The 121,896-nt window shown below is 43.8% G+C and overlaps 2 protein-coding genes and 1 long non-coding RNA gene across 20 annotated transcripts in view; all 3 read left to right on the top strand.

Moving 5' to 3' along the window:
* The first annotated feature begins 474 nt into the window (after positions 1 to 474).
* Positions 475 to 54,049, top strand: LOC125713171 (uncharacterized). Of its 14 annotated transcripts, XR_007383499.1 has the most exons (4): positions 475 to 577; positions 8,470 to 8,573; positions 48,169 to 48,282; positions 51,144 to 51,186. It is a non-coding gene; the product is annotated as an uncharacterized LOC125713171 (long non-coding RNA). The 14 variants fall into 14 exon arrangements; XR_007383504.1 differs by lacking the exons at positions 48,169 to 48,282; positions 51,144 to 51,186 and adding an exon at positions 53,891 to 54,049; XR_007383498.1 differs by lacking the exon at positions 48,169 to 48,282 and having other exon boundaries at positions 51,030 to 51,188.
* A 7,086-nt stretch (positions 54,050 to 61,135) lies between these two features.
* On the top strand, positions 61,136 to 100,931 carry LOC125713170 (NACHT, LRR and PYD domains-containing protein 12-like). Its single transcript, XM_048984117.1, has 10 exons — positions 61,136 to 61,175; positions 61,714 to 63,442; positions 64,218 to 64,391; positions 70,712 to 70,885; positions 74,439 to 74,612; positions 92,551 to 92,724; positions 95,241 to 95,414; positions 95,566 to 95,739; positions 95,847 to 95,893; positions 99,452 to 100,931. Exons 1-10 carry the CDS (start codon positions 61,139 to 61,141, stop codon positions 99,988 to 99,990), a joined length of 3,396 nt encoding a protein of 1,131 aa, XP_048840074.1. The 5' UTR covers positions 61,136 to 61,138; the 3' UTR covers positions 99,991 to 100,931.
* A 16,436-nt stretch (positions 100,932 to 117,367) lies between these two features.
* Positions 117,368 to 121,896, top strand: part of LOC125713380 (6-phosphofructo-2-kinase/fructose-2,6-bisphosphatase 1-like) — a 12,565-nt gene continuing 8,036 nt past the window's right edge. For all 5 annotated transcript variants that reach the window (XR_007383573.1, XR_007383572.1, XR_007383574.1 and 2 more), the window contains exons 1-2: positions 117,368 to 117,534; positions 119,577 to 119,702. Coding sequence is in view for 2 of the 5 variants with exons in the window: in XM_048984433.1 (XP_048840390.1) it covers positions 117,444 to 117,534; positions 119,577 to 119,702 (217 nt within the window). In the remaining 3 variants the exon portion in view is untranslated. The remainder of the gene's footprint in view (positions 117,535 to 119,576; positions 119,703 to 121,896) is intronic.

Here is a 121,896-nt window from a genome sequence, read left to right as displayed (position 1 = left end):
ATAAATAACTTAATTTGACAGCGCCCTGTTATTCTGTACATAGTAAGAGATACAGGAATAGAAAGATTGATCTGTTTGAAGCGGCTGTAGCAGAGCAACAAGTTTGAATATTGAATCGGGATAAAGATCGCATCTTAATGATGTAAGAATAAGATGGCAATATAGCAATGCAGAACTATAATGTCGACGATAAACTAGCGCAAATGCGGCTCCTTGTTGTAATACCTGTATACTACCTGAGTAAATAACAGTGTTGTGCGCCATTCAGACCTAACTTAAGAAAGAGCTTTAAATATCACTGTAGTCCGGCTTTTTACGTCCCCAAATACAATGCATAATGCGCGATGTGACCGAATTATTCAGCGGCGGGAGCTTGTCCCCTTTCTCTTACTGTTACTTATTAAGTGACACAGATAACTCCCGAAAATCATATACGCCATGCCATAGACCGCTTCCGCGTTTGTGACCAACTTTTCAGTCTGAAAATGAAAGTGAAAGATTTATTGCCAAAGTCGCCATTTGATCAAGAAACACGAATACAATTCTGGAATGGTATAAACATCTTTTGTATTCCAAGGTAAGATTATAGTCGACAGATGCAACTAATAATAACATAAGCATGTTTAACCTGTGGTGTCTCGAGAAAAAAATGATTGGGATGGCTATCAGGGGACAGTTATGTTTATGGTGGTGCCCACACCGCACCATGTCTGTTCTATGCTCTCGCTTAGAAAATAAAATCACCCATATTTCGTTTTTATTATTTTGGTGTGCGTGGCCGCCCTTTAAATTCTGCTAAACATAATTAGACGTTTAATGTAATTAACTAATTGCAAGGAGTATATGTTATATTTTGTCGGATGGTAGGTGAACTAACACCACGGTTCGTATACGGCTATGAAAATCGTGGTAAAATCATCGAGTTAAGAAATCACGTTGTCCAGACCTGAGAACGTTATGGAAAACAAAAAATATCAGGAAGTTTTGGAAAAGTCATGGGGTTTTTGAGAACTGCGTTTTTTTCAATCAGCATTCGCAGTATATCTCCGGGCCTAGACTTCGTCTCTCCCGAGCACAGTATCTTGATTACACTTTCCGCGCCAGCGCGGGTTGTGAGTATGTAAGGCTGTTTGGGCAGAAAACGAGAGAAAATACGTCTCGACACCGCACCTCTTGAGATATGGCATTTCCCCCCTTTATACCTCACGACACCGGACTTTCCTAAGGAGTATTGGCATTAAAACACGCGTTTAAATACCGGTGGTGAAAGGCTGTTTATACCGGTTAGGGTACAAATGTAGGTATTAAAACATTTACTGTGGCATTATTTGTTAATGACATTATTATTATTATTATTATTATTATTATTATTATTACTAACATTATTATTATTATTATGTTTATTTCAGCTTTATTGATTGTATAACGTGTTGGGTATCCTTCAAGTAAATATGTAAAGTGAAAGTCAACAATCTGTGTAAATTTGTCATTAAGTTGTTAAAATTTGCTCTAAAAGACAAAATATTTATGCATGGAATTATAATTGCCATCTTAAGATCGCCGTTTTAAATCACAAGCTATGCTCTGTATTTAATGAGTATTTTATGTATTAGCAGTTCCGATAACTAGATATTACGGAGCCCTGTAGTAAATCGTTTGCATATGGCAAGCCCGTTTTAAAATTTCAACCAAATCACACTCCTATCTGTAATAATTTTAGATATCTAAAATACCACATCCTTTAGTCAAAGGGATATTTGTCTTTATGACGGCTAACCTGGCAGGAAATTCATTTCGGATCACTGTACCAGAACATTCTCTTCCTTGTGTAGAAAAATAAATGACTAAATATGTATAGGGAATAATATTTTGTAATTTGCTTTGATTGTTAAAGCGAAGGACTTCCTTGTTCTCAAACTAGTAAACTGATGACGAGACAAAAATCACCTACGTTCTCGTTCGGGGCTCATCGTTTACATGTCACAGTTTATCAGTTTTATATGGGTTAAATGCAGTCTTCGTGAAGTGGAACAGTGATAAAAGTCTTCCAAATGTGCAAAAACAATTTAATATTTCTGTTGCATATTTAGACTGACGGAACTACGTCCCCCCTTCGAACAGAAGAAAAGAGCTGTGCGTGCTCCCGACAGGGGGTGCATTTCACGGCAGGGGTGCAGAATTCGACACAACACCGGCACATAGTTGAGCTGGCTTGCTCCCTTAAGTGGCTGGGTTAGGCTAAACTATATACATATTTACAAAGACTACAATAAAACATCCCGAAATATGTAGTTTAACAAAACGCAGTTTAAAGAAGGCAGCCTACCTGGCGAAATTGCAAACAAACAAATTAAAAGGCCCTAATCGGACTATATACAACAAAAAAGCAGTTTTTAAGAATGTAGCCTACATGGGGAAATTGAACTTTCTGGACCAACAAGCGCAACCAGGCATGAACATTATTATTATTTTTTTTAAATATACATACAACGTCAGAAAATATAACAATGAACAATACCGGAGATAAAATATTTTCTACATACATAACAATGCATAACAATTCATCATAAAATATTACACCACATATACACCTAGGAACATAAATAAATAGAAGAAATACATAAATAAATAAAAATGAATAAATAAATAAAATAAATACATAAATAAAAATGAATAAATAACATAATAAATACATTACAACATATACATTACAACTCCTACTTAAATCGGTCCTTGTAATATTTTTAAAATCTTTGGGTTTTCTTGTTTTTTACCAAGGAAAGCGACTTAACATTTTTTAGCTCAATAAAGAAGATGGAAAATAAGGACAAAGAACCTGTAAATTTCTGTTTGTGAATGAAAAATTTTCCCAGGGGGCGACATGGTGGTACAGTGGTTAGCACTGTTGCCTCACACCTCTGGGACCCGGGTTCGAGTCTCCGCCTGGGTCACATGTGTGTGGAGTTTGCATGTTCTCCCCATGTTGTCGTGGGGTTTCCTCTGGGTACTCCGGTTTCCCCCCACAGTCCAAAAACGTGCTGAGGCTAATTGGAGTTGCTGAATTGTCCATAGGTGTGCATGTGTGAGTGAATGGTGTGTGAGTGTGCCCTGCGATGGGCTGGCCCCCCATCCTGGGTTGTTCCCTGCCTCGTGCCCATTGATTCCGGGATAGGCTCCGGACCCCCCGCGACCCAATAGGATAAGCGGTTTGGAAAATGGATGGATGGATGGATGTATTGGTAATACATGCCCATACAGCTGGCATGGCACGACTTGGTGTTGACTAAATCACTATGATCCCTGAATACGCGCTCTCTTCTAATTCTTCAATAAGCTACGTCTTCCAATAACGCAAAAGCTGTCATGGCAGTTGTAATAATTCGATCATTTTCTGCACCGTTTTATTGCCACAAATTGAATAAAAATCAGGTGCCGTACATTTCTAAACAACATACAATTAATGTCGGTGTATTGGATAAAGTCAGCGTCATGATTGTATCTATAAAAAAGGAAACCACAGTAGCAATGACTTACCACTGGGAACCGTCTGTTTACAAAACCGAGCAGAAACGTGTGTGGGGAGCTGCTGTGAGAATGTGCGTAGCGGTACTCCAAGTTTCGTTTTTATATATCTCAACGTGAGCGTGGAAATGGACATACGCAACATTTTCGTGCATACGCACTGTTTATATATATGAAGCCCCTGGTCTGTAAACAACTGAGTAGGTAAAGTATGTTTGCTGACTGACCAGTGTGCTATTCTCATGCCATTTCTACCCATGCATTTTGTAGTCAGTAGAGTAGTTAAGGCCTGGTGGTCAGTTTGTAAGGTAAAGTTTGTTGTGTTACACACAACACGGAACTAGAGAGGTGAGAGGACGCTGGGATCGACTGCTCGCCGCTTCTCCCTGAGTCTGAGTCTAATACTACCAATTATTACTTGTTTACTATTTTGCTACTTTTTTTTTAATTATTATTTATTTTATTTTACTACTTACTTCTAGTAAAATAGTTTTTGTTAGAAAGTTTCGTACTTTTTTGGAAACTTTTCTTGTTTTGTTTTACCGTCTGCTTTGGATCTTACAGATTTTATCACGTTTTATCAAGTTCTTGTCATCTACCCACCTGCTGCCCGGATATACTGCTATACTGCTTTACCGTCTGCCTTGAATTTTACGGATTTTAGGTCAGTATGGCGTTCATCTATTCCAGTTCTCAGCTCCGCCGACTCCGCCGACTAAATCCCGCAATCACTCCAGGAATTCACATCTCCGTCATTAAAAAACTTGGACTCCTTCACCGTCCACTTTACATTCACAGAGGGTCTGGCCGAAAGTTTATCTTCCATAACCTGCCAAATTGCTCTGCTACTAACATTCCATCTTTCTGGTCACTGGTCGCACGTCTGACGCGTCATCAGAGCGCCGTCACTTCAGCTACTATCAACACTCGAAGTATCGCGAGATCTCAGCACTCAAGCATGGGAAATACCCGAGCCAATGAGAGAAACACTGCGAGATCCTCACATTCCCGGTTGGATTTACTTTGTGGAGAGGACTCTAAACTGCGTGGAGTGGATTTTAGTGCTCTGCGACCTGTACAGAGATTTACTCCGCAGAAATTAGTCAAATTTGAACTATTCAACTCTCAGTCCATCAGCAATGAATCCACATTGATTGAAGAACACATCAGGGAGAAAGGACTTGACTTCATGTGTCTGACAGAAACCTGGCACCAGCCAGAGGTTTACTCTTCCCTGAATGAAGCCTGCCCACCTGGTTACAGTTACTTGGAGGTAGCACGCAGCACGGGGCGTGGTGGTGGCCTAGCTATCATCCACCGTCAGGATCTGGGGTTGTCCCCTATTTCGATATCTGCACCATCTTCATGTGAGTGCCTTGCATTTAAATGTAAGCCCCCTTTTCCCCTGACTCTTCTCCTAATTTACCGACCTCCAAAACCCAACTCTGCCTTCATCCCGGAAATGTCTGATCTTCTCTCAACACTTTGTGCTACCTCTACTAACATTATAATCCTGGGAGATATAAACATCCATGTTGATAATCCCACAGGTTATCTCACTGCTGATTTCCTAGAGCTGCTAGATTCCCTCAACCTACAATATGTTGATGTCCCCACACATTCCAGGGGTCACACACTTGACTTGGTCATTTCAAACTTTGCCCCCATCAGTAATCTACAGGTATATGATCTTGGTATCTCGGACCATAAAATAGTGTCAATGTAGCTGCCCTTTCTCTCCCCCCATATCAAACCAAAACGTCAGATCTAATTCAGTAATCTGAAGAACATCAATGCAGATGCCCTGGACCTTAAATTTCTCTCCTCTGAACCTACCAGCTCCCTCTCTGTTGCTGACCTCGTAGATTTCTACAACCAGTCCCTGAGCAGTCTCCTGGACTTTCATGCCCCCTTAACATCTAGATCTGTCTCATTGTCGTGCTCAGCACCTTGGTACACCTGCGAGCTGCGAAAAATGAAGGCGGCTGGGCGTGTCCTTGAGCTCAAGACCTCTGAGTTGACTGTCCACAAACAGGCTTACAGGGAACACAAGAGGGCGTATGCAGAAGCTCTGAAGGCTGCACGGTCCAGGTTCTATTCCGCCATCATCAGCAACAGCTCCAGAAACTCCAAAATACTTTTTTCAACTATAAATCACCTTCTCAAACCTCCTTCACCTGCCCACTCTGAGGCCACCGAGGAGAGGTGCAACATGCACATCAATTTCTTCAGACAAAAAGTTGATAAAATCCACTCATACCTCTCCATCACAAATATCTTGCCTCCTCCAACTGTCGACCTACAACCTGAGACGGTCCAGCCACTTTGCTCCTTCTCTGCTACCACACGGGAAGAGGTGGAGAACGTCATAAGGAAGATGAAACCATCTACCAGTTCCCTACACTGCACTGCTAAAGGTCAACATCTCTGCCGTCTCTCCACTCATCACCAGGATCATTAACCAATCCCTCCTGACTGGCCATATTCCTTCTACTTTAAAAACTGCTGTCATCAGACCTCTATTGAAAAAACCCACCATGGACTCTGAAGTTCTCTCTAACTATAGGCCCATCTCCAATCTTCCATTTCTCTCTAAAGTTCTGGAAAAAACAGTTGCAGCACAACTTCATGATCACCTCAAACTGAATAACCTGTTTGAAAAATTTCAGTCCGATTTCCGCCCTGGCCATAGCACCGAAACAGCCCTGGTCAGGGTCACCAATGATCTTCTGATGACAGCAGATACTGGTTCCCCTTCTCTACTCGTCCTCCTTGACCTGACAGCTGCTTTTGACACAATAGACCATAACATCCTCTTTCACCGCCTGCAATGCACCATGGGACTCTCAGGAACTGTTCATAACTGGTTCACGTCATACCTAACTGGCAGAACCGAACATGTCGCCCTTGGCAGCGCAAAATCTCACATCCACAACGTCACCTGTGGTGTCCCACAGGGCTCTGTGCTTGGCCCCATCCTTTTTACCATCTACATGCTCCCCCTTGGAAATGTCATTAGCAGGCATGGTTTATCTTTCCACTGCTATGCCGATGACACTCAGCTTTATCTCAGGACTACCCCCGCCTCCTCTACTGCTCCTCTGCCAACATCCACACTAACTACCTGCCTGGAGGAGATAGAGGCGTGGATGAGGCTCAACTTCCTTCAGCTGAACAAATCCAAAACAGAAGCCATCTTAGTAGGCACACTACACCATCTCCGCTCTTCTACCATCACCAGTATCACTTTCTCTGGCCAAAACATCCACCTTTCTATAGCTGTCACCAATTTGGGTGTTAAAATGGATTCTCAACTCACCTTTGACACCAACATCAAACACCTCTTCGGCATCAGTCATCAGTTTACCACCTCAAGAACATCGCTAAACTCCACCCAACACTTTCCCTGGCAGATGCAGAGAAGCTCGTCCATGCTTTTGTCTCCTCCAGGTTGGATTACTGTAATGCACTCCTCATTGGGATTCCTGGCAAGAATATTCAGAGACTTCAGTATATTCAGAACAGCGCTGCCAGGATCCTGATGAGGGTGCGAAAGCATGATAACATCACCCCCATCCTGAAAACCCTTCACTGGCTCCCTGTCCCGCTCAGGATAGAGTACAAGGTCTCCCTTCTCACCCATCAGTGCATCTATGGACATGCCCACCTTTACTTACAAGAACTCCTCACCCCCCATACCTCCTCACACACACTCCGCTCTGTACACACTAACACCCTCCAAGTCCCCAGAACCAAGCTCCGTAGCATGGCTGATAGGGCCTTTTCATCTGTGGCACCAAGGCTGTGGAACGCCCTCCCTGACTACCTGAGAGCCCCACAGTCGACTGATGTTTTTTTAAAAAATCTAAAAACCTAGAATTTTAGAGTAATTTAGTTGAGTATTTTTACTTTTTACTCTTTATAGTCTAGTCTTTGTATTTTATATTATTTATATTATTATTATATTTTATAGTATTTTTATTACACTACTCTTCTATTTTGTAGCACTTTGAGATTGCTAGAATATAAAGTTCAATACAAATACAATTTATTATTATTATTATTATTATTATTAATAATAAACTTTGGGGCGGCATGGTGGTGCAGTGGTTAGCACTGTCGCCTCACACCTCTGGGACCCGGGTTCGAGTCTCCGCCTGGGTCACATGCGTGTGGAGTTTGCATGTTCTCCCCGTGTCGTCGTGGGGTTTCCTCCGGGTACTCCGGTTTCCCCCACAGTCCAAAAACATGCTGAGGCTAATTGGAGTTGCTGAATTGCCCGTAGGTGTGCATGTGTGAGTGAATGGTGTGTGAGTGTGCCCTGCGATGGGCTGGCCCCCCATCCTGGGTTGTTCCCTGCCTCGTGCCCATTGATTCCGGGATAGGCTCCGGACCCCCCGCGACCCAATAGGATAAGCGGTTTGGAAAATGGATGGATGGATGGATAATAAACTTTGTGACCCATAAGTAGGTCCTCCAGCGCTCTGTGGTCCAGACACAGACCAGTGCTTCCCTTTCCACTGTACTGAGAGTGTGAGAAGCAAAAGCTAGTTTTTTTTTTTTTAATTATCTGGATGTAGCTATACAGGATATATAAAGGGATACAGCCAATTCTATAATCTGAGGCATCAGTAGACACTAACGTAGAAAGTGAGGGGTCAAAAAACCCGAGTGCTGAGCTGTCTGTAATCAGTGTTTTAACTTTCTGGAAGCAATTTTGTGCAACTCTTCTCTCATTGGTTCAACTATGGTGGCATAGTTCTGTACAAACTTGGAATACCAGGCAGTCAGTCCAAGGAAGGACCTGAGGGATGCTGCATCTGTAGGCGCTGAAGCATCAAGAATAGCTGTGATGTGGTCATCATTTGGTAGCAAGCCATCTTTGCTTATAGTATGACCAAAGTAAGTTAGCTTATCCTGATAGAATTTGCATTTCTCTGTATTCAGGCGCAATCCTGCTTCCTGTAATCTGTGGAGGACCACCTTTAAGCAAGTTTCATGCTCGACTGATGAGAAGACGATAATGTCATCGAGCTATGAACAAACTCCAGGTAAGTCTTGCAAAACTATGGACATAATTTTCTGAAACGTTGAGGGTGCTGATGCTAGCCCATAGAAGACTTGTTTATATTTGAAGAACCCATCGTGTGTAATGATTGCAGTTAGATCCCTACTGTCCTCATGCAGGGAAACTTGGTGGTAAGCATTCGCTAGGTCAGTTGTAGAAAATATGGTTGCTCCTCTGAGCTCTGAAAACAGCTCTTCTATGTGTGGAATGGGGGTAGCAGTCAGTCACTACAGCCTTGTTTGTCTCCCTGAGATCTATACATATCTTTATCTGTGTACAATTCTTGCGTTGAGTCACCACAATAGGTTACACCGATAGGGATGCATTGATTTTCTTGATAATGTCAGCATCCAGTAGTCACTTTAGCTCAGCAGAAACAGCATCTTGAACAGAGAAGGGCAACCTCCATAATTTCTGCTGTACCGGTTTAACATCAGGTCTCACTTTTACTTTATGGACAAAGTTTTTCACGCAGCCAAGGGCAGGTTAGGACTGATCTGTAGGGGCAGGAGTAGGGAGTGCAGTAGCAGGTGCAGGTTGAACAGGTGCAGCAAGTGAATGCAGGGCTGACACCACTCTTACTGGCTGTTTTGATTTTGGGATCACTTCATTCCCTGTTATGACCATGTTCAGTGTATTGATTAAATCCAGGCCCACTAGCCCAGTAACAGTGATCCTGACTTCACAATTTAAAAAGATGCTGGAGCAGAACATCCATCATACATTGCATGTGTATACAACCTCCCCGGGACTGGAATTCTCAGTTTCGAATATGTCACCAAAGGAATCTGCGATTGTTTCTTGAGTGCACTGCAGCATCGGTTAAAAGTATAAGTCAAGAATAACAATCTTTTTCACTTCTGGTTTCTGGCTCGAGCGGCACAGTATAGCAAAGTGCCCAGTCTTTTCGTGCAATTTGCATATTTTGTTTAACGCGGGGCATTGCGTAGAATTTGACAAATGCTTATCAGAACTACATCTGTAGCATTTGCGAGTATGTGGAGATTTCTTATGAGTATCTGCACTTGAGGAGCGTTTATGTTCCCTCCGTGGCAGCGAATGTATTTCCTGCACAATTACTTCACTGTGTGAGAGCGCCCTAGCATCACATGCGACTTATTCCAGCTTATCCTCTAGCTGCAAACGTTCATGTATGCGTCCACTATAAGTTTTCTCCACAAGTTGCAGCATATCCTTTTTAGCATTTCCGAACTGACACACTGGAAGCATCTCACATAGCACGGGTACATATTGCGCAAACATTTCATCGTGTCTCATCGCACGCGCTGATGAAACTTATGCTTCTCTGCAGTTGCATTCACTTTCTGCACGAAATGCACTCTAAGGGCAACCACAGCCAGATCACAAGTTGTATGTGTGTCATTCAGCGTATAACAAAATCCTCTGAGCTCCCGACACTCAGCTGTCACACTGTGCAGAAATACAGTGCGTTTGCGGGTATCGTGTCACCGGGCTCCCTCTGCATCAATCGCAAGTAGATAATTTTCGATCATTTTTAACCACGTCTCAAATGGCATAGCAGGTTTTCCTGGACACTACAGGAATGTAGGAGGCAAGGAAGTAGCAACGGCTGCCATCCTCTTCACCAATTCAGTTGTATTGTACGAGGTGACGTGGAAAGAAGGAGGCACAGGACGCCGGCTTAAAGTTCATACAAATTCTTTGTCTTAATCCCCGTAATAGAAATAACTCAAGACACAACAGCCAATGGGTACTATTTGCTGCCGAAAATATTGATCGCGTGGTAGGGGGTATATGCGTGTTTGCTGTTTATGTTAACATGCTGGGTGATTTGTATTGCAAAATTAAGATGCAGTACGACACCTGCACTTACACTATGTATAAGAATTAATGTAAAATCAGTTCCATTTTAATTATACTTTTATTTTTAAATTAAAAGTCGATTCTGTTTTCAACAGATTTATGAACTGAATTTGATTTTCAGGGATTTCTCAAGTCAGTTCTGAATGGTGCACAACCCTGTTATGTACTCAAATCGAATACAGGTGATGGAACAACGATATCCATTTACACTAATTTATAGCCTACAGTATAGTTATATATTGCAATATCAACCTCATCATATCATCAGCATTATTACGTTGTCCAACAAAGAGCTTCAATGAGTTTTTGTCATCTATTTTGGCCGAATTTTGTGCCTCTGTCAAAGGACAGCATTCAAAAGTTCAAATAAAAAATGACGTCGAAAATAACTAGTGGGTCCAGGGTTCGGTTTCCTGGAATCTTCTTAGTTAAGTATGTGGGAAAGGAGGGCCACATTCCCCTGGGGAACTGAAGGGGTTGCTGCAGGAGGGTAGTACTCTCTGTGGGATATCAGTCATGATTTAGGATAGACAAGATGGGGGGGGGGGGGGGGGGGGGCTGCTGACTGTATTACACCAGATACATGTTCTCAATCAGGAGGGGGGAGCAATTAGTTGTACTCTGGCTTATCTTACTTGAGGTCAGTTGGATGCACAATCAGATGAAGTGGGTTGGTAGGTAAGTTTATATTTATGTATGTAGCAATACTCTCCACTGAAGGTAGTTTTGAGTCCAATTTGATCCCCTGTGATAGACATCATCACAGGATAGCTGCTTGCTGATTGGTTTAGCGGATATATTGCATAATTAATCGCTTGGTGGATATCGCTCAGTGAAAAAAAAGTAAAAATATGAGCATGCTGAAATGATTTTTGAATCCTGTCAAGCTATGCCATGTAAAGGTTGGGGTAGTGCTGGATCCAAAAATTCGAATATGGCATTTATCGCGTTTTGCGATGAAACTCTTCAAATATATCTTTAGAGTATTTGTAAGACACCAAGAATTACCATTATCGGGAATCCAGGCCCAGAGCACTCGTTAACCTACAATCAAGATAACAAACTATTTTATTTACAAAGGGTTTCTGGAAACGTGTGCTAATTAATGATCAATTGTAAGGTCAGGTCAGATCAGGTTGGGGAGCATGCGCTGATGCAGTGTGTTGCTGCACCCACCACATGGCGGATCTCCTTGGGATCCCAGGTGGCGATCCCCCAGGCAGATGCACGGTCCAGTCCCACACTCCAGAAATGACCATCCATCTGCCGCAGCCAGGTGTTACATGGGAGTCCCCATGGCTTGGTCCAGCCCTTTGGATCCTCAGCAATGTGGATCCTGCAAGCCGGATCATCTGCAGGGAAATGCACCACATGGTCATAGTGCCATAACTGATGCTCCCTCACAATGCAGATAATGTGCCTCATTCCGGACTCCTCTAGCAAGCACTCATTCGACACAAAGTCAAACCAGCAGTACATAAGGATTCTTCGAAGAGAATTGTATAGTGTCCATGTCTCACAGCCATACTGAAAAACAGGGAGCACCAGGAACTCTAAAGACTTGGGCCTTCGTCCTCTTGCAAAAATACCAGGAGTACCACACATCCCTTTCCAGCGACATCCCATGCTCTCCCAATCCATTTGCTGAGTCACCAGAGACATGAGTCACTGCCAAGGTAGGTACGGTAAATCTCTCGACAAGGTCGACATTCTCCCTGCATACACACACACTACTGATCGCTGTGCCTAAGAAGTCATTAAATGCAAGATTTTAGTCTTTAACCAGGACACCCGCAATTGTGGACACTCTTGTCTTGTCTTCACTCAGTCTCTCGAGAGCCCTATCAGAGCCTCAGCTAAGATCACAGCATCGTCGGCAAAGTGAAGATCAGTAAATCTTTCTTCACGAACGGACACCCCACAGCTGCATGACTCCACAACCCTGCCCAGCACCCAGTACATACAAGCATTGAACAGAATAGGAGTAAGAACACACCCCTGGCGAACCTCAGAATCAACTGGGAGGAACAGAGAGGTTCTCTCTCCACTGTGCACAGCACTCACAATACCAGTGTCTCGGCTGGTCATGATGTCCAGTAACTTTAGGGGGATCCAGTGAAGTCTCAGGATGTCCCACAGGGCAATAAACCGAGTCGAACACTTTACAAAAATCGACAAATACTTGTGCTCGATGAGAACTCTCAGTGCAAGGATACAGTTGATGTTAGACTTCTTAGGGGTAAAACCAATTTATTACTTTATAACATCTGAAAGAAATTGAAATTGTTTCTAGTTTATAATAATATTGTTTAGTTTGATTCACTGAATAAACACACACATAACAGATGGGTTTTGAATCTTATGCTGAATGTTTATGCTATATTTTTCCGCCTATATATGGTATGATTGATAAAGTGAAATTTGAGAATGAAACTTTTAGTCACTATTTTAGCTTCAAGCAACAAACCAACGTTGTAGTGCATCATAGTGTTTACATGCAAGAGGTGTTCCAGTTACATGATGGGTGTGTTGCATTTCAACTGTTTTGATGGAGCTCAACATCAAACACACTTAAACAATCTTTTGTAAATAAATACTGCAAAAATATCAAGTAACAGAATGCTGCTTTTTGTTATTTGTAGTAGAACTCCAGCTCCATTTTTGAATGTTTTTCTATCCCTTTATTTATAAGCTTTTAATTAAAAAAAATTATATAAAGATTTTGGTGACACTTTCTATGAAGCCCATATTCGTAAAGCCTAATAACAGCAGGGAGCAACATCAATGACAGGATTGGGGTTTTTAAGAGATACTTAAATTCACAGGACTAACAAAGGAGCATAACGAGAGACAGCTGAGGTGAATTACGGCAGGTCAGTAATGAGAGGAGCGTAAAACGAGGAACAGGCATGTCTACTTCAGGCAACGCTGGGGAGAGAACAGGAGGGGCTGAGGCAGGGTGTGACAGCTATAAATATTTATAAAAAGGCATAAAACATTATAGTCATGTTTCTCATGCATTATGAATGCTCTATGAAAGTCTCATCTATAATGCACTATGAATACCTTTATAATGCATAATGGTCAGTATAACAAGGATGTTTTGTGCTGTATTATGAAGGTATTAATAGATGAGACCATCATAAAGAATTCATAATTCATAATGCATATTATGCATGATTATAATGTGGTATGCCTTTTAATGAATGGTTATAGCTGTGTAGACTGGTCTCGAGTACTACAACACTAGCATATAATATGGCTGTCACGACGGGACTGGAAAGCATGCGAAAGGGGCCTTGAATACGGGCAAACGGAATTTATTGAGGGAGAACAGGCAGACATGCTATGTCAATGACAGACCTGGGGAAACAGTCTTGAATGTGGATTGAAATACACAAGACTAAACGGCAGGAAACGTAGAACAGCAGGCAAAACGGAAGGATTCTACACGGGGTTAATGAGGTAGGCATGGTCCACGAGAGGGCTGGACAGAGGGATGTGACAATGCAAGCCAAACTTTATGAGTAAGCCTTATACTTTTATGAGTATAAGGCTTACTCGTCATAACCTAATTACCTAAGTAATTAGGTGAAGTAACCTAAGTAAAAATAACAGTCTTGCCAGGAAAAATGCAATGTTCACTAATAAGAATGTGAATTCAAGATATCTACAATGCAGTTCTTACTAGTAACAATCATCATTTTTACTAGTAAGAATTTTACTTTTACTAATAAAAATTCATATTATACAACTGCATAATTTAATTTTTACTAGTCATATATTCCCAATTGGCTTCTGTTATATTTTTCACTCAAATATACTAAATAAAATTTTTACTAGTAAGTCATATTGTAGAGATCATGTATTGTGAAAGTTACAAACAACAGGAGTGTATTTGGCTCATCAAGCGAGGAGGAAATTAAACTATTAATTTAAAATTAGAATTTGGGATTTTAGCTTGCACTCCCCCTTCGGGCAGACTACTCCATACTCCAATTACATGCAACAAGAAGTTCTTTCTAAAGTGTTCCTCCACTAATTTCCAACTGTAACCACATGTTCTTGATTTAGAACTTACTTTGATGTAATAAACTGGTTGAACAGCATCTAAACCTGTATGAGTCTTATGTATCTCGATATCCTTTGGTCAAGGCTAAACAAATTCAGCTGTGCCAGCCTCGTCAGACATCCCCCTAAGACCAGGAAACATTCTTGTAGCCCTGCGTTAGACCACTTTTAAAGCAACAATGCCCTTTTTGCTGCAAGATGACCAAACCTGGACACAGTATTCAAGGTGATGTCTGACAAAGTAATTAGCATTACCTCCCTTGATTTAATCTCAACACACCTGGAGATGTAGCCCAGCATCTTATTTACCATTGTAACTGCTTCCCAACATTGGCAAGAGTGAGAAATTCAGCTTTTTTCCAGCCTAATTTCAAGTGGACACCCAAATCTTTCTTGTAATCAGCTTCCTTCATTTCAGTTGAACCCTGAAATGCCTGTACTTCATATTTCTACTCCCTGCAAAGAATCCTACTTTGCAGAAATTCACTTATTGTGATAGATTCTGGAACTGATTAACCACAATTAATGAGGTCCGACTGTATCGGTTAAAGGTGGAGCCAAATTCGAAGTAATAGCAGATATGGTGTTTATAATCTTCTTTAGTAAATAATAATCATTAAACTCATTAACGATGGGTTCATCATTCTCAATTATCAGATCCGCACTATTCTCCAGATTGGTGAATACAGCTTTTAGAGCCCTTTTGACACTGAAATATTATAAACTTTTAACATTGACCTTAGACAGCAATACTATATTTCTCTTGACACGTCTAATATTAACTTTCAACTCGCCCTGTAGATTAATGTACTCCTGCTTTATCGCAACATCCTTTTGTTTCTTTCCATTGATGTACAGATGCCTTTCCCTCTTTCCCTCTTGATGACTTCCTACATGTGCATATTTTAGGGATTTCCTGAGCTCAAATATAGTGTTTTGTGGACACATTGTGTACAATAGTACATTCATATACATAGTCTGTATGAAGGAAAAAAGGGCTTCCTAAGATGCTGTCAGAACGAGTTTGCATGTGTGCAAAAATAGGGTTTTGTGGTAATAAATTTATTCTCTCAGATTTGTAATAAAGCATAATAATGGCTCTTCCATACCCAACAAGTAGCTACACAAAATTGCATTCAGTTCTATAGTGGAAATTAGAGGTTATTGTCATTAAAACCTACTTATTTCCACCCGTCCATTTTCCAAACCACTTATCCTACTGGGTCGTGGGGGGTCTAGAGCCTATCCTGGAAGCAATGGGCATAAGGCAGGGAACAACCCAGGATGGGGGCCAGCCCATCGCAGGGCACACTCGCACACTCACACCTACGGGCAATTTAGCAAGTCCAATTAGCCTCAGCATGTTTTTGGACTGTGGGGGGAAACCGGAGTACCCGGAGGAAACCCCACGACGACATGGGGAGAACATGCAAACTCCGCACACATGTAATCCTGGCGGAGACTCGAACCCGGGTCCCAGATGTGCAAGGCAACAGTGCTAACTACTGCACCACCATGCCGCCCACTACTTATAATTTGCACATGGTAATTAAAATATCTCTATATACCACTGAACCAATATCTTTATAATAATGCATAATATTAGCCTTATTCTGCTAGACCTGCCACATTTCAAACAATTCTATGGCAGAAATGAAGCAAGGAATATATTGCTGCCTAGTTCAACGTAAAAATATAGTGCAGTTGATAAGTATGTGTCTATTTATTCTTCATGTTCACAGAGACCCCATCAGGAATCATCTGCTCTAGATAAGCACCTAAATAGAGGGAGTTGTTCATGAAATGAGTCCCTCTGTGGAGTGTAACACAAAGAGAACTGACAAGTAACAGTGTTATAGTCCAATAGCATGCTTGTCTATTTGAATCTATAGTTAGGCCATAATAAAAAAGGAAACAGGGTTCCTAGCTAGGGCTGGCAACCATCACTCCTACCCAAAATGCCACGTATAGTAAAAAAAATTAACAAATATTGTATAAAAGCTACCTAAAAAAAAAAAAAAACAGGCAAATCTAGTGACGGAGGCAGAAACAATGTTACTTTCATATAGAAATCTTACATTTGTGTGAAATTTCACATTTGGTATATTTCACATTGAAGAGCTTCACGGTAGGTAGAGCAGAAGGCTGAAGAACTGAAGATTTAATGTGATGCTGCCCACATTATTTAAATTATATTTAATAATGAGGATGTGTTCCCCCTTGCTGTCCACAGTGTTCCGATGGACAGAGCAGCTGTTCCTGTACCCAGCTGGATTTCTGTGAAGAGTGACAGCTCAATGGACCTTCCATACCACTTCAGAGAGGGACATTTTCCTGCAGGTCAAAGGTAAATGTGCATTTAAGCAAACACTATTTCAAACACTCAGACTCTCAGTCAAAAAGCATACTGTCACGCTCAGAAGTGGTGTGCGAGACGGGGAAGCAGGAGAAGGAGGCGGAGGTCTGGGGAATATGGGATTTAATGGAAAACGAGAGTAGGGACATGAAACAGGCAACGCACGGCAACACTACACAGTAAGACTTCAATGACGTTTCTAGGGAGACAGACTGAACGTGGACATAAATACACAGGACAAATCGAAATAACAGGAAACAGCTGGCCACAATCGGTATTGCACACATGGTAAATGAGGGGCATGGCACACAGGAGGATCGGACAAGCAGGCTATTACACATACAGGCACATTCAAGCTATGAGGGAAATAGCTTAATAAAGAATGCATCTTTTGAAACTTTCACAAATCCCTTTGTCTTTGACAATTTAAGTTATTCTGTTTTGTATGGAAATTTTAATTGGACTTTATTATTTGTACCCCACAGAATACAATCCACAAATATGCATCGCTATGCCAAATATTTCACTATCCAGAAATCTGTACTTTTATTTGTCCTGTGCAAAATTATATATGCTCCTCCAAAATACCCCAAAGTGGCTCAATAATATTCAGATCTGGTGTCTGTGCAGGCCATGGGCGATGTTCTACTTCAGTTTCATGTTCATCAAACTACTCTGTCACCATTCTTGCTGTTTCTATTGGTGCATAAGTGTCCCAATACACTGCACCACCTTCAGGGTACAATTTTTGCACCACTGGGTAAACATGTACTTGTGCTCCTCGGTGAGGCTGGTGAGGGGCAGCTTGAGGATGCCATCTCAGTAGAGGCCTACGGTGGTGAGGCACTGCGGAACTCCTAGCCACTTCTTCATGTAGGCTGTGACTCCTCTTTTCAGCTTCTCTACTATTGAGATGGGGACCTCATAAATTGAAAGGGGCCACAATGCCCGGGGTAGGGGACGAAACTGGAAGCAGCAGGTCTTTAATTTCCAAGGAAGTTGGGTGTTGACGATGGACTGTATGCCAGCATTAATGTCCTTGCACAGTTGTTTCACCTGGTCTCTGTCTTTCAGGCTTGTATCATAGCACCTTCCGAGGCTTTTTATGGGCTGTTCAGCTATTGTGGGGATTATATCCTCTCTGATGAAGAACCTCTGGTCAGCAAGCACTCCCTTCACCACTGACATGCTGCGTGAACTAGATGCTTTACCTTCATCTGGGCCCAACTGATGTTCTCCTCCAGTTTTCTGAGCAGTCTCCTGTCACATGGGACGGTGGAAGTTAGGGTGGTGATGTCATCTATATAGGCTCTGAGGGGATGGAGGCGCATACAAGAGCTAACTCGTTGTCCACCAATGACCCATTTTGAGGCTTGAATGATGATCTCTATCGCCATGGTGAATGCCAAGGGAGAGACTCTGCATCCAGCCATGATGCCAACCTCCAAGCGCTGCCATGGCGTGGTAAATTCCAGAATTGAGAAGCAGAACTGCAAGTCCTGAAAGTAGGCTCTAAGCAAAGTTGTGATGGTGTATGGGATGTTAAAGAAACTGAAGGCAAACCGAAGGAGCTTGAGGGGCACAGAGCCTAAGGCAGTAGCGAGATCTAAGAAGATTACATGGAGGTCCCTTTTCTCCAGCTTTGCCATTTAGATCTGGTGCCAGATCATGATAGCATGTTCTGGACACCTGGAGAAGCCTGATATCACCGCCTTCTGTACATATGTGTCAGTGTACTAATTTCTGCGCAGATACTCGGGCATCATCCGTGCAGTGACACTGAAGAAGAATTTACCTTCTACATTAAGCAGGGAGATTGGATGGAACTGACTCATGTTCATTGCCTCCTTTTCCTTTGGGATCAAGACTTCACTAGCTCTACGCCACACTTTGAGTATGGTCCTCTTCTGTTATACTCCTCCCACAAGCCTCCAAAGAAACCTACAAGCATCTGGTGCATTCTTATACACTTTATACGGGACTCCATTTGGTCCAGGGACTGATGCTGTTCTCGCCTGATGGACTGTCTTCTGCACCTCTTTCCTTGTTGGAGGGCGAGTCTCAAATTGATATTCTGAAGGGTCGAATAGTGTAATGTCTGAGGGGATGGCCAGACGTTCATAGCACCTTGGATCAGGATGCGTTGTTCTCCAGTGCTTCTCCAGGGCGTTCTTTGTTGTACTCAGAACTCTGCTTTTTTCCTAGGTGTTGAGAGTCTTTAGGAATTTGAAGGGATCTTTGTAGAACTGGCATCTTGTTTGTTCTGTCTTCCTTCTTTATTTCCGTATAGAGGGATGCCAGACGGACTTTAATGTCAGCTTGGAGAGTGCTTATACCCCCCTTCTTCACTCCAGAGTCTTTCTTCCAAAGTTCCTTAACTTGTCTCCTTTTTTGAACGAGGTATTTGATTTCCTGTTGCTTCCTGGACACTGATGGGATTGGGGCCTGCTTAGTACCTGTATATCCTTTAAGAACAACTGGACAATAGATTGTGCTCTGCTGGGACGGATGTTTCTGTTTCAGTTAAAAAATAAATGCATTCTCATGCACTGATTACAGCATGCTCAGACTAAGGTTTCAGCTTTAACATGTTTGTAAACAAGTCTGCTTGCATGAAGAGCTTCACGGTAGGTAGAGCAGAAGGCTGAAGAACTGAAGATTTAATGTGATGCTGCCCACATTATTTAAATTATATTTAATAATGAGGATGTGTTCCCCCTTGCTGTCCACAGTGTTCCGATGGACAGAGCAGCTGTTCCTGTACCCAGCTGGATTTCTGTGAAGAGTGACAGCTCAATGGACCTTCCATACCACTTCAGAGAGGGACATTTTTCTGCAGGTCAAAGGTAAATGTGCATTTAAGCAAACACTATTTCAAACACTCAGACTCTCAGTCAAAAAGCATACTGTCACGCTCAGAAGTGGTGTGCGAGACGGGGAAGCAGGAGAAGGAGGCGGAGGTCTGGGGAATATGGGATTTAATGGAAAACGAGAGTAGGGACATGAAACAGGCAACGCACGGCAACACTACACAGTAAGACTTCAATGACGTTTCTAGGGAGACAGACTGAACGTGGACATAAATACACAGGACAAATCGAAATAACAGGAAACAGCTGGCCACAATCGGTATTGCACACGTGGTAAATGAGGGGCGTGGCACACAGGAGGATCGGACAAGCAGGCTATCTCACATACAGGCACATTCAAGCTATGAGGGAAATAGCTTAATAAAGAATGCATCTTTTTAAACTTTCACAAATCCTTTTGTCTTTGACAATTTAAGTTATTCTGTTTTGTATGGAAATTTTTATTGGACTTTATTATTTGTACCCCACAGAGTACAATCCACAAATATGCATCGCTATGCCAAATATTTCACTATCCAGAAATCTGTACTTTTATTTGTCCTGTGCAAAATTATATATGCTCCTCCAAAATACCCCAAAGTGGCTCAATAATATTCAGATCTGGTGTCTGTGCAGGCCATGGGCGATGTTCTACTTCAGTTTCATGTTCATCAAACTACTCTGTCACCATTCTTGCTGTTTCTATTGGTGCATAAGTGTCCCAATACACTGCACCACCTTCAGGGTACAATTTTTGCACCACTGCGTAAACATGTACTTGTGCTCCTCGGTGAGGCTGGTGAGGGGCAGCTTGAGGACGCCATCTCCGTAGAGGCCTACGGTGGTGAGGCACTGCGGAACTCCTAGCCACTTCTTCATGTAGGCTGTGACTCCTCTTTTCAGCTTCTCTACTATTGAGATGGGGACCTCATAAATTGAAAGGGGCCACAATGCCCGGGGTAGGGGATGAAACTGGAAGCAGCATGTCTTTAATTTCCAAGGAAGTTGGGTGTTGACGATGGACTGTATGCCAGCATTAATGTCCTTGCACAGTTGTTTCACCTGGTCTCTGTCTTTCAGGCTTGTATCATAGCACCTTCCGAGGCTTTTTATGGGCTGTTCAGCTATTGTGGGGATTATATCCTCTCTGATGAAGAACCTCTGGTCAGCAAGCACTCCCTTCACCACTGACATGCTGCGTGAACTAGATGCTTTACCTTCATCTGGGCCCAACTGATGTTCTCCTCCAGTTTTCTGAGCAGTCTCCTGTCACATGGGACGGTGGAAGTTAGGGTGGTGATGTCATCTATATAGGCTCTGAGGGGATGGAGGCGCATACAAGAGCTAACTCGTTGTCCACCAATGACCCATTTTGAGGCTTGAATGATGATCTCTATCGCCATGGTGAATGCCAAGGGAGAGACTCTGCATCCAGCCATGATGCCAACCTCCAAGCGCTGCCATGGCGTGGTAAATTCCAGAATTGAGAAGCAGAACTGCAAGTCCTGAAAGTAGGCTCTAAGCAAAGTTGTGATGGTGTATGGGATGTTAAAGAAACTGAAGGCAAACCGAAGGAGCTTGAGGGGCACAGAGCCTAAGGCAGTAGCGAGATCTAAGAAGATTACATGGAGGTCCCTTTTCTCCAGCTTTGCCATTTAGATCTGGTGCCAGATCATGATAGCATGTTCTGGACACCTGGAGAAGCCTGATATCACCGCCTTCTGTACATATGTGTCAGTGTACTAATTTCTGCGCAGATACTCGGGCATCATCCGTGCAGTGACACTGAAGAAGAATTTACCTTCTACATTAAGCAGGGAGATTGGATGGAACTGACTCATGTTCATTGCCTCCTTTTCCTTTGGGATCAAGACTTCACTAGCTCTACGCCACACTTTGAGTATGGTCCTCTTCTGTTATACTCCTCCCACAAGCCTCCAAAGAAACCTACAAGCATCTGGTGCATTCTTATACACTTTATACGGGACTCCATTTGGTCCAGGGACTGATGCTGTTCTCGCCTGATGGACTGTCTTCTGCACCTCTTTCCTTGTTGGAGGGCGAGTCTCAAATTGATATTCTGAAGGGTCGAATAGTGTAATGTCTGAGGGGATGGCCAGACGTTCATAGCACCTTGGATCAGGATGCGTTGTTCTCCAGTGCTTCTCCAGGGCGTTCTTTGTTGTACTCAGAACTCTGCTTTTTTCCTAGGTGTTGAGAGTCTTTAGGAATTTGAAGGGATCTTTGTAGAACTGGCATCTTGTTTGTTCTGTCTTCCTTCTTTATTTCCGTATAGAGGGATGCCAGACGGACTTTAATGTCAGCTTGGAGAGTGCTTATACCCCCCTTCTTCACTCCAGAGTCTTTCTTCCAAAGTTCCTTAACTTGTCTCCTTTTTTGAACGAGGTATTTGATTTCCTGTTGCTTCCTGGACACTGATGGGATTGGGGCCTGCTTAGTACCTGTATATCCTTTAAGAACAACTGGACAATAGATTGTGCTCTGCTGGGACGGATGTTTCTGTTTCAGTTAAAAAATAAATGCATTCTCATGCACTGATTACAGCATGCTCAGACTAAGGTTTCAGCTTTAACATGTTTGTAAACAAGTCTGCTTGCATGAAGAGCTTCACGGTAGGTAGAGCAGAAGGCTGAAGAACTGAAGATTTAATGTGATGCTGCCCACATTATTTAAATTATATTTAATAATGAGGATGTGTTCCCCCTTGCTGTCCACAGTGTTCCGATGGACAGAGCAGCTGTTCCTGTACCCAGCTGGATTTCTGTGAAGAGTGACAGCTCAATGGACCTTCCATACCACTTCAGAGAGGGACATTTTCCTGCAGGTCAAAGGTAAATGTGCATTTAAGCAAACACTATTTCAAACACTCAGACTCTCAGTCAAAAAGCATACTGTCACGCTCAGAAGTGGTGTGCGAGACGGGGAAGCAGGAGAAGGAGGCGGAGGTCTGGGGAATATGGGATTTAATGGAAAACGAGAGTAGGGACATGAAACAGGCAACGCACGGCAACACTACACAGTAAGACTTCAATGACGTTTCTAGGGAGACAGACTGAACGTGGACATAAATACACAGGACAAATCGAAATAACAGGAAACAGCTGGCCACAATCGGTATTGCACACGTGGTAAATGAGGGGCGTGGCACACAGGAGGATCGGACAAGCAGGCTATCTCACATACAGGCACATTCAAGCTATGAGGGAAATAGCTTAATAAAGAATGCATCTTTTTAAACTTTCACAAATCCTTTTGTCTTTGACAATTTAAGTTATTCTGTTTTGTATGGAAATTTTTATTGGACTTTATTATTTGTACCCCACAGAGTACAATCCACAAATATGCATCGCTATGCCAAATATTTCACTATCCAGAAATCTGTACTTTTATTTGTCCTGTGCAAAATTATATATGCTCCTCCAAAATACCCCAAAGTGGCTCAATAATATTCAGATCTGGTGTCTGTGCAGGCCATGGGCGATGTTCTACTTCAGTTTCATGTTCATCAAACTACTCTGTCACCATTCTTGCTGTTTCTATTGGTGCATAAGTGTCCCAATACACTGCACCACCTTCAGGGTACAATTTTTGCACCACTGCGTAAACATGTACTTGTGCTCCTCGGTGAGGCTGGTGAGGGGCAGCTTGAGGACGCCATCTCCGTAGAGGCCTACGGTGGTGAGGCACTGCGGAACTCCTAGCCACTTCTTCATGTAGGCTGTGACTCCTCTTTTCAGCTTCTCTACTATTGAGATGGGGACCTCATAAATTGAAAGGGGCCACAATGCCCGGGGTAGGGGATGAAACTGGAAGCAGCAGGTCTTTAATTTCCAAGGAAGTTGGGTGTTGACGATGGACTGTATGCCAGCATTAATGTCCTTGCACAGTTGTTTCACCTGGTCTCTGTCTTTCAGGCTTGTATCATAGCACCTTCCGAGGCTTTTTATGGGCTGTTCAGCTATTGTGGGGATTATATCCTCTCTGATGAAGAACCTCTGGTCAGCAAGCACTCCCTTCACCACTGACATGCTACGTGAACTAGATGCTTTACCTTCATCTGGGCCCAACTGATGTCCTCCTCCAGTTTTCTGAGCAGTCTCCTGTCACATGGGACGGTGGAAGTTAGGGTGGTGATGTCATCTATATAGGCTCTGAGGGGATGGAGGCGCATACAAGAGCTGACTCGTTGTCCAACAATGACCCATTTTGAGGCTTGAATGATGATCTCTATCGCCATGGTGAATGCCAAGGGAGAGACTCTGCATCCAGCCATGATGCCAACCTCCAAGCGCTGCCATGGCGTGGTAAATTCCAGAATTGAGAAGCAGAACTGCAAGTCCTGAAAGTAGGCTCTAAGCAAAGTTGTGATGGTGTATGGGATGTTAAAGAAACTGAAGGCAAACCGAAGGAGCTTGAGGGGCACAGAGCCTAAGGCAGTAGCGAGATCTAAGAAGATTACATGGAGGTCCCTTTTCTCCAGCTTTGCCATTTGGATCTGGTGCCAGATCATGATAGCATGTTCTGGACACCTGGAGAAGCCTGATATCACCGCCTTCTGTACATATGTGTCAGTGTACTAATTTCTGCGCAGATACTCGGGCATCATCCGTGCAGTGACACTGAAGAAGAATTTACCTTCTACATTAAGCAGGGAGATTGGACGGAACTGACTCATGTTCATTGCATCCTTTTCCTTTGGGATCAAGACTTCACTAGCTCTACGCTACACTTTGAGTATGGTCCTCTTCTGTTATACTCCTCCCACAAGCCTCCAAAGAAACCTACAAGCATCTGGTGCATTCTTATACACTTTATACGGGACTCCATTTGGTCCAGGAACTGATGCTGTTCTCGCCTGATGGACTGTCTTCTGCACCTCTTTCCTTGTTGGAGGGCGAGTCTCAAATTGATATTCTGAAGGGTCGAATAGTGTAATGTCTGAGGGGATGGCCAGACGTTCATAGCACCTTGGATCAGGATGCGTTGTTCTCCAGTGCTTCTCCAGGGCGTTCTTTGTTGTACTCAGAACTCTGCTTTTTTCCTAGGTGTTGAGAGTCTTTAGGAATTTGAAGGGATCTTTGTAGAACTGGCATCTTGTTTGTTCTGTCTTCCTTCTTTATTTCCGTATAGAGGGATGCCAGACGGACTTTAATGTCAGCTTGGAGAGTGCTTATACCCCCCTTCTTCACTCCAGAGTCTTTCTTCCAAAGTTCCTTAACTTGTCTCCTTTTTTGAACGAGGTATTTGATTTCCTGTTGCTTCCTGGACACTGATGGGATTGGGGCCTGCTTAGTACCTGTATATCCTTTAAGAACAACTGGACAATAGATTGTGTTCTGCTGGGACGGATGTTTCTGTTTCAGTTAAAAAATAAATGCATTCTCATGCACTGATTACAGCATGCTCAGACTAAGGTTTCAGCTTTAACATGTTTGTAAACAAGTCTGCTTGCATGAAGAGCTTCACGGTAGGTAGAGCAGAAGGCTGAAGAACTGAAGATTTAATGTGATGCTGCCCACATTATTTAAATTATATTTAATAATGAGGATGTGTTCCCCCTTGCTGTCCACAGTGTTCCGATGGACAGAGCAGCTGTTCCTGTACCCAGCTGGATTTCTGTGAAGAGTGACAGCTCAATGGACCTTCCATACCACTTCAGAGAGGGACATTTTTCTGCAGGTCAAAGGTAAATGTGCATTTAAGCAAACACTATTTCAAACACTCAGACTCTCAGTCAAAAAGCATACTGTCACGCTCAGAAGTGGTGTGCGAGACGGGGAAGCAGGAGAAGGAGGCGGAGGTCTGGGGAATATGGGATTTAATGGAAAACGAGAGTAGGGACATGAAACAGGCAACGCACGGCAACACTACACAGTAAGACTTCAATGACGTTTCTAGGGAGACAGACTGAACGTGGACATAAATACACAGGACAAATCGAAATAACAGGAAACAGCTGGCCACAATCGGTATTGCACACGTGGTAAATGAGGGGCGTGGCACACAGGAGGATCGGACAAGCAGGCTATCTCACATACAGGCACATTCAAGCTATGAGGGAAATAGCTTAATAAAGAATGCATCTTTTTAAACTTTCACAAATCCTTTTGTCTTTGACAATTTAAGTTATTCTGTTTTGTATGGAAATTTTTATTGGACTTTATTATTTGTACCCCACAGAGTACAATCCACAAATATGCATCGCTATGCCAAATATTTCACTATCCAGAAATCTGTACTTTTATTTGTCCTGTGCAAAATTATATATGCTCCTCCAAAATACCCCAAAGTGGCTCAATAATATTCAGATCTGGTGTCTGTGCAGGCCATGGGCGATGTTCTACTTCAGTTTCATGTTCATCAAACTACTCTGTCACCATTCTTGCTGTTTCTATTGGTGCATAAGTGTCCCAATACACTGCACCACCTTCAGGGTACAATTTTTGCACCACTGCGTAAACATGTACTTGTGCTCCTCGGTGAGGCTGGTGAGGGGCAGCTTGAGGACGCCATCTCCGTAGAGGCCTACGGTGGTGAGGCACTGCGGAACTCCTAGCCACTTCTTCATGTAGGCTGTGACTCCTCTTTTCAGCTTCTCTACTATTGAGATGGGGACCTCATAAATTGAAAGGGGCCACAATGCCCGGGGTAGGGGATGAAACTGGAAGCAGCAGGTCTTTAATTTCCAAGGAAGTTGGGTGTTGACGATGGACTGTATGCCAGCATTAATGTCCTTGCACAGTTGTTTCACCTGGTCTCTGTCTTTCAGGCTTGTATCATAGCACCTTCCGAGGCTTTTTATGGGCTGTTCAGCTATTGTGGGGATTATATCCTCTCTGATGAAGAACCTCTGGTCAGCAAGCACTCCCTTCACCACTGACATGCTACGTGAACTAGATGCTTTACCTTCATCTGGGCCCAACTGATGTCCTCCTCCAGTTTTCTGAGCAGTCTCCTGTCACATGGGACGGTGGAAGTTAGGGTGGTGATGTCATCTATATAGGCTCTGAGGGGATGGAGGCGCATACAAGAGCTGACTCGTTGTCCAACAATGACCCATTTTGAGGCTTGAATGATGATCTCTATCGCCATGGTGAATGCCAAGGGAGAGACTCTGCATCCAGCCATGATGCCAACCTCCAAGCGCTGCCATGGCGTGGTAAATTCCAGAATTGAGAAGCAGAACTGCAAGTCCTGAAAGTAGGCTCTAAGCAAAGTTGTGATGGTGTATGGGATGTTAAAGAAACTGAAGGCAAACCGAAGGAGCTTGAGGGGCACAGAGCCTAAGGCAGTAGCGAGATCTAAGAAGATTACATGGAGGTCCCTTTTCTCCAGCTTTGCCATTTGGATCTGGTGCCAGATCATGATAGCATGTTCTGGACACCTGGAGAAGCCTGATATCACCGCCTTCTGTACATATGTGTCAGTGTACTAATTTCTGCGCAGATACTCGGGCATCATCCGTGCAGTGACACTGAAGAAGAATTTACCTTCTACATTAAGCAGGGAGATTGGACGGAACTGACTCATGTTCATTGCATCCTTTTCCTTTGGGATCAAGACTTCACTAGCTCTACGCTACACTTTGAGTATGGTCCTCTTCTGTTATACTCCTCCCACAAGCCTCCAAAGAAACCTACAAGCATCTGGTGCATTCTTATACACTTTATACGGGACTCCATTTGGTCCAGGAACTGATGCTGTTCTCGCCTGATGGACTGTCTTCTGCACCTCTTTCCTTGTTGGAGGGCGAGTCTCAAATTGATATTCTGAAGGGTCGAATAGTGTAATGTCTGAGGGGATGGCCAGACGTTCATAGCACCTTGGATCAGGATGCGTTGTTCTCCAGTGCTTCTCCAGGGCGTTCTTTGTTGTACTCAGAACTCTGCTTTTTTCCTAGGTGTTGAGAGTCTTTAGGAATTTGAAGGGATCTTTGTAGAACTGGCATCTTGTTTGTTCTGTCTTCCTTCTTTATTTCCGTATAGAGGGATGCCAGACGGACTTTAATGTCAGCTTGGAGAGTGCTTATACCCCCCTTCTTCACTCCAGAGTCTTTCTTCCAAAGTTCCTTAACTTGTCTCCTTTTTTGAACGAGGTATTTGATTTCCTGTTGCTTCCTGGACACTGATGGGATTGGGGCCTGCTTAGTACCTGTATATCCTTTAAGAACAACTGGACAATAGATTGTGTTCTGCTGGGACGGATGTTTCTGTTTCAGTTAAAAAATAAATGCATTCTCATGCACTGATTACAGCATGCTCAGACTAAGGTTTCAGCTTTAACATGTTTGTAAACAAGTCTGCTTGCATGAAGAGCTTCACGGTAGGTAGAGCAGAAGGCTGAAGAACTGAAGATTTAATGTGATGCTGCCCACATTATTTAAATTATATTTAATAATGAGGATGTGTTCCCCCTTGCTGTCCACAGTGTTCCGATGGACAGAGCAGCTGTTCCTGTACCCAGCTGGATTTCTGTGAAGAGTGACAGCTCAATGGACCTTCCATACCACTTCAGAGAGGGACATTTTTCTGCAGGTCAAAGGTAAATGTGCATTTAAGCAAACACTATTTCAAACACTCAGACTCTCAGTCAAAAAGCATACTGTCACGCTCAGAAGTGGTGTGCGAGACGGGGAAGCAGGAGAAGGAGGCGGAGGTCTGGGGAATATGGGATTTAATGGAAAACGAGAGTAGGGACATGAAACAGGCAACGCACGGCAACACTACACAGTAAGACTTCAATGACGTTTCTAGGGAGACAGACTGAACGTGGACATAAATACACAGGACAAATCGAAATAACAGGAAACAGCTGGCCACAATCGGTATTGCACACATGGTAAATGAGGGGGCGTGGCACACAGGAGGATCGGACAAGCAGGCTATCTCACATACAGCACATTCAAGCTATGCGGAAAATAGCTTAATAAAGATTGCATCTTTTTAAACTTTCACAAATCCCTTTGTCTTTGCCAATTTAAGTTATTCTGTATTGTATGGAAATTTTTATTGGAATTTATTATTTGTACCCCACAGAATACAATCCACAAATATGCATCGCTATGCCAAATATTTCACTATCCAGAAATCTGTACTTTTATTTGTCCTGTGCAAAATTATATATGCTCCTCCAAAATACCCCAAAGTGGCTCAATAATATTCAGATCTGGTGTCTGTGCAGGCCATGGGAGATGTTCTACTTCAGTTTCATGTTCATCAAACTACTCTGTCACCATTCTTGCTGTTTCTATTGGTGCATAAGTGTCCCAATACACTGCACCACCTTCAGGGTACAATTTTTGCACCACTGGGTAAACATGTACTTGTGCTCCTCGGTGAGGCTGGTGAGGGGCAGCTTGAGGACGCCATCTCCGTAGAGGCCTACGGTGGTGAGGCACTGCGGAACTCCTAGCCACTTCTTCATGTAGGCTGTGACTCCTCTTTTCAGCTTCTCTACTATTGAGATGGGGACCTCATAAATTGAAAGGGGCCACAATGCCCGGGGTAGGGGACGAAACTGGAAGCAGCAGGTCTTTAATTTCCAAGGAAGTTGGGTGTTGACGATGGACTGTATGCCAGCATTAATGTCCTTGCACAGTTGTTTCACCTGGTCTCTGTCTTTCAGGCTTGTATCATAGCACCTTCCGAGGCTTTTTATGGGCTGTTCAGCTATTGTGGGGATTATATCCTCTCTGATGAAGAACCTCTGGTCAGCAAGCACTCCCTTCACCACTGACATGCTACGTGAACTAGATGCTTTACCTTCATCTGGGCCCAACTGATGTTCTCCTCCAGTTTTCTGAGCAGTCTCCTGGCAGATGGGACGGTGGAAGTTAGGGTGGTGATGTCATCTATATAGGCTCTGAGGGGATGGAGGCGCATACAAGAGCTGACTCGTTGTCCACCAATGACCCATTTTGAGGCTTGAATAATGATCTCTATCGCCATGGTGAATGCCAAGGGAGAGACTCTGCATCCAGCCATGATGCCAACCTCCAAGCGCTGCCATGGCGTGGTAAATTCCAGAATTGAGAAGCAGAACTGCAAGTCCTGAAAGTAGGCTCTAAGCAAAGTTGTGATGGTGTATGGGATGTTAAAGAAACTGAAGGCAAACCGAAGGAGCTTGAGGGGCACAGAGCCTAAGGCAGTAGCGAGATCTAAGAAGATTACATGGAGGTCCCTTTTCTCCAGCTTTGCCATTTGGATCTGGTGCCAGATCATGATAGCATGTTCTGGACACCTGGAGAAGCCTGATATCACCGCCTTCTGTACATATGTGTCAGTGTACTAATTTCTGCGCAGATACTCGGGCATCATCCGTGCAGTGACACTGAAGAAGAATTTACCTTCTACATTAAGCAGGGAGATTGGACGGAACTGACTCATGTTCATTGCATCCTTTTCCTTTGGGATCAAGACTTCACTAGCTCTACGCTACACTTTGAGTATGGTCCTCTTCTGTTATACTCCTCCCACAAGCCTCCAAAGAAACCTACAAGCATCTGGTGCATTCTTATACACTTTATACGGGACTCCATTTGGTCCAGGAACTGATGCTGTTCTCGCCTGATGGACTGTCTTCTGCACCTCTTTCCTTGTTGGAGGGCGAGTCTCAAATTGATATTCTGAAGGGTCGAATAGTGTAATGTCTGAGGGGATGGCCAGACGTTCATAGCACCTTGGATCAGGATGCGTTGTTCTCCAGTGCTTCTCCAGGGCGTTCTTTGTTGTACTCAGAACTCTGCTTTTTTCCTAGGTGTTGAGAGTCTTTAGGAATTTGAAGGGATCTTTGTAGAACTGGCATCTTGTTTGTTCTGTCTTCCTTCTTTATTTCCGTATAGAGGGATGCCAGACGGACTTTAATGTCAGCTTGGAGAGTGCTTATACCCCCCTTCTTCACTCCAGAGTCTTTCTTCCAAAGTTCCTTAACTTGTCTCCTTTTTTGAACGAGGTATTTGATTTCCTGTTGCTTCCTGGACACTGATGGGATTGGGGCCTGCTTAGTACCTGTATATCCTTTAAGAACAACTGGACAATAGATTGTGTTCTGCTGGGACGGATGTTTCTGTTTCAGTTAAAAAATAAATGCATTCTCATGCACTGATTACAGCATGCTCAGACTAAGGTTTCAGCTTTAACATGTTTGTAAACAAGTCTGCTTGCATGAAGAGCTTCACGGTAGGTAGAGCAGAAGGCTGAAGAACTGAAGATTTAATGTGATGCTGCCCACATTATTTAAATTATATTTAATAATGAGGATGTGTTCCCCCTTGCTGTCCACAGTGTTCCGATGGACAGAGCAGCTGTTCCTGTACCCAGCTGGATTTCTGTGAAGAGTGACAGCTCAATGGACCTTCCATACCACTTCAGAGAGGGACATTTTTCTGCAGGTCAAAGGTAAATGTGCATTTAAGCAAACACTATTTCAAACACTCAGACTCTCAGTCAAAAAGCATACTGTCACGCTCAGAAGTGGTGTGCGAGACGGGGAAGCAGGAGAAGGAGGCGGAGGTCTGGGGAATATGGGATTTAATGGAAAACGAGAGTAGGGACATGAAACAGGCAACGCACGGCAACACTACACAGTAAGACTTCAATGACGTTTCTAGGGAGACAGACTGAACGTGGACATAAATACACAGGACAAATCGAAATAACAGGAAACAGCTGGCCACAATCGGTATTGCACACATGGTAAATGAGGGGGCGTGGCACACAGGAGGATCGGACAAGCAGGCTATCTCACATACAGCACATTCAAGCTATGCGGAAAATAGCTTAATAAAGATTGCATCTTTTTAAACTTTCACAAATCCCTTTGTCTTTGCCAATTTAAGTTATTCTGTATTGTATGGAAATTTTTATTGGAATTTATTATTTGTACCCCACAGAATACAATCCACAAATATGCATCGCTATGCCAAATATTTCACTATCCAGAAATCTGTACTTTTATTTGTCCTGTGCAAAATTATATATGCTCCTCCAAAATACCCCAAAGTGGCTCAATAATATTCAGATCTGGTGTCTGTGCAGGCCATGGGAGATGTTCTACTTCAGTTTCATGTTCATCAAACTACTCTGTCACCATTCTTGCTGTTTCTATTGGTGCATAAGTGTCCCAATACACTGCACCACCTTCAGGGTACAATTTTTGCACCACTGGGTAAACATGTACTTGTGCTCCTCGGTGAGGCTGGTGAGGGGCAGCTTGAGGACGCCATCTCCGTAGAGGCCTACGGTGGTGAGGCACTGCGGAACTCCTAGCCACTTCTTCATGTAGGCTGTGACTCCTCTTTTCAGCTTCTCTACTATTGAGATGGGGACCTCATAAATTGAAAGGGGCCACAATGCCCGGGGTAGGGGACGAAACTGGAAGCAGCAGGTCTTTAATTTCCAAGGAAGTTGGGTGTTGACGATGGACTGTATGCCAGCATTAATGTCCTTGCACAGTTGTTTCACCTGGTCTCTGTCTTTCAGGCTTGTATCATAGCACCTTCCGAGGCTTTTTATGGGCTGTTCAGCTATTGTGGGGATTATATCCTCTCTGATGAAGAACCTCTGGTCAGCAAGCACTCCCTTCACCACTGACATGCTACGTGAACTAGATGCTTTACCTTCATCTGGGCCCAACTGATGTTCTCCTCCAGTTTTCTGAGCAGTCTCCTGTCACATGGGACGGTGGAAGTTAGGGTGGTGATGTCATCTATATAGGCTCTGAGGGGATGGAGGCGCATACAAGAGCTGACTCGTTGTCCACCAATGACCCATTTTGAGGCTTGAATGATGATCTCTATCGCCATGGTGAATGCCAAGGGAGAGACTCTGCATCCAGCCATGATGCCAACCTCCAAGCGCTGCCATGGCGTGGTAAATTCCAGAATTGAGAAGCAGAACTGCAAGTCCTGAAAGTAGGCTCTAAGCAAAGTTGTGATGGTGTATGGGATGTTAAAGAAACTGAAGGCAAACCGAAGGAGCTTGAGGGGCACAGAGCCTAAGGCAGTAGCGAGATCTAAGAAGATTACATGGAGGTCCCTTTTCTCCAGCTTTGCCATTTGGATCTGGTGCCAGATCATGATAGCATGTTCTGGACACCTGGAGAAGCCTGATATCACCGCCTTCTGTACATATGTGTCAGTGTACTAATTTCTGCGCAGATACTCGGGCATCATCCGTGCAGTGACACTGAAGAAGAATTTACCTTCTACATTAAGCAGGGAGATTGGACGGAACTGACTCATGTTCATTGCATCCTTTTCCTTTGGGATCAAGACTTCACTAGCTCTACGCTACACTTTGAGTATGGTCCTCTTCTGTTATACTCCTCCCACAAGCCTCCAAAGAAACCTACAAGCATCTGGTGCATTCTTATACACTTTATACGGGACTCCATTTGGTCCAGGAACTGATGCTGTTCTCGCCTGATGGACTGTCTTCTGCACCTCTTTCCTTGTTGGAGGGCGAGTCTCAAATTGATATTCTGAAGGGTCGAATAGTGTAATGTCTGAGGGGATGGCCAGACGTTCATAGCACCTTGGATCAGGATGCGTTGTTCTCCAGTGCTTCTCCAGGGCGTTCTTTGTTGTACTCAGAACTCTGCTTTTTTCCTAGGTGTTGAGAGTCTTTAGGAATTTGAAGGGATCTTTGTAGAACTGGCATCTTGTTTGTTCTGTCTTCCTTCTTTATTTCCGTATAGAGGGATGCCAGACGGACTTTAATGTCAGCTTGGAGAGTGCTTATACCCCCCTTCTTCACTCCAGAGTCTTTCTTCCAAAGTTCCTTAACTTGTCTCCTTTTTTGAACGAGGTATTTGATTTCCTGTTGCTTCCTGGACACTGATGGGATTGGGGCCTGCTTAGTACCTGTATATCCTTTAAGAACAACTGGACAATAGATTGTGTTCTGCTGGGACGGATGTTTCTGTTTCAGTTAAAAAATAAATGCATTCTCATGCACTGATTACAGCATGCTCAGACTAAGGTTTCAGCTTTAACATGTTTGTAAACAAGTCTGCTTGCATGAAGAGCTTCACGGTAGGTAGAGCAGAAGGCTGAAGAACTGAAGATTTAATGTGATGCTGCCCACATTATTTAAATTATATTTAATAATGAGGATGTGTTCCCCCTTGCTGTCCACAGTGTTCCGATGGACAGAGCAGCTGTTCCTGTACCCAGCTGGATTTCTGTGAAGAGTGACAGCTCAATGGACCTTCCATACCACTTCAGAGAGGGACATTTTTCTGCAGGTCAAAGGTAAATGTGCATTTAAGCAAACACTATTTCAAACACTCAGACTCTCAGTCAAAAAGCATACTGTCACGCTCAGAAGTGGTGTGCGAGACGGGGAAGCAGGAGAAGGAGGCGGAGGTCTGGGGAATATGGGATTTAATGGAAAACGAGAGTAGGGACATGAAACAGGCAACGCACGGCAACACTACACAGTAAGACTTCAATGACGTTTCTAGGGAGACAGACTGAACGTGGACATAAATACACAGGACAAATCGAAATAACAGGAAACAGCTGGCCACAATCGGTATTGCACACATGGTAAATGAGGGGGCGTGGCACACAGGAGGATCGGACAAGCAGGCTATCTCACATACAGCACATTCAAGCTATGCGGAAAATAGCTTAATAAAGATTGCATCTTTTTAAACTTTCACAAATCCCTTTGTCTTTGCCAATTTAAGTTATTCTGTATTGTATGGAAATTTTTATTGGAATTTATTATTTGTACCCCACAGAATACAATCCACAAATATGCATCGCTATGCCAAATATTTCACTATCCAGAAATCTGTACTTTTATTTGTCCTGTGCAAAATTATATATGCTCCTCCAAAATACCCCAAAGTGGCTCAATAATATTCAGATCTGGTGTCTGTGCAGGCCATGGGAGATGTTCTACTTCAGTTTCATGTTCATCAAACTACTCTGTCACCATTCTTGCTGTTTCTATTGGTGCATAAGTGTCCCAATACACTGCACCACCTTCAGGGTACAATTTTTGCACCACTGGGTAAACATGTACTTGTGCTCCTCGGTGAGGCTGGTGAGGGGCAGCTTGAGGACGCCATCTCCGTAGAGGCCTACGGTGGTGAGGCACTGCGGAACTCCTAGCCACTTCTTCATGTAGGCTGTGACTCCTCTTTTCAGCTTCTCTACTATTGAGATGGGGACCTCATAAATTGAAAGGGGCCACAATGCCCGGGGTAGGGGACGAAACTGGAAGCAGCAGGTCTTTAATTTCCAAGGAAGTTGGGTGTTGACGATGGACTGTATGCCAGCATTAATGTCCTTGCACAGTTGTTTCACCTGGTCTCTGTCTTTCAGGCTTGTATCATAGCACCTTCCGAGGCTTTTTATGGGCTGTTCAGCTATTGTGGGGATTATATCCTCTCTGATGAAGAACCTCTGGTCAGCAAGCACTCCCTTCACCACTGACATGCTACGTGAACTAGATGCTTTACCTTCATCTGGGCCCAACTGATGTTCTCCTCCAGTTTTCTGAGCAGTCTCCTGTCACATGGGACGGTGGAAGTTAGGGTGGTGATGTCATCTATATAGGCTCTGAGGGGATGGAGGCGCATACAAGAGCTGACTCGTTGTCCACCAATGACCCATTTTGAGGCTTGAATGATGATCTCTATCGCCATGGTGAATGCCAAGGGAGAGACTCTGCATCCAGCCATGATGCCAACCTCCAAGTGCTGCCATGGCGTGGTAAATTCCAGAATTGAGAAGCAGAACTGCAAGTCCTGAAAGTAGGCTCTAACCAAAGTTGTGATGGTGTATGGGATGTTAAAGAAACTGAAGGCAAACCGAAGGAGCTTGAGGGGCACAGAGCCTAAGGCAGTAGCGAGATCTAAGAAGATTACATGGAGGTCCCTTTTCTCCAGCTTTGCCATTTGGATCTGGTGCCAGATCATGATAGCATGTTCTGGACACCTGGAGAAGCCTGATATCACCGCCTTCTGTACATATGTGTCAGTGTACTAATTTCTGCGCAGATACTCGGGCATCATCCGTGCAGTGACACTGAAGAAGAATTTACCTTCTACATTAAGCAGGGAGATTGGACGGAACTGACTCATGTTCATTGCATCCTTTTCCTTTGGGATCAAGACTTCACTAGCTCTACGCTACACTTTGAGTATGGTCCTCTTCTGTTCTACTCCTCCCACAAGCCACCAAAGAAACCTACAAGCATCTGGTGCATTCTTATACACTTTATACGGGACTCCATTTGGTCCAGGAACTGATGCTGTTCTCGCCTGATGGACTGTCTTCTGCACCTCTTTCCTTGTTGGAGGGCGAGTCTCAAATTGATATTCTGAAGGGTCGAATAGTGTAATGTCTGAGGGGATGGCCAGACGTTCATAGCACCTTGGATCAGGATGCGTTGTTCTCCAGTGCTTCTCCAGGGCGTTCTTTGTTGTACTCAGAACTCTGCTTTTTTCCTAGGTGTTGAGAGTCTTTAGGAATTTGAAGGGATCTTTGTAGAACTGGCATCTTGTTTGTTCTGTCTTCCTTCTTTATTTCCGTATAGAGGGATGCCAGACGGACTTTAATGTCAGCTTGGAGAGTGCTTATACCCCCCTTCTTCACTCCAGAGTCTTTCTTCCAAAGTTCCTTAACTTGTCTCCTTTTTTGAACGAGGTATTTGATTTCCTGTTGCTTCCTGGACACTGATAGGATTGGGGCCTGCTTAGTACCTGTATATCCTTTAAGAACAACTGGACAATAGATTGTGTTCTGCTGGGACGGATGTTTCTGTTTCAGTTAAAAAATAAATGCATTCTCATGCACTGATTACAGCATGCTCAGACTAAGGTTTCAGCTTTAACATGTTTGTAAACAAGTCTGCTTGCATGAAGAGCTTCACGGTAGGTAGAGCAGAAGGCTGAAAAACTGAAGATTTAATGTGATGCTGCCCACATTATTTAAATTATATTTAATAATGAGGATGTGTTCCCCCTTGCTGTCCACAGTGTTCCGATGGACAGAGCAGCTGTTCCTGTACCCAGCTGGATTTCTGTGAAGAGTGACAGCTCAATGGACCTTCCATACCACTTCAGAGAGGGATATTTTTCTGCAGGTCAAAGGTAAATGTGCATTTAAGCAAACACTATTTCAAACACTCAGACTCTCAGTCAAAAAGCATACTGTCACGCTCAGAAGTGGTGTGCGAGACGGGGAAGCAGGAGAAGGAGGCGGAGGTCTGGGGAATATGGGATTTAATGGAAAACGAGAGTAGGGACATGAAACAGGCAACGCACGGCAACACTACACAGTAAGACTTCAATGACGTTTCTAGGGAGACAGACTGAACGTGGACATAAATACACAGGACAAATCGAAATAACAGGAAACAGCTGGCCACAATCGGTATTGCACACGTGGTAAATGAGGGGGCGTGGCACACAGGAGGATCGGACAAGCAGGCTATCTCACATACAGCACATTCAAGCTATGCGGAAAATAGCTTAATAAAGATTGCATCTTTTTAAACTTTCACAAATCCCTTTGTCTTTGCCAATTTAAGTTATTCTGTATTGTATGGAAATTTTTATTGGACTTTATTATTTGTACCCCACAGAATACAATCCACAAATATGCATCGCTATGCCAAATATTTCACTATCCAGAAATCTGTACTTTTATTTGTCCTGTGCAAAATTATATATGCTCCTCCAAAATACCCCAAAGTGGCTCAATAATATTCAGATCTGGTGTCTGTGCAGGCCATGGGAGATGTTCTACTTCAGTTTCATGTTCATCAAACTACTCTGTCACCATTCTTGCTGTTTCTATTGGTGCATAAGTGTCCCAATACACTGCACCACCTTCAGGGTACAATTTTTGCACCACTGGGTAAACATGTACTTGTACTTGTGCTCCTCGGTGAGGCTGGTGAGGGGCAGCTTGAGGACGCCATCTCCGTAGAGGCCTACGGTGGTGAGGAACTGCGGAACTCCTAGCCACTTCTTCATGTAGGCTGTGACTCCTCTTTTCAGCTTCTCTACTATTGAGATGGGGACCTCATAAATTGAAAGGGGCCACAATGCCCGGGGTAGGGGACGAAACTGGAAGCAGCAGGTCTTTAATTTCCAAGGAAGTTGGGTGTTGACGATGGACTGTATGCCAGCATTAATGTCCTTGCACAGTTGTTTCACCTGGTCTCTGTCTTTCAGGCTTGTATCATAGCACCTTCCGAGGCTTTTTATGGGCTGTTCAGCTATTGTGGGGATTATATCCTCTCTGATGAAGAACCTCTGGTCAGCAAGCACTCCCTTCACCACTGACATGCTACGTGAACTAGATGCTTTACCTTCATCTGGGCCCAACTGATGTTCTCCTCCAGTTTTCTGAGCAGTCTCCTGGCAGATGGGACGGTGGAAGTTAGGGTGGTGATGTCATCTATATAGGCTCTGAGGGGATGGAGGCGCATACAAGAGCTGACTCGTTGTCCACCAATGACCCATTTTGAGGCTCGAATGATGATCTCTATCGCCATGGTGAATGCCAAGGGAGAGACTCTGCATCCAGCCATGATGCCAACCTCCAAGCGCTGCCATGGAGTGGTAAATTCCAGAGTTGAGAAGCAGAACTGCAAGTCCTGAAAGTAGGCTCTAACCAAAGTTGTGATGGTTTCTGGGATGTTAAAGAAGCTGAAGGCAAACCGAAGGAGCTTGAGGGGCACAGAGCCTAAGGCAGTAGCGAGATCTAAGAAGATTACATCGAGGTCCCTTTTCTCCAGCTTTGCCATTTGGATCTGGTGCCAGATCGTGATAGCATGTTCTGGACACCTGGAGAAGCCTGATATCACCGCCTTCTGTACAGAGTTGTCAGTGTACTAATTTCTGCGCAGATACTCGGGCATCATCCGTGCAGTGACACTGAAGAAGAATTTACCTTCTACATTAAGCAGGGAGATTGGACGGAACTGACTCATGTTCATTGCATCCTTTTCCTTTGGGATCAAGACTTCACTAGCTCTACGCCACACTTTGAGTATGGTCCTCTTCTGTTATACTCCTCCCACAAGCCTCCAAAGAAACCTACAAGCATCTGGTGCATTCTTATACACTTTATACGGGACTCCATTTGGTCCAGGGACTGATGCTGTTCTCGCCTGATGGACTGTCTTCTGCACCTCTTTCCTTGTTGGAGGGCGAGTCTCAAATTGATATTCTGAAGGGTCGAATAGTGTAATGTCTGAGGGGATGGCCAGACGTTCATAGCACCTTGGATCAGGATGCGTTGTTCTCCAGTGCTTCTCCAGGGCGTTCTTTGTTGTACTCAGAACTCTGCTTTTTTCCTTGGTGTTGAGAGTCTTTAGGAATTTGAAGGGATCTTTGTAGAACTGGCATCTTGTTTGTTCTGTCTTCCTTCTTTATTTCCGTATAGAGGGATGCCAGACGGACTTTAATGTCAGCTTGGAGAGTGCATATACCCCCCGTCTTCACTCCAGAGTATTTCTTACAAAGTTCCTTAACTTGTCTCCTTTTTTGATCGAGGTATTTGATTTCCTGTTGCTTCCTGGACATTGATGGGATTGGGGCCTGCTTAGTACCTGTATATCCTTTAAGAACAACTGGACAATAGATTGTGTTCTGCTGGGACGGATGTTTCTGTTTCAGTTAAAAAATAAATGCATTCTTATGCACTGATTACAGCATGCTCAGACTAAGGTTTCAGCTTTAACATGTTTGTAAACAAGTCTGCTTGCATGAAGAGCTTCACGGTAGGTAGAGCAGAAGGCTGAACAACTGAAGATTTAATGTGATGCTGCCCACATTATTTAAATTATATTTAATAATGAGGATGTGTTCCCCCTTGCTGTCCACAGTGTTCCGATGGACAGAGCAGCTGTTCCTGTACCCAGCTGGATTTCTGTGAAGAGTGACAGCTCAATGGACCTTCCATACCACTTCAGAAAGGGACATTTTCCTGCAGGTCAAAGGTAAATGTGCATTTAAGCAAACACTATTTCAAACACTCAGACTCTCAGTCAAAAAGCATACTGTCACGCTCAGAAGTGGTGTGCGAGACGGGGAAGCAGGAGAAGGAGGCGGAGGTCTGGGGAATATGGGATTTAATGGAAAACGAGAGTAGGGACATGAAACAGGCAACGCACGGCAACACTACACAGTAAGACTTCAATGACGTTTCTAGGGAGACAGACTGAACGTGGACATAAATACACAGGACAAATCGAAATAACAGGAAACAGCTGGCCACAACCGGTATTGCACACGTGGTAAATGAGGGGGCGTGGCACACAGGAGGATCGGACAAGCAGGCTATCTCACATACAGCACATTCAAGCTATGCGGAAAATAGCTTAATAAAGATTGCATCTTTTTAAACTTTCACAAATCCCTTTGTCTTTGCCAATTTAAGTTATTCTGTATTGTATGGAAATTTTTATTGGAATTTATTATTTGTACCCCACAGAATACAATCCACAAATATGCATCGCTATGCCAAATATTTCACTATCCAGAAATCTGTACTTTTATTTGTCCTGTGCAAAATTATATATGCTCCTCCAAAATACCCCAAAGTGGCTCAATAATATTCAGATCTGGTGTCTGTGCAGGCCATGGGAGATGTTCTACTTCAGTTTCATGTTCATCAAACTACTCTGTCACCATTCTTGCTGTTTCTATTGGTGCATAAGTGTCCCAATACACTGCACCACCTTCAGGGTACAATTTTTGCACCACTGGGTAAACATGTACTTGTACTTGTGCTCCTCGGTGAGGCTGGTGAGGGGCAGCTTGAGGACGCCATCTCCGTAGAGGCCTACGGTGGTGAGGAACTGCGGAACTCCTAGCCACTTCTTCATGTAGGCTGTGACTCCTCTTTTCAGCTTCTCTACTATTGAGATGGGGACCTCATAAATTGAAAGGGGCCACAATGCCCGGGGTAGGGGACGAAACTGGAAGCAGCAGGTCTTTAATTTCCAAGGAAGTTGGGTGTTGACGATGGACTGTATGCCAGCATTAATGTCCTTGCACAGTTGTTTCACCTGGTCTCTGTCTTTCAGGCTTGTATCATAGCACCTTCCGAGGCTTTTTATGGGCTGTTCAGCTATTGTGGGGATTATATCCTCTCTGATGAAGAACCTCTGGTCAGCAAGCACTCCCTTCACCACTGACATGCTACGTGAACTAGATGCTTTACCTTCATCTGGGCCCAACTGATGTTCTCCTCCAGTTTTCTGAGCAGTCTCCTGGCAGATGGGACGGTGGAAGTTAGGGTGGTGATGTCATCTATATAGGCTCTGAGGGGATGGAGGCGCATACAAGAGCTGACTCGTTGTCCACCAATGACCCATTTTGAGGCTCGAATGATGATCTCTATCGCCATGGTGAATGCCAAGGGAGAGACTCTGCATCCAGCCATGATGCCAACCTCCAAGCGCTGCCATGGAGTGGTAAATTCCAGAGTTGAGAAGCAGAACTGCAAGTCCTGAAAGTAGGCTCTAACCAAAGTTGTGATGGTTTCTGGGATGTTAAAGAAGCTGAAGGCAAACCGAAGGAGCTTGAGGGGCACAGAGCCTAAGGCAGTAGCGAGATCTAAGAAGATTACATCGAGGTCCCTTTTCTCCAGCTTTGCCATTTGGATCTGGTGCCAGATCGTGATAGCATGTTCTGGACACCTGGAGAAGCCTGATATCACCGCCTTCTGTACAGAGTTGTCAGTGTACTAATTTCTGCGCAGATACTCGGGCATCATCCGTGCAGTGACACTGAAGAAGAATTTACCTTCTACATTAAGCAGGGAGATTGGACGGAACTGACTCATGTTCATTGCATCCTTTTCCTTTGGGATCAAGACTTCACTAGCTCTACGCCACACTTTGAGTATGGTCCTCTTCTGTTATACTCCTCCCACAAGCCTCCAAAGAAACCTACAAGCATCTGGTGCATTCTTATACACTTTATACGGGACTCCATTTGGTCCAGGGACTGATGCTGTTCTCGCCTGATGGACTGTCTTCTGCACCTCTTTCCTTGTTGGAGGGCGAGTCTCAAATTGATATTCTGAAGGGTCGAATAGTGTAATGTCTGAGGGGATGGCCAGACGTTCATAGCACCTTGGATCAGGATGCGTTGTTCTCCAGTGCTTCTCCAGGGCGTTCTTTGTTGTACTCAGAACTCTGCTTTTTTCCTAGGTGTTGAGAGTCTTTAGGAATTTGAAGGGATCTTTGTAGAACTGGCATCTTGTTTGTTCTGTCTTCCTTCTTTATTTCCGTATAGAGGGATGCCAGACGGACTTTAATGTCAGCTTGGAGAGTGCATATACCCCCCGTCTTCACTCCAGAGTATTTCTTACAAAGTTCCTTAACTTGTCTCCTTTTTTGATCGAGGTATTTGATTTCCTGTTGCTTCCTGGACATTGATGGGATTGGGGCCTGCTTAGTACCTGTATATCCTTTAAGAACAACTGGACAATAGATTGTGTTCTGCTGGGACGGATGTTTCTGTTTCAGTTAAAAAATAAATGCATTCTTATGCACTGATTACAGCATGCTCAGACTAAGGTTTCAGCTTTAACATGTTTGTAAACAAGTCTGCTTGCATGAAGAGCTTCACGGTAGGTAGAGCAGAAGGCTGAACAACTGAAGATTTAATGTGATGCTGCCCACATTATTTAAATTATATTTAATAATGAGGATGTGTTCCCCCTTGCTGTCCACAGTGTTCCGATGGACAGAGCAGCTGTTCCTGTACCCAGCTGGATTTCTGTGAAGAGTGACAGCTCAATGGACCTTCCATACCACTTCAGAAAGGGACATTTTCCTGCAGGTCAAAGGTAAATGTGCATTTAAGCAAACACTATTTCAAACACTCAGACTCTCAGTCAAAAAGCATACTGTCACGCTCAGAAGTGGTGTGCGAGACGGGGAAGCAGGAGAAGGAGGCGGAGGTCTGGGGAATATGGGATTTAATGGAAAACGAGAGTAGGGACATGAAACAGGCAACGCACGGCAACACTACACAGTAAGACTTCAATGACGTTTCTAGGGAGACAGACTGAACGTGGACATAAATACACAGGACAAATCGAAATAACAGGAAACAGCTGGCCACAACCGGTATTGCACACGTGGTAAATGAGGGGGCGTGGCACACAGGAGGATCGGACAAGCAGGCTATCTCACATACAGCACATTCAAGCTATGCGGAAAATAGCTTAATAAAGATTGCATCTTTTTAAACTTTCACAAATCCCTTTGTCTTTGCCAATTTAAGTTATTCTGTATTGTATGGAAATTTTTATTGGAATTTATTATTTGTACCCCACAGAATACAATCCACAAATATGCATCGCTATGCCAAATATTTCACTATCCAGAAATCTGTACTTTTATTTGTCCTGTGCAAAATTATATATGCTCCTCCAAAATACCCCAAAGTGGCTCAATAATATTCAGATCTGGTGTCTGTGCAGGCCATGGGCGATGTTCTACTTCAGTTTCATGTTCATCAAACTACTCTGTCACCATTCTTGCTGTTTCTATTGGTGCATAAGTGTCCCAATACACTGCACCACCTTCAGGGTACAATTTTTGCACCACTGGGTAAACATGTACTTGTACTTGTGCTCCTCGGTGAGGCTGGTGAGGGGCAGCTTGAGGACGCCATCTCCGTAGAGGCCTACGGTGGTGAGGCACTGCGGAACTCCTAGCCACTTCTTCATGTAGGCTGTGACTCCTCTTTTCAGCTTCTCTACTATTGAGATGGGGACCTCTTAAATTGAAAGGGGCCACAATGCCCGGGGTAGGGGACGAAACTGGAAGCAGCAGGTCTTTAATTTCCAAGGAAGTTGGGTGTTGACGATGGACTGTATGCCAGCATTAATGTCCTTGCACAGTTGTTTCACCTGGTCTCTGTCTTTCAGGCTTGTTTCATAGCACCTTCCGAGGCTTTTTATGGGCTGTTCAGCTATTGTGGGGATTATATCCTCTCTGATGAAGAACCTCTGGTCAGCAAGCACTCCCTTCACCACTGACATGCTACGTGAACTAGATGCATTACCTTCATCTGGGTCCAACTGATGTTCTCCTCCAGTTTTCTGAGCAGTCTCCTGTCACATGGGACGGTGGAAGTTAGGGTGGTGATGTCATCTATATAGGCTCTGAGGGGATGGAGGCGCATACAAGAGCTGACTCGTTGTCCACCAATGACCCATTTTGAGGCTCGAATGATGATCTCTATCGCCATGGTGAATGCCAAGGGAGAGACTCTGCATCCAGCCATGATGCCAACCTCCAAGCGCTGCCATGGAGTGGTAAATTCCAGAGTTGAGAAGCAGAACTGCAAGTCCTGAAAGTAGGCTCTAACCAAAGTTGTGATGGTTTCTGGGATGTTAAAGAAGCTGAAGGCAAACCGAAGGAGCTTGAGGGGCACAGAGCCTAAGGCAGTAGCGAGATCTAAGAAGATTACATTGAGGTCCCTTTTCTCCAGCTTTGCCATTTGGATCTGGTGCCAGATCGTGATAGCATGTTCTGGACACCTGGAGAAGCCTGATATCACCGCCTTCTGTACAGATGTGTCAGTGTACTAATTTCTGCGCAGATACTCGGGCATCATCCGTGCAGTGACACTGAAGAAGAATTTACCTTCTACATTAAGCAGGGAGATTGGACGGAACTGACTCATGTTCATTGCATCCTTTTCCTTTGGGATCAAGACTTCACTAGCTCTACGCCACACTTTGAGTATGGTCCTCTTCTGTTATACTCCTCCCACAAGCCTCCAAAGAAACCTACAAGCATCTGGTGCATTCTTATACACTTTATACGGGACTCCATTTGGTCCAGGGACTGATGCTGTTCTCGCCTGATGGACTGTCTTCTGCACCTCTTTCCTTGTTGGAGGGCGAGTCTCAAATTGATATTCTGAAGGGTCGAATAGTGTAATGTCTGAGGGGATGGCCAGACGTTCATAGCACCTTGGATCAGGATGCGTTGTTCTCCAGTGCTTCTCCAGGGCGTTCTTTGTTGTACTCAGAACTCTGCTTTTTTCCTAGGTGTTGAGAGTCTTTAGGAATTTGAAGGGATCTTTGTAGAACTGGCATCTTGTTTGTTCTGTCTTCCTTCTTTATTTCCGTATAGAGGGATGCCAGACGGACTTTAATGTCAGCTTGGAGAGTGCATATACCCCCCGTCTTCACTCCAGAGTCTTTCTTACAAAGTTCCTTAACTTGTCTCCTTTTTTGATCGAGGTATTTGATTTCCTGTTGCTTCCTGGACATTGATGGGATTGGGGCCTGCTTAGTACCTGTATATCCTTTAAGAACAACTGGACAATAGATTGTGTTCTGCTGGGATGGATGTTTCTGTTTCAGTTAAAAAATAAATGCATTCTTATGCACTGATTACAGCATGCTCAGACTAAGGTTTCAGCTTTAACATGTTTGTAAACAAGTCTGCTTGCATGAAGAGCTTCACGGTAGGTAGAGCAGAAGGCTGAAGAACTGAAGATTTAATGTGATGCTGCCCACATTATTTAAATTATATTTAATAATGAGGATGTGTTCCCCCTTGCTGTCCACAGTGTTCCGATGGACAGAGCAGCTGTTCCTGTACCCAGCTGGATTTCTGTGAAGAGTGACAGCTCAATGGACCTTCCATACCACTTCAGAGAGGGACATTTTCCTGCAGGTCAAAGGTAAATGTGCATTTAAGCAAACACTATTTCAAACACTCAGACTCTCAGTCAAAAAGCATACTGTCACGCTCAGAAGTGGTGTGCGAGACGGGGAAGCAGGAGAAGGAGGCGGAGGTCTGGGGAATATGGGATTTAATGGAAAACGAGAGTAGGGACATGAAACAGGCAACGCACGGCAACACTACACAGTAAGACTTCAATGACGTTTCTAGGGAGACAGACTGAACGTGGACATAAATACACAGGACAAATCGAAATAACAGGAAACAGCTGGCCACAATCGGTATTGCACACGTGGTAAATGAGGGGGCGTGGCACACAGGAGGATCGGACAAGCAGGCTATCTCACATACAGCACATTCAAGCTATGCGGAAAATAGCTTAATAAAGATTGCATCTTTTTAAACTTTCACAAATCCCTTTGTCTTTGCCAATTTAAGTTATTCTGTATTGTATGGAAATTTTTATTGGACTTTATTATTTGTACCCCACAGAATACAATCCACAAATATGCATCGCTATGCCAAATATTTCACTATCCAGAAATCTGTACTTTTATTTGTCCTGTGCAAAATTATATATGCTCCTCCAAAATACCCCAAAGTGGCTCAATAATATTCAGATCTGGTGTCTGTGCAGGCCATGGGAGATGTTCTACTTCAGTTTCATGTTCATCAAACTACTCTGTCACCATTCTTGCTGTTTCTATTGGTGCATAAGTGTCCCAATACACTGCACCACCTTCAGGGTACAATTTTTGCACCACTGGGTAAACATGTACTTGTACTTGTGCTCCTCGGTGAGGCTGGTGAGGGGCAGCTTGAGGACGCCATCTCCGTAGAGGCCTACGGTGGTGAGGAACTGCGGAACTCCTAGCCACTTCTTCATGTAGGCTGTGACTCCTCTTTTCAGCTTCTCTACTATTGAGATGGGGACCTCATAAATTGAAAGGGGCCACAATGCCCGGGGTAGGGGACGAAACTGGAAGCAGCAGGTCTTTAATTTCCAAGGAAGTTGGGTGTTGACGATGGACTGTATGCCAGCATTAATGTCCTTGCACAGTTGTTTCACCTGGTCTCTGTCTTTCAGGCTTGTATCATAGCACCTTCCGAGGCTTTTTATGGGCTGTTCAGCTATTGTGGGGATTATATCCTCTCTGATGAAGAACCTCTGGTCAGCAAGCACTCCCTTCACCACTGACATGCTACGTGAACTAGATGCTTTACCTTCATCTGGGCCCAACTGATGTTCTCCTCCAGTTTTCTGAGCAGTCTCCTGGCAGATGGGACGGTGGAAGTTAGGGTGGTGATGTCATCTATATAGGCTCTGAGGGGATGGAGGCGCATACAAGAGCTGACTCGTTGTCCACCAATGACCCATTTTGAGGCTCGAATGATGATCTCTATCGCCATGGTGAATGCCAAGGGAGAGACTCTGCATCCAGCCATGATGCCAACCTCCAAGCGCTGCCATGGAGTGGTAAATTCCAGAGTTGAGAAGCAGAACTGCAAGTCCTGAAAGTAGGCTCTAACCAAAGTTGTGATGGTTTCTGGGATGTTAAAGAAGCTGAAGGCAAACCGAAGGAGCTTGAGGGGCACAGAGCCTAAGGCAGTAGCGAGATCTAAGAAGATTACATCGAGGTCCCTTTTCTCCAGCTTTGCCATTTGGATCTGGTGCCAGATCGTGATAGCATGTTCTGGACACCTGGAGAAGCCTGATATCACCGCCTTCTGTACAGAGTTGTCAGTGTACTAATTTCTGCGCAGATACTCGGGCATCATCCGTGCAGTGACACTGAAGAAGAATTTACCTTCTACATTAAGCAGGGAGATTGGACGGAACTGACTCATGTTCATTGCATCCTTTTCCTTTGGGATCAAGACTTCACTAGCTCTACGCCACACTTTGAGTATGGTCCTCTTCTGTTATACTCCTCCCACAAGCCTCCAAAGAAACCTACAAGCATCTGGTGCATTCTTATACACTTTATACGGGACTCCATTTGGTCCAGGGACTGATGCTGTTCTCGCCTGATGGACTGTCTTCTGCACCTCTTTCCTTGTTGGAGGGCGAGTCTCAAATTGATATTCTGAAGGGTCGAATAGTGTAATGTCTGAGGGGATGGCCAGACGTTCATAGCACCTTGGATCAGGATGCGTTGTTCTCCAGTGCTTCTCCAGGGCGTTCTTTGTTGTACTCAGAACTCTGCTTTTTTCCTAGGTGTTGAGAGTCTTTAGGAATTTGAAGGGATCTTTGTAGAACTGGCATCTTGTTTGTTCTGTCTTCCTTCTTTATTTCCGTATAGAGGGATGCCAGACGGACTTTAATGTCAGCTTGGATAGTGCATATACCCCCCGTCTTCACTCCAGAGTCTTTCTTACAAAGTTCCTTAACTTGTCTCCTTTTTTGATCGAGGTATTTGATTTCCTGTTGCTTCCTGGACATTGATGGGATTGGGGCCTGCTTAGTACCTGTATATCCTTTAAGAACAACTGGACAATAGATTGTGTTCTGCTGGGATGGATGTTTCTGTTTCAGTTAAAAAATAAATGCATTCTTATGCACTGATTACAGCATGCTCAGACTAAGGTTTCAGCTTTAACATGTTTGTAAACAAGTCTGCTTGCATGAAGAGCTTCACGGTAGGTAGAGCAGAAGGCTGAACAACTGAAGATTTAATGTGATGCTGCCCACATTATTTAAATTATATTTAATAATGAGGATGTGTTCCCCCTTGCTGTCCACAGTGTTCCGATGGACAGAGCAGCTGTTCCTGTACCCAGCTGGATTTCTGTGAAGAGTGACAGCTCAATGGACCTTCCATACCACTTCAGAGAGGGACATTTTCCTGCAGGTCAAAGGTAAATGTGCATTTAAGCAAAAACTATTTCAAACACTCAGACTCTCAGTCAAAAAGCATACTGTCACGCTCAGAAGTGGTGTGCGAGACGGGGAAGCAGGAGAAGGAGGCGGAGGTCTGGGGAATATGGGATTTAATGGAAAACGAGAGTAGGGACATGAAACAGGCAACGCACGGCAACACTACACAGTAAGACTTCAATGACGTTTCTAGGGAGACAGACTGAACGTGGACATAAATACACAGGACAAATCGAAATAACAGGAAACAGCTGGCCACAATCGGTATTGCACACGTGGTAAATGAGGGGGCGTGGCACACAGGAGGATCGGACAAGCAGGCTATCTCACATACAGCACATTCAAGCTATGCGGAAAATAGCTTAATAAAGATTGCATCTTTTTAAACTTTCACAAATCCCTTTGTCTTTGCCAATTTAAGTTATTCTGTATTGTATGGAAATTTTTATTGGACTTTATTATTTGTACCCCACAGAATACAATCCACAAATATGCATCGCTATGCCAAATATTTCACTATCCAGAAATCTGTACTTTTATTTGTCCTGTGCAAAATTATATATGCTCCTCCAAAATACCCCAAAGTGGCTCAATAATATTCAGATCTGGTGTCTGTGCAGGCCATGGGAGATGTTCTACTTCAGTTTCATGTTCATCAAACTACTCTGTCACCATTCTTGCTGTTTCTATTGGTGCATAAGTGTCCCAATACACTGCACCACCTTCAGGGTACAATTTTTGCACCACTGGGTAAACATGTACTTGTACTTGTGCTCCTCGGTGAGGCTGGTGAGGGGCAGCTTGAGGACGCCATCTCCGTAGAGGCCTACGGTGGTGAGGAACTGCGGAACTCCTAGCCACTTCTTCATGTAGGCTGTGACTCCTCTTTTCAGCTTCTCTACTATTGAGATGGGGACCTCATAAATTGAAAGGGGCCACAATGCCCGGGGTAGGGGACGAAACTGGAAGCAGCAGGTCTTTAATTTCCAAGGAAGTTGGGTGTTGACGATGGACTGTATGCCAGCATTAATGTCCTTGCACAGTTGTTTCACCTGGTCTCTGTCTTTCAGGCTTGTATCATAGCACCTTCCGAGGCTTTTTATGGGCTGTTCAGCTATTGTGGGGATTATATCCTCTCTGATGAAGAACCTCTGGTCAGCAAGCACTCCCTTCACCACTGACATGCTACGTGAACTAGATGCTTTACCTTCATCTGGGCCCAACTGATGTTCTCCTCCAGTTTTCTGAGCAGTCTCCTGGCAGATGGGACGGTGGAAGTTAGGGTGGTGATGTCATCTATATAGGCTCTGAGGGGATGGAGGCGCATACAAGAGCTGACTCGTTGTCCACCAATGACCCATTTTGAGGCTCGAATGATGATCTCTATCGCCATGGTGAATGCCAAGGGAGAGACTCTGCATCCAGCCATGATGCCAACCTCCAAGCGCTGCCATGGAGTGGTAAATTCCAGAGTTGAGAAGCAGAACTGCAAGTCCTGAAAGTAGGCTCTAACCAAAGTTGTGATGGTTTCTGGGATGTTAAAGAAGCTGAAGGCAAACCGAAGGAGCTTGAGGGGCACAGAGCCTAAGGCAGTAGCGAGATCTAAGAAGATTACATCGAGGTCCCTTTTCTCCAGCTTTGCCATTTGGATCTGGTGCCAGATCGTGATAGCATGTTCTGGACACCTGGAGAAGCCTGATATCACCGCCTTCTGTACAGAGTTGTCAGTGTACTAATTTCTGCGCAGATACTCGGGCATCATCCGTGCAGTGACACTGAAGAAGAATTTACCTTCTACATTAAGCAGGGAGATTGGACGGAACTGACTCATGTTCATTGCATCCTTTTCCTTTGGGATCAAGACTTCACTAGCTCTACGCCACACTTTGAGTATGGTCCTCTTCTGTTATACTCCTCCCACAAGCCTCCAAAGAAACCTACAAGCATCTGGTGCATTCTTATACACTTTATACGGGACTCCATTTGGTCCAGGGACTGATGCTGTTCTCGCCTGATGGACTGTCTTCTGCACCTCTTTCCTTGTTGGAGGGCGAGTCTCAAATTGATATTCTGAAGGGTCGAATAGTGTAATGTCTGAGGGGATGGCCAGACGTTCATAGCACCTTGGATCAGGATGCGTTGTTCTCCAGTGCTTCTCCAGGGCGTTCTTTGTTGTACTCAGAACTCTGCTTTTTTCCTAGGTGTTGAGAGTCTTTAGGAATTTGAAGGGATCTTTGTAGAACTGGCATCTTGTTTGTTCTGTCTTCCTTCTTTATTTCCGTATAGAGGGATGCCAGACGGACTTTAATGTCAGCTTGGAGAGTGCATATACCCCCCGTCTTCACTCCAGAGTATTTCTTACAAAGTTCCTTAACTTGTCTCCTTTTTTGATCGAGGTATTTGATTTCCTGTTGCTTCCTGGACATTGATGGGATTGGGGCCTGCTTAGTACCTGTATATCCTTTAAGAACAACTGGACAATAGATTGTGTTCTGCTGGGATGGATGTTTCTGTTTCAGTTAAAAAATAAATGCATTCTTATGCACTGATTACAGCATGCTCAGACTAAGGTTTCAGCTTTAACATGTTTGTAAACAAGTCTGCTTGCATGAAGAGCTTCACGGTAGGTAGAGCAGAAGGCTGAACAACTGAAGATTTAATGTGATGCTGCCCACATTATTTAAATTATATTTAATAATGAGGATGTGTTCCCCCTTGCTGTCCACAGTGTTCCGATGGACAGAGCAGCTGTTCCTGTACCCAGCTGGATTTCTGTGAAGAGTGACAGCTCAATGGACCTTCCATACCACTTCAGAAAGGGACATTTTCCTGCAGGTCAAAGGTAAATGTGCATTTAAGCAAACACTATTTCAAACACTCAGACTCTCAGTCAAAAAGCATACTGTCACGCTCAGAAGTGGTGTGCGAGACGGGGAAGCAGGAGAAGGAGGCGGAGGTCTGGGGAATATGGGATTTAATGGAAAACGAGAGTAGGGACATGAAACAGGCAACGCACGGCAACACTACACAGTAAGACTTCAATGACGTTTCTAGGGAGACAGACTGAACGTGGACATAAATACACAGGACAAATCGAAATAACAGGAAACAGCTGGCCACAATCGGTATTGCACACGTGGTAAATGAGGGGGCGTGGCACACAGGAGGATCGGACAAGCAGGCTATCTCACATACAGCACATTCAAGCTATGCGGAAAATAGCTTAATAAAGATTGCATCTTTTTAAACTTTCACAAATCCCTTTGTCTTTGCCAATTTAAGTTATTCTGTATTGTATGGAAATTTTTATTGGACTTTATTATTTGTACCCCACAGAATACAATCCACAAATATGCATCGCTATGCCAAATATTTCACTATCCAGAAATCTGTACTTTTATTTGTCCTGTGCAAAATTATATATGCTCCTCCAAAATACCCCAAAGTGGCTCAATAATATTCAGATCTGGTGTCTGTGCAGGCCATGGGAGATGTTCTACTTCAGTTTCATGTTCATCAAACTACTCTGTCACCATTCTTGCTGTTTCTATTGGTGCATAAGTGTCCCAATACACTGCACCACCTTCAGGGTACAATTTTTGCACCACTGGGTAAACATGTACTTGTACTTGTGCTCCTCGGTGAGGCTGGTGAGGGGCAGCTTGAGGACGCCATCTCCGTAGAGGCCTACGGTGGTGAGGAACTGCGGAACTCCTAGCCACTTCTTCATGTAGGCTGTGACTCCTCTTTTCAGCTTCTCTACTATTGAGATGGGGACCTCATAAATTGAAAGGGGCCACAATGCCCGGGGTAGGGGACGAAACTGGAAGCAGCAGGTCTTTAATTTCCAAGGAAGTTGGGTGTTGACGATGGACTGTATGCCAGCATTAATGTCCTTGCACAGTTGTTTCACCTGGTCTCTGTCTTTCAGGCTTGTATCATAGCACCTTCCGAGGCTTTTTATGGGCTGTTCAGCTATTGTGGGGATTATATCCTCTCTGATGAAGAACCTCTGGTCAGCAAGCACTCCCTTCACCACTGACATGCTACGTGAACTAGATGCTTTACCTTCATCTGGGCCCAACTGATGTTCTCCTCCAGTTTTCTGAGCAGTCTCCTGGCAGATGGGACGGTGGAAGTTAGGGTGGTGATGTCATCTATATAGGCTCTGAGGGGATGGAGGCGCATACAAGAGCTGACTCGTTGTCCACCAATGACCCATTTTGAGGCTCGAATGATGATCTCTATCGCCATGGTGAATGCCAAGGGAGAGACTCTGCATCCAGCCATGATGCCAACCTCCAAGCGCTGCCATGGAGTGGTAAATTCCAGAGTTGAGAAGCAGAACTGCAAGTCCTGAAAGTAGGCTCTAACCAAAGTTGTGATGGTTTCTGGGATGTTAAAGAAGCTGAAGGCAAACCGAAGGAGCTTGAGGGGCACAGAGCCTAAGGCAGTAGCGAGATCTAAGAAGATTACATCGAGGTCCCTTTTCTCCAGCTTTGCCATTTGGATCTGGTGCCAGATCGTGATAGCATGTTCTGGACACCTGGAGAAGCCTGATATCACCGCCTTCTGTACAGATGTGTCAGTGTACTAATTTCTGCGCAGATACTCGGGCATCATCCGTGCAGTGACACTGAAGAAGAATTTACCTTCTACATTAAGCAGGGAGATTGGACGGAACTGACTCATGTTCATTGCATCCTTTTCCTTTGGGATCAAGACTTCACTAGCTCTACGCCACACTTTGAGTATGGTCCTCTTCTGTTATACTCCTCCCACAAGCCTCCAAAGAAACCTACAAGCATCTGGTGCATTCTTATACACTTTATACGGGACTCCATTTGGTCCAGGGACTGATGCTGTTCTCGCCTGATGGACTGTCTTCTGCACCTCTTTCCTTGTTGGAGGGCGAGTCTCAAATTGATATTCTGAAGGGTCGAATAGTGTAATGTCTGAGGGGATGGCCAGACGTTCATAGCACCTTGGATCAGGATGCGTTGTTCTCCAGTGCTTCTCCAGGGCGTTCTTTGTTGTACTCAGAACTCTGCTTTTTTCCTAGGTGTTGAGAGTCTTTAGGAATTTGAAGGGATCTTTGTAGAACTGGCATCTTGTTTGTTCTGTCTTCCTTCTTTATTTCCGTATAGAGGGATGCCAGACGGACTTTAATGTCAGCTTGGAGAGTGCATATACCCCCCGTCTTCACTCCAGAGTCTTTCTTACAAAGTTCCTTAACTTGTCTCCTTTTTTGATCGAGGTATTTGATTTCCTGTTGCTTCCTGGACATTGATGGGATTGGGGCCTGCTTAGTACCTGTATATCCTTTAAGAACAACTGGACAATAGATTGTGTTCTGCTGGGACGGATGTTTCTGTTTCAGTTAAAAAATAAATGCATTCTTATGCACTGATTACAGCATGCTCAGACTAAGGTTTCAGCTTTAACATGTTTGTAAACAAGTCTGCTTGCATGAAGAGCTTCACGGTAGGTAGAGCAGAAGGCTGAACAACTGAAGATTTAATGTGATGCTGCCCACATTATTTAAATTATATTTAATAATGAGGATGTGTTCCCCCTTGCTGTCCACAGTGTTCCGATGGACAGAGCAGCTGTTCCTGTACCCAGCTGGATTTCTGTGAAGAGTGACAGCTCAATGGACCTTCCATACCACTTCAGAGAGGGACATTTTCCTGCAGGTCAAAGGTAAATGTGCATTTAAGCAAACACTATTTCAAACACTCAGACTCTCAGTCAAAAAGCATACTGTCACGCTCAGAAGTGGTGTGTGAGACGGGGAAGCAGGAGAAGGAGGCGGAGGTCTGGGGAATATGGGATTTAATGGAAAACGAGAGTAGGGACATGAAACAGGCAACGCACGGCAACACTACACAGTAAGACTTCAATGACGTTTCTAGGGAGACAGACTGAACGTGGACATAAATACACAGGACAAATCGAAATAACAGGAAACAGCTGGCCACAATCGGTATTGCACACGTGGTAAATGAGGGGGCGTGGCACACAGGAGGATCGGACAAACAGGCTATCACATATACAGGCACATTCAAGCTATGAGGGAAATAGCTTAATAAAGAATGCATCTTTTTAAACTTTCACAAATCCTTTTGTCTTTGACAATTTAAGTTATTCTGTTTTGTATGGAAATTTTTATTGGACTTTATTATTTGTACCCCACAGAGTACAATCCACAAATATGCATCGCTATGCCAAATATTTCACTATCCAGAAATCTGTACTTTTATTTGTCCTGTGCAAAATTATATATGCTCCTCCAAAATACCCCAAAGTGGCTCAATAATATTCAGATCTGGTGTCTGTGCAGGCCATGGGCGATGTTCTACTTCAGTTTCATGTTCATCAAACTACTCTGTCACCATTCTTGCTGTTTCTATTGGTGCATAAGTGTCCCAATACACTGCACCACCTTCAGGGTACAATTTTTGCACCACTGGGTAAACATGTACTTGTACTTGTGCTCCTCGGTGAGGCTGGTGAGGGGCAGCTTGAGGACGCCATCTCCGTAGAGGCCTACGGTGGTGAGGAACTGCGGAACTCCTAGCCACTTCTTCATGTAGGCTGTGACTCCTCTTTTCAGCTTCTCTACTATTGAGATGGGGACCTCATAAATTGAAAGGGGCCACAATGCCCGGGGTAGGGGACGAAACTGGAAGCAGCAGGTCTTTAATTTCCAAGGAAGTTGGGTGTTGACGATGGACTGTATGCCAGCATTAATGTCCTTGCACAGTTGTTTCACCTGGTCTCTGTCTTTCAGGCTTGTATCATAGCACCTTCCGAGGCTTTTTATGGGCTGTTCAGCTATTGTGGGGATTATATCCTCTCTGATGAAGAACCTCTGGTCAGCAAGCACTCCCTTCACCACTGACATGCTACGTGAACTAGATGCTTTACCTTCATCTGGGCCCAACTGATGTTCTCCTCCAGTTTTCTGAGCAGTCTCCTGGCAGATGGGACGCTCTACCACCTTCAGGGTACAATTTTTGCACCACTGGGTAAACATGGTCCTCCAGAATGGTTTGGTAGTCCTTGCCAGTGACTCAACCATATAGAAGAAGTAGTGGACCTTGGTAATGCCATGGTTTTGCAGACCAAATCATCACTGATCCACCTTCGTGCTGCACTCTAGCTATGCAGTGATCCTGGTAACTCTGCCGGGTATAGAAAAGACAGTGAAGGTGGAATCAGACAAAATATATGTTTCACATTGTCTACAGCTCAGGATTTGCACTGCTGTCCCCATTGAATCCGATGTTTGACTTAAGATTTGCCTATAGCAGCCCCACCATAAATACTGTCCCTGTAAAGCTCCCAATGAACAGTTTTGGAGGAAACAGGAGAGTTCAGGTGCACATTTAAATATGCAGTGAATTGGACAAAGAAGCAAACAGGTTTTATGCCTGTGTGCTGTTGTAGAGGGGCTGCATGACAACATCGTCTAGGATAAATAATTGCTATTTTCTTAAAATATTATGAAGGCAGCAGAAATCATAATTTTTGTAGCACAAAGCAGCACAAAGTACTAACCAAGCACTGGATTTTTTAGTTGTGGTCTTGGTAGCAGGGCCAGTTTCACGGAGCTTAACTAGCTACTTGTATCTTAGCCTTCTTCCAGCATGTTTGCCACCTGCTGGTGGAGATAATAATGGCACCCCTTTTCCAATAGATCAAAGGTGAATGTGCATTTAAACAAATAATGTTTTAAACACTCAGACTCTCAATCAAAAGGTATACAGTCACTTTCAAGGTACAGTATAAGGAAAATAACTTACTAAAGAATGCCATCCATCCATCTATCTATCATATATCACTTATCCTGGTCGGGTTGCAAGGACAGCAGTCTAAGCAGGGAAACCCAGAATTCCCTCGCCCTGCCAAGTTCATCCAGCTCCTTTGGAGAAATACTGAGGCATTCCCAGGCAAGTCGGCAACATAGTCCTTCCAGTGTATCCTTGGTCTTCCCCAGGGCTTCCTCCCAGCGGGAGATTCCCAGAACATCTCACCACGGAGTGGTCCAAGAGGCATCCTGACCAGATGCCCGAGCCACCTCATCTGGCTCCTCTTGAAGCGGTGGAGGACCGACTCTACTATAAGTCCCGTCCAAATGACCAAGCTTCTCACCCTGTCTCTAAGGGAGAGCCCAGCAACCCTGCAGAGGAAATCCATTTTGGCCATTTTTATTTGCGACCTCGTTCTTTTGGTCACTACATTCAGCTCATGACAATAGGTGAGGGTAGGAACGTAGATCAACTGGTAAATCGAGAGCTTTGCCTTTTGACTCAGTTCCTTCTTCACCATGACAGACTGATGCAGTGCCCACATCACTGCTGACGCCGCACCGATCCGCCTGTCGATCTCCCGCTCCATCCTTCCCTCACTGATGAATAAGACCCTAGGATACACACTAGAATTCCTGGAAGGAGCCCCCCTTCTTCCTCTCCACACAAGCTGCCGGCCTTCTCTCCAGCACCATAAACACCTTTTGTTTTGCAAATGAATCACAGTCACTCAGTTGAAGTCATCCCCCAACCTGAAGTCACTTCTTCAACTCTGGTCTGTACCAAAAGAGTTTATCTAGCGGTGTGTTGTAAGGAATCATATACATGTGTGGCCTAGCGATCTATAATACCCCTTTTTTTCCCCTATGAGTAGCCGACTACGCCACCCCAGGGACACTGCCCTGGGGACCCTAACACCCCAACCCTCAAAACAGCACACAGGTTCGAATCACCGGAAAGGGCCAGAGACGCGAGCCAGTAAAAGTTATTTGTTTTATTACATTCAATGCAAAGGTTCAGTAGTCCACACCATAAATCTAAAACCCCGTAGGCGCCCAATCCCTGCCATCAACCCCGCACCCGGCGTAATACACCAACACCGGTGACTTTACAGCACACGGGTGACGTCCACCATACACCAGGCGGGTGCTGCGCAAGGCTACTAGCCCTGAAACACAGATGAGGGAACAAGACACCAGGTTAGTAGGGTACCGCCGCTTTCCGTTACCCCGCTAGGCCTGCTTAACCGCCCCCAAGATAAATACAAAATCACAATCAAAATAAATTAACAAACCAAGGCACACAAATAATTAAACATGCAATAAAATAAAGCATACCAAAACAACCAAAATACAAAATCTTGAGGCAGTATATGCATGGACTAGATGCCGCAATCGGCAGCGGAATAGCAGCACTCCGAGCAACTCCTGGCACCAAAGTCCCGCTCTGGCCACCCCACGAATCCACGTTCTCCACAGGATGCACAGATGTCGATCGCTGGTAACCAGACAGACAAAACAGCGGCGAGGTCCACGTTCCCCAGTAAACCTGTAATATATTAAAATACTTACAGGCCACGCTAACAACTAAATACCCCGCTAATCTCCCCGATATACATACCACCAACCGGAAGACTTAAACCACTGCTGGGGCTGCCTTCACCACCTCCCCAACAGCAACAGGACGCAACTCCCCAGCGGCATGCATTTCCCCAACCATGCGATCAGTATACCGCAACCAATGGCTAAGGGATGGTTACGGAAACCAATTAACCCCCTGCCCACTCACAGCACAGCTGCTGCTTCCACCACCAGCAACAGGAACTGCGTCAGCACCATACCTAACCGAATCCACCCTTTATATAGCGCTAAGACCCACCCAAAACACAGGGGAACCAATAGGGCAAAGGGATCAATTTTCCCCACTTGGCTACACATGCTTTGATATGGCATAAATGACAAATATATTTAATATAACAAAGCTCGTCCGCTCCTCGTGTGTGCCACGCCCCCTGCCTTCCCACGTGTATTTCCCTGATTGTACCCCGCTGTATCGGATTACTTTGATTAGTCTTGTCTGGTTTTAAGTCCTGGTCTTACCTGTTAGCAGTGTCCGTCATTGATGTTGTAGCCCTTGTGGGTGGTGATGGTCGTTGGCGTGTCATGTTCCCCAGTCCTTGTCATCATAATAAATCCCCGTTTACTCTACTTCTGCCTGGTCGCTTACCTCTCCGCTCGTCACCGTACCCGTGCGCCTCTACCGCCGACGTCCCGCGTCACAGAATGACGGACACCGCTAACAAGTAAGACCAGGACTTAAAACCAGACAAGACTAATCAAAGTAATCCGATACAGCGGGGTACAATCAGGGAAATACACGTGGGAAGGCAGGGGGCGTGGCACACACGAGGAGCGGATGAGCTGGGCATGACAGAGCTCCTCCACCTCCGAAGAGGACCACCCACAAGGGCTACAACATCAATGACGGAATCTAATCTGGCCTTCCTGTTTTTGAGGCTCACCAATGGTTTACATCTTTAGTTGAATGCTCTGTATTCACTCTGGTGAAGTCTTCTCTTGATTGTTGACCTTACCACACATACACCTACTTCCTGGAGAGTGTTCTTGATCTGGCCAACTGTTCTGAAGGGGTTTTTCTTCACCAGGGAAAGATTTCTTCGGTCATCCACCACAGTTGTTTTCCGTGGTCTTGCAACTCTTTTGGTGTTGCTGAGCTCACCTGTGCGATCTTTCTTTTTAAGAATGTTCCAAACAGTTGATTTGGCTACACCTAATGTATTTGCTATCTCTCTGATGGGTTTGTTTTTATTTTTCAGCCTAATGACGGCTTGCTTCACTGATAGTGATAGGTCTTTGCATCTCATATTGAGAGTTGACAGCAACGGATTCCAAATGCAAATAGCACACTTGAAATGAACTCTAGACCTTTTATCTGCTCCTTGTAAATTAGATAATGAGGGAATGACACACACTTGGCCATGGAACAGTTGAGCAGCCAATTGTCCCATTACTTTTGGTCCCCTTAAAAAGTGGGTGGCAGATATACAAACTGCTGTAATTCCTACACCGTTCACCTGATTTGTATGTAAGTACCCTCAAATTAAAGCTGAAAGTCTGTAGTTAAAGCACATGTTGTTCGTTTCACTTCAAATCCATTGTGGTGGTGTATAGAGCCAAAAAGATTAGAATTGTGTCGATGTCCCAATATTTATGGACCTGACTGTATATATATATATATATATATATATATATATATATATATATATATATATATATATAAAGACTTTCACGTGCGTGTGTATGTTTACGTATCACATTCAAGTGGTTATATTTCATATAATAAATAGATACAGTTGACGTCTGCAACAATCTGTGTAATCTTATTTAATATATATATATAATTACACACACACACACACACACACACATACCAGGTCTTCCTCCTCCAGCAATGGAGCCAACCCACCACCAGGTGGTGATCGGTTGACAGCTCCGCCCCTCTCCTCTCCTGAGTGCCCCATACATGTGCCCACAATGCTGATGATATGACCACAAAGTCGATCATTGAGCTGCAGCCTAGAGTGTCCTGGTGCCAAGTGCACATATGGACACCCTTATGCTTGAACATGTTGTTCATTGTGGACAATCCGTGACGAGCACAGAACAAGACACCACCCAACACAGATTGTATGCCCACCTCTGCTTGGCACCTCTCCCTGTGAGCAACTCCAGAGTGGAAGAGGGTCCAATCCATGTCCCTAGAGCTAGCTTCTGCAGCCGAGGATCAGACCGCCAAGGTCCCCGCCTCGGCCACTAACCAACTCATACTGCACCCAACCCCTTTGGCCCCTCCTATAGGTGGTGAGCCCATTGGAGGGGGGGCCCACGTGCCTTCTTCAGGCTGTGCCCGACCAGGCCCCTTGGGTGCAGGCCTGGCCACCAGGCACTCGCCATTGAGCCCCACCCCCAGGCCTGTCTCCAGCGGGGGACCCTGGTGACCCGTGTCCAGGCGAGGGGAAAATGTGGATCTATGTTATAACTCATCATAAAGGGTTTTAAGAGCCACACTTCATGTGGTTCCTCACCCATGACCTGTTTGCCTATCCTACCAGGGGCATAAAGCCCCGGGCAACTTAGCTCCTGGTATCATTGGAACACGCAACCACTCTACCATGATAAGGTGTCAGCTCCAGGAGAAGTTCCTATCAAATGCCATCATAAATTCTCTGACTATTGACTCAGTTTGTTGACTGAGAAGGGTGAACCAAATGCCGTTAGTTGGCTCTGCTTATCATGCTGAAATTCGTTTGAAATTAAGTTAAGGACTACATAGCAAATTGTCTTTCCTGCCGGCTGCATCTCTCTGTGTGTTGGAGTATATCACTGGTTCTCTTCTACTGTCATGAGAAGATTGATATCATGAAGCTGCCATAATGAATAATGTTTAAAATGGTATCTTACATCTTTTCAAATTAAAATATACCACTAGGTTATTTTTTTCGGCATCAACAACACTTTTAATAGGACCATTACAGACTTTGTTACACTTGTTTAGATGATTCAATGTCTTTATATTTCTGCCTAATTCACAGAAAGCAAATGGAAGAATACAGTTCCGATCTACAAGATAAATTCAGTCAATCTTCTTTATTGAAGGTATGCATTTATTGCTGATATATATTTTCTTATGTGTTTTGTTATTTAGCTTACATTTTACATTACTAATCATTTTAAAAAAAAGTTATTCAGACTTATGATTTACAAATGAAACTATGAAACGGTATAGTACATGTAGCTATACTGTAATTAACTATGTATTTTAGTTACTAGAGGAAAATGCTATAAGGTTCCTGAAGGATGAGCTGAAGATCACAGAGTGCCTGAATCAGAATTACCCAGAATGCTCTGAGCCTCATCTAGAGGAAGACAGTGTTCTGGACAGTGATGATCAGATGCAGAAGATCTACGGTAGAGAGGGAGCTCTGATGATCACACTGAGAACCATGAAGCAAAATGATCTCGCTGACAAAGTGGAGAAGAGTAAGAGCTATATCTCATTCTGCATGTGGTTGTTTTCCATCCATCCATTTTCCAAACCGCTTATCCTATTGGGTCGCGGGGGGTCCAGAGCCTATCCCGGAAGCAATGGGCACAAGGCAGGGAACAACCCAGGATGGGGGGCCAGCCCATCACGGGGCACACTCACACACCATTCACTCACACATGCACACCTATGGGCAATTTAGCGACTCTAATTAGCCTCAGCATGTTTTTGGACTGTGGGGGGAAACCGGAGTACCCGGAGGAAACCCCACGACGACATGGGGAGAACATGCACACTCCACACACATGTGACCCAGGCGGAGACTCAAACCCGGGTCCCAGAGGTGTGAGGCAACAGTGCTAACCACTGCACCACCATGCCGCCCTGTGGTTGTTTTATCAGAGAAAAATAGTACATGATAAAAATGTGTTTTAAATTTCAGCTTATTTAATTTAGTTTGATTTTGGTTTGCTTGTATGAGGAAAAATCATGCTGTTTGAAAAATCTGTGCATTTACCTCACATTTCATTTCAGGGCATCTTCTGTCACAGTGTCGACGCAGAATCAAATGTAACCTGAAGAAGAAATGTGAGAGTGTATTTGAAGGGAAAGCTAAGGAAGGACAGCCAACACTTCTCAGTGAGATTTACACAGAACTCTACATAACTGAAGGTGGGACTGGAGCAGTCAATGATGAACATGAAGTGAGACAGATTGAAATAGCATGCAAGAAAAGGCAAACAGAAGATACTACAGTCAAGTGCAATGATATATTTAAAACCTCATGTGAGCATGAGACGCCTATCAGAACTGTACTCACTAAAGGAGTGGCAGGTATTGGGAAAACAGTCTCTGTGCAGAAATTTATTCTCGACTGGGCAGAAGGAAAAGCAAACCAGGATGTTCACTTCATATTTGCTCTTCCTTTTCGGGATCTGAATTTGATTAAGGATGAATACAGTCTGACTGAACTGCTTCGCCACTTTATACCACAACTTAAATCATTAGAATCCACTGAGCTGTTTAGGTACAAAGTCTTGTTCATCTTTGATGGTCTGGATGAATGTCGCCTTCCTCTAGATTTTGAGAACAATGAGAGCTGGTTTGATGTAACAAAGAAAACGTCACTGGATGTGCTGTTGACTAACCTCATTAAGGGGAATCTACTCCCATCCGCTCTCCTCTGGATAACCTCCCGGCCAGCAGCAGCCAATCAGATACCTGCTAAGTGTGTCCACCAGGTGACAGAGATACGAGGGTTCAATGATGCCCAGAAAGAGGAATATTTCAGGAGGAGATTTAGTGATCAGAGCCTAGCCAGCAGGATTATCACACATGTGAAATCATCAAGGAGCCTCTTCATCATGTGCCACATACCTGTGTTCTGCTGGATTTCAGCCACTGTTCTTGAGAGACTTTTTAGTGAGACTGATAGTGGAGAAATTCCAAGGACTCTGACTGAAATGTACACACACTTCCTGATCTTTCAGACAAGTTTAAAAAATGAGAAGTACATGAAAAACAGTGAAACCAAGCTTAAAAAGTGCTTGGAATCAAGCAAGGATTTCCTTTTAAAACTTAGTAAGCTGGCTTTTCACAACCTTGAGAAAGGCAATCTCATATTTTATGAATCTGATCTGACAGAGAATGACACTGATATCACTGAAGCTTCAGTTTACTCTGGAGTTTGCACAGAAGTCTTTAAAGAGGAGTATGGGTTGTACCAGGAGAAGGTGTACTGCTTTGTGCATCTGAGCATTCAGGAATATCTTGCTGCCTTATACATGTTTCTATCAAACTCATCAGTTGACCTGCTGAAGACTGCAGTGGATCAGGCATTAGAGACCAAGAATGGACACTTGGACCTCTACCTCCGCTTCCTCCTTGGCCTCTCAACAGACACCAGTAAGACTCTGTTACAAAGGTTACTGGGACAGACAAGAACCAGCCCACATAACATTAAACAAACACCCCAGTACATCAAGGGGAAAATACAGGAGAATTTATCTCCAGAAAGGACCATCAACTTGATCCACTGTCTGAATGAATTGGGTGACACTTCTCTAATAGAGGAAGTACAAAGATACCTGAGTTCAGGAAGTCTTTCAGCAGAAATCCTCTCACCTGCACAGTACTCAGCTCTGGCCTTTGTGTTACTGATGTCAGATGAGGAGCTGGATGTGTTTGATCTGAAGAAATTCATCAGATCCGATAAAGAGCATTGGAGGCTGCTACCTGTGGTCAAGACATCTAGGAGAGCTTTGTAAGTGAGGATGTGAAAACATTTTTTGTCTGGCAGTAACACATTAATATTGTTTGAAATATATGCATCCATCCATTTTCCAAACTGCTTATCCTACTGGATCGCGGGGGGTCCGGAGCCTATCCCGGAAGCTAACAAAGGGCTGTCATATTTGGGCATTTATGCTTTAAATGGAAATACCTGCTTTGTGCTTCATGAGGGAACATGATGAACATCATGGATTGGAAAAAATGTAAATTTTACCATGGTTCTTGTATATGGAGAAAAATATTGGGACACACCTATTAGTAATTGAATTAAAGTGTTTCACTCAGATCCATTGAATGTATAAAATCAAGCACCTAGCCCTGCTGTCAAATTTACAAACATTTATGAAACAATGGATCAATCTGATGAGCCCAGCGAATTCAAGTGTGGTACTGTCATAGGACACTACCTTTGCAATAAGTGAGTTTGTGAAATTTCTCCCCTGCTAGACATTCCATAGTCAACTGTAAGTGGTATTATTGCAAAGTGTAACCTTTTAGGAACAACAGAAACTCAGCCATCAAGTGGCAGACCATGAAAAGTAACAGAGTGGGGCCAAAAGTGTGGCAGCTGTTATAACTGCACAGGGGGGACCAACTCCATATTGCCTTTGGATATGGATATGCATATGGATTTAGAATGGGTTGTCATAAAGTTCGTGTAGGTGTAATGGGCAGGTGTCCCAATACTTTTGTCCATATAGTGTATGTCGGTCTGTGTGTGTATAATAACATGGTACCTTTTTCAGGCTGAACTGCTGTAAACTCACAGAGAAATGCTGTGAGGCACTGGCTTCAGCTCTCAGATCAAACCCCTCACACCTGAGAGAGCTGGACCTGAGTGACAATGACCTACAGGATTCAGGGGTGTCACTGCTCTCTGCTGGACTGGGGGATTCACAGTGTAAACTGGAAATACTGAGGTCAGTATTAATGGGTATTCCACACTGTAAACTGGAGATACTGAGATCAGCACTAATGGGTATTCTACAGTGTAAACTGGAGGTACTGAAGTCAGTATTACTGGGTATTCCACACTTTAAACTGGAAATAGAAGTAAATTTTTTCAAAATTTCACATAAGTGTGCCTCACATTTAAAACCAGTAAATCAGGTGATCACAAATGTAGGTGGTTTAAGCAAGGACTATTTCAGTGCCTCAGTATTATAAAATTTGTCATACCTGAGGCATGTAAATTAAATCATGTCTGTTGGAAAATAAGGTACTTAATACACACTTTCATTTTAAGTAACTGCTGTATGTGCACCTTCCTGTGTCACATCAGCCGCCTGTCAGATCTGAGAAATGAATTACTCCTGTAATAAGCTATCACTGTACTATTGTCATACATAACACCAGGGAAGCACAAGCAGAGACGGGAAATCGGGTAATGAGGGGTTTAATTACACACAACGCAGGCAAAACGCAGACTGACAATACAATGATCAGACTAGGGAAACAAATGGAAACGTGGACTAAATCATTGGACTAATGACAACCATCAGAAACAGCTGGTAAACACAGGGAATCCACACGGGGTTAACGAGAGGGTGTGGCACACGGAACGAGTGGACGATCGGGGCAGGACAACTATACATATCTGTCTGGATCAGTGTTCAAAATATTTCTTTGCTAAGCAATCTAAAATTAAATTCCTGTCAGTTCTGTTGGATCCAAGAATTTATTGCAGAATCCTCTGTGATTTGACATAATGTTTTCAATAAATTTAGCATTAAACAACTAATGCATTGACTGGGCTGGAATGAAAACGAACACAGCCTGACAGGCCTGCATTAGCTACTGGGGATGTTCACATCTTCTCCTTTCAAAGTTACTTGTAAAGTCGCCTTGCAAAATGATAGCTAATGACAGTAATGGAATCTATTTCATTGGTCTGAATATGTTATCAGAGAGTTAATTTGCATGTGTTTCTGTGCGTGTGTCAGTTCTGTTCAATCACAATCGTGCAGTCCAGATTAATTTATTATTCAGTCTGGAGTCCGCCAGTTGGGTACCCCTGATATAATCAGTAGATTTCCCTTTATGAGAGTGACAGTTACACAGAACAAATTAGGCAGATGGTATACCGTAGCAATCAGAATAAGGGAACAAGTGACATTTTTTCTAATTCATAATGTTGCTGCTTGTCTAAATGCAAAGTTATTCTAACATGAATAGAAATGTTTTTTAATCATATTTCTTCAGTTAATGTCACGGAGCGGCATAACGCAGGTATAAAAAACAGGAGTTTAGTGGGAAAATTAAAATGGACACTCTGAAGAATCTCAAAAATAACAGGACCACAAGGGGTCATCCATCCATCCATCCATTTTCCAAACCGCTTATCCTATTGGGTCGTGGGGGGTCCGGAGCCTATCCCGGAAGCAATGGGCACGAGGCAGCACAAGGGGTCGAAAAACAAGAACTAACTACAAGAACCTTGATGGGAACAGGGAGCGGGACTAGAAAACAAGCAGAATATCAAACACACAGCAATCATGAATACACACACAATGACTGAGCAAGGAACAGAATGAGGGCTAGCACTTACAGTAAATACAAAACTAATGAGACATGACTCAGGACAGGTGCGATCCAGTACCTCAATTAACCCTTAGAACCTGACAAACACAAAATGTGTTTTTGCACCCATTAATGTCAGGCTTGTAACTCTGAACAGGTGTAATGCACGGAAATTAATCACATATCGTTGGAATCAAGAGAACTTACTCAATCTGATAGTTTAAGATACAATGTTGTGTGCTAAAGTGTTCCACAGTAATCCTGTGTGCAATGAGGCATATATCTTAAACATTTTACACCAAGATGCACCCCAAAAAATCCATGAAACATCATATTTGATATCTTCATAATATTTATTCATAAAGGTTTGTATATGTATGTTTGATGTTGAGCTCCATCAAAACAGTTGAAATAAATGTACCCATCATGTAACTGTAACACATCCCACATGTAAACACAATGACGTCCTACGGCATTGGTTTCTTGTTTGAGGCTAAAATGCCGACTAAAAGTTTATTGTTAAATTTCAGTTTACCAGTCATCGGGTATATAGGCAGAAAAACGAAGGCGATAAACATTATTCAGCATTAGACTAAACCTGTCTGTTATATCTATATTTATCCAGTGGATCATAAACTAAACAATGCTTTTCTATTTCAGTTTCTTTCAGATGTTACAAAGTTATATAACCATTGTTATATTGTTGTCTATCTGATGTCTTCAAAAACTTACCAAATGGATGCTAAATCAAAGACATTAATTTCCACCTGACACTATGTATTCCTTCACAAAACTAAGCCATAGAAAGGTCCCCAGTGAAAACCCTGCATTCCCACATCATAGAGGCTCTGATCTCAATGTTTATAAGATTATATTTGTAGTACCTGCAAATTTTTATATTAGATGTGAGTTGTCATGCCCGGCTCGTCCGCTCCTCCTGTGTGCCACGCCCCCTGATTACCCACGTGTTTTCTCCCGATTGTACCCAGCTGTATCCAGTTCATTTGCTCAGTCCTGTCTATTTCAGTCCGTGTCTTACCTGAATCCTTCGTCCGTCATTGATGTTTCCTGATGTCTGTTGCCGTCCAGTGTTCCCTGCCCCGGATATCTTGATTAAAACCCCGTTTTCCCCGTATCCCGCTTGCCTGCCTGCTCCTTACCCGCATGATCGCCGCGCTCGCTTACCACGATCGTGACATGAGTAAAAATTGAGAAATTTCAGTAGGTGCAAGCAGTTTTTTTCCCTCATAAAAAGGATATCAAGACTGTGTCAGAATTTACACATCAAATTATGACATATATGAGTAGCCCAGAATGTCCTGAAAACAAAAACATACAGCATATGTGGCATACTCGTGTACTTACCATGTAATAAGACAAAAATCAAAGGGATAGAAAAGTTGAAAGGATTAACCAATCACAAAAGGTGCAGGACAACAAGGAACAGGTGAAATCAACATTAAATACACACAGAAACTGGAAAACAAGCAAAAACACTAGGATGACAACACTAGGAAGGACTCGGGCCACAAGAATACACAGGAATAATGAAACATAGCAGTTAGGGAACTAAGTAATAAACAATAGGAAACAAAACAGAAAATCAAGTACAAGTTAACTGATAAGGCTGGTCTCTGGCCAGCTTCAAATCCATGACCTAAAGGCAATGGCATCTGTACCCCATGCTCAACCCTTTGAGCTATGCAGCAATCTAAGGAACATGGAGTACAGTCGTAGCCAAATGTTTTGAGAATGACACAAGTATTGGCCACACAAAGTCTGCTGCTTCAGTGTTTGTAGATCTTTTTTGTCATATGTTTCTAATGTATGCTGAAGTATAATTACAAGCATTTCATACAGTAAGTGTCAAATATTTGCATAAGTCAATATTTGTTGGCCCTTTCCTTTCAAGGCCTCTGAAATTTGACCTGGCATGCGATCAATCAACTTCTTCGCCAAATCCTGACTGATGGCAGCCCATTCTTGCATAATCGATGCTTGGAGTTTGTCAAAATTTTTTACTTTTGTTTGTCCACCTGCCTCTTGAGGATTGACCACAACTTCTCAATGGGACTAAGATCTGTGGAGTTTCCTGGCCATGAATAAAAAACATCATTGTTTTGTTCCCCAAGCCACTTACTTATCACTTTTGCCTTATGGCATGGTTGCTCCATCATACTAGAAAAGGCAAGACAGTTTGTCACCAAACTGGTGGATGGTTGGAAGAAGTTGCTCTCAGAGGATGTTTTGGTACCATTCTTTATTCTTGGCTGTGTTCTTAGGCAAAATTGTGAGTGAACCCACTCCCTCGGCTGAGAAACAACCCCACACATGAATGGTCTCAGGATGCTTTACTGTTGGCATGACACAGGACTAATGGTAGCGCTTACCTTCTTTTCTCTGGATAATCTATTTTCCAGATGCCCCAAACAGTCTGAAAGGGGATTCATCAGAGAAAATGACTTTACCCCAGTCCTCAGCAGTCCAATCCCTGTACCTTTTGCAGATTATCAGTCTGTCCCTGATGTTTTTCTTGGGGAGAAGTGGCGTCTTTGCTGCCCTTCTTGACACCAGGCCATCCTCCAAACATCTTCTCCTTACTGCGTGCAGATGCACTCACTTATTTTTTTGACGTTCTTGATGATCCAATAAATGGTTGATTTAGGTGCAATCTTACTAGCAGTAAATTACAAAATGTAATTAGACTTGCTGTCTAATTTTGGCTTCCTCTGCCAGCCCCAGGAGGATGGGCTCCCCCTTTGAGTCTGGTCCCTCCCAAGGCTTCTTCCTTCTAGGGAGTTTTTCCTAGAAGCTTTTCCTAGCCACTGTCGCCTCAGGCTTGTTCCCTGAGGTTTTGAGAGGGCATAATGTAAAACGCTTTAAGATAATGTAATATTGTGAAAATGTGCTATTTTGGAAAAATGGCAAAAGTTTATCTTTTCAGGTAAAGAGGGCTAGATGGGTCTTGTGGTCAAAGGTGAAAACTGGGTCAGAAGACAAGCAGACAGGCAAGCAGGTCAGGGAAACATGAAACACTCAAAATCAAGTAAACCTGGAAGATCTCTTGACGAGCTAAAATAGACGCCACAAATTAGAGCAACTAGAATCAGCTGTGAGGGACATATCTTCATAAAATCTGAAAAAACTGGTGCAGACATATGTAATGAGGGTGGACACCATATTCAGGAGGTTCAGACCAGTCAGGATTTCCCTGGGGGTGTGGGCTTCATGACATTATCCAGGGATCCAAGGTTGATCTGTGACAATCTCAAGCAAGGCAGAACTATCATGACCAGATTCATGGTCTCACATGGGTCAGGTATGGGTGACACAGCTATCACAGGACCATATATGAGCAAATAAGGCCTTTGTGGCCTGGGAGCCTGGACTGCTGGCAGAATGGCCCTATCTGGACTGGAACCCTGGAGCTTGAGAGGTCCTCTCTAGGCCATGAGAATGGGTCACAGAGAAAGAGGCCCTCTCTGGGTCGTGAACCTGGATGAGTGGCTGAGGCAAAGATGGGCTCTGGGAGCTTGGGAAAAGCAGGTGTGGCTCCTCCTGGACCAGACCTGGACTAGGTGCAGGGGACATGGCAGGGACCTCACCTGGGTTAGGTGCATGGTGAGAACTTCTTCTGGGCCAAATGTTAGTGGTACAGCGATGATCTCTTCAGGGCAGGGCATGACTCTGGAAACACCAGGTCAAGCAGGGCTGCAGCCACGGGAACTATGAGCTTCTCCTACAGTATTTCTTCCTCCTACCTAAGAAAATGGCAGGAGTGGCCATGACAAGTTGCAAGGAGCCAGCAGGCAAAACAACAGCAAGCTGTGTGAAGGCAGCAGGCTGAGCCAAAATGAGTGGCGGGGAGCTGAAGAGCAGGGTATAATCACCTCGCTGGGATGCGGCGAGCTCTGGAGAAGCGACGTGCTGTGGGACTAATGCAGGCTCTGAACAAGTGATTGGAAGTGAGATCGCAGTGGTCTCTAGAGAAGGGTTGTCGTCTGGCTTCAGGTGGTGAAGAGGAAGCAGACTGAGCAGTCTCAAGCTTGACTATTCCCCATAGCTTTTCTGCCTTTTGGGGATCTGTGTCTTGCTAATACGTCTGGAGCAGACTGGAAGAGAGCTACGGCCTCAGGGATCCCCCAGACCACAGGATCACACCTCCATTCCTGATGGGCTTTCAAGAGAAAGATGAAATCCTCTGATTGAAAGCTGGGTGGTCCCCATTTTGCTGGTAACTCCCCTGGTGTCAGAAACGAGGAACATTTGAGATCTGGTCTTCTGGGTGCAGGGAGGCGTGAAAGCAGGAGCAGCTGTGTAGGCTGCCACAGGTTTTTAGAAGTCCAATCATTCTGTCACAGGTTACAGGACAAACGACTTGGGGGCAGGCATCTTGGCAAAACAAATGGGGTTTTATTTGAACTCAAACTAAACAGAACTGAACTGGAGCTGGAAATAAATGAGACTGTAAGGGATCAAAATAAGACGACTGAAACAAGGAAGGGGTGGCATGGTGGTGCAGTGGTTAGCTAGGGAAGAAACAGGATAGTCAGGTGATCTTGGGTGGCAGGACATGACACACATTGTGAATCATTTTGAAATGTAAGCTGTGTTGCTTGTTATACTGAAAACAAATACTTGTTAATGTTTTGTTTTAGTACTATACTACCAATGTGTCAGTTGTCTATGTGATTGTGCCTTAAGATGTTTTCTTTTCCAGGCTGAAAAGCTGTAATCTCACAGAGACATGCTGTGAAGCGTTGGTTCTAACTCTTAGATCAAACTCCTCACACCTGAAAGAACTGGACCTGAGTTACAATGAGCTGCAGGATTCAGGAGTGCAGCTGCTCTCTGCTGGACTGGAGGATCCACTCTGTAAACTAGAGATACTGAGGTCAGTCCTCTTTGACAGTTCAAATACTGGTATTTGGCAAGAAAGATTACAAAATACTGTTTTATTTTGGGTAGATGCTGCATGGGCACCTCCCAGTGTCACATCAGTTGCATGTCAGCCATGAGAGATGAATCACTCTTGTAGTCTTCTCTCACTGTACTGTACAGATCCATGTGGACCACAGTATTTAAAATGTTTGTGTGCTAAGGTCTCTCAAACAGAATTCCTGTAAGTTGTGTTGCATCCATAAATTTTACTTTAATTAACTTTTAACTTCATAATTTGTTAAATTTGAATATAAAACAAGCAATAAATCAGCTATGCTGAAACAAGAACTAATACAGCTTGATGGGCCTGCATTAGTTGTTGGGGATGTTCACATCTCCTCCCTTCAGAGATACTAGTCAGTTTGGCAGAATAATGGCTTGATGACTGCAATGGAAGTTATGTCATTGGTCTGAATATGTTGTCACATACTATTTTCAAATACATTGTTAATAGTATACAGTGCTATGGACAATGTGTATAGCTGTTGCCAAAAGTTTCGAGAATGACACAAATATTAATTTTCACAGTTATGGCAATTTGTATATCCTGAAAAATGTTATGAAGAGTGATAAGAGGAATCACAGTTAATTGCAAAGTCACTCTTTGCCATGAAAATGAACTTAATCCAAAAAACCCATTTCCACTACACTTCAGCCCTGCCATAAAAGAACCTGCTAACATCATTTCAGTGATTCTCTCATTAACACAGGTGAGAGTGTGTGACAAGGACAAGGCTGGAGATCATTCTGTCATGCTGACTGAGTTAGAATAGCAGACTGGATGCTTTAAAGGGAAGATGGTGCTTGACATGATTGTTCTTCCTCTGTTAACCATGGTTACCTGCAAGGAAACACATGCAGTCATCATTGCTTTGTACATAAAGAGCTTCACAGGCGAGGATATTGCTGCTAGTAAGATCTAAGTCACCTAAATCAACTATTTATCGGATCATCAACAATTTAAGAGAGAGAGGTTCAATTGTTGTGAAGAAGACCCAAGAAAGTCCAGCAAGTGGCAGGACCATCTCATAAAGTTGCTTCAGCTGTAGGATCGGGGCACCACCAGTGCAGAGCTTGCTCGGGAATGGCAGGAGGCAGGTGTGAGTGCATCTGTATGCACAGTGAGGCGAAGACTTGGAGGATGGCCTGGTGTCAAGAAGGGAAACAAAGAAGCCACTTCTCTCCAAGAAAAACATCAGGGACAGGCTGATAATCTGCAAAAGGTACAGGGATTGGACTGCTGAGGACTGGAGTCATGTTCTCTGAAGAATCCCCTTTCCGATTGTTTGGAGTATCTGGAAAAAATATTGTCCGGAGAAGAAAAGGTGAGCACTCCCATCAGTCCTGTGTCATGCCAACAGAAAAGCATCCTGAGACTATTCATGTGTGTTGTTTCTCAGCCAAGGGAGTGGGGTCACTCACAATTTTGCCTAAGAACACAGCCATCAATAAAAAATGGCACCAAAACATCCTTCGAGAGCAACTTCTCCCAACCATCCAAGAATAGTTTGCTGATGAACAATGCCTCTTACAGCATGATGCAGCACCGCACCATAAGGAAAAAGTGATAAGTGGCTCGGAGAACACAACATTGGGTCCATGGCCAGGAAACTCCCCAGACCTTAATCCCATTGAGAACTTGTGGTCAATCCTCAAGAGGCGGATGGACAAACAAAAACCCACAAATTCTGACAAACTCTAAGCATTGATTATGCAAGAATGGGCTGCCATCAGTCACGGTTTGGCCCAGAAGTTGATTGACAGCGTATCAGGGAGAATTGAGGTCTTGAAAAAGAAGGGCCAACACTGCAAATATTGACTCTTTGCAATAACATAGGTTACGTTCACACTGGCAGCCACATTGTCCAATTCCGATTTTTTTGCTCAGATCGGATTTGTCTATCTTAACGGTTCACATTCATAACTACAAGTGACCTGTATCTGACTGCAATGTGAATGCATCAGTCCTCCGAAACGTTACGCATGCACACATTGATATGTTTTTACACGGGTCAACTGCGTCACCAACAACAAAAAACGTCATATTTGTGGGACGGCTCATGGCATTAAAAATGGAGGCGTTAGTAGCTCACGCATATATCACACTTTCCTCAGACGACAAAAGGTGAATAATCTGTACATGGGCAGGTCGAAAAGGAGAGAAAAGTCAGGCGGCTAGCTTTTTATATTTTCACAGTTACTGAAACTGCTGCACCAAGAGATGTGTGGGTATTAGCCTGCTGGCGCAGGCTGATGATGTCAGCGCATGCATATAAGCAAAAAGCCACATGAATTCTGAGCGTTCACATTCAGGTCGCATGGCCGCGAATCGGATACGTATACGATTTAGTACCACATATGAAAGTGACACAAATCTAATTTGAAAAGATCAGATTTGCGTTTCCACACAGCCGTGAAAAGATCAGATCTGTGTCACATTAAGGCAAATAATCCGATTTGAGTCACTTCAGCATGGCAGTGTGAACCTAGCTTCATGTAATTGTCAATAAAAGCCTTTGTCACTTCTGAAATGCTTGTAATTATACTTCAGTATACCATAGAAACGTCTGACAAAAAGATCTACAAACACTGAAGCAGCAAACTTCGTGAAAACGAATGCTTGTGTCATTCTCTAAACTTTTGGCTACAGCTGTAGGTCAAGTATGTGTTTGTCTCTTAAAAAAAAAATTGGTAACACTTTACTTAAAGCAGACATATAAATGCATTATTATATTATTATACATTATATTACCTTCATAATGCATTATAATGCTTTCATAGAGTATTATAAACATGGCTATTGTCACGTGCAAAATGGGACGGAAGACGCAGGGACAAGAGTAAGTGCACACAAAGGGGTTTTATTAGACAACAAAACCAGGGTGAGAAAACAAAAGAATCATTGGGGATCAAAACAGTGGGAAAGGGTTTGAGTGAAGGCACAGCAGGGCGAATCATCAATGATAGGATTGGGGTTTATGAGAGGCATTTAAATACACAGGACTAACAAAGGAGCATAACGAGAGACAGCTGAGGTGAATTACGGCAGGTCAGTAATGAGAGGAGCGTAAAACGAGGAACAGGCATGTCTACTTCAGGCAACGCTGGGGAGAGAACAGAAGGGGCTGAGGCAGGGTGTGACAGCTATAAATATTTATAAAAAGGCATAAAACATTATAGAAATGTTCTCATGCATTATGAATGCTCTATGAAAGTCTCATCTATAATGCACTGTGAATACCTTTATAATGCATAATAATGGTCAGTATAACAATTAAGGATGCTTTGTGCTGCATTATGCATAATTTACAGTGCATTATAGATGAGACCATCGTACAGCATTCACAATGCATAATACACATGACTATAATGTTTTATACCTTTTTACAAATAGTCATCGCATGTGTATAATATTTTACGAGTGCATTAAAATTCATATAAGGTATCTATAATCCATTTTACATGACTACTTCAAGTAAAGTGGTACCAAAAATGTTCTTTTCCAGGTTGAAAAGCTGTAATCTCACAGAGAAATGCTGTGAAGTGTTGGGTTTAACTCTCAGCTCGAACTCCTCACACCTGAGAGAGCTGGACCTGAGGAACAATGACCTACAGGATTCAGGAGTGAATCTGCTCTCTGTTGGAATGGGGGATTCACAGTGTACACTGGAGATACTGAGGTCAGTATTACTAGCTTTTCCACGCTATAAATTAAGACAGTCCATATGATGGTTCAATCAGTAAGTCAGCTGATCTTGAATGCAAGCTGTCCAAGCATGGTGTGTTCCAATACCACAATACTATATATCCATCCATGCATCCATCCTCCAAACCGCTTATCCTATTGGGTCGCGGGGGGTCCGGAGCCTATCCCGGAAGCAATGGGCACGAGGCAGGGAACAACCCAGGATGGGGGGCCAGCCCATCGAAGCAATACTATATAATGCATTTTATATCAAACAAACACAAATAAAACTACCCTGGTTGAAAAAATTAATACAACAATACATCCTTTTATTTTGGGTAGCTCCTACATGGGCACCTTCCTGTGTTACATCAACCACCTGTCAGCTGTGAGAAATGACTCACTCCTGTAATCAGCTCTCATTATACTGTACAGCTCTGGGTGGACCACAGTGTATAAAATGTTTCATGTGCTAAGGTCTCTTTGAACAGAATTCCTGTAAGTTGTGTTGCATCCAATTAACATTTAACTTCATTATTTGTTCACTTTTAATATAAAACAAGCTATGAATTAGCTAGGCAGGAACAAGAACTAGCACGATATGACAGGCATGCATTAGCTGCTGGAAATGTTCACATCTCCTATTTCCAGAGTTACTAGTCAGTTTGGGGACTCCTGGTAGAAGGATTACTGAAGACTGCAGTGGAAGCTATTTCATTGGTCTGAATGTTATGGTAGGATTCACATATAATTTTCACATTGCTTATTAAAATCATAAATCTGCACTTGTTGAAATGGCAACTTCTGTTTATGTAAGGGCTAAAATGAAAACAAACACTGTCAACTACATTAGTGTGGAAAAAAGGGAAACTATTTTTAAAAAGTGGCTTGAAAGACTTTTTAGTCAGCACACAGATACAATAGGGGCATGTAAGCTTTTGACATCCACTGTACACATATTCACCTGCTGCCAGTGTTTTCACAGCCAGAACACACAGCAGACTCTGTACCCCCTCTCCTTGAGGGATCATCAGTGATTGTCCTACGCAGTTAGACGGGGGTGTTTCCCAGCTCTGATCTGGTCATGGTTCTGGGTGTGAAGGTTAATGTTTCCCAGGTTAGTCCCCTGTGGTGGGTAAGGAGGCAGGAGACACAGGATTTCAGTGGACACCCCAAAAGGGGCCGTGTTTATTTTAGGGGGAAAAGGGGGGACATTTAGAAAAGGGCAGTTTAAAGGTACCCAGAGGTCAGAGGCAAGCTCCTTCCTCACACTGCTGGGCCTAGCTCCTTGGTCACTGGCTGAGCAGGCTGGAGGCGGCAGTCCCTTACAGACGGTCATCCTCCAGCCTTTCAGAGAGATAGAGAGACGACAAGCAAGCTGCTCACCCGTTACTCTCTCCCCTTCCTGCCTATAATGCAGACTCTGAGCCGTGCTGGGGGAGGCGATCCTGCCGCTTCTCTGGAGCTATTATCCGCTGCCAGTTACCTCCTGTTGCCATTCCTCACTTCCTCACAGATGGTTCTATGGCTGACTGTGAGGATTTTGGCTTCTGTCTGGTGCTATGATGCTGATTGTCCTCTTTGGGCATTAGCCAACTTTCCTGCACCTGTGGCATCACACATTTTGCTCTTGGTGTTACTCCAGGGCCTCGTCCTCTCTGCCATTAGTGCCAAAATGGTAAAGTGTCAAAAACATACAAAAAGGTGACTTCAAATCATTGGAAAGGAAACATAGAACAGAAGAAAGAAAACAATAATAGTAAGATGAACTCAAAAAAATGACAATGACAGAACCATTAAGTGATAATGCGCAGTGAATGTGTAAACTGGTTGCATTACTTTACCCTCGATGGTGGGCATGTGTTGTGCATGAGCATATGTGTGTTTGTGTTGGGGTAGATAAAAGCAATACATTATGAGGTACAGATGAATGAGAGGAGAGGTGAGAGCAAAAGGAAGCATGATTGGGGGAAGGCTGTAGTTTGGTTAACCTAGGTAGGCTGGGCCACAATGACCAGTGGGTGGGCTAGAGGAAGAGGCATGGCAGTGCCACCCATGACACCCCCACCCCAAGCAGACCACACCCAACAGATTTGTATTTGTTTTTTCCTTATGTTTTTTCCTATCAGAGAAAGATCTGATCTGGTGTGATGCATTAACCCTTAGAACCCAACAAATGCAAAATTGATTTTTGCACCACATTAATCTCAGGCGCATAACTTTAGATAGGTATAACATACATGTAGAGACATAAATTACATATCGTTAAAATCAAGAGAACTTATTCAATCAAGTTGTCTAGGTTGCCATTTTGTTTTCTAAAGTATTCCAGAGTAATCCTGTGTGCAATGACGCACACATTTTCCACCAAAATGAACCCCTTATAATCCTTTAAACATCCATATTATTCACCTCAGTAGAGAACAAAGTGCATATTCGCAGTGACCCATGCACTACCCTTTGTTGTAAATTTGTTTTACAATTTATTTTTTATAAGGCTATACATACTGTAAAGGGATAGAAAACACTCAAAAATTAGCTGGAGTTCTGCTAGAAATAACAAAATGCAGCATTTAATTTAAATAGACCTACTCATCATGTAACTGTAACACATCCCACATGTAAACACAATGACGTCCTACAGCATTGGTTTCTTGTTTGAGGCTAAAATGCCGACTAAAAGTTTCATTGTGAAATTTCACTTTACCTGTCATCGGGTATATAGGCAGAAAAACGAAGGCGATGTCGTGTATTAAGCACAACTATGTTCGGAATTAATTTTAAGCAGACAACTGGAAGGACACAAGACGCAGAACTGGTAAAAAGAAAGATATCTCTTTTATTTACGAACCAAACAAAAACCCTACACGAGCCATCCACCTCTGCTACCGGCGGAAAGTGAACTGCGCCCCTCGTGGCACAGTATCAATGTACATATTGACCGGAACAACAGATAAAAGCCCACCACCAGGGGTTTATCAAAATATAAGTCTTCTTCTCCATTAACCTCTCTGTGTTGGAACACCACAGCTCCTCCCCTGTAATTTATAACCTCAACTTGAACCCATAACTTACATAGTACAACATTTTTTTTTTTTTTAATCACTACTCATCGGCAGTTACAAGTTCAGTCTTTCAGGAGGACGTCTGTTTCTCACAGGACGGCTGCTGCGTTCCACAACCAGCGGTGGTGATGGTACTATGGGTTGTTCTTCTACCGTCTTTGACACAGGTTGTTCCCAATCACGGCCTGTAGTGAACTCATCAAAGTCCAGACCTGCATCTGCACCAGAGTCCACTTGTCTCTGTGCAGGATTTACCTTGGTACTCAACATCTGGTTTACATGTTTTTTCACACACTTTCCATCTACTTCAACATTGTACGTCACAGGACCCAACACTTCGCGTATGACACCATTCAACCATTTTTCCCCTCCCCTGTAATTCTTTACCAAAACTTGTTGACCCACAGAGAAAGACCTAACACGAGGAAGGTGTGGTTCTGTCTCAGTTTGCATTCTATGAGAAAACTCTGGTCTGAGAAGTGACAACCTCGTTCGCACCTGTCTTCTCAGAAACAGCTCAGCGGGTGTCTTGCCCGTTGTAGTGTGGGGCGTGTTCCTGTATCCAAAAAGAAAATTTGCTACACAATGCTCAAGCGTCATGCCTCCAAGTGCTCTATTCTTTGCAAGCGATTTCTTAAGATTCTGTACTGATCTCTCAGCTAAACCATTACTTGCAGGATGGTATGCAGGCGATTTAATGTGTTTCACTCCATTTCTAGTAAGGAATGTCTCAAACTCTTGTGAAACGAACTGAGGTCCGTTATCTGTTATCACTTCTTTTGGTGAGCCATAAGCTGCAAACAAAGTTCTCAGCACATCTATTGTTTTAGCTGATGTAGTAGTGTGCATGGGAATAACCTCGGGCCATCTAGCATAAGCGTCCATCACTACTAAGAACATCTGCTTGTGGTCCTCAGCAAAATCAATGTGTATTCTCTCCCATGGACTTGAAGACCATTTCCAAGTATGTACTCGTGCAGTAGCTGGCATACTACGCTGTTGTTGGCAAATACTGCACTCACTCACCTCACGTTCAATGCTCTCGTCTAATGTAGGCCACCAGAAGAAACTTCTGGCTAGGGAGTTCATCTTAACTATCCCCCAGTGGTGTTCATGTAGTTCGGAGAGTAATCTCCCTCTCAATTTCTCAGGAACTACCACTCGTAAGCCCCACAAGAGACAATCATCTTCCACAGTTAGCTCATATTTTCTCTGAAAATAAGGCTTCAATGCCTCATCCTGCACATGTTTTGGCCAGCCGGTCAAAACCAGTTGCTTAACTACCTTCAAAACAGGATCTTTATCTGTCTCTTTGGCAATTTCTCTCGCCGTAATAGGCAATTCTTCCAGATATGCAACTCTGTATACTGGATTAGACACTACATCCACGCTAGGCTTCACAGGTAACCTTGATAAGGCATCAGCATTGCCATGCTGCTCTGACCTCTTGTATTGAATCTCATAGGTGTACGCTGCTAAAATTAGAGCCCATCTTTGCATTCTTGCTGAGGCCAGTGTTGGCACACCAGTTTTTGGCCCCAAGATTTTCAACAATGGCTTATGGTCGGTCACTAACAGAAATTTCCTACCATAAAGGTATTCATGGAACTTCATAACCCCAAAAACCAGACCAAGAGCCTCTTTCTCAATCTGTGAATAATTCTGCTCTGTTTTTGTCAACATTCTCGAAGCAAATGCAATCGGTCTCTCACTTCCATCATTCATTTTATGACTAATCACCGCACCAACTCCATAAGGAGAGGCATCACAGGCTAACATCAGCGGTAAGTCAGGGTCATAATGTACTAACAATTTGTCAGACTGAAGAGATTGTTTTGCCTTTTCAAATGCACTTTGACATTTCTCTGACCATTCCCAAACAACATCTTTGTGCAGCAGTGCTGTCATGGGCTGAATCAAGGTAGATAGATTGGAGATAAACTTCCCATAATAATTCAACAGTGCTAAGAATGACCTGAGTTCCGTCACATTTTTCGGAACTGCAGCTTTCTGGATAGCATCTGTCTTTTCTCCCATTGGGTGAATGCCCATAGCATCTATGACATGCCCCAAGTACGACACACTGCTCTTCATAAACTCACACTTCTCTCGTTTTACCCTGAGATTGGAAACTTCTAGCCTCCTAAGAACCTCTTCCAAGGTAGCTAGGTGTCTGTCTGTATCCTTTCCAGTCAGTAAGATATCATCTAAGTAGCAGATGACACCGTCCAGCCCTTGAAGTACTTGATCCATTATCTTTTGAAAAATTGCCGGAGCACTGGCAACACCATATGGTAGTCTATTGTAATGATATAAACCCTTGTGCGTGTTGATAGTGAGGTAACGCCTTGAGCCTTCCTCTAGCTGCACTTGCTGATAAGCTTGTGATAAGTCTAGTTTGGTAAATTGCTGACCTCCAGCTAATTTAGCAAATAGATCTTGAGTTCGGGGTAGTGGATACTGTTCCACATTCAACCAGGGATTTACAGTGACCTTGTAGTCCCCACATATACGTACACTGTCATCTTTTTTAGGTACACAGACTATGGGAGCTGCCCACTCGCTATAGTTAGTTGGTGAAATTACCCCTTCAGCTTCTAATCTTGCCAGCTCTCTCTCTACAGCTTCTCTAAGTGCATAAGGCACATTTCTAGGCTTACAGAACTTGGGCACAGCATTTTCAGTTACTTGCAACCTTGCTTCGATGCCCTTGAGCTTTCCTAACTCAGGTTTGAATACTGCTGCATGTCTAGCACACACCTCATCCACTGTTTCAGCAGTCACTCGGTTGACTCTTGACCAGTCTAGTTTTAACTGGCTAATCCAGTCTCGACCCAACAATGCAGGACCCTTTCCTTTCACTACTAGTAGTTCTAGCTTTTTTGTGACCTCTTTGCATTTCACCTTTGCTGTGAATTTGCCTATCAGTTGCAATGATTCTTGGCTGTAAGTTTTCAGCACACAGTTAGCGAGGCTAAGTTTAACTGACTTAAACCTGCGTTGGTACAGACTTTCAGATATCACTGACGCAGCTGCGCCAGTGTCAACCTCCATTTTTACTCTGGCACCATTTACACTGACATATGCATAATAAGGTTTCACCACATCTGTACTGGAGTCCACTGCAAAAAGATCAACCCCTCCTCTGTCAAAAAGCTGACCAGTGTCACTATTTTGAACATCAACCATGCACCTGGATGGCACACAACCTTCTTCCGGGTTGTCTCGGAGCTGCAGCTTTCTACAGCCACGATTAGTGTATAGCGGGTGATCATTACGGCGCTGGGGAGCGTTGCAACCAGGGTCTCTCTCGCGCTGGGGAGCGTTGCAACTTTGACCTGTCCGCTGTTTGAGAACGCTGGCACCGTGACATGTCTCATGCTTGAGAGCGTTGCAATTTCCCTTGTTCTCTGTGTGCGCTGCCCCTGTTTTTACTCCTGCCATGCGTGAGCGGCATGCTTTCGCGATGTGTCCTCTTTTGTTACACTGGTGACACTCCACGTCCTTGAATCTGCACTCATCTGGTCTGTGTCCCTTACCACTGCAACGATAGCAAGGCTTCCCGCTAGCTGCAGGCTTTCTTGTCGCCTCACGCTGCTTCGTTTTAACTTGCTTATCCACCACATTAGCCTTGTAGGTTTTCTGTGAGAACTGTTGCACACTGTCTTTCGTTACTTCAAATGCAAGCGCCATTTCAACTGAAAGCGGTAACGTTAAGTCTTTAATGTGAGCTGCGCTGAGCAAACGATCTCTCAGTTCAGTGCTCTTAACCCCACACACGAACCTATCACGCAGTGCTTCGTCTAAAAATGTCCCAAACTTACATGTGGCAGCTAACTTTCTTAAATTAGCAATGTACTCACTTATGGTCTCGTTTTCCTTCTGACTTCTTCCGTGAAACTTGCATCTTTCGGCGATGAAATTGGTTTTCGGAACGTAATGCTGTTGTAGCAGTCCCACCAAATCCTCATAACTTTTTTCAGAAGGCTTAGCAGGCGCGCTCAAATCCATCAGCAAGCTATGCGCCCTTTTTCCTACCACAGTAAGAAAAACCGCCTTGGTTCTCTCCTCTTTGGTATCCAGGCCATTCGCTGCAAAGTACTGCTCTAGCCTCTGACGATAATTATCAAAACTTTCTTCACTTTCCTCGAAGTGGAAATCTTCTGGCTTCCCAAATGCCATTTTCTGCTCGACGGTCCTTTCACTCACCGAACGTCTCTGTGGCTCGTCTGGATTTTCTGTTGCGTCAGAGTCGCTTGACATGCTAACACTGTGTCTTCCAACTTAAAAATATCCCATCCTCGTCGCCAAAACTGTCGTGTATTAAGCACAACTATGTTCGGAATTAATTTTAAGCAGACAACTGGAAGGACACAAGACGCAGAACTGGTAAAAAGAAAGATATCTCTTTTATTTACGAACCAAACAAAAACCCTACACGAGCCATCCACCTCTGCTACCGGCGGAAAGTGAACTGCGCCCCTCGTGGCACAGTATCAATGTACATATTGACCGGAACAACAGATAAAAGCCCACCACCAGGCGTTTATCAAAATATAAGTCTTCTTCTCCATTAACCTCTCTGTGTTGGAACACCACAGGCGATAAACATTATTCAGCATTAGACTAAACCTGTCTGTTATATATATATTTATCCAATGAATCATAACCTAAACAATGCCTTTCTATTTCAGTTTATATAACCATTGTTATATTGTTGTCTATCTGTCTTCAAAAACTTACCAAATGGATGCTAAATCAAAGACATTCATTTCCACCTGACACTATGTATTCCTTCACAAAACTAAGCCATAGAAAGGTCCCCAGTGAAAGCCCTGCATTCCCACATCATAGAGGCTCTGATCTCAATGTTTATAAGATTATATTTGTAGTACCTGCAAATTTTTATATTAGATGTGAGTAAAAATTGAGAAATTTCAGTAGGTGCAAGCAGTTTTTTTCCCTCATAAAAAGGATATCAAGACTGTGTCAGAATTTACACATCAAATTATGACATATATGAGTAGCCCAGAATGTCCTGAAAACAAAAACATACAGCATATGTGGCTAACTCGTGTACTTACCATGTAATAAGACAAAAATCAAAGGGATAGAAAAGTTGAAAGGAGTAACCAATCACAAAAGGTGCAGCACAACAAGGAACAGGTGAAATCAACATTAAATACACACAGAAACTGGAAAACAAGCAAAAACACTAGGATGACAACACTAGGAAGGACTCGGGCCACAAGAATACACAGGAATAATGAAACATAGCAGTTACGGGGAAAACCAAATTAGGGAACTAAGTAATAAACAATAGGAAACAAAACAGAAAAACACAGGAACATAAAATCAAATACAACTGGTGAGGCATATGAATATATATGGCTTACTCATGTACAGTAAAATCAAAGGAATAAAAATATTCTCAAAAATGGATATGATAGAAAGGGTCAAAAGAAGCAGGACACGCAGGTTCGACTATCCTGGACCAGAAGTGATCAGTATGTGGGAAAGTGACCAGCAGAAGGTCACCACCTCACACCAGCTGTGAGACCCATGCCCGAAGAGGGAAAGAGACAAAAAAAATGGAGTCAGGTTATGATGTTTGTCACGATCAAGCGCGAGCAGAGCGGCGATCGTGAGGGTAGGCGAGCAAGGAACAGGCAAACAGGTCAAAGTCGGGGCAAAACTCAGGGTTTTAATGGGATCAGGGAGCAGGAAACACTAGACGGGAGATACAGACACCTAGCCACAATGACGGACAAGGGGAACAGGTAACCAGGACTTAAATAGGATGGGACTAATCAAAGTAAGCGGACAAAGCTGGAGACGATCATGGAATCACACGTGGCTAATCAGGGGGCGTGGCACACACGAGGAGCGAGATCATTGGGCAGAAAATATTTGGCTTGGACCATCAGTAAACCTAAATAGGGGAACAAGACAGACATGCAGAACAGACACAAGGACAGCAACCCAGACAAAGAATAAGGAGAAGTCCGAGACATGGCTGAAAATTTTAACATCGAAGTTAAAACCACTGCTGCATACAGCCCATGGAGCAATGGCCTTCTCGAATGGCATAATCGAAGGTTAACAGAAGTGCTGCTGAAACTCAAAAAGGATCCTGACAGCAACTGGGAAACTGCTCTAGATTGGGCTTTGATGGCAAAAACACAATGCAAAATGCTTTAGTCCATACCAGTTCGTTTTTGGACGCAATCCTAATCTTCCTTCGGTCCTTACTGACAGCCCACCTGCACTTGAGGGGACTACTGTGAGCGAATGGGTAGGGAACCACATCACTGCATTACATGCAGCGCGAAAATTTTTTCACTGAGGCAGAATGCTCTGAAAGAACAAGGAGAGCGTTGAGAAAACAGATTCGAAATACTGACACGAAATACACAGTAGGTGACAAGGCATATTACAAGCGTATGGATTGTGCTGAGTGGAAGGGACTAGGCACTGTAATTGGTCAATATGGTATGGTTGTATTTGTTAGGCATGGTGGCATATGTGTTCGTGTACATCACACAAGGCTTCGCTATGCGCGTAACTCAAATCAAGCAGAAACTGAGTGTGAAAGCCAAAATTTGGTGCAAGGAGAATGCTCTCAAAATGAAAGAGGTAACAACAGGTACACTCTTTCCACATCGGAAAGTGAGGAGGAAATGGAAAGACATGACATGGTCAACACTGATGGAGCAGGTGAGGTGGAGACGCTCAAGTAATGACACAACAAAATCCCTCAATCTGAGGAAAGGACAGGTTGTTCAGTATGTTAACAAAGGGAATAGAAGTACCTGCACAACTGAAATTCTTGGTCGTGTACGAAAGGCAACTGGAAAATCGAGTAACTGGTACAACTTGAAGTATTTAGAACCAGCCAGTATTGCTGGTACGTCTGGATCAGACAATCTTCAAACTGGACCATTTCAAACCTTAGAGACTCAATTCAGTCAAGAGGAGGAAAATGTGCTTGTGATGGATGATGTGTCACTTGAAGTAGCAAAACAAACTGAGTTAAGTAATTGGAAGAATAATAATGTTTTTGAAGAGGTCATAGATGTTGGCCAAAAATGCATTTCAACAAGATGGGTCTGCACAATGAAAGAGACCTCAAATGGACTTGTAGCAAAGGCGCGGCTGGTAGCTAGAGGCTTTGAAGAGCTTGACATTCAACAACGTCCTAAGGATTCTCCAACATGTGCATCTGAATCTTCTATCTGTGATATGCCAGAATAAGTGGAAACTCAATTATTTGCACATAAAATCTGCATTTCTGCAAGGGGCTCCATTAGACCGTGACATCTACATTCGTCCTCCACCCGAAGCTAACTGTGTTGGAAAGCTTTGGAAACTTCAAAAATGTGTTTATGGTCTTGCGGATGCCTCACTGTATTGGTACAAAAGAGTGAGAGACGCTGTGTTTGAAACAGGAGGCAAGGTGTCTCAGGTGGATCCAGCTGTGTTTTACTGGTTGGATCAGAAGGGCAATGTTAATGGAGTACTTGGATGTCATGTGGATGATTTCATTTGGGGAGGCACAACTGATTTCTCTGGTACTGTGATTTCTCACATGAAAAATACTTTTCAGGTTGGCAGAGAGGAGATGGATCATTTCTGTTACATTGGCATGGAAGTTTCCACAGACAATGGCACTGTCTTTGTACCGCAAGAAAGATATGCTAAGAGTTTGTCCTCTATTCACATTGACTCCACTCGGGCTTTACAGCGTGATTCTATACTTGATGAAGCTGAAGTAGATCAACGTAGATCTAAGGTTGGTCAGCTTCTCTGGATAGCAAGACAAAGTCGACCTGATGTCATGTTCGATGTGTGTTACCTAGCTTCATCAATGAAACATGCCACGGTACAAGACCGGCATGACGCCAAGAAAATTGTGACAAATTTGAAAACTGTCTGTGTGAAGCTGAAGATTCAGTTTTTGGTAAAACAAGAGAAACTGAAGCTTGTTCTTTTCAGTGACGCATCACTAGGAAACTTACCGAATGGAGGCACACAAGGTGGGCACTTCATCATGCTCATGGGACAGGATGGCAAGTTCTCACCACTGTGTTGGCAGTCGAAGAGAATAAGGAGGGTTGTTCGCAGAAGCCTTGCTGAAGAAACTCTTGCATTGGCTGATGGCATTGATAATGCAATATTCCTTTTTACACTGTGTTCAGAGCTCATCACAAGTGATGTAGATAGACTGAGGTTACGCATAACCTGTGACACAGACAACCATTCCCTAGTTGATGCTATCGGATCCACAAAATCTGTTATTGAGAAACGATTACAGCTTGAGATAAGCAGCATCAAAGAACTATTCGAAGGTGAAAAGGTCCAGAGTGTGATGTGGTCACCTACGCAGCTTGCAAACTGCTTGACCAAGAAAGGGGCAGCTGCTCTGCTGCTCCTAAAAACACTTAATGATGGAGTATGGCACTTGTAAAGAAAAAAAATGAGTGAGATTGTTGTCATGTTTATGTTTTACAAAAGAAAACATTAATGTTTAGACTGTTCAGGTTAGCTTTAATTGTTCAGTTGTGTGTTCAATTATTTTGTATATCGCAATGGTTATTGGGATTGCTCATGCATATTGGGCTAGGGGCAGAGTGTCGAGAGTAGCATGTTGTGAATGGATGTAAGATCGAAAATATAGTCTGTTATTAGCATAAGTTTATGGTGGTATGTTTCTTGAGTTAACACACTTATAATAATCAGGTGAATTTTGGAATTTGAGACATTTAAGATTAAAGAACTACTAATTAAAAAGAAGTCTACATGGGAGTATGATCCATGATTATGGGAGAAAAAAGAGAACTCTTTAGCTAGAGGATGTTGTAGTCTCCAGCTGTCACTAAGGCCAAAAAATTATTCATTAGATGATTAAGTGATCAGATTCAACAAGATGTGTTTCTTGTAATAGGCAAATATCTGCAGATAAACTGGACAAGTGTTGAAGAACTTTGATTCTTTTAACCTGGGAGTCAATACCACAGATATTCCAAGTTGCAAAGTTGAGGGAAGACATGTTGTAAGCTGTGGTTTATGAATGAAGGGGTTGAGTATGCATTCTTGTACCGTGCGCGCGTGTGTGTGTGTGTGTGTGTGTGTGAATGTATGGACCTATATCAGGGGAGGTGGGATGGGGGGAAGTGAAGGTATCATTATTAGCATGATGAAGTGTAAATATATTATCTACTAGGAATATAGATAGGAAAGATGTACGAGATGGGGAGTTTAGAGAGGCATAAAATAACAACTAACAGAACGAACCAGGGCTCCAGACTAACTTTTTGCATTGACTGCACTGGTGTGCCTAACTTTTTCATTTAGGTGCATTGCCACGAAATTAAGGTGCACCCAATTTTTTCACAATACAGGATTTGATTCTTTGAGATGACAACAAAAGCACTGTTACCGGCCATGCTTTGGCTGGATTTTTTGCATTGCATCACATTGATCATTTTATCATACAGTACCTAAGCCACAGAAATTGGGCTAGCCAGTCTTTCCGAAATGCATATATTATGGCCTTTTTATGTTCCGATGGCTCTGGTTCAGAGTCTGATGCCATCTGCGATGCTTGGCCAGGGTTACTTACCAGGGACAGGGGTGACGGATGGTTGAATTATTATCTCTGCTGATGGTGTAAGGTTTAAGTTGTACCTTTTAGAGCCAGGGTTGGGAACATGTGTAATAGGTAGCAAAGCATTTTTATTAACTAAAAAACTTTCAGGACTTCTCTTCAGATCCGGCCCTTCTTTACCTTTGATTGGCTGTGACTTTGATGTTCTTCTTAATAATAATAATAATACATTTTATTTGCATTTAATAATACAATATATTTTAGCAATCTCAAAGTGCTACAAAGTAAAAGAGTAGTGTAATAAAAATACTATAAAAAAAAAATACTAGACTATACTGTAAAATACTTAACTAAATGTCTTTCTAAAAAGATAGGTTTTTATATTTTTTTTAAAAACTGTGGGGCTCTCAGGTAGTCAGGGAGGGCGTTCCACAGCCTTGGTGTCACAGATGAAAAGGCCCTATCAGCCATGCTGCGGAGCTTGGTTCTGGGGACTTGGAGGGTGTTAGTGTGTACAGAGCGGAGTGTGCGTGAGGAGGTATGGGGGGTGAGGAGTTCTTATAAGTAAAGGGTCAGTTATTGGACTTCTGTGCTAACCACAGTTTGTCCATAACAAACATAAGTGCCCTTGGCACCAGAGCACCCTAGACTGCAGTTCGATGATTGATTTTGTAATTATGTCATTAGATCTGTGTCCGTGTGTTTTGGACACTCAGGTAAAGAGAGGAGCTGAGCTGTCAACTGATCACCACCTAGTGGTGAGTTGTATCTGATGGTGGAGAAAGATGCCGGATAGACCTGTTCGACCCAAACATATAGTGTGGGTATGCTGGGAGCGTCTGGTGGAGGCCCCTGTCTGGGAGATCTTTAACTCACACCTCTATCAGAACTTCTATTTACTCTGAAGGAAGTCAGGTGGCATGGAGCCTGAGTGGGCCATGTTCTAGGACTTCATCTGTGGCCGTAAGGTTGTTCATGCCTGTAGTGGCGGCAATCTCCAAACCCGGTGGACTCTGAGGGGAACTTGCCCATCTCTAGGGCTAAAGTCACTGAAGTAGTTAAAAAAAGTGGAAAGGCTCCAGGGATGGATGAGATTTGCCATGAGTTCTTGAAGGCTCTTGATGCTGTTTGGCTGTCTCGGTTGTAGGAATTATTAGCTCAGGTATATTTTAATATCTCCACCAATATGTTTTGAAATTAATTAACTTTTAATTAATTATTATTTAATGCTGATTAGTAACCAATTGTTATGCCGAATGGTCGGCTCCTCCAAACTCAATTGCGAATCCCCGTGAGTCTGTTAATGTGAGACTTAAATGGGATTCATTAATAACCAGTATCGCTTAATAACCTGGGTTAGTAGGCTCGTCCAGCGAGCTGGGTCACCAGGTAATGTAAACGATCGGTAGCGAAGCTCCCCTCACGGCCAATGAGAGAGAGTCTCGCGATATTTCAGGCGAGTTTGAGGTTTCAGAGCGTAGTAGCCAGATCGCACAGAGGCAGGGACTATTGTGAGCACTCAATGACGGAGGCTGAAGTTGTGTAAAAAGACATGCATTTATTCCTACAACTAACATAAGACAGACATTACACCTAACAAACAATAAACATGAAATAATGGAATAGACACAAACGATGTAATCATGAAAATGCAATGACCAGATTTAAAATGATTAACCTAAAAAGGGAAAAACTGTTCTGCAAAGCAAGCAGTTTGTAGGAATATAAACCTAAAGGAATATAGCAGGTGAATAGGACAGTTTAGGTTGTTAGAAAGGAAAGGAAGTTGGTTTACTTGGATGCAGGAAAGAGGGAGGTCTTTGCAGTTGGTTGCAGTGGCTGATGAGCTGATGGGTGATGGCTCTCAGGGAGGCGCGGTGTTTGCAGCGGTTGTTGGAGTGGAGTCCCTCCGGTTCTTTCTTCTGGTGAAGCTTGGGCTGAGTTGCAGTTCTTTGGGTCTTCACCGACGGGCTTCAAGAACGCTGCTTGTTTCTCCTTTTTCTCCCCTTTTCTCCGCTCTTTGTTCTGAGGTGCCAGGTTTTATAGCATAAGGTTCGTGATTAGGAGTGACCAGGAATTCGAGTCCTGGACCAATGGCTGACCATCCATTTGGTGGGCTTTCGAAAGGGGGTCGGTATCAGTCCTTTTGGGATTTATGACCAGACTGACTTCTCTGGTAATGATGATTTTCATTAGGCTGGTGTAACTTTTGATATATCCACTTTTGTGATAACCACTGACCAGATTTGGAAACTGGAGTGATTTTCCTTCGGTTTGATACCAAACATGCCATACCAGCCTAGCGGTTCACACCAAATACCATCTGTGATGATTAATTAATGATTACTTATATTATGCTATTATGTTATGTTCTATTACTCACACCAGTATATGGTACAGGTGGTTTAGGTTGTACCTCAACAGATATTACCCTTTATACAGACATTATATGACATATTCTCATGTCATAAGCACATCTTACCCTTAGATAGGCATGGTAGAATACAAAGATCAGATAAGGGTTGCCGAGGAATGTGGCAAAGAAAAGGGGGGGGAGAAGGTTTGTCAAACAAAGAAAAAGAATCTCCAAAAGTTAAGACACATTCGAACATAACCTGTACATATCTGTATATTAAGACTAGTAGTCAAGAGTAAATACATATACAGATATACAAAAGCCAAACTTAAAAGAAACTTTATTTGGGGTGTTGGTCTGTTCGGTGAGTGGTATGTAAGGCAGGATGTCTGGGGAGGGGGTTGTGTGCCAAGTCGAGAGACCCCTGTCCTTGGGGTCCACTCTGCTGTCTGTAGGTCGTTAAAACTTTGAGCAATAAAAGTTGGAGTGCTGGCCTCCCTGGTTATCTGAGTGTGTGGGGTCACGAACCCCCCTTTTGAGGCCTAGGCCGATGTGTGCCTTCTCGTACCAGGGTAGGCCTTGTCTCAAGCCACCTGGAATTTAAGCTTTGTGATATGTGCATGTGTGATCCTACACGGTTGACATGCCTCTTCAGCATTGCTTGGGCGTTGGGGACAGTGCCTTTGCATTGGCAGAGTGGGGTGGTGGTCCCAGTTTTTAAGAAAGGGGGCAGGAGGATGTGTCCCAAATCCTTGGCATGGTCTATGCTGGGGTACTGGAGAGTAGGGTCTGTCCATTGGTCGAACGTCGGATCCAGGAGGAACAATGCGGATTCTGTTCTGGCCGCAGTATATTGGAGGGTTTATGGGATTTTGCCCAACCAGTTAACATGTGCTTTGTGGACTTGGAAAGGGCATATTACTGTGTCCCTCGGAGGGTATTGTGGGGGGTGCTCCAGGAGTATGGGGTACAGGGTCCATTGTCATGGGCCATTAGATCCCTGAACAAACAGCAACCTTGGTTCGCATTGCCAGCAGTTAGTCAAATTCGTTCATGGTGGGTGTTGGACTACCCTTGTCAGGGCTACCCTTTGTCACCGATTCTGCTCATAACTTGGACAGAATTTCTTAGCATAGCCAAGGGGCAAAGGGGGTCTGGTTCGGGGGCTTCAGGATTGCATCGTCATAGGGAAGTTTAGACATTTGGGAAGGAGCTTAGACATTTGGGAAGGGCTTAAAGTACAGCCGCTGCTCCTCCACATTGAAAGGAGCCAGTTGAGGTGGTTTGTGCATCTATCTAGGATGCCTCTTGAACAGCTCCCTGGGGAAGTGTTACAGGCATGTCCAACTGGGAGGAGGCCCGGGGCATACTCAACTCACGCTGGAGAGTTAATGTCTCTTGGCTGGCCTGGGAATGCCTTTGTATTCCCCTGGAGAAGCTGGAGCATCCCTGTTTAGACTGCTGCCTCTGCAACCTGACCCTGGATAAGCGGCAGAGAATGGAATGCAATGGATTAGAATAGAAGGCCTGTATTGTCATTGTAAAAATTACAATGAAATTATGAGTGCTACTTCAGCTGGGTTCATTTCTTCAACATAAAAAAGACAAAAACATAAAAAGATACAGATGACATGCAACAGTATTGAGTAACAAGAACAGTAACACATCACACGATAAAAAACAAATAATTGAAATTGCACTTGTCCACATACAGTAATTGCACTACAGGATACACATTTACCTCAGTTTAAAATGAAAAAAAAATGGTGTGAATGATGCTTGTTTAATAGTTTGCGTAATCAACAATATCATCTAGGTAGGCATCCATATTTGCAACACAAGAAAGAACTAAGTTGATTATGTGTTGAAATGCAACATAAGCAAGTAAATTCTGCTAAACTGGAGAAGTACACAACAATTCTCCCTTAAATAGTTTCAATGGACCACACACTGTTTGCCCAAACACAAGTTCTGTGGGCTAAACCCATAAGATTCCTGTAATGTTCCACAAGCAGCAAACAATATGAGAGGTATAGCTTCATCTCAGTTTTTGTCATGTTCTAAACAATAGGTCCTAAGCATCAATTTAAAACTTTGATGAACATGTTCCACATTTCCTTTTGATTGAAGGTGGTATGGACCAGATGCAGTATGTCGTATTGATAACTGGTTAAACACCTTAAACATAAAGTTCGTACCCCGATCTGTCTGAACAACCCCGGACAACCCAAAGATTGAGAAAAACTTAGTTAAAACTTTGACAACAGCAGAGGCAGTTATTTTCCGTAGAGGAATTGTCTCTGGGTAGCATGTAGCAATGCATAGCATAGTTAAAAGGAACTGGTTACCAGTTTTTGTCTTAGGAAAGGATCCACACAATCAATAACGATGTTTAACTCAATATTTACTGTTATTTGTTAATTTGTTAATCCTAGAAATAAATTATAACCACAAAAATACCTTTATAATAGTACTTAGTCACAGCAAAAATAATTATACTTCAGGGAGCTAATGTGTCAATGGAATATCAAAAAAGTAGTGTATGGCTGAATTTTACTAAAATAGTCAGGGAGTCAGGTCATTATCACAGTACAGCTTACCATCAATATACCATTTGTTGACAGTGATCACAGCTTTCTTACCCTTCACGATGGATTGTTTTCTGATGCTGAGTAAGGACTTGCATCTGTTCAATATCTCATGAGTAAATTGGTTGTCGAGTCTGTCTCTTTAAGTAGTTTGCCCTGTCGTTGAACAAGTTGTTTATGCTATTTCACAATAATCAGTTGGGGATGATTGATATTGATCTTTACTCTCCCGTTTACATGGGTACGTCAGCACTGGCATGTTGACAGGTTGCTTCCACCTGTATCTTGTGTAAAATTCTGTGATTCCCTTTCTATAGGCTGTCTGACTGTAAAGTCGCAGAGAGAAGCTGTTCATTCCTGGCTTCAGCTCTGAGGTCAAATCTCTCACACCTGAGAGAGCTGGATCTGAGCTACAATCACCCAGGAGACTCAGGAGTGATGCTGCTCTCTGCTGTACTGGAGGATCCCAGCTGTAAACTGGAGAAGCTGAAGTAAGTAGAGAATAGACCTGCCACAATTAGTCAACGCAGGCAACGACATTGATGCTGAAAATATTTTAATACAATTTATTTTATTTAAGAGTGAACTTTACTGGATTTCTAAAACACTTCAATTCCATCCATCCATCCATCCATTTTCCAAACCGCTTATCCTATTGGGTCGCGGAGGGTCCGGAGCCTATCCCGGAAGCAATGGGCACGAGACAGGGAACAACCCAGGATGGGGGGCCAGCCAATCGCAGGGCACACTCACACACCATTCACTCACACATGCACACCTATGGGCAATTTAGTGACTCCAATTAGCCTCAGCATGTCTTTGGACTGTGGGGGGGAAACCGGAGTACCCGGAGGAAACCCCACAACGACATGGGGAGAACATGCAAACTCCACACACATGTAACCCAGGCGGAGACTCGAACCCGGGTCCCAGAGGTGTGAGGCAACAGTGCTAATCACTGCACCACCATGCTGCCCACACTTCAATTCATTCTAACAATTTTTTTCTGTTAATATCCATCCATCCATCCATCCATCCATTTTCTAAACCGCTTATCCTACTTGGTCGCGGGGGTCCGGAGCCTATCCCGGAAGCAATGGGGACGAGGCAGGGACCAAACCAGGATGGGGGTTGGCAGGGCACACTCACACACCATTCACTCACACATGCACACGTACGGGCATTTTAGCAAGTCCAATTAGCCTCACACCTCTGGGACTTGGGTTTGAGTCACCGCTGGGGTTCTGTGTGTGCAGAGTTCACATGTTCTCCCCATGTCACTGAAGGGTTTCCTCCAGGTACTCCGGTTTCCCCCCACAATCCAAAGACATGCTGAGGCTAACTGGAGTTACTAAATTGCCCGTAGATGTGCATGTGTGAGTGAATGGTGTGTGAGTGTGCCCTGCGATGGGCTGGCCCCCCATCCTGGGATGTTCCCTGCCTTGTACCCATAGCTTCCGGGATAGGCTCCGGACCCCCTGCGACCCAGTAGGATAAGCGGTTTGGAAAATGGATGGATGGATGGATGGGTTTCGGCTGTTCCCACAGCGGATCATCTGTTTCCATTTCTTCCTGTTCTCTGCATCTTCCTCTTGCACAATAATAATACTTTATTGATTGATATGAAATCATCTTTACGCCTCCCTCAACTTGCACTTTGTAGAGTAAGTTGTCTGTGAAGGGCAGCCACCCGTAACGGCGCCCAGGGAGCTGGGGGTTAAGGGCCTTGCTCAAGGACCCTCAGATGTGCTGAGGCTAACTGGAGTGTGTGAATAGATTAACCTTGGTACGCACAGAGCTTCCCTATATGTCCTTGTTCCCCTACAGATATCGCTCTCCACACTAACATCTCTCAAGCATTATGTACTGAACCAAATACCAAGCTGTTATGGCAGATCTCCTACAATTGTTTCCCATTAATCTAATACCATATTGTAATTTCTAAACTTCCTCAAACATTACCAAGTAAACTAACAGTATACTGTCATGGCTAACCTCTATCATACCCTGATCTAACACTATACTGTCATGGTTACGCTCTCTCAAGCCTTACCCCCTTTTCTAACAGCATACTTTTATGACTGAGAACCTTGTTGTTTCAGGCATTATTAATGGTAATTAAAGATAAACATAATATTACTTTATGTCATGACCCACTCGTCCTTCCATGCGCCATGCCCCCTCATCAACCCCGTGTGGATTCCCCGTGTTTACCAGCTGTTTTGCATCATTTCAGATTAGTTCACTGTATTTAAGTCCATGTCAGAGTATGTTTCCCAAGTTCTGTCATTAACATTACATGTATTTGGAGAGTGTTCCCCCGTGAATAAAGTCCTTTGTCCGCATTCACGGCTTCCTTCGCCTGCTTCCTTGTGTCACTTGTGACACTTTAAGTATTTTTAAATAATGGTCAAAGAAAGTATTTGGCATTATTTAAAAATTACAGTTACTTTTAGATGCAATAATTAGTTTAATTTTGTTGTAGTTTTTTATCTTTATTTTATAGTTGTATCGTGACTTTATGAAAATGTTTTTTTTTTTATGGTTTTAGTTCTACTTTTTGTTATGGATAATTACCATGCTACAGAATGCGTTTTACAAAAAAGAAACTGGACAGGGCAACCCATAATGCCTTTCAGCAGTAACGTAACAAAATGAACAAACACAAAGCTTATTTTTTTCTTCTCTTACTTCCTTACATGTATATTCCACAAACCAATCAGCTATCAAATCATGCTAGAAATAATTAAGAAGTAAAGCAGGAAACCAGTCATTCTTAGCACACAATTTGTGTTGGTTAGCGGAACTAATAGACAATAAAAGTGAGTTACGGATAAAAATATACCAGACACTAATCAAAACCAGGGTGACTGTTAATGTGTTTTTAAAAAGCTGTTCAAGTACATTCATTGTTTTTTAAAAAATCTCTTCTATAATAGCTCACTTTATTGTCATATACAGTGCACCAATGAAAGAAGTGGTTTTATAAGTGTTTAATTTTCCTAAGGGTGGACCAATGTGAACTCACAGAGACATGCTGTGAAGCGCTGGCTACAGCTCTCAGATCAAACTCCTCACACCTGAGAGAGCTGGACCTGAGTGACAATGACCTACAGGATCTAGGAGTGAAACTGCTCTCTGCTGGACTGGGGGATTCACACTGTAAACTAGAGATAGCAAGGTCAGTATTACTGGTTATTCCACACTGTTAACTATAATTACTTAAAGGAGTCACACTGTAAATATGAAAGTAGTCACATTTACTTAAATGTAACATTTGAAATGATGAGCTGAACTTATTTATTGGAGAGTTTTTGTCTGTCTTTCTGCAGGCTGTCAGGCTGTGGAGTCACACAGAGAGGCTGTTCTTCCCTAGCTTTAGGTCTGAGGTCAAACCTCTCAAACCTGAGAGAGCTGGATCTGAGCTACAATCACCCTGGAGACTCAGGAGTGAAGCTGCTCTCTGCTGTACTGGAGGATCCCAGCTGTAAACTGGAGAAGCTGAAGTGAGTACAGAGTGTATGTCTGACACACTACAGATACTTATGCATGTATGTGAAGAGTTACCAATAAACAAATGGATACAGTGCCATTCATTTTGCTTCTCTTACAGTGTGGACCACAGTGGAGAGTGCAGGACCAGACCAGGCTTAGAGAAATGTAAGTTTGTTTGCATCTCTTTCTTAATAATGCTATTAATACAACCTTGAATTCACGCATCGAATTCACGCAATTGTTGTCAGGTTGCGGGGTAGATGGGCAGGCAGGCAGCGGGTACGGAGGAGGCAGGAAGGCGAGGATGAGGAAAAAACGGGTTTATTCAGGGAACGGGGAAGACAGGGCTGACGGCGACAAACTAACATTAATGACAAGTCTGGGGAAGACGGACTCAGAATACATAAGACAAGCAGAAAATAACAGAAAACAGCTGGGCACGATCGGGGAAGCACACGTGGATGATCAGGGGGTGTGGCACACAAAAGGACTGTGTTAATGACTGGACTGGGGAAACATATGCGGACTTAAATACACAGGACTAATTAACAACAATGAGAAACAGCTGATAACACAGGGATTCCACATGAGGTAGATAAGGGAGCGTGGCACACTTGAGGATCGGACGAGCATGGACACACAGAACATGAACAAGGAAAACAACAAGCGACAAACACAGGGGCATCAAAAAAGGAAACATGGGACCCGGGGACACTAGAGGAAATGACACAGGGGGAGCACCAACCGGAGGAACGAAGGGACCAGTAGTGAACAAAAGGTGGAACAGAGGGATGGGGAGAAAACACAGGGGGCACAAAACTAGGAGGCAAGGAGGCGAAGGGCAGGAGGAAGTGAGGAGCCAAAGGGAAGGTGGGGGTAGTTGGAGACCCGGGTGAACTGCAGGCAACTAATGAGGCTTTGGAGTTGGGACTGTAGCCGGCCGACGTGTTACCACAGGCAAGACTCGGGGATTACAGACAAGCCAGGGGGCTGGGCAGGTGGGACCTGACACCTGCGCAGGTGTCCTCTCCCTCTGCGGGACACCGAGAGATGAGGTCCTGGCAGGGATCTGCCTCGAAGTGGCAGGGGAGGCGTCACTCCAGAGGGAGTCACATGAGAAGTCAGGGTGATCCCGTAGAGGTCCCATTCGAGCTCCTCCTCCATCTCCACCAAGGTAGGAGGAGCAATGGTCCAATAGTCAGGGACCTTCTCGAAGACAGGGACCGGGCCACAGGAGCAGGAACCAGGGAAACAGAATCCGGGGCACGGGAGCAGGAACCAGGGAAACAGGGACCTCCTCGGGGACAAGAGCAAGAGGTGGCAGAGCAGGAACCACTGGGACTGGAACTACGAAGGGTGAAGCAGGAACCACGGGGGTCGGAGCAGGAACCACCTTTTTAAGGGACTTGGGAATCTGCGGGATGGCATCCTCGAGTGCCCTGGCACCTTTCAGTGCCAAGCGCATACCCCGAAAACGTACAAGCGACGGGTGCACCCTTAGGCGAAGCTTCGTGCGTAAGCAGCGGGGAATCCCAGTGAGGCAAACACCGCCAGGTCCAGAATCAGGAGGGGTTTCTCCCAACATGCTGCAGGGCAAGCAGTGGAGACCGAAATGGCCCCCAGGAAGACACCAGGAGTGTCTTCCCGTCTGCAGTCTCTCCGCTTTTTCTTTTAGCTGGTAGCCTTGGTTGGCTCTGCCACTCCCAAAGGAAAATGGGGCAAGCCACAGTCCAGGTATACCTGCCCAAACATTGTTTCCACGACTCCACTTCTCAGTTGTAGGAGGTTTTGGCGTACCTCCTCCATGAGTGGCGAGTCCCAAGCAAGGGAAATCTTCTCCAAAATATCCTTAATCCGAGTAGCATGGGTGCGAGCAGTGGGGTCAGTTTTAACCTCAGACTGTTGCAGCCAGTACACAATCTCATCTGTGAGTCCAAGATATTCTTCCTTGGTCAGATGAGACATTTCTTTAACGAGTCCGGTCATTCTGCTGTGATTGCCAGGACACGGACCGGGGAAGCAGGACATAAGCCATGGAGTCGGGTAACGTGGAATTTATTCGGGTCAAAAACACTCAAAAACATGAAACGACGTCACACAACATTAATGACCGGAATGGGGAAATATACTTTAATGCGGACTTAAATGCAGAGGACTAATTAACAACAACAAGAAACAGCTGGTAACATGGGGATTCCACACGAGGTAGACAGGGGGCGTGGCACATGGGAGGATGCGTTGAGCAGGGCATGACAGTAACAAATAAAGAAATCACAGATATGATACAAGACTATTTTTCACTGTTGAACTTTATATTTTTATGAAAGATACCTTAAATAAACAGTATTCAAATATTTTAATTGTTACAGTTTTGTCCAGATCAAGTAGAGGAAAAAATATGGAATCATCAACTGAAAAATACACAATTAGTACTTTGTTGCTACTCCTCAGGCTTTCATCATGCTCTGAATTCTGTGAGCCATGGAAGTTTCTCATGTAATTGTGTTGATATGCCTTTTATGAAGAAATGTTCTGTGGCCAGATTGTCATGACCTGCTCGTACAATCCTTCAGTGTTCCATGCCCCTCTCATTATCTAGTGTGAAATCCCGATGTGACCAGCTGTCCCGTGTTATTTCTGATTAGACTCTTCTATTTAAGTCCATGTTCGTGTATGTTTCCCTGGTCCTGCCATTGACTTTGTTCCGTGGTGACGTCCTTACGTGAGTCCTGTCATACTGTGATGACCGTGTGCAGGGCGAGCGAACAGGAAGCGGGGAATCAGGGCTGGCAGAACACAACACGGTGAAAACTGAAACTTCCTATTGGTTCTTCAGCAAAAGCTCCACCAAGCCAAAATGTAACCCTATCAAGCCTGGTGAGCTTTTACTGTCATTAGCTGCCTGCTCCTAGCTTACAATCCATGCAGAATTAACCATGAAAATGAACCTAAAAAGTACTAAATCATTTTAATGTTTATGCAAATTCACTTCTTGCTTTTTTTTCTTTTTAACGGTGAAACAGAAATATGTGTAATCAGTTTCTACATAAGCTAAAACAGAACTGCTTCATTGCAAATATGAGACACCAAACTGGACAAAAAAGAGTTCATGTGCACCCACACTTTTGTATGACGTGCCATTTAAACATCATTTAAAAATGCACCACTGATTTTTATTGCTGGTCAAAAGCACAATGTCATTTCACTGCCTTAAAATAGCAATGTGCAAGCAACGCCTCATTTAAAGAACACCACTCCTATGAGTGGAAAGCAAAATCATTTGCTATTTTGACAATGTGTGCATGGCATGAAAATTAGCAATGCGCTGGTATGAAACTAGCAGAATCCTCACGCTTTTCACTGGTGGAAAATAGAGCCCATAGTTTTCCCCAAGCTGCCAATGATACTGGACTTTTGCCTCAGTCTCTAATTAACACTGCTCTGAGGAGGTTAGAAGGAAGTTCATATTTTAGGTGAAGCTATGTTGTTTTTGTATCATACAGAAAAATAAAGTACAGGCTAAAGTGCAGCGCTGACCCAAGTGAATCTGTCAGCTGCTCTCACATACAGAGCAGGGGCAGCAAGGAGCACGAGTATATTGGGAGTAAAATGTTTGTATTGGAGTGAGTTCTGTGTTAGTAAGTGTGTGAAGTGTAACAGTGCTAAAATGGCAGAGATGGTGGTCTGCGTGATGATATTAGCGGCTGTTCCTCTTGCCTACAGACTCCTGCCAGCTGACACTGGACCCCAACACAGCAAACAGACACCTGTCTCTGTCAGGGGAGAACAAGAAGGCAACATGGCGGGAAGAAGAGCAGCCATATTCTGATCATCCAGAGAGATTTGACTTCTGGAGCCAAGTTCTGTGCAGAGAGAGTCTGACTGGTCGCAGTTATTGGGAAGTCGAGTGGAGTGGAAATGGAGCCTGGATAGGAGTGACTTATAAAGGGATCGGGAGGAAAGGAGAGAGTGATGACTGTGGGCTTGGATTCAATGACAAGTCATGGAGTCTGCGCTGTGATCCTGACAGTTACTCTGTCTTGCACAATTATAAACGGACTGACATACCCATACAGCCCTCAGATTCCAACAGAGTAGGAATATATCTGGACTGGGAGGCTGGCACTCTGTCCTTTTACAGAGTCTCCTCTGATGGACTGACCCTGCTGCACAGGATCACCTCCTCATTCACTAAGCCCCTCTGTCCAGGGTTTGGTGTTTATGCTACCAACTCCTCAGTGTTGCTGTGCATGCAGGAATAGCTCGTTGCATGCTGGAGGAATCATTTTTACTGCATCATAGTCACATGCAGCCATGATGTTGTGATTGATGCAGAATGTAGTCTGGCATTATCTTGTTGAAAAATGCAGGGTCTTCCCTGAAAGAGATGACGTCTGGATGGGAGCATATGTTGTTCTAGAACATGAATATATTTTTCTTCATTGATGGTGCCTTTCCAGACATGCAAGCTGCCCATGCCACACGCACTCATGCAACCCCATACCATCAGAGATGCAGGCTTCTGAACTCTTCCAAAAAGAACTTCGAATCGTGACTCGTCTGACCACAGAACAGTCTTCCATTTTGCCACACTCCATTTTAAATGATCCCTGGTCCAGTGAAAATGCCTGAGCTTGTGGATCTTGCTTAGAAATGGCTTCTTCTTTGCACTCTGGAGTTTCAGCTGGCAACGGCGGATGGCACGGTGGATTGTGTTCACTGACAATGGTTTCTGGAAGTATTCCTGAGCCCATTCTGTGATTTCCTTTACAGTAGCATTCCTGTTTATGGTGCAGTGTCGTTTAAGGGCCCGGAGATCACGGGCATCCAGTATGGTTTTACACCCTTGACCCTTACGCACAGAGATTGTTCCAGATTCTCTGAATCTTCGGATGATGTTATGCACAGTTGATGATGATAACTGCAAAGTCTTTGCAATTTTTTGCTGGGTAACACCTTTCTGATATTGCTCCACTATCTTTCTGCGCAACATTGTGGGAATTGGTGATCCTCTACCCATCTTGGCTTCTGAGAGACACTGCCACTTTTTTTACCCAATTTTATACCCAATCATGTTGCCAATTGACGTATTTAGTGTTAATTCATCTTCCAGCTCCTCGTTATGCTCAAATTTACTTTTTCCAGCCTCTTACTGCTACTTGTCCCAACTTTTTTGGGATTTGTTGACACCGTGAAATTTTTAATCAACATATTTTTCCTTTGAAATGATACATTTACTCGGATTAAACTTTTGATCTGTCATCTACGTTCTATTACAAATAAAATATTGACATTTGCCATCTCCACATCATTGTATTCAGTTTTTATTCACAATTTGTTTAGTGTCCCAACTTTTTTGGAATCCGGTTTGTACTCATAATGTAATCATTACAATGTAATCATCATAATGTAATCAACAAAATGTAATCATTTAAGCCTGTCTCTGCACCTTTTTTTAGCCTCAAAATTTCTGTTAGCTATTTCATGTTAGCCCTAGTAGTAGTAGCACCTTATTTAGTGCTGCAGCGTATCACAATGTTGAAGATCAAATTTATTATCAACCTTGTAGCCAAGCAATGTGTAACAAGTTGAAGCTGCCAAGAGGCTGAGATGATCACGCTACAATTATAAGCTGAGGGACCAAACAGTAAAAGATATGATTGACAAACATATCATCTAGAGGTGTAGATCAAGGGAGAAAACAAAGGTGGTGAATGGTTAACCTGCATAATCCTTTTTATTCTGAAATGTATGTTACACAAAAATAAATAACAAATAGCAAGCTGAACAAACATACAAAATATCTTTTTATTCTCTTTGACTAAAATGTAATGAAATGTAAACCTGATGGTGAGGAGGGACTTTTCCCCTCCCCTGTATGTATACGTTTTATGTATGTGGGGATCTGAAAGGGGGGCAGCATGGTGGTGCAGTGGTTAGCACTGTTGCCTCACACCTCTGGGACCCGGATTCGAGTCTCCGCCTGAGTTACATGTGTGTGGAGTTTGCATGTTCTCCCCATGTCGTCGTGGGGTTTCCTCCGGGTACTCCGGTTTCCCCCCACAGTCCAAAAACATGCTGAGGCTAATTGGAGTTACTAAATTGCCCGTAGGTGTGCATGTGAGAGTGAATGGTGTGTGAGTGTGCCCTGCGATGGGCTGGCCCCCCATCCTGGGTTGTTCCCTGCCTCGTGCCCATTGCTTCCGGGATAGGCTCCGGACCCCCCATGACCCAGTAGGATAAGCGGTTTGGAGGATGGATGGATGGATGGATGGGATCTGAAAGGGCTGACAGGGGTAGTCACATGACACTGGTAATTACACCACACATGACCCACCAGGAAGTTGCAAAAGTTTGCCAAAGTGGAATCTCATTCTTTTTTTGCTGTGTTTCAGGACTGGACACGAGTTGGGCTCCTCCTCCCTGTGGGTAAGGAAAGGAGGATAGGGCATGTTTGAGGAAACTGGAATGCTTATGTTTGATTTTAATTTTACCAGGGTGATTGCTAGAAGCATGTAACTCTTCATGGAGGACACAGACTGGAATTTTATCGTTTGACGTGATCCCCTAGAAGTTGCTGGGCTCCAATCATTGGGGCTCTGGTAACTGGGGTCATGTTTGTAAGATTTAGAAAGGTTTATGCTTGTTTCTTTGTACCTGTAGCATTTGGACACTTCCTCTTTGTGTTACTGTGCTGCGAGGGCATTAAGCATTAATATTTGCCGGATATTCCGCCCTCTACACGCCCCCGGTCAACCATACATGGTCAATGCAAATCACCTCATGCAAATTTAACCCTCCAATATAAACCTGAAAAACTCATGGCATCATGGCAACCGAGGGGAAAAGTAAAAAGAGAAATTTCTCTGAAACCAAGATAGATGTGCTTGTGGGCGAAGTGAAAAGCAGAAAATATTGTTTGGTGGTCACAATAGTGGGGTGACAAACAAAAAAAGGCAGTTAGTGGCAACAGGTAAGGAATGCTGTGAATGAAGTGAAACAAGACAGTGCCTGAAATAAAAAAGTAATCAGATCTGAAAGTGATTATAAAAAAAAAAAGAATTGCAGGGCATGGAAAGAGCGTATCTGCTACCAGAGGTGGTGAGGACACATCGGAACTAACACCTCTGGAAACCCGGATGGCTTCAATACTGGGGGAAACGAGTGGGGGGTGTCTGAGAAAGAGGGGGAGACAGACATGGCCGAAACGATACAAATAAAAACTGCTTACCGTGTATTTGTGAGGAAAAAAAAAGTTTGACTTGACAAAGCACAATGGTTTTGTTGTCCCCCAACGAGAGATAATGGGAGCAGTAGGTGGTGAGGAGTTGCAGGAGGTGGCTGAAGAGCACCTGGGTTTCCCCAGCACCAGCGCGTCCCATGTGCATGTAGCCTCTGGAAGTGGCCAGGTTCTGACTGAGGCTGTCAGGCGACACAACAAGATACAATTACAGAAATCAAAGTAATTTTGGATGAATTGAAACAAATAAGAGTTGCGTTAGGTGATCTCAGCAACATTATAAGATCTTGTTAAAAAAATACACCTTTGCACTGCTGTCTTCACAAATGCTGCATTACATCTTCCCTGAGTCTTGCTCCAAATTGATAGCCTTCCTGTCGAGTACGGGGCTGTGGGTCTGGGTCCTCGTGCTGTGGTAAAGGCAGGCCAGGAGGGAGAGGAATCCCGTTCCTTTGTGCAATGTTGTGCAACACAGCACAGGCTCTAATAATCCGGCACACTTTTGGGGGGTGGTATAACAACTGGCCACCTGATGCGTCTAAACATCTGCATTTCAGCAGTCCGATCGCACGCTCCACAATGGTGCGCGCAGGAGCGTGAGCATCGCTATAGCGATGTTCCTGTGCGTTCCGGGTGTTCGAAAGGTCGGTGAGGAGCCAGCACTTCAGAGAGTAGCCACTGTCACCTGCATTTCATAACAGAATGATGCAATGCATGAACAATGAATAGTTATAAATTACACAATGTTTTTATCACCTTACGAAGAAGCCAGCCACCGCACGCAGCACCAGCCTGCAGGCTGCTCCCTACACTGCTGTGTTCCAGAATGAATGAGTCATGTGTTGAACCAGGCCATCATGCAACCATGTTTTTCAGGGCCATATCAGCCTCACAAATAACTTTCACGTTTAAAGAATGCATGTTTTCTATTCATGTAAATAATTTCGTTTTCATATGGAGCCCTTATTGCAATGTAAGTGCAGTCAATTGCATCGATTACATTTAGGAACATATAGATATCCAAACTGAATGAAACTAGCTGGAATTTGTTCAAATTCCAGAAATTACTTCATTAGTTCATGAGTTCAGATTTTGTACTGCAGTGATTTCTCATAGCAACATGATAATAAATGTGACTAAAGCCTATCACCTGTTTAGCCAGGTCAAGTTAATCCAAAGCAGCCTACACCTGTTAGTACATTTGTACACATCACCTATAATGTGTACACATCACCTAAGTGTCCTGATTAGTGACAGCCTTGTTGATTTGATATTAGTTTTTCTTTCAGATTTTCAATTTTTTCATGATCGCCTGCACTTGTACAGACAAGGCTTTTGCCATAGATGTTCTCTGAACTACCAGAAGTTTTGGAAGGGGCCCTTGCGGCACATCTGCCACAGGTAACCCACCACAGAAACTGTCTGGCAATGTTCATTCATAATACCTGGGTTGATACTAAACAAATTCCAGCTAGTTTCATTCAGTTCAGATGTAAGCTGATTTAGCTCAGTTTTGGGTGTGGTCTTTTTGGGCGTGTCTGGCAGGGTAACCCACCACAGAAACTGTCTGGCAATGCTCATTCATGATACCTGGGCTGATACTGAACAAATTCCAGCTAGTTTCATTCAGTTCGGATGTAAGCTGATTTAGCTCAGTTTTGGGTGTGGTCTTTTTGGGCGTGTCTGGCAGGGTAACCCACCACAGAAACTGTCTGGCAATGTTCATTCATGATACCTGGGTTGATACTGAACAAGTTCCAACTAGTTTCATTTGGTTCGGATATCAGCTGACCTAGCTCAATAATTTGAATTCATTTCCACACCCCTCACAGCCACACCCACCACCACAGACCCGGCAGACATCCATTCTGATGAACTGTCATATGCCCCCAGCAAGATTACACTAAGGGAAATTGGTTCGTTTTCAGCTAGGCTGACCCCTCTGGGCTCCCGGTCTACTAGTGCGTGTCTTCTCTCTTTTTTTCACCTCGTCCGTTTCAGATCACTTCCGGAAGACTACCTTAAGGTTAAAGTTAACTCACTTATTTAATTATTATTATTTTAATTTGCTGCATTATTATTCATGAATTATTTTGTATTTATACAACATATTCATGAATATATTCCAATATAAATTTAAATGAATTCAATACAAATTAAACTTTTTTTTTTTTTTACAGGTGACAAGAATATACGTCACACATAGCAACGTTTCGTTAGGAAAATGAGCGAAGAGACTTCTGTTCTGTTTACAATTTTATGTAAATATGTTGTTAACGTGTTTGCAAGGCACACTAAATTGAGAGTGAATTATTTCTGTTTTATTATTTTGTTGTTTTTTGTACATTCTATTTTCTCAAAGAATTAGTATACTGAAAATCAGTTCATGTTTAAATAAAACATATTATAACATGTTATTTGCATAAGGCATAAGGATTTGGTTGATGATTGATTGGCACACTAACAAATGAAAGGTTTATCCTGTATGGGTAGCGTTCATCAAGTAGGACTTTGTTGACGGTGTTCATTGTTGCTCTGTGGTTTCAAATTAGTATCAAATTTTTATTGTTATTTATTGCAAACCATTGCCCTAAATTCACAAATAGACTAATTAAGCACAAGTTAAGGCCTATATTGCACAAAAAAATTGTAGTGTTCACTGACTGTTATTACAACCTTAGAACACTAGGTGGCAGTGTCGAAAGGCAGACACTGTAGAGAGAGAGAGAAGAAGTGTGATGAATAGAGTGAGACGAATACGACATCCTTGCTGCTGTGCTACCTTGATGTTTTTGATGTAATGCTTGTTAAGTAAACAGCATTTTGTTTTAACAGCATTTGTATATTCTCTGGCCTGGTTATTCGAGTGCTACACTACATTTTTGGCGACAAGTTTTGTGTTTTCACCTCTTCTTTTTTTTTTTGCTGACTCACCATGGCTGGAAACGTACCTGCACCTCCGATGTTTTTGCCGTTCCTGGGAGAGCCCCCGATACCTTTCGACATGTGGATGCGGATTTTCAAGAACTATCTACTGGTAATTAATGCAACGGGAAATGCTTGGCCTGAAGCTCGCAGGAGAGCTACACTACTCCACTGTCTCGGAGCCGAGGGACAACGGACTTTCTACTCACTACCAGATACAGGTGACTCCTTTGACTCTGCTGTCACTGCTTTAGAGAGACATTATACACCCAAAGTAAATGTTGTTGTGGAACGACATACCTTCAGACAGCGAAAACAAGCACCTCATGAGACTATTATACAGTATGCGGCCGTATTGCGTGATCTTGCTTCAAAATCGCATCGGTTTCAAAATTACCTCATGTGGATGAACTGCTTGCAAATTTACAAGGTGCAAAGATGTTTTCTACAATAGATCTGGCTAATGTATACTACCAGTTGCCTCTTCATGAAGATAGCAGAGACCTCACAGCATTCATCACACATGATGGTCTGTTCCGATTCTGCAGAGTACCTTATGGCCTCGCATCAGCTCCCTCAGCCTTCCAGAAAATGATGGCTCACATTCTCAAAGGTCTTCCAGGTGTTCAAAATTATTTGGATGACCTTATCGTCTATGGCAACTCCCCTGTTGAGCATGACCAGAACCTCAACGCTGTCCTCCAAAAGCTGAAGGAGGCTGGATTGGTTCTCATTGAGAACAAATGTCACTTCAGGAAAACCTCCCTACGCTTCCTAGGTCATGTCATTACTGTAGATGGCATTCTTCCTGACCAAGAACACATTAATGCTGTCCTGAAAGCCCCTCCTCCATCTGACGCTGTTGCCCTGAGATCGTTTCTGGGCCTAGTGTCCTGGTATTCAAAGTTTCTGCCTAACTTTGCGACGGTTGTGGCTCCTATGCGTGCCTGTGTCAGTGAAAAAGACACATTTACATGGTCTCCTGCAGCACAAAGCAGCTTTGAGGAAGTTAAGCAACTTCTTGTGAACCGTCCTGCGCTTGCTCTTTTTAACCCTTCTCTACGACCGGTAATTTCCACAGATGCAAGTGACTATGGACTTGGAGCTGTCTTTGCACAAGTACAGCCTGATGGCACAGAGAAGCCTGTGGCTTTCGCTTCCCGCACACTGACTGAAACGGAGAGGAAATACTCGACTGTTGAAAAAGAAGCACTTGCTTGTGTGTGGGCTACAGAAAAATGGAGAACATACCTGTGGGGACGTCGTTTTACTCTCCGCACAGATCACCAGGCATTGACAACACTGCTCAGCACAAAGGGGATCGGTCGGGCTGGTATGCGGGTTGCCCGCTGGTCTGCACGCCTGCTCTGTTTTGACTATGATGTTGTCTATCGACCAGGCTCCCAGAACTATACGGCTGATTGTCTCTCGCGCCTTCCCCTGCCTGCGCCTCCTGACTCTATTTCAGATTCAGACCCCGAGATGGTGGCACATATTTCTGCTGTCCTAAGCTCCCTTCCAGTGGCTGACTTCAACTCTGCTTGTTCTTCTTGTCCTGAACTGTCAGCCCTGCGCTCACAACTTGAAAGTGGTTGGCCTCCATCCGTTAAATCAGTAAGTGGTGTACTAGCCCTATACTATAAGATCAGAGATGAGCTCTCCGTCAAGGATAACTACATCCTCAGAGGATCAAGACTCATCGTGCCACTCTCCTTACGACACACACTGATCATGCTTGCACATGAGAGTCATCAAGGAATTGTCCGCACAAAGCAACGTCTGCACGACCTCTACTGGTGGCCAAAGATGGACTCACAAGTTCAGTCTTGCATTGCTTCATGTATACTCTGCCAGGTTAATGATAAAACAGCTTCCACTCACCCTGCTCCTTTGCAACCAGTCCTGATGGCCCATGGAAGAAACTTGGCCTTGATATTGTTGGACCCTTTGACACTGCAGTTTCTGCTTGCAGATACGCTATCATGCTGACAGATTATTATTCAAAGTGGCCAGAGGTTGCCTTTTCACATACCGCCACTACTGAAGATGTTATTCACTTCCTGACATCTGTTTTCTGTCATCATGGTAACCCAGAGAACATTGTCACAGACAATGGTCCACAGTTCACCTCTGCAGCTTTTGCATCATTCCTGCACACCCAGGGTATCTCCCATAGCAGAACATCAGTCTACTATCCAGCTGCTAACGGAGCTGTCGAGAGATTCCATCGTGCCCTGAGAAGCTGCATTCAAACCGCCAATCAACAGTCTCAACCATGGAATGAGACTGTTATGAACTGGCTCCAGGTGTATCGTGCAACGCCACATGCCGCAACTTCCACCTCACCATATGAACTACTTTATGGTAGGAAGATGCCACCAAATTGGATATTCTTCCTCTGCCGTCCGCCATGTCTCCGCTGGATGTTTCTGCTCGTCGTGCAGTTCAGAGACATCAGAATAACATGCAGCATTACACTGATGCTAAACGTGGCGCACGCATGCCTTCTTTTCGACCAGGAGAGAGAGTGAGGATAAGGAAGCCTCATCACGTCCCTAAAGCTCATCCCAGATTTACTTCCCCTACAACCGTGAGGAAGAGGATAGGTCCAAACTCTTTCTTGCTGAGTGATGGGAAAACTTGGAATGCCTCTCATCTTGCCAAGATTCCTCCTGTGGCTGGACAAGACTGCGACACATCTCGACTGATACACACAGGTGTTAGTCATTCCCCCTCTCACAAACAGCCACGTGTTAAACACAAGCCCAAGTGGCATAAGGACTATGTCATGCAATAGTTAACCAAAAAGAAGCTGAGATAATTCTAGTAACTTGATCATTATAGCTAAGACTGTTTACAAGGTTCAAAGTATTTCAATTTATTCACTAGACAATAGTCAAGTTTAAGTATAGGTAATTCACTGTTTACAATGATACAGTTACATGTCAATGCACCTTATGTAAAGATACTTTATTCATGATATCTGATGCAATGGTACCACAAGAGTTTGTATTTGACAGAACTACATTTCAATTCATTACATTTATTTATTACGTTTTGCTTCCTGTTTGCATTCACTTTATATAGAGAGTGTATTCTTTTACAGAAAACAAAAACTTTTACTTTTAACAAAAAATTGTTGTGTTCACTGACTGTTATTACAACCTTAGAACACTAGGTGGTAGTGTCGAAAGGCAGACACTGTAGAGACGAGAGAGAAGTGTGATGAATAGAGTGAGACGAATACGAACATCCTTGCTGCTGTGCTACCTTGATGTTTTTGATGTAATGCTTGTTAAGTAAACAGCATTTTGTTTTAACAGCATTTGTGTATTCTCTGGCCTGGTTATTCGAGTGCTACACTACATTTCTGGCGGCACTACAAAAATGTAAGCACTAATTCTCTTCTCTGCGTCGATGAACGGCTCACCCAGGGTACCCAGATCTTCTGCAGGAGTGTCTGGGTCAGCTCTGGCTGTTCTTTCGACATTTTTCTCACCAAGAAGCTGTGGAGAATGATGTGTTGCATATGTCCTCTGTCACCGGTCCTTTGAGTGAATTTATGTTCAAGCAAGCGAGGTCCACCAGATAGAGCTGTAGAGGTCCTTGACTGAGTGAACTTTGATCGGCTCACCTGACAGTCACAACGAAGAACAGCAGTCGGGAATGGGGGGGCGTCCAAGTTGACATAATAATGGGTGAGAGGGTAGGTGCATGAGGGTACTCAGTTTTTGCCTTTCGTTCACTCTACCCTGGAGTTTTCAGGGTAGTGTGTTGGCATTGGTGGTGGATTGGTCATAAAACCATATGCATTCCCTGTCCAGGAAATACCCAGACCAGGTACCACGGCAGGGTGCTGCATCCTCTGATGGACTGCCTTCCCTCCTTAATGAAGATCAAGGCCTGAATTTAATCATTTAAAAATGTTCATTTTAGAATACTAATGCATAATTCAGTACAGCATAATTTGCTAAAACTAAAGTCGCATTGTAGCACATTTGATATCCTGGATTGTCCAGGTGAGGGCAAGCTAACTAATGTAGCATAACCTTGTTGGGCTGTGGTGTATCAGGTGGACTTCATTTTGGCAACTTTTTCTTAAAAGGTATTTTAAAAAGGTAGCTAGCTTAGTTATTATCTAGCTAATCTGATCAAACTAGCCTTAGAGAATGACCTAAGCAGAAAATGTAAACAAGAGAGGAAGGATCTTCTGAGAACTCATCAGCAAACTAAAGATTTCAGCTGTTCTGAATAAAGGTAGGATTGAACTGTTTTTTATGCACTGGAGTGCTAGGCTGGTCAAGTGATACTTTTGTTTTGATAGTTTTATAACAGCCAGCCTGCAAGGCAGTATCTGCCTGCTATGTTGCACCGACTATGTTAGATTCTGTACCTCAGCAGCGACTGATTTTCAGTTTCCAGTTTCATGTGTTTACTAGCAGAGGCTTTTCCAGAACATTGTATGCATGACTGAACCTGGTGGTTGTTGCTTAAAATATTCACTTTATGTTGGTAAATGTTGTTAGCTTCTAGAGTCTCTATCATGCGATGGAATGTTGGTGGTACATGGTACATGTTTTCTTTTTTTATCTGTATGAGTCTGTCGTTATGTGCGGTGTACTGATGTACTTGTTAATTAATCGTAAAGCTGCGTGCAGCGTTTCAGTTGTCCCCCATCCACTTTCCGTTGGTGCTGAACCAGTTTTGGAAATACCATTAAATAGCTTAATAATGTGGAACAAAATGTAACATAATTAACACAGCTAAATGCAGAGACACTGTATGATGTAATTCCAAGCTAAGGGTGTTAAAGCCATAAATTGCTTTCATTAGAGTTCATTTTGCTTGTACACACAAACAAACAACAACAAACAAATTTATTTTTGTATAGCGCATTATCACAACATTACATCGTCTCAAAGCGCTTTACAGCATCCCCACCCAAAGCCCCCAGTGAGTAAGTTATAGGCGACAGTGGCAAGGAAAAACTCCCTAGTAGGTAGAAACCTTGGGAGGGACCAGACTCAAAGGGGAAGCCCAAACCTCCAGGGGCCAGCAGGGATAATCAAATAAGAGAGATGGTTAAGTGCCAAGTCACGCTGTCCAAGTCATGAGATTTGAGAAATAACTGGAGACCAGGAAGGATGACAAGCCAATGCCGAGTCTCCTTCCAATCGCCAGGCAACTAGAGGTAAGGAAGATGACACAGGCAGAACGGCGAGCTGGATGCAGGGACGTCACTGGAGGTGGCGACGTCACATGTAGCAGGGTGTGCTGGACATCTTGATCGATTGAGGTCTCCAGGCAGCACCCCCCAGGAGGAGTATGGGAAATAAAATATACAATTAGTCAAAGTAGGGGAGGCTATAGGCAGTGCTAACAGCTAGATGAGTGCAATATGAAGTGCAATGTCCAGGTCCGGCAGATATAGCTATGGCAGCATCAGTAGGAGGGAGAAGCAAGTGGGAATGCAGGCATGGGGAGTCCCTGAAATGTCAGCACTCCAATTCCACAAGGGATTGTGAAGCTAGAGTGACAGCACTGACAGTTCAGTTTATCTAAAGCCAATGGCACCGATCCCCACCCAGCTCTACACCTCACACTACAGGTCTGACTGGGAGTGAGCAGTTAGCTAGAGCTGGAACTAGTGTCCCTATAAGCTCAACTAAACAGGTGTTTTTAGTCTAGACTTGAATATTGAGAGTGAGCCTGAAACCCACACATCCGGTGGAAGACCATTCCACAGCTGAGGAGCTCTGTAGGAGAAAGCTCTGCAGCCTGCCGTAGCTCTTTCTACCCTAGGTACTAACAGATATCCCATGGCTTGAGAACAAAGCAAGCGTGGAGGGTTGTATGAGGTCAGCAGGTCACTAAGGTATTCTGGTGCAAGGCCATTCAGTGCTTTATAGGTTAATAGCAGTATTGTATAGTCAATTTGAGACTTAACTGGCAGCAAATGAAGGGAGGATATATGCACACACATATGCAGCTGTGATATATAACCCTGTCTGTGCACTCCTATCCTTCCCAACCATGACGCAGTAAGATAGGGAGTATTAATTAGTTACAAACTAAAAAAAACGGCCCAAGTGCAAAAACTTGAGAATGTTCTGTGAAGTTTTAGACAATAGTATCTCTGAATTGATGGCCCTATAATTGGCTCAAGAAGCTGTTCATCTGGGATCTCTGCATCAACACTTGCTGATCTGGTGTGTGCTCCATTCAAACAGTGTAGGCGATATTTGCAGACATGAATTATAACAATAAGTAAATGCAAAGAAAAAATGTATCACATTCTTGCAATAACAAATGCTGGCCAAACATTCTGAAGGGCATTTCCCCTGCAATATAACTGCAGCAAAATAAAGGTTTGCTTATAAAATGTTTAATCAACTTCAATTATATCTACAGATGTAGCCGCTTGAATTTTCCCCTCCCAGCCGGCTGCCTGTCGGTTGCCAGCCAAAAGCCAACCAAAGGGACTGAACCCCCTCCTTCTGGGGGTGTAGCTAAATTCTCATCTAAACCCGCCCATTTATTCACTTGCAGGGTTTTACCATGAGATGGCGCTTTCTTTACAAAAACACATTTTAGCTGTGGTCACAAGTTTACATACAACAGGTATCAACCAGAATCTTTTGGTAGCCATTAGCAAGCCTCTGGCATAATTCTGGCTGAATATTTGAGCACTCTTCTTTGTAGAATTTCTAGTTCATTTAAACTAGTTGGGTTCCAGGCACAGACCTGGCTTTTCAGCATAACCCACAACTGTTTTGAAGCTTGGCATCCTGATCAGGAGTGACAATTTATATAAAAACATAAGAATATAAGAAATTTATAAACGAGAGGAGGCCATTTAGCCCATCAAGCTCATTTGAGGAGAACTGTAATAGCTCAGCAACTAATAGCTAACTAATTTGTTATTCTAATATTTATTGTATTGTATTATTCCTGTAATATTATTGATTGCATTTTGTATGAAAGCAAAGCAAAATGCTTAACAGTTTAGCCCACATAAGCTAATGTTGTGGTGACTGCATGAGAAGTTTTGAGAAAGCAACTTCAGTATTGCAGTGTTTGTAGATCTGAGAAGCAACCCCAAACATTAATGGTCTCAGGATGCTTTACTCTTGGCATGACACAGGACTGACAGTAACGCTCACCTTTTCTTCTCTGAACAATCTTTTTTTTCTGGATGGCTTAAACAATTGGAAAGGGGATTCATCAGAAAAAATGACTTTACCCCAGTCCTCAGCAGTCCAATCCCTGTACCTTTTGCAGATTATCAGTCTGTCCCTGATGTTTTTCTTGGAGAGAAGTGGCTTCTTTGCTGCCCATCTTGACACTAGGCCATCCTCCAAAAGTCTTCACCTTACTGTGCTTGCAGATGGACTCACACTAGCTTACTGCCATTCCTGAGCAAGTTCTGCTCTGGTGGTGCCATTATAGTCCTATGTGGAACAGTAAACAGTAAAGCATCCTGAGACCATTAATGTTTGGGGTTGCTTCTCAGATCTACAAACACTGAAGCAGTAAACTTTGTGAAAACCAATACTTGTGTCATTCTCAAAACTTCTGGCCATGACTATTGTTACGTGCAGTAAGGTTTGGGGAGGGATTGTCCTGATCGTTGTCCGGCTGCCTTCGACTCCGCCTCCCGGACCTGGCCACGCCCCGAGCTTCGACGCTACTTCCGCCTTTATGATTGAAAAAGCAGTGGCGGGAGAGTAGCAGGAGATCTGCTCGTAGTTGGTTTTTGTTGTTGGTTTGATTGCATTCTTTGGATTACTCATGTATGACAGTTTCTGGTTTTCGTCTCTTGCCTTATCCCTCTGTACCTTTGCCTTTGGTTTTGACTGCTTTCTGGTTTGTGATCTCTTGCGTTCCTCCTGACTCCTCTCTTGTTTCGCCCCTCGGATACTGTGTTTCGGCTTTGGTGTTCTGTATGTTCGTTTCTGTTAAGTGCGTAGGGAGTGACTGCTGTTTTGTGTACGTGTTGCTTACTCTGTGTTTTGGTTAGGGAGTTAGGCTTAGTCTGTGTCATTTCATTTCTCATCGTTTTCGTTTTGTTTAGAATTAGTTTAGTTGCGTACGGGTTCGGTAGTGCTGTTTTGTTTATTGTTTTGGCCGTGTCACTCCCGAAGTCTGTTGCCCTATTGTGTGTGAAAGTCTTTGTGAATAAACATAAAAAAATACAAAAAAGATCCCTGTGTTTCCCGTGTTCCCTTTTCCCATACCCTGGTTGTCTCGTTTTCCCCCTCTCCTTTCCCTTTACCTTTCTGACGGTCCTCAACCCTAGACTGAGGATCGTAACAGAAATTGGGGGCTCGTCCGTTCCTTTCTTTTTTCCGTTGTTTGCCTGGCGGTTTATTTTGTGTGGGGGGGGGGGGGGTGTGTGGTTGTGTTGTGGAAATGGTTCGGTTCGATCTCGTTGCTTTCACCCTCTACCCCACACTCGAACAGTTTGATAAGTGCCGTAAGGACGATCTGCTAGGAATAGCAGACTTCTTTAATGTTTCGGTCCCCGCTAAAGCCTCTAAGCGGGTTATGAAGCAAGCGTTGCAGGACGAGCTTATTCGACAGGGTATCCTACCTGAGTTAGGCGGCTCGCCGAGTGTTGCACCCACTCCCGTACCGTTGACAGCTACGGCGGAAGCCGGCGGCGTTGATCTGGGGACAGGGATCCGCATGGATCTCGGCGATCCACGCTCAACCAGGGAGGATCTGCTGCTGACAATTCGGCTTAGGGAGCTGGAACTGGAGATTAAAAGGCAGGAGTACCAGGCTCAGTTACTCCGTGTCCAGGAAGTGGAGGTTGAAGCTGACAAGGAGGTGGCATTGCGCAGGATGGGTATGGGTGAACAAAGACCTGTGCCCCTTCCGCGTCGAGTACAATCACCACGTACAGCCCCTCAAGCCGACCTGCCCGCCCGTGACCAGGCTGATGCCCCAGACGCTCCTCGGTCTAGCCTTCGTTCTCCCTCAGGTTCACCAGTCTCCCAGGAAATTGGAGATGGAAATTCTGGCTTTGATGTTAGTCGCCATATCGCTCTTGTTCCTGTGTTTCGGGAAAATGAGGTGGATGCTTATTTCGCTATGTTTGAAAAGATGGCTACGACCTTGAACTGGCCTAGACATTTGTGGTCACTGCTTCTGCAATGCAAGTTAGTGGGGAAAGCTCAGGAAGTTTGCTCGGCTCTGGCGTTAGCACAGAGTCTAGATTATGACATTGTTAAGGCTACCGTATTAAGGGCGTATGAACTAGTACCTGAGGCTTATCGGCAGAATTTCCGGAAGCTGGTTAAAACCGCCAGCCAAACCCATGTTGAGTTTGCCCGTGAGAAAGCTTTGTTGTTTGACAAGTGGTGTGCTGCGAGTGGTGTTACCAACTTTGAGCAACTCAAGGAACTATTGCTGTTAGAAGAATTTAAAAATTGTGTTCCTGATCGGGTAGTAGTATACTTGAATGAACAAAAGGTAACATGTTTAGCTGAAGCTGTCACTCTTGCTGATGAATTTATTCTGACCCATAAGACCCCAACCCCTCTGCCTCGCAAACTTGGTTCCCGTCCTGTGATAGCCTCTCCTTCGTCCGCTTCTTATTCACCACCTGTAGAGAAAAGAGAGTGTTTCTATTACCATGAGGTGGGTCACATCATTTCTGTTTGTCCCGCTCTTAAACGTAAAGAGACCCGTGCTGCGACCAGAAAGGTGCAGATCGCGGCTCGTTTTAATGTGTTACCGGCATTTCAAACTGTTGAACCTACATTCCAGCCATTTGTGTTTCCTGGTTCTGTGTCGCTCGGTGAAGACTGGGTACGTCGCCCGGTAACTATCCTACGGGATACGGGAGCGGCCCAGTCTTTCGTAATTGAAGGAATTTTACCTTTAGATAGTACCACTTACTGTGGCACCGACGTACTGGTGCAAGGTATCGATCTGTGTGTGGCTGCGGTTCCTTTGCATACTGTGTATTTATGTACTCCTGACTTCTCTGGACTTGTTTGTGTTGCGGTCCAGCCGCAGCTACCTGTTCCAGGGGTCACGTTCATCCTGGGGAATGACATTGCGGGGAAGAGGATGGTTCCCCTACCTGAAGTTGCCCCAGAGCCGGAGATCTGCGCAGATGATGTTGTGGCGGATCTGCCCCAGGTGTTCCCGGCTTGTGTGCTGACACGGGCCCAGCAGCGCAAGTTCGCCGACGTTCAGCTGGCTGAGACCTTTATGTCTGACCCAACACCTTCGACATGTGACTCGGACTCCCTGGTCTCTGTGAAACCTGCTGTTTCCCCTGAGGTCCCTTCCACTACGGACGCTCTGACCAAGGCACAGGCGGAGGATGTGTCCTTAGAAGCTTGTCGTATCTCCGCTGTGAACAAGGAAGAGTTAAAGAACCACCCAACAGCATATTTCTACCGCAACCAGGTATTAATGAGGAAATGGACCCCTCCGGACTCACCTTTTGAGTGGGCTACTGTATTTCAGGTGGTAGTCCCCGGGTTATATCGGGATTATGTGTTGTCTCTCGCTCATGACCACCCGTGTTCGGGGCATCTTGGAATTAGAAAAACCTTAAATCGACTCTTAGCATATTTTTTTTGGCCGGGTGTTAATACGGACGTGAAGAAATATTGTAAAACTTGTCGTGTGTGTCAGCTGGTAGGTAAACCGAACCAAGCTATTGTACCGGTTCCATTACATCCGGTACCGGCTATTGGCGAACCTTTTGAGCGTGTGTTGATCGATTGCGTAGGTCCATTGCCAAAAACTCGTTCGGGTAACATGTATTTGTTCACCCTCATGTGTGCCGCCACTCGTTTCCCGGAAGCTATTCCTGTCTGTAGTCTCTGGACCCCCGTCATAGTAAAGCAGTTAATCAAGTTCTTCACTACTTTCGGGCTTCCTAAGTGTGTGCAATCCGACCAAGGCACGAACTTCATGTCGAAGTTATTCGCACAAGTTGTTCGCGAGCTAGGAATACGTCATACCATACTATATAACATACTATATACCATACTACTATAACAACATGTTCTGACCGTTTTGTCATTATAGTCCTATGTGGAATATACTTCTGCACTATATATGTCATGTTTTGTGTATATATATTGTATATAATTATTTAACTCTTAATGCACCATTCAGGGAGACGCAGATCAAAACTTCGTAATTTTTTGCACAATAATAAAGACTACTAACATTGCTGCTGTTCTGACAGCATCCTTTATAGATATAGTTGGATTTACCAAGTGTGTGTCACTATAGTAAGTTGATTAAACATTTTATAAGCAAACCTTAATCATGAGTACCCCCATGCACCTACCCTCTCACCAATTATGTCAACTTCGACCCCCCCCCCCCCCCCCCCCCCCATTCCCGACTGCTGTTCTTCATAGTGACTGTCAGGTGATCCGATCAAAGTTCACTCAGTCAAGGACCTCTACAGCTCTGGTTGACCTCACTTGCTTGAACATAAATTCACTCAAAGGACGCACTGGTGACAGAGGACATACGCAACACATCATTCTCCACAGCTTCTTGGTGAGAAAAATGTCGAAAGAACAGCCAGAGCTGACCCAGACACCCCTGCAGAAGATCTGGGTACCCTGGGTGAGCCGTTCATTGAAGCAGAGAAGAGGGTGTAAGTGCTGTTGATCCTCTTTGTCTTCACCATTCACTCTCCAAAGGAAGTCAAAGTTTCGAGATGCAGTGATTTTCACAGAATACTAACTGAGAACCCTGAGCAGCTGTCAGATGCAGGGTACTTTAAAATAATTCTCTAAAACACGCCATTTCTTTTCAAAACCTGCAGCCTGTATGCAATGTAATTATTGCCCACATAGCGACAAATAAATATTAGATGGGAGCTGGATACTATAGATCAGGGCTGCAAGGTAGTTGGCAGTTTGCTTGGAAGTTTGTATCCCCCCTTATGAACTAAGGCGCTAAGTACCGCTATGGCAGATTCTGCCCCCACGAGCCTCTTGAACTTGTACTCACCTTCACCCATCAATACTGTGGATACACTTTGGGAGCGGTCAAGGTGGCTGCTGTGTGTTTAACATTTTTTAAATCAGTAGTGTGCTGTAATCCGCATATGCCTGGGGGTTTGCTGTAGCATTTAGGAGAGAAAACAGTAAGGATTACTAACTGAATCATTTATGTGCTTGTGTTTGTGTATTTTGTGGTGTTCTGCGGCTTGATCAGTGTTTGTGTCACCATCAAACCTCTTTACATGCACACAAGACCTAGTTAATTTAGTTTGTTTGCACCAGAGGTAGAAGTGGATTGATTCTAAAATTTTGACTTTGATATCGATACCAGCTTTGGTATCTCGATAGGCTGTAAACAGGCCTATTTATGAAACCAACAAAAATATCCTATAATATAGTTTTAACACATGAATAGATTAAACTCCATTCAATAAACAGATTTTGGTATTAGTTTGGCTTCAGCTTAGGCTTGGAACTGTTCGGTGAATTTTATTGCAGGGATCACTCCGCTTCGCAAATTTTATTGCGAATTCTACATAATACTGGAACAGTGCTGCTTTTGAATATACCATCAAAATATTGCATGCTGTGATAAAATGTATGGTGCTACAGTATGAAAAATCAGATACCACTCAAGCCAACCTTAGTGTTTACAAAACCTCATTGATTATACACTCATGTCTATCTTCGTGTTTGTTGCGTTCATCATTTAGCCTAGCCTTTCTTTTCATCACTGGGCAAAAGGATATGAATGCAGTCGCATGTACTGTAGGCTAAATGTAAAAACCTCTGAATTACATCACTTTCATGTGTCTTATATCGGTTATGGTACATAATGATCTTTAAACTCCTTATATAAATCAGGGCGAGCGAGTGGCACGAAGCTTCACCAGGTTAGATGTGTTGGTCCCTGGTAGATCATTTGCATACTGAGGCTGCTGTGTTTGTGGTTTCACGCTTTTTGTTTGGTTTATGACCCAAATAATGCCATATTGCACTTCTGCTGCTCATCAGCTAGAGGTGGGCAGTGGGCAACAGTGGCTTCCATCTACAGTATATAGCTTCTCTGCACAAGGGATAAGTGAAATAAGTGTGTCTCCTCAAAATGCAGATTCGGAACATCCACTATGTGACATAACTAAATATTGAGATTTGTACAATGATAGAATCATATTGTTGTATTTTTTTGTATTGTAATATGTATATTGGTGAACATTAGTGTGAGGACTTCAGCCTGCAAACTAGACCTTTCGTAAAGCAGCTGCTCTTCAGTATGTTATTCTGCTGACAGACCCCTCTGGGCCAGTGACCTGAAGGTGGTTTACCCCCGCAGGCCCTGCAGACATGGCTGTGAGAGACTTGCCAAGGGCATATGAGTCTGTTTTTGGCCTTTCTAAGTGACTATTGAGGACCAGTGGGAGTAGACTGAGGGAGTTCAGGGAGTTTTAAGCCTTTGATTTCATAATATGGTTCTTTGAATCATTTCAACCAATGATATCTCAGGATCTGTTCTGGCCTTGTCTGTCATTTCCCTGTTTGACCAGCTGGTGCCGCTGGTCATCCTGTTCTGTGCTCTTTGCACCGTAGTGTGCTTTCCACACACGTGGATGAATGTGAAATGGTAGCAGCAGTAACAGGGATGTTGCTGTTGTCCCTGGCAGTACTTACAGACATCTGTCTTACACTGCAGCATCTGTGCCTCAATTTACCAACTCCCCCACTATTATTGTGATGGTGGGGCTTCCAGCCCGGGGAAAGACCTATATCTCCACGAAGCTCACCCGCTACCTCAACTGGATTGGAGTACCCACAAAAGGTCAGTCTGCACTTACCTACACGTGCTGAGCACTTCAGTTGACAGTAATGCAGCAATTTGGCTTAGCTGTCGTTAAACAAAAACACCGCCTTCAAACGAATATGTTTAGTAGAATAATGGATGATAATAGCTATGTGGCAGGGAAGGAGACACAGGAGATTTGGGGGCACAAAAAAATCGATAAGATGATAGGGTCTCCTCTGGTCAGTCATCCTCCAGGCTGGAGACATACAGTAAGTTACTTGCTTATATATCCAGGACTCTGGCTCTCTGGCTTTCTCCAGTGTGAGCTTCAGGGCTGGTTTATACTTGACACTCGCAACACATCTGCATATGCATCATACCCACCACGTGTTTTCTGCATCAGTTCCACATGTCATCTGTCCACCTACACGAGAAATGAACGTATGGAATGTCATCGGGGTGAAAACCCTCTCAAACTTGTATGCGTTTTTATAATGCTTGTCCTTTGTGACGTGCAAAAAGCGCCTTGATGTCTGGAAATTTCCGTGTACTTAAGGCATAAAATATGTGTGTTTGCGGGGGTTTTTTTTGCAAGACAACCAAAAATCTTGGAGGCAGTATGGTCATGCACCTACACCTTTTGTCGTAGAACTGTGCGTTTATATATGGCACAGTTAGTAGCATCTTTTTTAAGAATGAGGGGCCGGAGATATTCAAAACATAAAATATTTTCCGAGCAAGAGAAAAAATATTACAAACATGATTCTGTGCTGCTGTACGGCATCTTCAAAATATAATGGCGTTTTAAGTTTTTTCTACTTCCAAATTCAATCTGAGCTAAGCAATTCCCCAGCTAGCATTGGTTCGTTGGGCCGACATCGGCTGTTGGTCGTTATGTCGATGGTCAAAAGCGGACGTCGACACAACGTCTGGCCAACATAATGGTCTACATAATAAAAATAAGATTTTTGGATATTATCGTTTGTTAGATACACTAACTGCCTTTTAATAGGCTAATTTCCTTTCTTGCTGAATCGATGAAATACACTTGATGTCGTCCAAATTTTTGTCTGCGTAACGTCTGGCAGACATCTCATAGACCTTTACTCTATGTCCAAGATCGAATTTATACGGATTTCTTTTCAGATCAAGATGAACTGTACAACCTATACCTCCACAGAAAAAGTTTAAAGGATTCCATAACAATCCCTTTTCTTCGTTGGCTTCATGTCTGGACAACGTCGGGTATTGACTAACTCATGGTCAGTCCCGGACGTTGTCCAGACGTGCAGCCAACGTCCAGAATGTACAGTATACCACAACCATGACACCTACCCAGCTAACATTTAACGTTGGCCCAACGTTTGTAGAACGTCGGACATAACGTCGGCCCAACGTCATTAGCAGACGTTGGCCGGACGAGCATCTGCACATCGGGTTTACGTCAACTCAACGTCTGCAGCGAACGTCAAATGCACGTTGTCCCAACGTGCAGTAAACCAAGTAGTGATAAGCAAATGTGTGCAATTCCCTGTGGCCAACGTAAAACCAACGTCCCACGGACATTATGGGGACCATGTGCCAACCTACTTTCAATGTCTGGGTTACGTCAACTCAACGTCTGCCATTATGAATGTATTTTCATAAACATTATATTCCCATGCAGATCCTGGAATTTAAATACCTTGGTGATAAAATTCGCAGAGAGCGGGGGGTTTATGTCAATATTTTCTTATAGGAAAAAAACTTAACAAGCTTTGCTATTTTAATGATCACCCCTTTAAAGATTATCTAGTATATGTAAATAATTAGTTTACAATTTACAGCCACTACTTTTGCATGAGCTCTGCATGCGCATTCTGAGCGAACATCTTATAAATATCTTACCCTTGCTGTTTATATCACTCTTAGATGTATTTGTAAGCAATCTATTATTAACTCTTTTTTGCTGTACAGATATTGCCATATTTATCGTAAAAAACTGGAAATTTTCTTATATCGTGCAGCCGCTATACTAAGTATGAAATACTAACTACTACGAGATATATAATGCATAAGAAACATAATATAATGCGACATTCAACATAATGTAGTGAAATGATATAGAGAATGGTGCAGAGCAGCGGACACAGCGAGTGTGAAATGTTTCATGCCACCGGTAAGAATTGAGTAATGAGACAACAGCGAGTCACTGCCGTTGTTCATGAGTTACATCGAATATTATTTATAA

Source organism: Brienomyrus brachyistius, chromosome 18 (genome assembly GCF_023856365.1).
Source record: "Brienomyrus brachyistius isolate T26 chromosome 18, BBRACH_0.4, whole genome shotgun sequence".
NCBI lineage: Eukaryota > Metazoa > Chordata > Actinopteri > Osteoglossiformes > Mormyridae > Brienomyrus > Brienomyrus brachyistius.
The sequence above is the reverse complement of the archived record's forward strand: the minus strand, read 5'-3'. Positions and strand labels throughout refer to the sequence as shown.

Bases quoted from the DNA above. Each gene is read 5' to 3' on its own strand.
- LOC125713170 (XM_048984117.1), top strand. From the start codon at position 61,139: ATGAAGCAAAATGATCTCGCTGACAAAGTGGAGAAGA. The intron at 95,415-95,565 runs GTCAGTATTACT...GTCTTTCTGCAG, and splicing joins TGTAAACTAGAGATAGCAAG to GCTGTCAGGCTGTGGAGTCA. The intron at 95,894-99,451 runs GTAAGTTTGTTT...TCTTGCCTACAG, and splicing joins CAGACCAGGCTTAGAGAAAT to ACTCCTGCCAGCTGACACTG.